This window comes from Cheilinus undulatus, linkage group 8, assembly GCF_018320785.1.
Source record: "Cheilinus undulatus linkage group 8, ASM1832078v1, whole genome shotgun sequence".
Taxonomy (NCBI): domain Eukaryota; kingdom Metazoa; phylum Chordata; class Actinopteri; order Labriformes; family Labridae; genus Cheilinus; species Cheilinus undulatus.
Genome location: NC_054872.1, coordinates 39,911,006 through 40,032,901, shown reverse-complemented (window position 1 = coordinate 40,032,901; position 121,896 = coordinate 39,911,006). Strand labels below are relative to the sequence as shown.

At 38.6% G+C, this 121,896-nt stretch overlaps 7 protein-coding genes across 10 annotated transcripts; 4 read left to right on the top strand and 3 right to left on the bottom strand.

Moving 5' to 3' along the window:
* Nucleotides 1-753: 753 nt before the first annotated feature.
* Nucleotides 754-42,629, bottom strand: xrcc1 (X-ray repair complementing defective repair in Chinese hamster cells 1). Its single transcript, XM_041794203.1, has 17 exons — nt 42,131-42,629; nt 41,901-41,993; nt 38,376-38,483; nt 38,128-38,286; nt 37,255-37,329; nt 34,603-34,726; nt 34,317-34,423; nt 32,294-32,456; nt 31,973-32,216; nt 29,538-29,654; nt 14,484-14,565; nt 14,279-14,378; nt 10,999-11,044; nt 6,812-6,933; nt 6,474-6,564; nt 6,296-6,371; nt 754-998 (listed from the first exon to the last, which is right to left on the bottom strand). Exons 1-17 carry the CDS (start codon nt 42,179-42,181, stop codon nt 891-893), a joined length of 1,866 nt encoding a protein of 621 aa, XP_041650137.1. The 5' UTR covers nt 42,182-42,629; the 3' UTR covers nt 754-890.
* Nucleotides 42,630-45,223: 2,594 nt separating this feature from the next.
* LOC121514012 (B-cell receptor CD22) lies at nt 45,224-53,407 on the bottom strand. The gene is made up of 8 exons (XM_041794070.1): nt 53,349-53,407; nt 50,757-51,161; nt 48,245-48,556; nt 47,896-48,159; nt 46,606-46,878; nt 46,186-46,288; nt 45,928-46,093; nt 45,224-45,844 (listed from the first exon to the last, which is right to left on the bottom strand). The coding sequence occupies exons 1-8, from the start codon at nt 53,389-53,391 to the stop codon at nt 45,689-45,691; spliced, it is 1,722 nt and encodes a 573-aa protein (XP_041650004.1). The 5' UTR covers nt 53,392-53,407; the 3' UTR covers nt 45,224-45,688.
* Nucleotides 53,408-54,231: 824 nt separating this feature from the next.
* Nucleotides 54,232-63,301, top strand: LOC121513420 (NLR family CARD domain-containing protein 3-like). The gene is made up of 8 exons (XM_041793169.1): nt 54,232-54,290; nt 54,414-54,754; nt 57,825-57,902; nt 57,992-58,042; nt 58,126-59,932; nt 60,689-60,775; nt 62,656-62,823; nt 62,928-63,301. The coding sequence occupies exons 2-8, from the start codon at nt 54,427-54,429 to the stop codon at nt 63,250-63,252; spliced, it is 2,844 nt and encodes a 947-aa protein (XP_041649103.1). The 5' UTR covers nt 54,232-54,290; nt 54,414-54,426; the 3' UTR covers nt 63,253-63,301.
* A 4,044-nt stretch (nt 63,302-67,345) lies between these two features.
* On the top strand, nt 67,346-77,661 carry LOC121513422 (myelin-associated glycoprotein-like). The gene is made up of 7 exons (XM_041793174.1): nt 67,346-67,668; nt 72,521-72,593; nt 72,811-73,167; nt 73,309-73,620; nt 75,104-75,364; nt 76,595-76,697; nt 76,777-77,661. Exons 2-7 carry the CDS (start codon nt 72,548-72,550, stop codon nt 76,883-76,885), a joined length of 1,188 nt encoding a protein of 395 aa, XP_041649108.1. The 5' UTR covers nt 67,346-67,668; nt 72,521-72,547; the 3' UTR covers nt 76,886-77,661.
* A 3,392-nt stretch (nt 77,662-81,053) lies between these two features.
* LOC121513426 (lens fiber membrane intrinsic protein-like) lies at nt 81,054-82,146 on the top strand. Its single transcript, XM_041793179.1, has 3 exons — nt 81,054-81,210; nt 81,415-81,549; nt 81,865-82,146. Exons 1-3 carry the CDS (start codon nt 81,087-81,089, stop codon nt 81,924-81,926), a joined length of 321 nt encoding a protein of 106 aa, XP_041649113.1. The 5' UTR covers nt 81,054-81,086; the 3' UTR covers nt 81,927-82,146.
* Nucleotides 82,147-84,269: 2,123 nt separating this feature from the next.
* Nucleotides 84,270-90,296, bottom strand: LOC121513424 (free fatty acid receptor 2-like). The gene is made up of 2 exons (XM_041793178.1): nt 90,229-90,296; nt 84,270-85,297 (listed from the first exon to the last, which is right to left on the bottom strand). Exon 2 carries the CDS (start codon nt 85,288-85,290, stop codon nt 84,412-84,414), a length of 879 nt encoding a protein of 292 aa, XP_041649112.1. The 5' UTR covers nt 85,291-85,297; nt 90,229-90,296; the 3' UTR covers nt 84,270-84,411.
* Nucleotides 90,297-101,928: 11,632 nt separating this feature from the next.
* On the top strand, nt 101,929-109,567 carry LOC121513423 (hemicentin-1-like). Of its 4 annotated transcripts, XR_005992202.1 has the most exons (7): nt 101,929-101,986; nt 104,316-104,384; nt 104,764-105,101; nt 105,977-106,288; nt 106,950-107,261; nt 107,381-107,480; nt 108,613-109,567. XR_005992202.1 is itself a non-coding variant. In XM_041793177.1 (5 exons), exons 1-5 carry the CDS (start codon nt 105,913-105,915, stop codon nt 108,915-108,917), a joined length of 939 nt encoding a protein of 312 aa, XP_041649111.1. In that variant the 5' UTR covers nt 105,778-105,912; the 3' UTR covers nt 108,918-109,567. The 4 variants fall into 4 exon arrangements, 3 of the variants coding, with proteins under 3 accessions (XP_041649111.1, XP_041649110.1, XP_041649109.1); XM_041793177.1 differs by lacking the exons at nt 101,929-101,986; nt 104,316-104,384; nt 104,764-105,101 and having other exon boundaries at nt 105,778-106,288; nt 108,613-108,743; nt 108,898-109,567; XM_041793176.1 differs by lacking the exons at nt 101,929-101,986; nt 104,316-104,384; nt 104,764-105,101 and having other exon boundaries at nt 105,778-106,288; nt 108,613-108,779; nt 108,898-109,567.
* Nucleotides 109,568-121,896: the final 12,329 nt, after the last annotated feature.

The window sequence follows — 121,896 nt, the reverse complement described above, 5'->3', positions numbered from 1 at the left end:
TTATGTTGGGATTTTGTCAATGAAAACAATCAAATTTGACATTTAATTTTTCCAAGTGGGTCATGGGTGAGGGCTTAGCTTTCCATAGATGTGAGAGTAAGGGCATAAGGAAAAAAGGTAGGGAACCACTGCTTTAAATGAATGACACAAAAATATGGCGTCTTAAAGTCATTTCAATTTCAACACAAAAAAACATGAATAAAATCAAAAACTCATATTATTAAACTTTTAACAACCCACAGACATCCCTTTACCACTCAAGCCATGTAATAAAAATATGAAAACACACAAAAACAATCCCCAACAATTAATTTTCTGAAATGTCCAAAATTTTTTGCATTTAGTAGCTGTGTTTTTCAATAATTGGCACTTTTTTCACCTGACTTTGGGCTGTTCTTAAAACAGTCTGCCTGTTTACTCCAGTCATGGTCATATCAGTGCTGCTGGCATTCAGGACAAGGTGATAAGTCATTTTCAGACAGCCTGAGGTAGCCGAGGTGAGCAGCAAAGTGCAGCACAGGAACACAGAAATTTAAATAAGTCCTGAATCAGAGAGGCTGTGCTTTGTCCTTAAAATGCTCGAGCAGCATAGTGGTGATGATGTTGGTGCTCTGTGGAACTAACAACCCTTCAAATAAAAGCTAAAAACAAATCTAAGCTGAATCCTACCATTAACCTCTATAGATTCCCACTTGGCCAAAAGATAGAAACATCTCTGCCCAAGAAAAAGCAGACATTTCATGACTAGCAGTATAAAGAAATGCTGAAGTGTAAAGGGTTTATTGCTTTTATGTATGTCAGCAGAATCTGAAAGAGAGAAAAAACATTTTGTCTATGGCTTTGGCCGTTTCTTCATGTTCAGGATGTGAAGTGTCAGCGTGTTTGTTAGTTCAGGGGACGACAGTGTACGGCTGATAGGGCAGCATCTTTTGTCGTTGGTTGATGGCATAAATCCAGGCGGGTTTGACGAAGTTCAGATTGCTGTTTTCCATGAGCGCCTGTGATGAAAGAAAGAGTGAAAGAGAGAGGCACAGGGAGGTCATCAAGTGTTCCTGCATTATTATTCCATCTTCTTTTCATTCAGCTTTTACTACAGAAATACAGACAGAAAGATGAAGAAAGCCTCAAAGTGCTCAATTCAAACTGCTGTCAAGGTCTACAAATGGCTCGAGACCAATTCTGACCCACAATTCAGCAGATTTTCAACACTTCAGCTATTAGACAGAGAAGGTTAAATCAGTGGCTCCGACTTAGCTTTATTTTTTTTATTCGACTAAACATCAGAAAGAGACAAGCACAAACCTCTAAAATGACAAACTCTTCCTGCTTTTAGTGTTGATCACTCAATGCTGATATTATTATTATTATTATTGTTATTATTATTACAATCTTTAAAGATGGTATTTGGGCCTTTTTTGCCTTTATTTGATAGGATGACTAAGGAGGGAAGAAATATCAGAGGCAGGGGAAGACAGGCACCAAACAGCATGAGGATTGGGAATTGATAGACTTCAGCCTTTGCATGCTCTACTAACTGAGCTAAACTGGCACCAAAATGACTGTTTTATCCCCTGACTTTTTTAAGACATTTTTTGCAGGGTAATCAGTGAAACTGAGATCAAATTCTTTTCATAAGACTGAAAAGCAAAATCAAATGCAATCTCACACAAATATAGTGTTTTTAAAGCTTCTATAAGGAAGATGCGCAGAAGAATTCTACATTCAACCCAATTATTTGGTAACAATGAAGCAACGTGTCACTTTGATGGTGCTCTGATGGCCTGGTTGGGTCACGCCCCATGTACAAGGGCTGCCCAGGTTCAAGTCCAGCCTGTGGCTCATCCCTGTTTTCTGTCAACTGTCCTTCTCTTCAAGATAGAGGTATGAAAAGCCCCCATAAATATCTTTATAACAAGAAAGATCAGCAATGAAAGGGGGGGATTAAGTGAAGTGAGAAAGACAGCGAGACAGCATCCCTTTGCAGCTCTTTTAAGCCTTAGAGTTTTAAGATGTTTTGATTTACTTTTAAAGGAGCCACAGGAGCGCACACATGACTGTTGTGGTGGTTTCCCTATACAAAATAATCCAGAAAACTTCCTGAGCCTAAAGAGACAGTTTTTTTCACCTAAGCTTCAAAAAGACTTTTTCCCACCTGCTCCGTAGCAAAAGTCCCATGTGTAATCACATGAAAGTGCGAGTAGATGTGTGAACCCAGCAGGAAATATTCAGGAATAACTCCGCGGGTGAGAAGGAGTTAACATCTACAGCACATGTCTGGAGCACGACCAATCCCATTTTCTTTCCTTGTGATGAAACTGTCTGATTGTGTGATCTGTTTGCCTGAGTGTAAACAATTCAAACTAAATGCTGCATTAGTATATAGGCAAAGATTATCATTAAGAATTTCATTCTATGGCTTCATTCACCATATCTACATTAATTCTTTAAATGGTCCATCTGACAGAGATACTATCCCTTATGACAGGGGGGTCCAGACTTTTTCCAATGAGGGCCACATACAGAAATACAGAAGAATGGTGGGGCCACTTTCAAATTCCTTGCCTTGAGGATATTAAATAAGTAAGGCCAATCCAGTGTTAGTTAATACATGCTAAGTGATTGAATACATCTAAATGGCTTGTTAATGGCTGACAAGGCAAATAGACAGTAATTTTTTCAAGGATTTGGGGGGGCCAATCAAATTTCAGGGAGCCCTGTGTGGCCCTGGCTACCACTGGCTCTGCCCCTGAAATGCCATTGGTGCTGCAATAATCTATCAGGACATTATTACTCAAGACATCTTCTAGTCAAAAATTTTGTTTACAGAATCAACATGGTAGCACTGCCTAGTGGTGAGACTAAAAAGAACCATACAGTTGAGCACAAGCTTCATCATCTCATGTGGGCCATATATCATTTTATTTCTAGAATTTGCTGTGGGCCAATCAAGAATGGACTGCTGACCACATTTGGCCTCCCGGCCATAGTTTGGACACCTCTGCCTTATGAGGTGCAACTCAGAGAGGTTTTAGGGACAGCCTGACTGAAACTGTGTGTGTAGAAACAGTTTAAATTTGTGACTCCTTTTTATAACCTCAGTTAAAAACAATTAAAAGTCCATGCACTCACGTCAACTATGCGACTTTCCTTTAGCCGTTAACACAGGTTTATGAGTTTTCAGAAAACATCAACCTCAGCAATACCTGACTCTTCCACATATGTAAAAGTTCATAACTAGCAGCGCATTCGAAAATACGGTTAAATAGAAATGAACAAAACAGACAGCTAAATAAATGAAATCACTTCAAATGTCTTTTCTGAATAAAGTTCATCCGGAGGTTTTTTGAGGAATTAATGCATCCAAACTGATATTTTAGCATGCTGTTGACTGGACATTGATTTGGACAGAAGTGGATGATGATTTTTCAATTTTCCACCTTATTCGGAAGATCTGAGTGCAACCTGCAAATTTAATTTTGCTGTTATTGGAGAATAAATAATTCAATTTACTGGCTGCTGGAAGAACAACGTTGGCAAAGGTCAAACATAAACTATGTTTTCTTGCATGTTAATCAATGTTTGAGTTATTGACCTTAATCAGTCCGCACACATCAAATGTCAGTCTTATATGTGTGACCATTCAACTCAGACTCTTATTCTTTTTTACAATAAAAAATTTAATATGTACACATCGGCCTCCGCCAGAGTTGTTCCCTGTAGTCAGGATCTCAAAACAAGCTGAGTGGAGGGAGGGTTTCTCATTTAGGTGCCTAAGAACTCATACCTGCTTTTTCAGATGATGTTCTGTTCGCATATATGATTTTGTATGATGACTTGTTTATGAGTGAAGGTAAAATAGATCCAAATCTATGTTTCAGCCCTCATTTATGGACTGGGAAGTCACCGAAAGGATAAAATCAAGGATATAGTCAGTCAAAATGAGTTCCCTCAGGAGGGTGGCTGGACTCTGCCTAAGGGATGGGGGGAGGAGCTCAGATATCCAGAGGGGGCCTGGAATAGACCCTCACTGCTTTAGCACCAAGATGAGCCAGTTGACACACCAGATACTGTTTCACATGCACAGGATTTATTGCACATCCATCTGGGCGACAGTCATGGTGTTTTGGGAAGAGAAGCCCCTTAGAAAAAAAACCCAGAGGGTGATTAAATGGTCATATTAACTGCAGGCCAATCAGAACAACAAAACATATGACATTGTAGGCATGCACCAGGTGGTAAACCTAACACTTGCCACTCAAGGGAAAAATGATCTTTTCTGCCAAGAAAGGCATTCAGTGCTGTTCCTTGCTTTTTTTTTTTTTTTTTAATGTTTTTCAATTCTGATAAAGCTGCCACTATATCTGCATACAGACTAATCTCTTCACTAGCAGCCATTGTTTACAGGCTTGCAGTACAATTAAACCCAGCCTGCAGCTACTTCCCAGTTGGAATGGCACTGATTGGTCCAGTCATTCTAAGACCAGGAGCTAAAGTTTAAACTAGATGGATCTGCCTGGTGACACAGATGGAATCTGGCCAATTTATCAGCTTTGCAAGGTTAGGAGGACGCCTCCCTTTGGAGGTCTTCCAGACATGACCAACTGGGAGGAGGCACAGAGCAGACCCAGAGCTGGCTGAATGCATTCTCTTTACTTTCATATCTTTCTGAACTTCAGGTTTATTGTGCAAAGTTAGGCACAAACACATCCAAGTATTACTTCTTTGTGCTGTTATACAGAAATTCCCAAAACAGAGAAATAAAATAAAGTTAGTTCATTGTTTGCCAAATACATATGGAAAGACATTTACGTGAAAGACAAAGACAAAACAACCATGACAGAGAAAGGAATAAATTCCAGGCAAACAAACACATTTTTTTGAAACCACAATAATGCTTCTCATCCTCAGTACAAGATCCATGTTATAAAATTTGATTAGCTCCAGTTTACCCAGCAAGCTTAGGACCGTGAATCCTTGATCAGCATTCATAGATGAATACCATCTGCTGATGAATTGTGCATTTTTTAGTCTTAGCTGATGCATATTTTTCTCCAACATTTAAAGTCCTTTAAAGACTAATTTCCATGGCTTATAAGGTTGGGAATCTCTTTTAAGCCAGTTCAGTCTTAAAACCTTTTTTTTGGAGAACTACAGTACTGTGCAGATCTTTTAGGCATGTCTGGGAAAAAAGTATGTGGTAAGCAAGTTTCCTGAGGGTACCACTGCGCAGGAGGAGGATTGACACAACCCTAGAAATGCTCTGGATGTCTTTATATATGCCAGGGGCATGGGAAAATAGTGCCCTACATGCCTAAAACTCATGCACGGGAGTGTATGTTAGGAGCTGACTGATTATCAGCTTGGCTGATTATTGTTATCAGTCATTTAATTCAGCGGTAATTGATAGATGAATTGAAAAAAATTGTGCTACTTTGGCCTCACTGCAAGGTGCGTCTTCCCTTCTGGCCCTGTTTTCACTCTCAAAAGTCTCACCAAATGTCCTGCATACAACACAATCTGATTAGTCAGATGTCACATGAGTAACTGGCCACTCAACACTTCAGCCTAGGTGCCACTGACACAGTGAGCATGTGGAATCACTTCATGTTTTCCTGTGCCTTTTGTCATGCTGATAGAGCTGATTATTTTCCTTCATGTTTTCAATCATGCAGTTTTACTTTTGTCACATTAAGTACATTTTGTATGTCATAATAAATGCACATCAGTTCCAAATATCTGTTATCGGTCTCATGAACTACTAATAATCAGTATCAGCCCAGAATAACCAACCAGGTCTACCTTACTGTATATGTGATACATGCTTTTTATTCTGTTAGTCATTGTTACGAGGATGACCTGAGAAGGGACTCTGGGTAGATAAAAACCAAACATTTTGTCTGCTGAATCAATTTTCTCCCTCCAAAAGTTCTCCAAGATAATGAGCATTAGTTGCAGATTTTTCTCCATAATTATTCTTTTACTTCTGTACTAGGCTCTACTGCAGGAGGGTTTTTAAATCCCTTCTTGCCTAGGTATGCCTTGGATCCTCAGGAGGATCTGACAAATGTTGCAGAGGAGGGAGACCCCTGGGTGGACTTGATAAGCCTGATGCAACTGCAATCCCACCTTCCATCAGTTAAAGAAAATCAGTGGATAGAAAATAATTTGTTGTCTTCACAGCATGGGTAAAGTGCTGAGAAACAGTACTGCTTGGCAAAAGTTGAAGGTTAAATGTGAACAGTATCCAACCCTTTATTTTTTTGACAAAACTGTTACAAGAAAAAGAACTACTCACATCTTCAAAAGAGTCATGCCACCCCTCACTGGTCACCACAAACTGAACCTTTTCTGTCATGTAGTCCTCAACCGCTCTGGAGCAAAAACATTTTATTGCTTACATAAAAACATTTAATAGCAGTGTTATATATTTTTAAATAAAGGTTTTAAAGGTAACTTTCAGAAGCCTCTCTCACCCGTTAAATGCTACGATGTATCTCAACAGTATACGCCTCTCGTTGTTGGGGAATTGACCATAGAGGAAAAAGTGCTTTCCCCTCAGGAAGTCTGGAGAAAGAAATGAAAGAGGTAAATCATGACCAGCAGTATATAGAAAATTTTCTTTGTTAAAACGTAGAGGAAGCAAAGAAAAAAATGGCACAAGCTTTTATGTGCCGTTCCTGATAGGCAGAAAGCCATCCAATTAGTGTTTGTGATGTCTGATGAGGAAAGGAGGACACTTGTCCCTGTGAAAAAGCAGCTACAGATGAAGAGAAACAGGAGGACACAGAGATGGGAACAGAAAAAGACAGACCTGGGAGCTCTGGGATGGGATGATCCTGTTCAGCCTCAGCGTCTGTGTTTTCATCAGTTGACCCCCCGTATGGATCCTCCTCTTTCACTGCTGCTTTTTTCTGTCTGCTCTCGTTCTCAACCCTGTTGGAAGGACAGGACAAGAGTTGCTGTTATCTTAGATGGTCCAGGATTGGTGTCTCTAAAAGATGGCACCTCTCTGCTTGTGGCCCTCATTTCTTTGTCTTGCCTGGACAACTCTTCTACCAACAGCAGAACTCATGTCATTTTTTTCTCTGTCATCAGCAGGAGATTCTCTGAAAAATAACTTGGTAAAAGTGAAAAGTTTTTAAGTTTTTTAAAAAGTAGTTTTGAGTTCTGTTTATTAATGTTGTTGTAAAAGAGGCAGATTGAAAGATAGAAAAGAATTTAAGGGAATTCTGTGTTTGTTATGAACTACAAAAACCCAATTCCAAAAAAGTTTGGATATTCTGAAATTCTGATTACATCACAACTACAAGATATCTAATGTTCAACCTTTGTGTTTTTAGTATGCACACATTCTGAATTTGAGCCCTGCATCACACACCCAAACCTGGGACAGGAGCATGTTTATTGCTTTTTTACACCATTTGTTGTAACAACATTCTGTGAGCGTCTGCTACTGAAGACACTAAAAGAGTTTTCCATTTTTGATAAATTTACATCTTCAGTTGCTCAACAGTGCAGAATATCATTGGCATTTTTTTTTGCATTTCAATAATGCACCATACATTTTCAATGTGAGACAGGTATGGGCTGCATGCAGGCCAGTCTGGTACCTACACTATTATTGTCAAACCATGCTGTTGTAGCTAGTGCAGCATGTGGCTTTGCATTGTCTGGATGAGACATTCATTACTCTAAAACAACTGGTGTCTTCACTGATGTGCAAATTACCCACGTAATGGGCACTAATGCACCCCCACATCATCACAGATGCTGGCTTTCACATTAACATGATGCATACTATGTGAGTTTTTCTTAGATTCTGGTCTTGGTCCTTTTATAAGTGAAGGTGTACATATGTCAGTTTGTAAATACTATTATTTCTATTTTTTGTCTTCTGTACTGAAGTATTGTAGGCACACTTTTTCTTCACTTTTTATTTTGTTATGAACTTAGTAGAAAAAGTACATTTGTTTGGTAGATTATTTCTTTGTTGTAACAATACTTTTTGGCGATAACTTTTATACCGTTGGAAAGCCTGTTTATTTCCCCTTTAAATGGTGCCACATTTGTAAGCAGCATTTCTTTTTGGGATGAGCAGTAGAGCTGAGTATGTGGGTTGTGCCCATGAAAATTTTCAAATTCTTCTCTGCCAATGCCAAACACCTCATTATGCCTCATTGTGACAGGCTGCAAAGTGGGCATCCCAAGAAGACGACACCTCAAGAAGACCGTTTCCTCACCATTTTGGGACTTAGGAACCGTGGGCTGTCTTCTACAGATTTGCAGTCAAGGTTTGCAGGACGATATGGCTGACACTCTCTGCCCAGACAATCTGGTCTCATAGGGCCTGCCATGACTGCCCCTCACTGTCAGGGTTGTTTGTGCTGGTGTCAGCCACATGTGCACTGAAACCTGAACATGTGGAGGAACTTTATGTTCAGGGATGAGTCCAGATTCTGCCTGCAGTGGTTGGATCTTGTGGAGAAGACATGGAGAACACTATGCTGTTTGCTACATCAATAAAGTAACATCTTATGGTGGAGGCAGTGTGATGTGTGGGGCGGCATCTCCCTCACTGGAAAAACAAGTCTCGTCATCATTGGAGGCAGTCTCAATGCAGACATATTAATGAGATTCTGCAACCCCAGGCAATCCACAGTCTCAGTCTTATCAGAGATTACCTCCAGAATTTGGGAGTGGGGAAGAAGGAATGGCCTGCCAGCAGCCATGACTTCAACCCCATTGAACACTTGTGGGATCAGCTAGGGTGTGCCAGAGCGACCAACACAACCACGTTGAAATATCCATCACAGAATGTTTCAGATCTTTAAAGTCCTGTTGCCTGAAAAGTTGAACATCATAGGTAATCAGTGCTGGTTTGTTGCCTTTGCTTTTAAATCTAGATATTTCTTGATATTCTCTGAATCTTTTGATAATATTATGAGCTGTAGGAGGTAAAATCTCTAAATTTCTTGTATTAGGACATTGAGGAACGATGTTCATTTGGACTAGTTTACCACGCAGTCTTTCACAGAGTGGAGACACCTATTATTAATGAACCTACATACCTGAGGAATGTTCCAGCTGTTTTAGACATCTTCCTCTGTCTTTTTTTGTTCGTTCTTGTACTAACTTTTAGGAACGTTTATTTTTTAAAAGATGGGAATCCAGTTCTTCAGTTTGAATATTTATCATCTTTTTAGTGCTGTATTCAACTCAAACTAGGCTGAAAATTACCTGCAGAACACTGTTCTCAGTTTTTAATCACATTTTAACACTGTCTTAATGGCATTTTATGTTTTTTTTAATAAACATAACAGATTACTGATGAAACCTTCATCAAATTGTTTTTGTCTTTTCATAAAAGTTATCTTTGATTCAAAGTACTTTCTGAAAGGCTGTGCACAAAAAATTATTGGGGCCATATTTAAAAAGGAAAGTCAAACCAGTCTATCCCTCCAAGAAACAGGGATTTTTAAACCTTTTCTTTTTTAGTAAAATGGCTCTCATGTGGATCTTACACAAACAAACTGATTTGTTTGTTCTTCTATCAAGAATCCTTGAAGTCTGCAGCTGCATATATGAAGAGGTAGGGGTGTTGGAAAATATTGATACACTGATATATAGCGATATTTAGCGGCGCAATACTGTATCGATATTTTAAAATGCAGTATCGATATTTTTTAATAAATAATTTACTTTTATGGTGCGGTAGTTTGTGGTGTAATTTCAACCCCTGACCGCTAGTTGACAGCAAGCAGTTGACTGTTCCCTCTTCTCCTCTGCTTAGACAACGAGATCACAGAAGACTTACAGTCTAAGCGGTCTGGTTTTGTGCACACAACTGCAATAATGGGGAAGAGTGCTGACTAGATGAATGTCCAGAAGACAATCCCTGAAACCCTCCACAAGGATGGTAAGACACAGAAAGTCACTGCTGAAAGGGCAGGCTGCTCTTAGAGGCTGTCTTAAAGCATATTCATGGAAAGTTGACTGGAAGAGAAAAGTGTAGAAAGAAAAGGTGCACAAGCAACAGGGATGAGCTCAGCCTTCAGAGGACTGTCAAACTAAGCAGATTCAAGAACTGAAGGAAGATAAGAGAGGCACAGGTGCTTGCCATCCAGTGTTTTCAGTTTTCACACTCAGTGATGGTTTAAAGTGTCATGTCATCTGCTGCTTTTGGTCCACTGTGCTTCATCAGGTGCCGAGTCAAGGCTGTCATTAATCTACCAGAAGATTCTAGAGAACTCCATGCTTCCATCTGCTGAGAAACTTTATGGAGACACTGATTTCCTTCTCAACAAAACTAAAAGAAACTGGTTTGGTGACAATGGTATTACTGTGTTTGACTGGCCAGCCAACTACCCTGACCTCAACCCCAAAGAGAGTCTAAGGAGAAATGTCAAGAGGAAGATGAGAGACTCCAGACTCAACAATACAGATGAGCTTAGGGCTAAACAGCTTCCTAAAACCTGAGCAGAGCCATAGACTGATTGGCTCCATGACATGTCACACAGATGCAGTACAAAAGGAGCCTGACCAAGTGCTGAGTGTATAAAAAAGCATAATTTTCAACAATATCAACATTTCTGTATTATAAATCCTTTTTTTTTTTGGACTGATGTTTTGTCAAAGTCCAATATTTTAAGATAGTGGATTTTTATTTTCTACGCTGTAATCATCAAGATTTAAACAAAAAAAAAAGTCTTCATATATTTCACTTTATATTTGATTAATCTAGAATATATGGAAGTTTATCTACTTGAATTAAATCAAAGGGTAAAAAAAGAACTTCCTGATGTTCTAGTTTTGTGACATGCACCTGTATATGTATATATATTTTTAAAGGTTATTTTTCATTTACAGGTTATTGTGTACTAATGTGAATGAAAAGAGCAGAACTGGCGCTAAGGACAGAACCATAAACCAAGAAACAAATAGAACCAAGTCTTCCATATCAATATATTAAAAATCATTGGTATGTTCAGGATTGTTTACCTCTGAAGTTCGTCCTCTGTGTCCACGCCTGATCCATCATCCCCTCCTGCGAAAGGAAGTGCTTATTTGTCAATGTGGTTCAAATGACCTTAATTTGATTTATGTCGATGCCAGTAAAGGTTTTGAAAATGAAAAATGAAGGTTCAAGTTTCCAGCTGTGCATAGTCTTGCATGTTTACGTTTTATCAAACAAGTTCACTGAAACAACAAGGCTGTTAAATCCTTTTCACTTCAAGTAGCATCACTAGACTCTGGTCCTTAACAAGTATTTACGAAAATATAAGTTAAAGTTTAATTTTAAGGTTGTTTTTGAGGGATTACCCCTATTATTATTCGTTGTTACATGGTTATTTCTTTTTCTGTATAGCCGGCAGATAAAACAGCAGGTAAATCATGAGTTTAAAAGATGTAGCTTTGTTGCTAACACTTTCTATTACCATACAATAAACGCTGTGCTGAGAGGTAGCCCTTATTAAAATGCTGCCTCCCCCTTGCGTTTGTTGGATCCATGTTTGTTGTGTCTCCTCTCTGATGCACCCTGCCACTTTACTTCTGGCCTCGCATTAACATAGAAATGAGAATCATGCACAAGTCCCTTCACATTGATCAGGCTTCGCTTTCATTTTTGCATTTCCCTCCGACAGCATCTACAGTCTTGCTTTTTTTTTTTTCACGGTGGCGTCGTCAACTCATCCATTTCCAAGTGTTTCATAAAGGTGATCCCTTTTATCCAATCCTCTGGCTCTCACACCGTCCTCCTGCCCCTCTCGATTCATTCAGCCCTCTTCAGCTGCAGTGCTGCCCTCCCACCCTCTTTACCTATTCAAGCTAATGGACTGAACTGCTGCCTGTGGGCAACAGCAAACTACAACTCAGCTCTGACATCCTCAAAGCAGTAAAATAAGTAAAAAAAATGAAAAACCCTGTTTACAAGCTTATTTTCCACTTTAATTATCAACAGTACTTTATTTTAATTAAGAAGCATCCAAGGTTCTTTAGGTTTTGTTTCTTTTGTGTGTTTTCCTTCTTAGTCAAATATTGGGCTCTTGTCTCTTTAAATGTGGTTGCAATGGATACTTGTAGCAGAAGACTCTAAAGCAGAGAGATCTTTTAATGTGATTCAGCTTGTAAAGTGTGCACATAGAGAGAAAAAGATAAGCACTAATTTATAAACAAAAGAGGAGATACTCCAAACAAGAGGGTGAATCAGGAGGTCTTTGGTTTTTCAATCTGCTCTGGATTTTATCAGTATGACTGTAGTGTGTGCTGTTTTACAATAAGATGCTGTGCATGTTGATAATTGAAGCACACATGAAGTTTGACTGAATTTAAGTAGAAACATTACCAGGCTTTAGCCATGTTAGCAACTCTGCAGGGCTTTGCCAAGTCCCATGTTTCTCATATTTTATATGTAAACGTGTTTACTATGACCAGAGATGGAGAACTTTTTAATTCAGTTTCTGTTATGACCTGTGAGTAGGCTACAAACTTCTGCCCTTTTCTGTTATATTTCCATGGTTGATGTTCAAATAATACATGGACAAATCCCGATGTTTAAAGTGAGGATTCAACGTGAGAGAGGGAGACTGAGGGGAGGGGGCGAGCATTTGAGAAGGAAGCGCTGATCTGAATCGTCAATGACCAATTTAAGTGACTTTGACTGATGTGAAAATCCGTATAAAATCAAACCTGTTCTGGAAAAAAAAAAACAAAAAAAAAGAAACCAAAGGTTCGCCATCAGTGTGCAAACATGATTAGAACAATGTGAGATCGATTCATTTCTTCATATGCATAAAATTTGGAAGAAAAAAAACAACTCAGTGTGTAAAGGACATGAAAGTAAAAAGGCGTCCTGGTGGCAGAAATCTGTCAAAGTGCTGTTGCAAAACCACAAAATGTCTGTGGCTGGAGAACTTAAAGAGACAGAGGCGGAGTGAAGCTGGGAGAACTGAATGGTGCCGGGTGGGATTGAGTTTGCATGTGGAACTCCCAATGATGGGCCACACATCATGCCACTTTGATTCTGTAACCCTGTTATGCACGGAGAAATTGCACAGTGGATAGTAACAGTAACACACCACTGCTGTGTATCAGAACAAATGAAAAATGATGAAAGAATGTCATTACAACACGGTAGCACATTTGCAGTCTCTGAAATGAATAATGACAGATGTAGGCCTGTAGACAACCAAAGGAAAACTTAGTTGGCCAAAATCACACCCAGGCACCAACCAATCGATTGGTCGTTAAGGTAAAAAAAACAAAAACAAACAAAAAAAAACCCTTTTTTTTTTCTTAAATCAACTATTTTGGGACTAGTTTAATCCATACAGGTTCCTTACTGCATCTGTTGAAGCATTAATACATTTTAGGCTCATCATTTAAATTCATACTTTCAAAAAAAATTTTAATTGAGTGACAGCGTGCACCTGCCTTTGATTACATGATCTCTGTGATCCCAGCGTGGTAACTCTTCAAATTTAAATGGCCTATAAAATAACTTCAGATCATTCTTTGTCATTCATTATAATGATAACTACCAACAGGACCATTTGATCCAGCCCACACTGTGTCATTTATGAGCATAATGCAGACATCATGCAGCGTTTATTTACGGAGCTGAGAGTGAAAAAATTCTAGTTGGGACTTAATGACCCGCAGACATCATCTTTCATCTCCTCTGCTTTCTGTCTGAGAGAGAAGCTAATGGTAACGTGAACACTTTAAGGAGATTATAAAATCAGATGATAACACGCAGCCTATTTGCTTACAGGTGAATTAAACTGACTGCGGGATGTGACGCTGTGAGTGAGGGCAGAGCAGAGACACTCAATACAAACAGCTGGCAACTTTGTGACAAGTTGAAGATGCGTTGTTTCTGAGTTATTTTGAGCATTACTGCTATGCATTTATGTTTCTCCCCCTATCTGCCTACTGTGTGTTGGACAATGGGGGCACGACTGGCCGACCAGGGTGATCTTGGTCGGACAAAAGCTTTTCCACCAAACAATCGACCATTCGACTCAGAGCTGTCAGCCCTAGATGGATGATTATGATTTTTGCTTTTGAGCTAATCATTTTGTTCAAACACAATTCTTTCATAATATAAAATGTGTTGTAGCTCAAGCATCCCTATTATTTATATCCTGGCATCAGCTGTGCTTTCTATTGTCCAAGTGATCCCCATAACTCTATCAGCCTACCTCCTGGCAGTCCTAACAGGAGTAGAGACCAGATGTGGTGTTTGAGTTTACAAACTGTAGAGAAGTTTCATGCAAACCTGACTGATCCACATCAGTTGACCCTCCGTACTCGTCATCATCATCCATCTTTTCTGGGGTCTTCTTGGGCGTCACTTGTCTCTCCTGCTTCTGTGGCGTCTGTAAGAATCAAATCAGTTGTACATTTCATCTGTGTCTTACAAACAAGAAAAAGCCGCCTTCTTTGATGATATTTCTGTCAACTAATATAAAAATCAGATTTACCTTTGTGTTCATTTCCTCTTCACTCTCTTCGTCCACTTCCATTTCGCTTTCTGAGCTCGACTCGGCTCCATCCATCAAATACCTGCAGGAAGATGAAAAACAGGTCAACAGAAAGTGTCAGGATGATTAAGGGCCACTGAGAAAGAACGTCTGAGTCAGGTATCCGCTTCACTTGTACAATGTTTCACACAGACATGAACCTTTGTAAGGTAATAGAGGAATGAAAGCAACTTCAAAGTGACGGTAACATTTTTCACCAGACATTCAAAGTTTAAATTATTACCTGTGGCTGAAAATACCTCACATTTTTCACAAAGGGAGACAAGTGTGATCAATTGCAGGGGGAATAAAACACCAAAATGTGTCACTCAGCTAAAATCAGGAACAACTGAGTCACTGGTTAAGGCTTTGTCCCTGCATGCCCATAATTTCTCTTCCTTCAGTCAAAGTCAGTCATAGAGCTCAACAATGCCCATCCACATTTCAGGGGCTCTGATCCCCAAAGTAAATTGCTATTCATTCCTACATTGATATTTCTCAAAATTCATGGACTAAGCCAACCAGCCACCTGAATACTCGTAACACCAATCAGAAATGTTGACACTCTAGGATTGTGAGTACTGTCATGTTTTCAGCTGGGATTGTGGATAAACTATGCTCTCCAAACAAAGACATCAATATCTTAAGCACTTGTTTTCTACAGGTATCATGTGATAAGTCCATCCATCCTTATATTTTCTTCCTCTTATCTATGGTTGGGTCACGGGGAAATCAAGTAAGCCCAGATATCCCTCTCCCCAGCAACATTCTCCAGCTTTCCTGGGGGATTCCAAGGCATTCCCAGGCCAGATGACATGCATAATCCCTTCAACTAGTCTTCGGTCTACCTTCGGTCTCCTCCCAGTTGGAGGTGCCCAAAAGACCTCCACAGGAGACCAGGATGCATCCTCATCAGAAGCCCATACCACCTCAACTGGCTCCTTTTGAGATAAAGGAGCAGCGGTTCTACTTCAAGGTCCTGCCGGATGTACGAACTCCTCACCCCATTACTGAGGGCGCACTCACACTAGGCCATCCATACTGCGCCGTATTCTAACCGTACTAAAGCCCATTTGACCCCCTCCCCTGTCCCCCCTTTAGCCCGCACTCACACTGCTCAACGCATCCAGGCCTGAGCACGGATACGTCACATGCCGACGCCATCACACGAAGCATCCACCATTGATGAATTTATACATGTTGATGACTCAGTATACATAAGTATTGCTTTTTAGGCTAAAAAACAGCAACAAATTTATACGATATCTGATCTGACACCAGGGTTATTTCGACTGACCTGGGATCAGTAGGCTGCGTTAACTATACAGAGCCAGACTTTTTAACTTGTATGAGCCCCTACAGTCGTTCTTCTGCGTGTCTGTGTACTATCTAAATCCCCTGGCATTCCTTTTATGTGCCATGACCTGTGCCATCTCTCTGTGTAATTGTGGATGGCTTTCAGTGCTGCACCAAACAAGCTCTCATGTCCTAGGACAGCCTGTGTCCAGGATTAAATGTTCAGTTAAAAGATTTTTTTTACCGTGACCAGAGCAAATTAACCTTCTGATGAGAGCTGGACGTGAAAAAGCCACAGGATTAATAAACGATGTTCTGTTCAAACATCAGCGATCAGGATCACAGTTTCACTTCTAGATGACATGAAATCGAACTAAAGGTAAATTAATTCAGTGGATGATAGTTTAGCATTATAATTTCAACACTTGTCCTCGTATTTGGCAGACTCTCCTTTATGCACAGAGGATGAAAGCTGCTGTTTGCGACTCCATTAAGGGAAGAAGCTTTATTTCACCTACTGAAAAATCTTTCGAGCCATTAAAGCCTGACTTTACTAGAAATTGGTCAGACATGTGGACTGGACTGGGTTTCATTAGAACAAGGTCGTAGTGGAGCTGTGCAAAGTTAAATTCTTCAGCTCTGATTAAATCGTTGTAACTTGTTAAAATACAATGCGACTAAATATATAGTTCTCGCTATCTTTCTCGAAAAAATCCTTCTATCTCTAGCATGCAGCTGCTGCCTGGTGTGCTCTGTACACTCTGAAGCGGGTCCTTTTGTTGTTACTTCACGTTACATCTCATTCCTGTGCTTCTGCTCCTTCATTTGCATCCGTGCCAAGGCCCACCTTGTCCTTCTGTGCCGCACCCAAGCACACTGAGGAGGTGTGTCAGCCACGACAGCCCTACAATATCCAGGGCGAATCTCATCTACGTCAAGCACCTTACTACTGAAGAGGCTTTACTTGGTAAATCTAACTTGGATATTTATGGCATTATGGCTAATAATCAAATCCACCACAGAGAAAATAAACAGGATTTTTACCAACAAAAACCATGCTGTTGGTCTTAATCTAAAGCCAGGCCCCAGAACAAAATAATCTTAATCTGGTCAGTTTGATAACACTTGAGTTACTATCTGATTTTTGTCTCGAACCTCAAGATTTATATTAGCCATTTCCAAATATCAACTAGTTCTTGAGCCCATATCAAAAAGTCTGAATAAATTCATATAAAATCTCAACTTTAAACTCAAATAAATTAGAAAATAAATAAATAAGCCATTCCTATTCCGAAAATACTCCACATAATACACTGGAAGGCCTACTTTACATAAAAACCCTGGATGAAGCCCAAGCTTCATGTTAATTCAAGCTGGCAGGGTAAGTGGGTATAATGTCTGAGGTCTGAGAGAAGAGAGGATAAAATCAGGTCGGTGAAGACTGTGATTAAAAAATAAACAAACACACTTTTTACATTTTTCATGATTTAGAAGAGAGAACTCGTTAGGAATGGATAACAGAAAAAAAGACTGGAAATGCATAGTTAATGTGAACTCTAATGATATCTGCTATTAACTGCAAAGGTGTGCCTTGATTCTGAAATGGGAGTGCTGGCTGTTTTATTGATTGATTTCAGCAAGGTATACAGTATAACGACTTTAAAACCAAAACGAGTAGCAGAAAAGATGTGGAGTTGTAAGATGAAGAGCATGCACTGTTAGAACAGATATCCAGACTCAATCCTGTAATGTTTTCTGCAAAGGTTAGAAGTCAAATAAAAGCTAAATGATGTGACAGTAATACGGGCATACTGGTGTAAAATTTAGAGGAACATTAAAATATCAAACAGAAAACCTCAGTCCGTTCCTCACACTCACATAAACACGCACATGGGGGGGTACAACAAGGATGTGACATTTCTCCTTTACCTCTCCGTAGATTTCCCTGAAGTCACTATAAAGTCGCCCGGACATTATCAGATTAGAAGTGTGAAGTGTGGGGAGGTGGATATCAGGTTTTATCATTTCTGCTCACACCATGGGGAGACATTTTACTGACCTGCTTGTTTCATAATACTCAGGAAATTGGAAAATAAAATAGGACACTGCGGGCAAGGGGAGTAATTCAGTTGCTTATGACAATAAGTGTCCTTACCTCAAAGAACCAACAAGCTTGATCTGATTTTCCTTAAGTGAACTTGAAACGTGGTCTGCTTGAAACTGTGGGCTAAACTAGAGCAGAAATACCTTGAAACACTGATACAAAGTTCAGATTTTTACCATTTTCAGACTAAAGGAATTAACTTTTACTAACATGTTAGAGAATCAGCCATGAATTAAACGTACGACACATTGTAGCTGTCTTAACAGAGTTCATGAATTATTTGAAGTTATAACAAACTTTTTTTGCGTGTTAAATAAGCAACAAATCTTACAAGAGGACCACAACAATTTTTATCATAATAAAGCTTTTCTGTTCAAGGTGTTTCATGACTTTTTTCTTCCAGACTATGTTGATTTTCTATCAATAATTGGACTAAAACCAGCTCTTAACATTGCTATTAAATACCAGAAAACCACTCGGAGGGCGCAGACACCCTGCCAAGGCAGCTCAGTCCACTACTAAAAATTAGCCCTATCTCCCAACAGTAGAGAATCCTTTAAAAATTTCCTGGATCCAGACAGTGATCCGGATCACTCCCAAAATCTTATCAGTTCTTCCTTATGCCATTTCTGACATTTCCTGAAAATTTCATCAAAATCCGTCCGTGAGTTATGTTGCTAACAAACCGATAACATAACCTCCATGGCGGAGGTAATAATTGTTGTAATATCACTATGTGAGAAGGCCCAAACATGTAAAAAGGGACAATGCATTTCACAACATAAAAGATTTCCTGTGGCCCACTCGTTGCTCTGTGACACGGGAAAAAAAAGCAGGCTTAAGCTTCAAAGGCACCGACATATCATCTAGCAATGTAACGATATTACAATATCATATCATGACCAAAAATATCACGGTAACCAGTACTGCTTTAAATTGCTGAAAATCTAAAGAAGTATAGATTCATAATTTCATATAATTTCATCAGGTTTGACATTAAATATCACTGTATATCAAATTAGCAGCACAGGCACTATGAACATTTTGTTTTGTAAACATTTAAAGTAAACATGAAAACCATGTCAACTTCACATTAACATACTTTTTTAATAAGGTTGTCAAAATTTTGGTACTTTGATGCTGTTTTGTTACAACCTACTTTAAACATATTAGCCACTATTTTAGGTCTTATAGGGCAGAAAAGTAACGAAGTTACCGAAGAAAAACAGATACAAAAGTCCCATTTAAATCTAAAGCTCCTCATCTATCTGAGTGATAATCAAAAGGCTACAATTATCAATATTTTGGAAAGACAAATGACAATCTGGCTGTAACAGAAGTTGTACAAGATGAGTAGATTTTGAGTTATAAAGTTAAAATGGTTGTAGATCAACCTGCTATATCTATCCTATAATCCTGAAAAAGCATGTTCAGGTTCAGGATACTTTACTTGTACCCATAGGTGGATTTGTTTTGCAGCCAGTGACATTAAAACATCCATTTAAACAAACAGGTCATAATGCAGAGGTAAAATGAGACAAACAAGAAGAAAGAAAACAAAATAAAACCCACAAAGAAACGAACCCCTCACTCCTAAAAATGACAACATGATGAAAATAGATGTGAAAAACAAGAGATGAAAATGCTCAAGATTTCATCAACCAGTGTGTATAAGAAAGCGAGGTACTGTATCAGTCAATAAAATCAATAAAAATTTACAAATGAACAGATCTTAATTTAACCAGGGTGAAAAGAACTGAAAATCTCAAATGTACAAAAAGCAACTGCATTTTTCATCCTCATTACTGAGTTCATTCAAGTTTCCAATCAAAAACTTAACTTTTGTTTTCTTGATGTTAAATATTTTGTACACATTTGTTCAATGATTTTTTTTTCATACTGTCCTTAAATGCATCATGATAAGACAGTTGGTCTACCCCTAAGTAAGCTAATCAACAGCTGTTCTACCAATTTCAACACAAATTACAATATTGAACCGATTTCTTTTAAGTCCCTGCAAAGGGATAAAAAAACAAAACACAACATCTCTATTTTAGGTTTGTTATAAGACAAGCCACTATGTTATGAACCACCAGGCCAAATTTCAGTTATAAAAAACATTTAAGTTTGTAAAATTCAGTTTTAAAATCATGTAAAATTAGGCAGTAAAATGAGCTCAGAGACAGTAGTTTGGGACTAAATCTACTGATTTCTGGTACAAATCTACCTGCTATGATATTATCAATGACCTGTAGGCCACCGTGGCTGATAGATTTGGAAAATTTACCTCACAATGAACAAAAACACGGGGTGTAGCTGGCTCTTAACTTTCAATGAAGGCTGTAACATCAGCTAACAGACTATTGAGATGAACTGCTCAGTGATTTTCGGTTCTAGCTTGGGGGGGATCCCCATCAAGACCAGCGATGTCATGGACTAAGATATCTGCCCTGCTCAAATAAAACCAAGCCAGGAATGAGGTGAACGACTTTCTAACAGTGTTAATCAAAAATTAATTTAGATCCCAGTGTTTTCATGTTTATAGCAACCTTATTCCAACATATCTTGTGTTTAGACACAAAGTTTGAATTTACAGGGACTTTAACTAACAGGACCTACTCCAAAGTTAAGGACTGGTTTTCATGGACTTTTTGAGCAGAATAGGAGCTGCTAAAGCTAGCGAGTGTATGCTGCTCTGAGCTTTTTTGTTGTCAAGCGGTCAGTCTAAGGCAGGCTGCTGCATTTCATTTTATTTTGGTTTGACTAATAAAGCTGATGTGTTTTGAGCTTATGAATCGATTAACCTACCGCTAAAGTCCTCCTAAGACTACCTGTCTGTGTCGTTACACTCTAAGCTGAGGAGAGACACAGTGACGTCTCCCTCTTCGGTTGACCTGTGATCATTTTCCCATTCACCAGTATCACTGACTGTTTGAATGATGATTACAATATAAAAGGTATGATAACTGTGGGGGAATTTTATCACCATTATTCTTAATACTGGTGACCATTTCACCTCTGTTATGCTCATTTTACATGGATAGGCTATCCTTGATAAACAGACTCCTTCCCTAGGGTCTTGAAGCTGTTTCTAAAGGGATCAAGCTCGCTCCCTCTCCAGAGATACCTTAAGTGAACCCTCAGTGATTTATTACAAGAGAAAAATGTGAACCCAAAATTTATGACACACGATGGAGTACTTTCCTGTTTGACCTTGTTGTATTGCTGAGGACACAGCTCTCACTTTGGTGATCCTGGTCCATGTAGTCCTCAAAAACAGTGCCTTTACTATTCTCCAAGCCCACAGAACAAGTCCTGATTATATGAGTAACCTACAAGTAGTATTGATTGTCTGATATACTCAGGGTGAGGAGCGAGTCCCACTTTGGGAAGCAGCAGCTAGACTTTATGCAGATGATGTGATTCTGTTTGCTTCATCAAACTATGACCTCCAGCTCACACTGGAGCAGTGAACAGTGGATTCAAAAGCAGTCTGGATTAGACTGAGTCATGGTTCTCTGCCTAAAGTGTGGATTACCTTCTGAGTTGGAAATAAATTACTGCCTAAAGTGATGGAGTTTAGGAGCCACAAGTTTAACTACAGACTGGTGCAATGTAAGCAGAACCGAACTGTCTACATGTTGAGGTAAAGAGGGAGCAGAGCTGATGTTAAAGCCAACAATCTACCACTTCATCTTTATTCTAAGTCTCACTTTAGTCAGAGGTATTGGGTATTAACCAAAAGAGAGCCATGCCAGTTTTAAGTATCAGAAATAAATTTCCTCTGCGACATCTGGGAAAAGCCTTCAAGCACAAACAGCCAGAGGGAGTAGAAGTAAAGCCACTGCTGCTCTCCTCTATCAAAACAAGTCAGTTTTTCCTGGTTTTAGTATTCGATTATCATGCCTCCTGGGTGCCTTCCTTTGGGGTTTCCTGGGCAAGTCCATTTAGTCCACTGAGACCCAAGGTTACTCTCTAAATGCACTGGAGACAGGGCTTATCTAATGCGGATTTGGACCACTTCTGCATCCCCTACAGAGCTAAAACAATTTATTTACTTTCTTCCTTAGCCTACTGCCACAACAAGTGAGTGGCAGATAAGCAGAGAAATTGGACAGATGAAAATTTGGCAGATTAATAATTAAGGAAACAATCATAGCAGCCTGAAATTTCATGCATTTTTTATGTAGCAAGACTTCAGGATGAATTGCGGGACCAGAACTTTTGAACTTGACATACATTAAATATGTTTTAATTGGGCTGATACTTTGGCCAATTCCTCTCAAGTGTTGCGGGGCTCCATTTTTAATAAGATGTCTGATTATTCATTTAGGTTATTGTGATTGGACGTCACAGAACTGCTTGAGTGCTTTCTGCTCCTCTCCATTTATCTCTGGATCCTTGATTGGATAAAGAGAATGGGGAAAGCAAGTCTTAGTTGCTTTGCTGACGTCACACTTCCTTTACACAAGTATCTACGCATGTCATGAGCTGAATAAATCTAGATCTGCCTCAGTGATAAAGTGTGTGCGCATGATGGAGCAACAGTTTGAGAGTGTCAGTGTGCATATTTGTTTGGGTACTTGTCATCATCAAAGTAAGTGGTCCATTTAATTACCCATAGCAGATGCAGCTTTTAAATAAAGGATACATCATCAAAGCTGTACACTCAACAGGCTGCACAATAGCAGGGCTTACCGGGGGAATGGATTATTCTGGCAAAAAGAGAGGGGGGTGGTGTGGGTGAGAGATCTTTAGCTCAATCAGATATTGACAGAGACATGTGACCGTGAGCAGAATGATGACACAGACTGCAGTGAATATCTCATTTCAATTCACTTTTTGAGCATCAAATTTCATGAAACACAGCAGCGCGTGCCATCAATCACCAGCAGTAATTATTTTAAAAGCTTTACACGTCTCATATGAACACCTTTCTCTCAAGAACAATCCAATCTAAACTGATAGTGAAGTAAAAACAGATTTCTTAGCCACTTCACATCTCTTGACAGCAACAATTTCTTTGAAATGCCAGTCTTATCGCACTGACTATTTATGCTCAAAGGTTTGAGAATGTCCTCATTGTACTGAGTCAACAAAGTGTTGCAATTATCAAGTAATTTCAAAGTTATTTTACAACTTCATAAATTTGCCCCTGAGATGATAAAACCAAGATGAAGTTGAGAACAAAAGTGGCCAATTAAAATTGGCTGTTTGATGAAACCAACAGTCCAAAACTGAATTAGACTTTAACTATTCAAAGAGTCTCAGAGAATCTACTGCTCACATTTGAAAAAGCTGTAATCAGTGAATCATTGATCAAAACTTAGTCCATTGGAGGGATTTCCATAACAATCATTTGCCAAGTAACACAAAGAATTACAATCAGCCGGAGTTTGTATGGCATTCAAGTCATATTTTGGGGTTTTGTTTTGCCCTTTAAACTTCGTATGGCTTACAGTATCTGATTTACAAATACAAAACAGAACATCACATGAAAGTCTCATGGATCTACTCAAATGGTGGATTTTTCTATGCCTCATGACTGAAACTACTTTAACTATAAAATTTACATACATTTCTGTGAATCTTAACAATGAATCATCTCCAACAGACAAAGTATTACACCAACAGGGGCTGTAACGACATTGCATTTAAATACATGTACTTTGATAGGGAGTTGGCCTAAATTTGAAGCTATAACAGCCTCCATTCTTCTCAGGATGCTTTCCAAAAGATTTTGGAGTGTTTGAGGTCAGGCACTGATTTTGGATGAGAAGACCTGACTTGCAATCTCCATTCCAGTTCATCCCAAAGGTGCTCAATGGGGTTCAGATTGGGGCTCTGTGCGGGCCAGTCAAGTTCTTGCACACCAGACTCATCAAACCATGTCTTTATAACCACACAGACACAGGCATGTTAGAACAGAAAAGGGCCTTCCCAAAACGGGGACCACAAAGTTGGAATCATAGCATTGTCCAAAATGTCCTGGTATGGTGAAGTATGAAGATTGTCCTTCTCTGGAGATAAGGGGTCTCGCCCGAACCCTGAAAAACAGCCCCATACCATTATCCCTCCTTCACCAAACTTAACATTTGGCACAGTGCAGTCAGGCAGGTAACGTTCTTCTGGCATCCGCCAAACCCAGATTCACCCATTTGACTGCCAAACAGAGAAGTGTGATTTGTCACTCACAGGAACACTTGGCACTGGGCTTGGTGATGTGAGGCTTGCAGGCAGCTGAAAACCATCCATGAAGCTCAAGTCGCAGTTTTTTAACTTACATTAATGCCATTGAAATTCAGAATTCTTAAGCTATGAAATCAGAAGAGTACCACACTTGAAGTCACTGAGCTCTTCAGAATGATCCATTTTGCATCAAAAATGTTTGCAAATGGGGACTGCTTGACTACATGCTTGATTTTAAACACCAGTGGTGACCTTTTGATTAATAATAATAATGCATTTCATTTATAGGTGCCTTTCAAAGCACTCAAGGTCACCTTACAAGAAGAAGTTCACAAAATAAAGACATTACACAAGTATACAAGCTAGCAAGAAGTTAAAACAATTAATGAAACAGTACAGACTGGAAATGATGCGGGCCACAGAATAGCGGAATAACTGATGAAAACACCTGAATTCAATAATTGACTGGTGTGGTGGAATACTTTTATCCTTATCATGTATATTGATCGTGAAATTTGGGGTCCATGCCAATACAAATGAGAATTCTTTTGGTATAACACAGACCATGAAAACATACCAGTTTGTCCAGAGGAGCACAGCCTCTGCCCAATAATTAATCTCTTCTCTGAATCAGCCGTTAGACACGTTTCATGCCAGAAGTAAATTGTTTGGACACAACAAACAAACATCAGCTACTGACATCGGTCCCTGCCAATATTATTAGTCGATGTCTGTCAAAAGAGACAATGTTAAATCCATGAATCTGTGCATCCTTTGTTCATAAAATATTAAAATAATTCAAAACAATTAACCATTGCACCACAACGCTGTATCATTATTCCTGATGCCTGCCACTGCTTTCAAACGGCACAGAAACCAAGCTAGTTGAAACATCTGCATGGAAAAGAATATAAGCCCCATAAAGAGACACCAGATTTGTCTCCAGAGTACCACACAATTACACACATAGGGAGGGATCGGCAAAGAGAGCGAGAAAAAAAGACAAGAATTGACAGAAAAAATAAAAAGAAGAAAAAAAAACTTAATCTGAGAAATGTGAGCAAGGGAAAAAGAAACCACCGTTAGAAGCTCTGCTACTTAGTTTCTTTGCACCTTGGATGAACTCAACATTAGGGCCATTTTTTGCTGGAGGTATAATGAAGCACAACTGAAATCCTTTCAGGGGACTGAAAGATTCAAGCAGAAAATAATTCCTCACTTCTATTATGAACAAAACTTTGGAAAGGACAGTGGGAGATGAAACATCATTAAGTCCAAAAGTCACTCTTTTTTCTAGATGTTTCCTCAATATTTAATAAATCAGGCAACTCTTACTCTTTCCTTCAGTCATGCCCCTCTTGGAGAGAAGGTGTTTGTGTGAGGGGAATTTTAAGTTATACTTAATTAAGATTGTTTACTCTCATTTCACCATGATGTATGCTTGTATGCATGCAATCATGCAACTAAATAGCACATTTTTGCATCTATTTTCACAAGTTACACTTGAGTATTTTAGAAATAAAAACATATAGTTGTAACTTTAAAACCTATATTCCACTATGTCTTTAATATAAAATGTTATGTTTTTATTACTTTACTTTTATTTTGTCAATATCAAATCTTCACAAATTAATATTAGGACTTAAAGAGAAGAAGTTTGCTCAAAATCAATATTCAAATAAACAAAGAAAAGTAGATGTCATGGAAATACCACAATGAAATGTACAGCAAGCGTCTTACAGCCCTGCTGCAGCCCTTATTATTGATTTTAACAAAAGTGCCACCTCTGATAATGAAAATAGCCAAACATAGTTGTGGCATCTGTAATGGCCAATCAGATTTAAAGGAGGGCCCAGAGCACAGTCTGGCCAGTCCTCTACCCCCTAAATCATGTCTCCACAGCAGTTCAGGCCAAACTGAATTAATCTCACACTGATCAGTTTGGCAGTAAATGCAATCACAGATCATCAACTACTTTTACTAACTGCAAACATGAAGCGATGCTTCATCAGACCATGCATCTCTTTAGTCTAGTAAACCTGAACACACAGATTGTTTGACTTTTAGGAATAAGAGAAAAGTCTGAACTCTTTTGGCACTTTTGGCTCCATAAAAGTTGGATGTTGAGATGAACGTGTCAAGTCTAATAAATGCTAACATTGATGAAAAACTTGATGTATGATTTCCTCAGGGTTTGAATAGATATGAGTAAGGCAAAAACTCCTCCTGTGCTGATGACCATCGTCAATCATCAGTGCTGACGTATGACTGTTCAACTGCAAGATAAGCCTCCAAATCCATCACCACCAACGTCTGTAAGAGAAATGTGAACACTCCTCTTCCTGAGTGCCATTACTCTCAACATAAGAATTGAAACTGCTCTAAAGCTCTGGCTCACATGGCCTAATCACAATATCACAGGAGTATTAACACTGTAAGATGTACAACAAACTTTTCAGAATATTCATCAAACTCTTCTAAAAAGCTGAATTTCCATAATCTATTATTTATAATTACAAGTAGTGCTATCTGCTACTGTAGCTGCCTTTATTTCTTCATACTTAAAATATATATTTTTTTAAGTTATCGGTCTATTAACATCTGAAAGACAACTACTAAAAACAGATACATTCTTAAATTTTCAGGTAAGTAGATTAAAAAATGATTAGCTATTGTTATTGTTTCAGCCTCTTTATCTATTATATTATCAATACTCTAGTATTTAAAGGTTTCAATAGATTAGGGTCAGTTTCATATAGATAAGGACTTGTATTTTAGTAGCCAAAGTCCCTGAGCAGTTCGTACAATCTCCTCTCATTTCCACTTACCCATGTGTACAGAGGACAGTCAAGCAGATGTCCATTCACTCCTATGATAATCTACATAATATGATTATCAGATGTGGCTGCCAAACTCCTTGCTTCTTCAGTATTTTCATCTAGAATGTGCTTTGACTATGTTAAAAAATATTTCCTGAAGAAAACTACATTCCTTCACTAATTTGTTCCCATGCAATATTGGTCCTGTTTTCCTCCTGATAATTCTCTGAACACATATTTCAAACAACTAAATAGCAAAAAACATGCATATAACAATAGTCCCTCCCTCATGGCCGTAGGTATTTTCTATTGGGTCTCTTGACATCTGTTAAGAAATGCACGTCCTTTTGTTTGAAACTAATAGTGCCTCCAAGTAGGAGGAATCATGCGTGTATATTTACGGATCTGCAGACACCAGTCAGGTCAAAAAGTGGCAGAAAAGGGGAAAAAATAGCAAAAAGAGGCTGAAACAGGTTAAAGGAAAGTTGCAAAAATGTGTCACGGAACTGGGCGAAAACGTGCAAAAAAGGCAAAAAGGGCCAAAAATGTGCAAATTTTGATCTTTTCTTGCATTAATAATACATAAATACTACAATAATTAATCTAAATAAATAACTTTTTTATAATTAATACTTTCATTTCTTTTTCAGGACAGACAAAAAAACAACACGCTCATACACCACTTAAACAACATAAATCAACAAACTCATCACATAAGACAATATACACTAAACATACAATAAATAACATTTAAATTAGGAATAATGCTGCAACATCCTTCCAAAAGGTCTTCATCAATAAAAATACTGAAATTCATTTTTAAAATACAAGTTTACTCTAACTGATATCTTGACATACTTATGCCCTTTCCTACAACTCTCAAATTTCCCAGCCGACATCGAACATACCATCTTACAACCGTTACGTACCTCGTTACGTGAGCTAATTAACGTCTATCCTGCTGGTTTTAACACGGACTTCAGCTCTGAATTACGTTTTTTACCGTTGGGACCTACTACAAAGTTTGGGAGCGTTTTTCACAGCCCTTCAGAGCTGATAAGGAGAATGGAGTCTGTCTGGAACCTGAGGATGACTGTTACTACTGCTATGACACAGCTGCAGATATGACCCCCTCCCCTGAGGAAGACGGTGGGAGGTACCATATTTAGGTGTCATTTGATCCACAAAAGCAGAGGACCACTGTCCGCCACTTTATCATCAGCTTATATCGTTGTAGATCTGCCTTTTTAAAAATCATTTTTACCACTTATGTCATCAGAAATCAACAGAGAGAGGTGGTTAAACTTCCAAACTGAGCTGTGTTTGGTCTGTTTTCCTCCAAGTCACACTGACGTTCATGTTTGTTTGATACTATTTTGAGTCTTTTAACTGATCCGATAGATGTGCTGTCAGCGACACAGCTGCTGAATAATGTCTGCACTACTTCTGCCACGTCCTTGTCTCTGTCCACTGTTGTATTTTACTGGGAAATAAGTGTTCCCAAACTTTTATCTGGGAATATTCAGGCTGTTACCATATTGGTGTGGTTGTGTGGATGACATGATGGTGTGGGTTGTGCTCCTCGTCTGTGTGGGAGCTTTGCTCCACATGTATTTGTTTGGTACACTTTCACTAACAGCAGTTTTTGTTTGAAAATATCTTTCAAGAGTTGCAGTTATTTTTTTCAGTCACGCATCTTCACTTTTCAATACCTGTGATCATTGAAATGGCAGAGATTGAATCATTTCACAGTGAGTGGTTTCAAGAAGTATTGAAGTATCTTAACTTCTAACAACTTTATTACCTACAGGCAGTAATTTTATCTTCTGTTTGAAAAGTCTCTAGAGAGTTTAAAGTTGCTGAAAGAACTTATTTAATTAGAACCAATACTTTGACAGCTAATAGGACTCTTGTGTTATACCCCTTCATGAATATTGTCTGAATGAAACAGTTCATTGTCCTCAGATAACCCTGCACAGAGAGAGCCTGATGGGAAAAGGATTCATCTTCAAGTCAGACACAATCATTACAGGCGCCAAAAGTATGGAAAATTCCCTAAATGATAAATCTAGCCCTATACGGTATTGCACATGCACTGTACTGTTCTAATTTGGAGTTCCTGTTGCCCAGAATGAGAACTGTCCCCTACATTATTCAGAGGCAGGTTTTTGTGGAGTGCTGACAGAAGACCTTGATGTTGCAAAAGCTCCCCTTCGTAATGAGCCAGATAATTGGAGAGCTGCTGGATCCGGCTGGGTTGAATTTGTGATCACAGCAGGCATCAGCTGCTCAAGGTTACAATGTTCTCTGAAGCAAGTGGGCATCGCGGCGGTGAGAGGTGTATTTTTGGACGCTTCAATCAGTGGGAGTGCTGTGTGCAGATTGTACGACATCGAGGTACAGACGGGGCTTAGGTGAATGTATTAATCAGATGTGGATTCAAAACATTGGACACATGCTCAGCAGGCTGTCGTCATGTGAAAATGACCCTTTAACAAGGCACCAAATCCCATCCAGCTGTTTCTGAGGCTGAGCCGTAACCCAGGCCTGTAAGCTCTATGGTTATAACTTTGAATCACATCTTCTATCAACTTTTCCTTCTCTTACCGTTTATAGGAGATATTCTGTTTCCTCTTGTGGCAGTCCATCACCCACTCCTTGCGTACGATGATGCCTCCTGCTGATTTCACCTGGCTGTACTTGGGGGTGTTTGCAAAGGCACAGCTGGAGATTATTGTGTGGAGAGAAGCATGACAAAAAAAACACATGGTTACATCACTAAAAAGAGACTGACGATGGTGATAGTCTGTTCTGACAGCACAGATCAAAGTGAATTACTGTGACAGCTAACGGGGCTGTTGCACAATCCTGCTATCTGTTTCTATGATAAAAAATTAATTCTGATCAAAGTCTCTTATGGGGAATAACACAGATTTATTAAATCATATCTATTTTGTCAATAACAATAAAGTTATCTACACATTTATAACATATCAGTGACGCTGCAGAGATAATCAAATTTAAGATGTGATCGAGGTTCCCATCTTTTCCCTACAACTGAGATAATTCTCTGTAAAGAAACCTGTCCAAACTCATTTTATCTCCTCTGCTAAAGTAAAGTTATCATCTCTTTTTCAATCCCAACAGACACAGTCAAGTATTGATCTGTTGGCTCTTCTCCAGTCTGTTTTTCTTTTTTTTCATATTAATCTCTTATCTTGGTTTTTGAGAGGCTGATTTCTGAGCTATCCTTGCTGGCAGTGAATTATTACTTAAGCAACAATTATCAGGTGTGAGGGGAATAAAAAACTGTTATTACTGGAGTGGTTCTACTACTTCCACAACTGGCTCTTTCACTTGAAAGACCGGATCCATTCCCTCCTGACTAACCTGTACATGGGTTTTTGCATGAGCTTGTGCATCAAGATGTTTTGCCAAGTCTAACCTCCTTAGGCCTGAGCTTTTGTTTTGAATAGATTTTTAGTTTCTCTCACTTATTTGGGATCAGTAAGCCATAATACCTTTAAAAGCTCAGTCTTTTCTTTGAGCAGATTTTTATATACCCAAAAAGATGACTGCAGATCTCCTGAAGGTCTTTTAGCAATGGAGAGGGTTTAGAGCAGATGTTTGGCTATGTCAGAAATGTTCTTTTACAAAAAAAAACCCAAATTTCTGTAAAATTCCTAAAACATATTTTTAAAGTATCTCATAAAAGGTAAATCAAAGTTTATTCAAATACTCCTCAACTGTTTCAGAATCATTAAGAATAAACATTACAATATTACGTTCCCTAAATTCCAGGTAAATTCAAGCAAAATCCCAATAAAATTTCTTATCAAATTCCCAAGAATTTACAAAAACACTCCCAAAAATTCAATGAAAATGACAAACTAAATTTCGTAAAATATTATACCAGAAATATCAGTGAAAATACTTGAAAATTTCCAAGCAACTTTCCCAAAATATTTAAACTAATTCCCTAAAATTGCCATGAAAACTCCTGAATATATTTAGAAAAATTCAAACAATTGTGTTTTGGGGGGGGGGATCACTCACATAAAGCTTTCAATATCAACAATCAATAACCTTTCATAACAGAGCATCTGCCTGGAGCTTCATGCCGCTTTAAAATTGTGCTGTTGATATTCTTTATATTATTTTGTTTGATGCATTTCATTGGCTGTACTCTCGACATCATTGAAAATGAGGGAATACTCTCAATGATTTATTAAGATTGAATAAAGGTTGAATGAATTAATTTATGACGGCAGAGCGCCACCTGTAGCACAGACATTTTTACACCCTGGAGACACACAGACTTTGCATGTACAGTGATTGATCCTCTGACTGTTGATGGTGATATCAGACAGCCGTTTTTGTTTAAAGATTATTTTTGGGGGTTCTGCCCCCATCCAAGACAGCTATAAAGAGACAGTAAATGAAGAGAGAGAGAGAGCAGGGGGAAGACATGTAACAAACGGTGCTGGGACTAGAAATTGATCCCTTGATCAGTGCGCTGAGGACTTCAGCCTCATGGGTACCTGCTCCACCCAGGTCTTCTTCTCTGGTTAGAAGACTTTATTCACTCTATAATGATGGGACAATAGTGGCACAGTGAGATCTTCTTTGAACTCTCAACCAGAGAAAATGTGATGTAAATATTATATTAGTATTGTTAGACGGATATTTGAGCATCCTTTAAGCATCCTGCCCTCCCCCCACCTCCGTTTTGTGGTGAATATTTATGTTTTCTACATATTTGTAAGGTATGTTTATAATTTATGTCATGCCTGTTTTAATCAGAATAAAAATCATATTTTGGAGCACAACTATGGCTATAAAACTATTGTGTTCTGAATCCTACACTGAAGATATTTAAGAACAAGCTGCATTGTTCATTTATGTTCATGTAGTTTGACAACAGATGTCTGGTGTCACCTGTGTATTTACTGTTTCACTGCAAAGCTGTACAATGAGGCTACAGGAAACATATAAATGTTAAAGTAAGGACGGCTTAATTACACCTTTAATATCAAACTTACATGAGGTGTGTGGAGTCAGGTGTCCAGTCAGGTCTGTATTTGGCACCCATATCCAGAGCCTTTTCTCTCAGCTCCCCTCTGAAGGGGTTTTGGAAGCCGCTGAGAACAAACACCACCCCCTCCATGATGCGCTGGAATGGGACCTGCTGTGTGCTCTTGGATTTTGCTTTCGTTTGTTTGGGTTTAGGTTCAGGCTTGGGCTGACTTTCTCTCTTCTTCTCTGAAGACTTCTGAGCAGAAGAAGCTTTAGAAAACAGAGAAAGTCAGGCCGTGCTCATGGAAAAGAAATAAAATATGAGCAAAGGTTCACAAATGTTTTACCTTTGGCAGCTCTGGGGCTCGGTGTGCTGACCGGGGTCGGTTTCTGTTTTGGGGTTGCAGCTTTGCTCTCAGGTGAGCCAGCTGGGCTGAATTTCTTTGAGGGCGGTGGAGCAGAGGCAGACTGTCGCTCTTTGCTGAATTCAAATTTTCTTTTTGCTGGGGGCTAAAAAGAAAATATAAAAGTTAGTGACACAAAATAAACCTTTTCAGAAAAAAAATCATGGCATAAATCTGAAAAGACAGATTCAGTTTCGATGAAGATGAGTCATTTTCAAATGCAAAAACTTAAATGTGCAAAACCAATCATCCCTTTTTTGTTTTTCCTTTCCAAAGTCAAAAGGCCTTTCAAAAACGCTGACTATGACGCAGGTTGCTTCTGATTTAGTTTTCAAGGACACTGCAGAAAGAGGCACAGGGATAAATGTTATATCAGAGCAAGGTTGTTTCATCTTAAAATGTTTCGGTGAAGCTGAATCATGGTGCAAAATTAGTTTGTGCGTGCAGAACAATTAAATTCATGAATAATTTCTGAAGTGATTTTTATAGTTATGCTAAACTCCTGAAGTTGTCTGGGTGAGCTGCACGCATGAACACTAACAGCTGAATTTCTGACCCAGAACTCGATCTAGACTTTGAGTTAAATCGGAGTGAGTGTACACGAGAATGCATTTAATCAGAATTCACCAGAAGTGATTGTTAGAGGGTGGCAACCAAGAGACTGCACCAGAACTTTTTGCTGGGTCATAACAAGTTTGTCATACCATTTTATAGTCCATCTTTTTTTTTAATGTTTCAGAACCTTTATCCAGTAGTTCTCTATATAAAAAGTTCAGGAGGCAGCTGCCACTCTGCACAGACACCCTGCTTGAGTCTTAACAGATGAGCCGTGAACTCAAGGTAAGGAGACTTTGTGAAGAGGACCGTCTCCTTGCACAGATCAGGGGTCAGGTAGCTGTAAGCTTTGGAGATGGCATCAAAATTGACCTTGGCAAAGCTGCCGAGGGTGGCAGTGCAGTCCCTGTTGGATGTGTAGCACTCATCGATACCTGCCATCAAGAGCAGCTTCTTGGGAACGTGGTTAGACCAATACCAGTACCACGGGGGGCAGGAAAAAACCGCAATGACCAGTCACTGCGCAGGAGATTGTGTGGGGCTTTCTGATCTTGTTACCCCTTTAACCTCTCCTGATGGGACGATGGACAGCTTGGCCAGGATGATGGCTCCATGTATAGCTGCTCCACTTCTTTCGCCTTCACCCCCAGACTCACAAGGCCGTTGGTCACAAAGGTCTTGAGCCTGGTGCACCGACCGGACCTTGTCTGCTTCTGGACAGGCATGATCTTGAGCACCTCATGTTTCAGATCAGATCCAAGGAAGAAGTCAATGTTCTCACACTCCTTGATGTGCAGAGAGTACAGGTAGATCTCCTCCAGGGTTTTGATCTTCATGTCCTTAACAACACAGCCCAGCTTTGTGACTGGAACCCATTCCTTGTCCTCAAACTTGCCTCACTGAGTACTGCGAACCCTGCCACAACCTCTGTCGCGTCAGCTGCCACCAGCGCTGAAACCTCCACAAAAACCTCCTCTACCACTGCCATTTGGAGACTGTTAATACGCTCCATCATTTTACAACAAAAGTTAGTTTTCTTTAGAAACATAAATTCTACTCATTTTGTTAAGGGCCAAATGAGAACAACTTTAGATAAACACACTCTCAGCCATTATCAAAGACAGGAACATGTGTTATCTATTACAATAAAAATTTTTAACGTAAAAAAAATTGTTGAATGCGTCAACATTTTCCTTCTTTACTTTTGTTTTACTACTGCTCATGATGAGATAGGTATTCATAGTAGACTTTCTTACAGACTAAACTCTCCCTACAACAAACTTTCCTGCCTCTGCGTCATCTTCTCTCATTAACTTTTCTGGTGTCTAAAAATAAAGAAAAGTGTGCTCATTAAGAGAACAGCTGCTTGATGGCTGTGCTTCAGTGATAAAGTGACGGCGATGTTTAGTACCTGTGGTGAGGCAGAGCTGGAGGAGGCGGCTTGTCCTGATGAGTGGGAGCTGCCGCCAGCCTGCAGGGCAGCAGCGGCGTAACTCAGCTTCTGACTCTGAGGAGACACTGAAGAGAGAGAAGTGCTGGTGAGGGAATGAAATAGCTTGATCATAAAGAATGCCTTTGGATTTGTCTCTTGTCTCCTGGTTCCTTTAATGAAGCTTAAAGTGACGTGATTACTGCTTCATTGTTAGTGTGACCACAAAGACTTTCATTTGGCCGCATTGGCTGGTAAATGTGAATACCTTTAGGTGAAGTGTCGGACTTGGCTGCATTATCCCGACTAAAGAAGAGGCTGCCAGGCTGAAGGCTGGGCCCCGCTGAAGGAGACTCCTCCTTCACCCTGAACTGTCCCAGCTTTGTCAGTTTCTGAGGAAGAAGAAAGAGAAGTTTCAAAAGAAAAGATAGAAGCAGCACAAAAAAACTTGAGAGATGATTTCATAACTTTTAAAGGTTTTGAAGTTCACAGGATGGATTGAGTGCCTGACTTTACAGAAACGTCCCATTAAAGCAGGAGAAACCTTGTTCATGTCCAGGAAAATAAATGGGACGGATCAAAAATCCTTTATTGTACTTGTACATTTTAACCATAGAATTAGCAAAGCTACCTCTAAAAGTTCAAGCATCCACAGTTACATTTCACTACAGTGTATTTTTCAATTTTATTTTGTTGCAGCCTGATGCTGTAGTCATTTAAATGAATTCTTATTCTTATTAATCTACACTCTGACCCAATATGAGGAAGTGAAAACAGAATTTTAGAAATTTATGCAGATGTATTAAAAATCTCCCTGAACACTCTCGTAAATCAGATTCTTAATCTTACTGAGATTTTCCCACTTAAATAAATTTAAATACTTAAATAAATAACTGTAACATCCCACTGACATAGGTATTCAGACCCTTTGCAAAAACATTTGAGGTTCCTCATGAGTTTCCTGCTGCAATAGGTCTTAGATGTCATGTTTTGTTACATAATTGTTTTTTCTTACTTATTTGAAGAGTTCTGCTTCCATTTTTGTAAATAATTATCTCTATATTGTTATTTTTTATGTAGTTAAACACTTTTATTTTAAATTTTCAGTTTTCACCAGTGGCCCTGTGCCACTGTTGATTGTTTGCAGTTGTTGCTTCTGCTTCTACAGTGCACTGCAGATTCAAATATCTAATTCAAAAATATGAAATTTGTTGCTAGGACCTGTTTCCATGTAAAACCAGCACAAACTTGAAATAAAATTAATCCACCTTATTCCTGGGGGTCTACTGTAATTATGAATGTGGGTGGAACTTGCGGTACTATAAAAATAAAAGCAAAAACACGATTCTTCCAAGGTCTTACTAAAGTGATTTAGCATAAACAGCGGCTGTTTTTAAAGAAATAAAGATTTGCTCAAATAAATACTGCTTCATTTTTGTTAAATCAAACATCTTGCTAAAGGTATCATGAGCTGAAAGTTATAAATTATATTTTCTGTAATGCTTGGTGCCTGTTGCTGTTTGTGGTACTAATAATGTGACAGTGTTAAATATACGTCTTTAACAGCAGTGTTTTAAACATGCTGCTGTTTGATGTGGTGTGGTTCTATTCAGCCTGATCGACAACATTAGGAACAGAAGTTTAACCACACACAACAGCATTATTTTGTATTAACAGAGTACTAAACACTTTTGTACCCAGCTTTGATATGACTTAGATCAGTGCAGATTTGGATCTTTATGAAAAACATCAGCTCTCTTTTAGTCCCAACTTATGCAGTAAAAATTATCCAGCTGTCCCAAAACCTCACCATTTATAAATCATGAAGGACTGTTATCTTTTTGTGTTTCATCTGTGGAGTAATTAGCAGCAGGCTTTCAGTTTCTTAATTTCATATTGAGGAAAATATCCTATTATTTGAAAATAGCCTGTTTCAAATGGAAAACGTGTCTGTTTGGACATATGTCAGCCGAATTTTACATTTAGTTGATTAAAATGACAGATTTGACAGTTTGTCTGGTGATTTAAATTCATTTCATGGCAAAAGTGAAAAAAGAAAACTCTTAAAAACCAAAGTATGTCAGTGTTTGTTTTGTTGTATTTTGGTCGTAAATGTTCTAATTAAAATAAAAAATAGTAAGAGTTGTAAAAATCAAGAACTTATCTTTGTTTTTTGATGTAATCGTGAATGATGCCAGTCAGAATTAGTTATAAATATCGTTGCTCACTATATATCAACCCTTTTACCCCCAGATGTGCATAAATACCTAAAATAATCTTCTTTTTAAAATCAAAAATAAAATGTATATATTATCAGTTATTGGCCATCAGGAGTAGGAAATGATCGATTATTGGTTAAAAAAAACTTAGGCATCATTAAATAATATCCCGATTGTTTGCATTTTTTGTATTGTTTGGTCTGGAATAAGAAATCATGTTTCAAGTTTACAAGAGCTTTGTGTATCCTCAAACATAATACCACAAAAAAAAACAAACAAACAGAATTTCAATTTTTACTTATAAATTTTTTTGGAATTGATACCAGGTATGGAGTACATATGTATAGGAACTGAAAAAAGTGGATCAGCCCGTGTCTACACACGTCATCAATATACTTGGGTTTTAGACGTTAATTACTGAAATCACCCTCTATGCAACATTGTACTTTATGTTGTATTATTATTATATTTTTTGACAGAGTACTTTCTGATTCAATGTGACTGCTTCATGAAGTAAATTTCTTGTCTGGTTCTTATGTGAGGAGAACGTCTTATACTTCACCTTTTTTGTTTTATGAAAAACTGTTTTGAAATCTAAGATCTAAAACTTGGCAACAACACAGTCATGCTGATCAGAGCCCATCTCAAGGTCTCTTATGAAAAGAAGATTAATTAAAGACACATCTATGGGAGAAACTTACTGGAGAGGATGTTGGAGGATCATTTTTGTCAGGCGGTGAATGAAACTTAACAAAAGCCAGTCCATATGCGATGTTCTAAATGAGACAAACACAAAATCATTTCCCATTTAATGCAATGCTTACATAGTCTGTTTTTTTAAAGAGAAGTGTCCATTCATTCTCATCATAATATTCTGAGTTTGTCAACATTTTTGATAATTATCAGCACCATGTGTTTCCAAACAAACAATTTCAAAACTTAAAAAAAGCTACTTCTCTATCAGTCAAATACTCAACTCATAATAAATCCTGATTTTACCAAAAAAGTTCCCTCAAGAAAGACAGAACTCTGTCTATTTTTTTGTGCAAACACTGAACTGATATCAAAATAGCTATCATTCAGTAGCTGGCACCATCAGGTAAGAGGGCTTAGGGTCTCCTGAAAAGATTTTTCAACATGTCAGTGTTATGTACCAAACTGTATGATAACGAGCTAGTTTGTTGTTCTCTTTTGTGTCTTCTTTGAAATCTCTTTTAGTGCTATTCAGGCATATTTCACATCAATGACAAAATGTAATTAAAAAAGGGGCAGGGGCAAAGTTAGATCAGCACAGAGTTGTTACCACGGTAACTTGTGCCCACTGAACTAGAGGGGAGAGAAAAACTGTGCTAACTTACTGGAGCATGCACTGTGATGACAAATACTGTTAAAAATATACATGAAACTGGGATCATTTTGAAGACAAATATTGAAAATCCAAGTTAATTGCTTTAAAAGTGTATAATAAACCGACTATGGAGACTATATTGTGAATTGAGTGTACCATCGCATCCCTACTGTAAGGTGAGTGTTTCAGATTTTATTCACTCAGAGTTACCTGTCTGAGCTCTTACCTTGCTGTATGGTTGACTACACACAACTTTAACTCGGTCCCACTTCTCCTGTGCCGAGCTCTTCTGCAGCTGGGCTGGCCCGAAGAAACGCACCCTGTTCATGTTGGTGCCGTTACGGCTCTCCGTAGGGGACATGAAGGAAGACATAACCAAAAGAACCTTAAAGAGGGAGACAAAGAATGAGGGAAAATAGGAGAGATATTTTCATAAAAGTAAGGTGACGTGGCAAACTTAATCTGCCTTAATACCTCGTAGTCCTGATCTCTGACTGCTGAAGAATTCCCCACCAACACCTCGACGAATGCTGAGCCTTCATTTCCAATGTCGATGCTGTGCACCTGCTCCTCCTTCTCAAACTGAAACAATCAATGAAGCAAACATAAGAGAGAAAGATTTGAAAGGGGGCAGTTTTAAACAAGTTGTGCCACGTTTGTGAGGGAGAAAAACATAAAAAAAACATTTACAAACATAACAGAATTTTCACTCGCTTCAAACTTTTTGTTTAACTCTTTACCCACTCATGATCACAAATTCAAGGTACAGTGCTGTGAGAAAATAATTTCATCCCTTTCTGATTTATTTTTTTGCGTTTGTCACACTTGAATGTTTCTGATCATCAAACAACTTTTCACATTAAAACAGATAACGACCGGGTGTGCAGTTGGGGGGATAGGGCACCCCCTAATATAATGTTCAGGGAAAAACGGACTACAAAATAGATTAAGATATTTAAAGACATATTTTGATAAAGAAGCTCTCGAGCAACTCAGTGGAAATAAGCCATTTCAAAGTCAGATGAGATGACATCCAGCAACAAAGAATCTAAAATTACTAATTTATTTGGCACCTGACCTTAGAGTGGGTATTTCAAGGTATTCTATAAAAAACAATCAAAAGATTATTTCTTTTCACACAGGTGCTTATTGTCTGACAGGTGTTATTTGTTCAGCATATTTCTTGTTCAGTTTAATGTTTGTATGACCTCTTGATAAACCCTCCTAACCGCTTCTGAGAGAAGCAGTTTTGATAAAAAGAGTTAGAATAAAAGGCTGAGGAGCAGGGACAAGTTCTTCTCTAAACAAAAGTTCTACACCCACACTTTTTTTCAGATATACTGCCTAAAAATGGAAAATGAAGAGAAACAACGCTGTGTAGGATGTGTTTTTGGCTCCTGACTAAATTCTCTGTAGAAGCTGTACTGTGAATAGTCTGAAGACAAGCAAATGTCTTATAGCTGTAACTGTTTTCAAAATGCCTTGAAAAGAAAAAAAGGAAAAGTTTGTGTAAAAGTTCAGTAGAAGTCCAAGTCTTTTCGACCTGTGGCTGTCACACCTTAGAGCTCCTCCACTTTCTGCAGCAGGAAGAACGGGAAAACCTTTCATAGTATGTACAGCAATTCTTCTATACATGAAAACTCAAGTTCATATAACGTGAAGTTTAACGCTTCAGGTCTGGGCTACAATGGGTTAAATATTGTATGTGCTGATTACTTTCATACAGTGGGCAACATTATGATGATTTCCTATGCAATAAGACTGCACATACAGATATTACTGTTTTATTATCATTTGAGAAAATTACTTTTCCATGTTGGGCTTTCTCAATCTAAAACTGCATTTTTTTGTTTTACTTTCTGCTGATATTCAAATGCCCTTCATAACATTACACATTTCTACTGCATAGGTGTATGTCTTCCACATTTTTTATTCTTTGCATATTTTGTATATGCTTTTTAAAATGTTATGCCTTTGTACTTTCATTTAATACTTGAGCTGCAATATGTTTTCTAAATTTCCTTTGTCTTTCCTACCCTTACTCTGTGTGTAATGGAAGAGCTGAAACTGGAATTTCCTTTGGAATCAATAAAGTACCAATCAGGGGTGGAAAGTAACTAATTACATTTAGTCAAATTACTAAGCTTTTTTGTGTACTTGTCCTTTTTTGAGTAGTTTTTAAAATGACTACTTTTACTTTTACTCAAATATATTTTGAGTGAAGTATTGTACTTAATTGCATTTTAGAAAGCACCAAGAACTGAGTAAAAAAATAAACACTAAAAGCCACAACAAGGAGGTCCAAGCTTTCTGCCAACAACATGAAAAGGACCAGTGGTTTGGCTTTCACAACACATAATGGTCAGTACATGTACATGGCAAGAGAATGATTCTATATTTTCTCCTGAAACAGCTGTTGTATTGTACTTTAGGTTAGGTCAAACCTTATAACAAAAAAGCTGGTTGGAGGTCCATATTTTCTTGTTGTTATTGCAGATTAAGGACCGTCATATTTTACTGTGAAAGCCCCTTGGGTATCAAAAGGAGCTACTGGGTACTCAGCACTTTGAATACATTTTAAATGACTTACTTTTTACTTTTACTTGAGTAGATGTACCATACCTTACCTTTACTTGTACTCAAATAAATTTTAACCAGAGTAACCGTACTTTACTTGAGTACAATAGTCTGGTACTTTATCCACCTCTGGTATCAATCTAATCTAACCATGTGCAAAATTCTATTCAAAACATAAACATGAGATCATGAAAAGTATCAATTTTGATTTTAGAAAACAGTAAGGTGCAGTTTAAGTTGAATAGCTGGCACTATCACTACCTGGATGATGCATCAACAGAGCCTGTGTCTGACCTGTCAATTCTATTGTTAGTAATAATAATACTGTTTAAATACTATTTTTTACTATTTTTTATACGGTTTATTTTCACACGTTTTAAAGCGGTTATCATCAGTCCTATTTTTACCCTAAAGCTGCCTTCAAGAATAGAAGAACACTATAAATGGCACCAATATGTTGGCAATGTTTTTTTTTATCCATCGTTTTGTCGATGTTTAACATTTCAGTTTAACACAGTTGGAGGAAGAGTTTGCATTTCACCTCAATAAAGATTATCAGTGCTTTGCCTAAGCTTAAAAATTGTTCGAAAATTTAAAAAAAAAAGCCTGCATATCTCAAAATCCAAGTTATGAAGGACAAAGCACTAACATGTCCCGAATGAATTTGGCTTCAGAGGCTGTGATGAAGGCCCAAAACGCACAACTAACTTGTCCATGGCTCTCAAAAAACATGGTGGGGCTGAACAGCTCTACTTTGCTGTAGACACCACCAAATTTAAGAGAATATCAGGCTGCATTTTGAATTCAAAAACTAAAAAGACAGAGGCAGGCTGGAAGAAGGAAAGGCCCTTTGCAGAATGTGCTACATGGAAAATAATGTGGAAATATTAGTTTGGGGTAATTTTTTAAAGGTAAACTTTGATATTCTCAATATATTAGCAAGAAAGACACTCAATTCATCCAGACGGAAATTTCATTTCATTTCCTTTGGGATCAACAAAGCATCTATCTAATAATGTGCCTAGTTGGAAGGTTTCCTAAGAATCTCTTTCATAATGAAGCAAAGTGGGTTTTGTAACTAAAACATCCCCATATGAATCAATATTGAATTGTGAATCAAATAAAATCAGGATCTTGAGTATCAGAAGTGAATTAATTCAGGCAATCAGTAGCAATGTAATCATCTATTTATCTAATCTAATACCATCGTGTTGTGCGGTGGCATTGTTTCTCTTTTCTTTTTTTTTGTGCAGTAGAGGAGCACAGCTTTCCTTATATATACATTTTATTTGTTTTCTTCTTGCAGAGATTTGGAAGTATTAATACTATTGTTTATAAAATGACAGATATATCGTTTATAATTGCATGGCATCAAAAGAGTCTAAGTATTCACTTTAAGGAGAAATAGTTGGCAAAACGTACCTGCAGGATGACTGAGGTCTGCTTCTCTCCGGGTCTTGCTGCTTTCCATTTTCTGTAGGTGTCAGAGCTCAGCAGGTTGTCTGCTTTGTGAGTCTAATGGCCATTATGAGAAAACACAAAAGGTCTCACATATAAGGAAATGATTCAAATACAAACATATAACATATTTATGATATGAATGGCTGTTTAATTTTCATATTGGTATAAAATTATTTCAGAAGTGGACTTACAGTATCCTCGCTGCTGCAAGAGACGACGTGCTTGAGTTTGATTTCTGGCATGTTGTTGATGTTATGGTAAACAATCAGAGCCAGAAACAGAGAAAAAAAACAAGACTCAGGCTGGTCTTTTCAGGTCAAAACAACCAACACGGGGTACAAAATTTAGAAAGCTGGCGGCGTCCTGTCAGTATTAGTAAAACCGAGACTTGAATAATGATTAAAAAAGACTTTGTTGCTGTTTCGCGTCACAATAAGCGTTGGCTAAAGCGTTAGCATGCTAGCAAACAATAGATATGAGTGAACTTTTCCTGGTTAGCCGGCTGAGTTTTACACACTTCAAAGGCAGCTACGCACACGTCTCTGTATTTTTCTGTGCATAAATCAAGGCCGTTTAATTTCCTGTGTCATCAAATTTCAAAATCAGTTCTTAATCTTTTTAATTTTAGGTTAAATGTGCGTGGAGGCGAACTCATTTTCCCACCAAAAGCATGATGTGTATCATACTGTGACGTCGTTTCCGCCTTGCAGTAGTTCCAGCCAATGAGTGGCTTCTCTTCTTCTTCGGCAACGAAATAAATGTAGCGATCTGTCGCCATCTATCGTTCAGATTATATGCTGTAACCCCGTACTGAAACCAGTTCATACCCATTCCGTAATCAATGCATAAATACGATAAATACTGACTTTTAAGATCTTTCGAGTCGAAACTGGGATATTCATTTAAATATTGTTTTTTAAAAATACTTTCTATCATAATGTGATAATGGAGTCTACAGTGAAAGATCTAGTATCTTCAAACATGGAAGAATAGACTTAGTATCAGTAGATATCAGGTTGGTTATTGTCATTGCTTGGTTTTCACTGAAAGACAATAACCATGGAAATCTTGTACACAATTAAATGATACTTTGGGTGCATTTACCTGGTTAGTTGTATTAAAATGAAGGTGTTAACAAAAAAGAGTGATTAAATGTCAAAACAAAAAAGGCTATCATAAAAGGGGGAAGAAAAAAATGCATATTTGAGAATTTAAAGTTTGTACACAATTTAAACAGATAATTTTCAAAAGCCCATTTGTTTTCTTTTGAAGTGATCTAAATTTGATTACAAAATTAAAATTTCAAATATATCATACACTTTATTTTCAGTTATTTATCTTTTTTTTTCATAGAAACACAAGCTTTCAAACATGGTATGTCAAAAGCTCAATTTCTTGGGGTGCCAGTGATTGAGAAGGTAGAGTCGGTCGTCTTGCAATCGAAAGGTCTTGGGTTCAATCCCAAGCTCCTGCAGTCACATGCCAATGTGTCCTTGGACAAGACATTTAACCCCAATTTGCTCCACTGCTGCGTTGGTGGTGTGTAAATGGGTATGGATGCGTATGGATGAGACTAGAAAATACTGATGGGTAATTCTCCCAATCAACCTTTGCCATTAGTGTGTGAATGGGATGAGAATGTGTAGATGTGACCAGTGGTATAATACTTTGAGTAGTCAGACAAATAGAAAAGAGCTATAAAAGCTAGAGTCCTTTAACCATTCTTGCATTCCTGACTTGACGGCACTTGTAAATAAACAGGTCTTATTCTGACACGATAATCAAAGTAAGACTAGATAATTTTTAAATGTTCTTTTTCAGCATTTAATGCAAAAAAATAACACAAAGATTTCTCATTTCTATGGTGTCTTCAAACACTGGCCTCTGGCCTTCTGTTTAATACAATAAACAATAAATCAGAGATTGTAACAGTTTCACAATGCTGTCGTTCTTTCTGTCATTATTCTTAATATCACAGGATTGTTGTTCATGCACCTAAACTCTCACAGGAACATACACTACATGGACAAAATTATTTGTCCACACCTGTTAATTATTGAATTCAGGTGTTTCAATCACTCTTGTGTCCACAGGTGAATAAAATCAAACACCTAGCCATGCAGTCCCTATTTGAAAACATTTATGATACAAAATGGGTCGTTCTGGAGAGCTCAGTGATTTCAAGTGTGGTTCTGTGATGGATGCCACCTTTGCAATAAGACGGTTCATGAAATTTCATCCCTGCTGGATATTCCCCAGTCAGCTGTGTTATTATTAGAGAGTAGAAGCATCAGCTGCACAGGTGCATGGTGTTTAAAAGTCACCAACGCCCTGCTGATTCCATAACTGAAGAGTTCTGAACTTCCACTGGCATGTAAAACAACTTGCAAGCAGCTGCATGCAAGTTTCCCATCACCAAGTCAAATGCCAAGGGCTGGATGGAGTGGTGTAAAGCACACCGACACTGGACTGTGGAGCAGTGGAAATGTGTTCTGTGGAAATGTGTTCATGCTTCTCTGTCAGTCAGATGGGTGAGACTGGGTTTAATGGATGCCGGGAGAACATTAACCTGTCTGACTGCATTTTACCAACTGTGAAGTTTAGTGGAGGAGGGATTATGGTATGGGGCTGTTTTACAGGGGATGGGCTCATCTCCAGTGAAGGGCAATCTTAATGCTTCAGCATACCAAGACATTTTGGACAATATTATGCTTCCAACTTTGTGGCAACAGTTTGAAGGACCTATCTTTTCCAACATGACTGTGCCTCAGTGCACAAGGCAAGGACTATAAGACATGGTTTGATGAGTTTTGTGTGGAAGAACTTGACTGGCCCACAAAGAGCCCTGATCTAAACCCCATCAAGCACCTTTGGAATGAAGTGGAACATCAGAGCCTGACCTCATAGATGCTCTACAGCATGAATGGGCACAAATTTCCACAGAAACACTCCAAAATCGTATGAAGAGCCTTCCAAGAAGAATGGAAATTATAATAGCTGCAAAAGGAGGCCAACTCCATGTTAAAGTACATGTATTTGAATACAGTGTCATACAGGCCTTGATGGTGTAATGGTCAGGTGGCTGAATACTTTTGTCCATTTAGTGTATCTCAGGTCTCATTAGCATTTTGATACACTTCCTAACTCAGACGTAGGCTACTAACTCAGACTTAAGGGATCCGTTTACACTGAACATGTTTCAGCTGTTAACAATCCATGATATAAAGCCAATAAAGAGCCATTTATTTTGACATCTTTGTTTAATTTCTTGAAGTATGCTTTTATACATGGACTCTTGATCACTTTAGTTTGCCTTTTAATCTTTAATTATGAAGCACTTTGTGAAGTCTGTTCTTCAAAGTTGCTATATATAATAAACTTTGTAAACTTACATTTGGAGTGGCTGACAGGTAAGATTTAATAACAGCCAAGAGAATGTGCTTATGTACAATATACAACAGACCCATAATGAAATAACTAGCACTGTATCACATCTATTCATCCTTGAAAAATCAAGAGCACAAAGGCAGGTTGCAGGTAAACGCTTAAAAAGCCAGAAACCATTAAATATGGAGACTGTAAGGCAGAGTACCACTTACTAATCAAGACACCACATAGTGCACGGCTATGAAAAGCAGTAGCATATAATTACAGAATTAGAATATATACAGTAGCTGAATGTTACATTGGACAATGATTCTCAAGTTGTTAACTCTGCAGGTGAATCACTGAGCTCCTTCAAATGAAGCTCAGAGGATCTCCAAGTAGATAGCTGTCTCTGCATCGGCCACAGAATTACTCTGAACTTCTCTTGTGTGTCTGACTCCCAAACCCACTCGTCTGTCACGGCCTCCACCCTCTCCTCCTCTTCTTCTCTCTCCACCTCTTCTAGCCATCGGACGCATCTATGGAACAACAGCTCTTAATGTAAGAAATCAGAAACCAGGGATTTTTGACATTTGTAAATGTTGTCACTGAAATGAAGTACCTGTTTTGTATGGACAAAAAGAGGTGTGCAGTTCTGGTATACAAGCTGGTAGCTGCCATTAGTGTAGATATGAGTCACCTCTGTGCAGTTAATATAGAGGGGCATTTGGTCTTGATAAATTCCCATTCCTTCAGGGTACACAGCTGGGCGTCTGCTCAGGACATGCCTGACAAAGGAAGAGCAGGTACATAAAACGTCAGAATAATTATGTGTGAAAAATTTATGGTAAAATTTAAAGGTCTGCTTTGATTCACATACCTCTCTGCTCTTTTTCTGCAGCAGTACAAACAAAGAGACAGGAAGAATACGACCAGACAAGCACACACAGCAGGTATCACCAACCACAACCAAGCAGGTGTCTCTGTACGTGGATGAAAAGAACAGCAATGGATTACTATGTCATGTAAAACTGTCACTCAAGTTTGATGCAGTTGTTTCATGTTAATATCAAAACATGCAGCCCCCAGAAGCTTTTACTAAACCCGTTAAGATTCAACAACAGAAGCTTTTCTGCATTGCACATCCTAACTCATGCCTTATCATTTTCTTCTCTACTTTAAGTTTTCACGCTTCAGGCATGTTGCACAGATGTTTCAACACCAGCTCCAAATCAGCGTAAAAAAGAAAAAAGAGACAGAGCTGTTTATTAATGTGGAAAAAGCAGTGCTTAGAACACACCTTGTCCCCCCTGCAGCAACATCATTGAGTCATTCCCCAGCGCATTGAAAGCAAAGCAGATCACTGTCTGAGGTCTGTCCATGTGGCCCCTCAGAGTCGCTGTGAGCACGCCAGGCTCAGATGTCACCGACACGTTGTAATCGCGGGGAGGAACAGACCCGTTTACACTCCATGTGACGGCCGGTTTGGGGTTGGAGTCGACTGAACAGCGACAGAGTACCTCTAAACCTGTAGCATCACAGCTGGAGGTGAGCTGGAGGATGACTGGTTTATCTGTAAAAAAGAAAGAGCATATTAAAATGTTAAAACTCTTACAACACTTTCCAGATGTTATTCAATCTGATCAACATTTTTTTGTAATACTGCGACTCTGTTCCACAATAACTTTTTATTCTGTAGACGAGGAATGTTTTTTTGTCTTGTCTTAGGATAAAAAATAAATTTCACAGATTTTTTAAAGCTTTTGAGACAAGCTTATGAACTGACACTTTTAACAGAAAAACACTGGAAGATGTGAAAGAGCTTGTTGCATGAAAATAAAACCTTTAACATTTTAGATAAAATGCAATTACACTCTGCTCGCTCTACTTTTTTTTTTTTTACACTTGTATGATATGATCCCAGTAAGAATGAAAAAAAAATCTCAGCTGTGTAACTGACTATCATGGCAATGCAACAAAAAATTAAAGTCCCTGGAAAATAATGCAGAGTAGTTCCTTGTTTTAAACGACCAAAAAATGCAAGCTGACTCCGGAACAATGCGACAATTGCACAGATACGTTTGCAGCATGGAAACATCTTTCTCACGCTTTTTCTCTCCTCAGATTCTTGGTTAATATACTGCTGCACAATTAATCTAAACACAATTGCAAGTGTGATATCACATGTGATAGTAGATAGAAGTGTGATAGTTACATAATTGCATAAAGGCTGCTATTCTTTTGGAATTTTTTTTTTAAAGAATATTTTTCGCCTCTTTTGGTAGGAAAGTGGAAGAGAGACAGGAAATAAATTTGTACTGTTATTTTCCTCTTTCAAGATTTGTGTTTTAGAGTTTTATGCCATTATTACAGAGGATGATGGACAGAGACAGAGAGAGTAGGAATGACTTTTGTAGAAGACCTGCTGGTCAGACTTGAACCCAGGCCCCTTGCTTGGAGGACTACAGTCTCCATGCACCTATCTGCTAGTCCACTGGTGACCTAGCAATATCAATCTTTAATCTGCTACTGAATAATACAAGGTATACAAGGCCAGAGGGGTTAGGCCTGAAGTAAGAAGGATAATTACATTGTATATTCAGCGCTGTGGGCTGAGACTCTCCTCGACCGATCAGGTTCTGAGCAGAGCAGCGGACCTTCATGTCTCGGGTCACATTGAACACCCGGACTGTGTGCGTGCGCTGACGGAGATGCACCGTGTGGCCGTGTTGGGTGTAGGACCAGCGATACTCGGATGCAGGAGGGTCAGCTTTACATGAGCAGACCAACAAGGCGCTGCCCCCCTCATGCACCGTCAGGGACTGGACCTGAACCATCACATCTTTAGGAGAAACTAAGGAGACAAAACGACAAACAAATGTTTCAGTAAAAAAAAAAAGCCACCAAAACCCAAATAAACCAATCAAAACAATGCTTACATGTAACATGTAGCTCCCTAGAAGTGGTCAGTGTTTTTGCTCCTGGGTAGCTGACTTCACATCTGAGCTTTGGCTTCACCTTATGTGACACGATGAAGGACAGAGAGGCCAGCAGCATCAGTCTGTCAGGCTCAGGGTGGAGGTGGAGTGTCTCCCCGGGCTCAGTGCTGTTCAGTTGAGCTCCTCTCTCCCACCTCCACTGCAGGAGAGGAGGTCTGGAGGGGCAGTGGTACCTGACGGAGCAGTTCAGGGTGACCAGCTGTCCCTCTGTGGCTGATAACATGCCACTGATGAGCGGAGCCTCAGGAGTGTCTGTCATTGAAAAGAAAAAGCATCTTTACCGGGTTTCATAACTACTGTGTGGATTTATTAAGGCAGATGTCTTTCAAAGGACAGGAGTGGATTTCTGACGAAGTATTTTGATTATTTGCCCTTGGTTTACCAGTTTATCAAAAATCTGAACAAGTACATCCTCAGTAACAGTGCATATGATAGTTTATAAAAGGTGGAAAATCTCAATCTCAATGCCCACAAGGACAGAGTAAAGTAAATACTTGATGACTGTTTTGTCTCATTAAAGTAAAAAAAAAAGTACATTTCTGTTGATTTTTGTCAAGTTTTTGCTATGTTTAAGGCTAAGATGTTGTAAACAACATTGCACTCTTACACCATGATGACTCAAAATAACTTTTGTATCAGTTTGTTGACTTTTGTATGTGATCTGTCTCAGTGTTTGGCACAATAAACCGTGATTCCAAACCAACGCATTTCTACATTTTCAAGCCTGGACTCACGTTTGTAGAATTTTTGTGTGATATGAAAAGAGACAGCATACTTTTGAGAGAAGAAAGACACTGTAGAGTAAAAATGCTACTGCAGATGTCATTTCTTTAAAGAAAACATGACCATAAGTGTTGGAGACATTTTGAAATAAATCTAAAATGGTGACAAGTTTAAAATACATCACTGAAAGTAAAAACTCTGACAACATATGCTGCTTTCTGTTACCAAGACAAACAATCTGTATTGCCAATTCATAAACAATGTAAGCTCAAAAGGGCAGGTGTATACCGTATCCTTTGTCAGATCAGGCCGGACACACACTAGACGATTTTTAAATCTGAAACGATTTTTAAATTGTGGGAGCCCACAGACATCAGGACAATTTCAAACAGTTTTTCATCTTTAATCTTCTGTACGACACAGCCAGCGACCTCAGGTGATCATGTGACCACAGAAAAAACAAACGTGGATGTCCGTCGATACCGTCTTGCTGTCCCTCCACAATAGGCTGGCGTGGTATGCGTTACAGCAAAAATCATAAAAAATGGGAAAGACTAAAGATGTAATCCTGGCTGGAATTAAGTTAAAGCTGTGTTTATGGCTGTGAGCGTGGAAAGTATGTATGATCCGGCTGGTGACGCTACCTCATCTGCTCGCTGTCGTTGGTTATTGTGGGTACTGAGTCAGCGGCACTACGACCTAAAATCGTAAATATCAAACATGTTTGATATCTTCGATTCTGAGTCTGGGAGGCTACGACGTGATTTGGAGCAGTAAAATAATCGTAATAACACCACAAACGAGGATTATTCTGACAAATTATCTTTTGTGATGAGGCTCCACTCGGGATACGCCCCCATGATCGTCGGAGGAGGCAAATCTTGCCTCAAATTGGGCTTAAAATCCTGTAGTGTGTGGGCGGCCTTACTTATTCAGTCCAAACATGAATCCACCGTGAGCTCAGTGCTACGCAACATTTAGTAGATTCACATTAAACAGTCATCTACCAAAACTGTCTGTAAAGCGATAATGGGAGATGCAGAAAGAGAAAAGAAAGAAAGATCAAAAGGAGAGGGAGATGCAGGAGAAGAGAAGCAGTAGACACAGAAAGAGAGATAAGGGAGATGCAGAAATAGCAGAGAAGTTAATGCAGAAAAGAAAGGAGGAGGGGGATGCAGAGAGAGAAAAGAGAAAGATGCTGAAAGAGAGAAGAAGGAGATCCAGAAGAAAAGAAGAGGGAGATGCAGGAGAAGAGAAGGGGTAGACACAGAAAGGGACATGGAAAAAGAGAAGATGGAGAGGCAGAAAGAAAGAAGAGGGATTAGCATGCAAATTAGTCTAGCAGCATGTGACTCAGGTCAGTTGCTAAGATCTGTATGGTATTATATTAATAAGCTAATGAGGCTATAAGGTCTTAAGAAGTTATTATGAAGCCTAAGTTCTATAGCAAAAGTATTCTTACCACACTATACCCCGCTAAAAAGACAGCATCCTCCATTCAAAGTATAACCGTTTATTCATCAGTGTCCTTCTTGAAGTTCTAGTAGTGTAGTAATATGCTTCTTACAAATGTTTCAGAATTTTATGAAATTTATGGATGGCTTCAGCTGAAAGAGAGAACTCTTTGCAACTTAAGTGTAATCTTTACAATGCAAAGAAAAAGAATGAATAATATTTGTCCAAAGACTTGAACTGAAAAACAGCTTCCTTAAATAACACTGCGCCTTACCTGCAACATCCAGATTGAAGCTCCTAGGTTTCCCCCAGAGTAACTCATCCCCTCTCTTCAGAGCGATCTCAAACACCCGGGAGTCATCCTGGCTGATCCTTTCAATCTTCACCGAGCAGTCTCCATCTGCAATCCTCCCAAAGAGAGAAGTCCTGCCTTGGAAATCCCTGCTCACTTGGTCCCTGTCCTCACTGTTATAAGCAGTGCTGCGCAGGGGGAAGAAGTGACCACCACCTCTGAACCTCAGCCGGACGTCCACCCTCTCCTTTCTCCCCCTGGAAGGATGAGGACCTAGAGGAGAGAAAGAGCAGGGGACCACAACGCAGGAGCCTGCCACGGCTTGGACACGGTCAGGGACTGAGGGTACAGGAGAGACGGCCTGGACCACAGTCCATAAAGGTGCAGCTGGAATAAAGAGCAGAAAAACCATCAGAACAGTAAAAAAGATTTCAACAAGCTATCCAGCCACATCAGTCTGTTGGTGATATGTTATGTATTATTGATTTATTTTGGTTTTTCTTTAACCTGAACCCATAAAATCAATGAAAGTATCCCAAGCACTTTTAAATTTAAAAAGTTTCTGTTCCGAGCAACTTCCCACCGTACAGGTTCATCTAAAAAATTACAATATGATCAAAAAAAGTTCAGTTTTTCCACAAATTTAATTCAAAAAGTGAATATTCAGTGTATTCTAGATTAATCACAAATAAAGCCCCTTCATTCACTCCCTCTTGTTCAGTACACACAACCACAATTGTGAGGAATACTGCTGACTTTACAGTTGTCCAGAAGACAATCATTGGTCCTCCACAAGGAGGGTAAGCCACAGAAGGCCACCGCTGAAAGGGCAGGCTGCTCTCAGAGGCTGTATCAAAGCAGATTCATGGTAAGCAGACTGGGAAAGTTTGGTAAGAAAAGCAGCACAAGCAACAAGGGTGAGCTCAGTCTTCAGATGATTGTCAAACAAAGCAGATTCAAGAACTAAGAGGAGCTTCACAAGGAGCAGACTGAGGCTGGAGTCAGTGAATAAGAGCCACTATATAGACAGGTCCAGGAAAAGGACCATGAGTGTCGTCTTCCTAGTGTCGAGCCACTCCTGAGCTACAGACAGTGTCATCAGCATCTCACCTGGGCTAAGGAGAAAACAGACTCAACCATTGCTCAGTGGTCCAAAGTCCTGTTTTCAGATGAAAGAACAGTGTCAGCCATCCGCCAGGAGCTTTTAGAGAACTCCACGCTTCCATCTGCTGAGAAGCTTTATGAAGACGCTGATTTCATTTTCCAGCAGGACTTGGCACCTGCCCACAGTAAAGCCAAAACTACCAGAAACTGGTTTCCTGACTATGGTATTACTTTGCTTGATTGGCCAGCCAGCTGGTCTGACCTGAACCCCGTAGAGAATCTCTGAGAAAATGTCAAGAGGAAGGCGAGAGACACCAGACTCAATGATACAGATGAGCCAAAGGCTGCTATCAGAGCAACCTGGGTTTCATAGCACCCCAGCAGTGCCACGGACTGATGGGCTCCATGCCACGTCACACTGATGCAGTAATTTGGCCTAAAGGAGCCTCAACCAAGTAAATTGCTTAAATGAGCAGATTTTTCCAGAAGGTCACCATTTCTGTGTTATAAATCTTTTTTTGGTTGGTGTTTTTAGATATTCTAATATTTTGAGAAAGTGAATTTTATATTTTTTGTGAGCTGTAAGCCATAATCAACAAAATTATAATAAAAATAGTCTGAGAATATTTTCTTTGTGTAAGCGGAATCTAGAAAATATGGACATATGACTTCTTAAATGAAAAAATGAACTTATTATTCAAATTTTGGAGGAGAAAACACGGATCCACTGCAAAAATTTTATTTTCTCTACTTTGGCATTTTATAGGTTTGGCTTTGAATTGAATCAATATTTCTGCTTACTCAATATGTGAAATTAAAATGTTGAAACTGTGCAGAACGTTTGGAGTTTGTGTTGTGACTGAAAAAAACGACTGCTAGTGCTAAATTCAATAAAACAAATAGGAAAGCTAATTTTATTCAAACATATTTTCATGAACACTAGAAGCTGACAAACAAACTTTTTGTAGTTTTGGACTTGTAGGTTGAATTTATTCCTTGAGATTTTCTCGAGCAGTAATGTAAAGATCAATTTGATCAGATTCTGGGTTGAGACAGCTGTATTACGTTGCAACTCTGCAATGTCTGCATTAAATGACCCAGAAAGGTTTCACAACTGAATTAAATTTAGAAAGGGGAAGACGACAATCTGCCCTTTTAACTCTGGATATCTACTCCACTCCACTCCAGTTATTTTTTAAAAAACATCCATATCTGAATATTTTCATGTGCATTTTTTCCATATTTCTCTATTTCAAGACAAAAAGGATTTAAAGTTTAAGTAACAACCATTGAAAGTATCCTCATCTGCAAATTTGTTATCCTTAAAAACATATTCTACAAGAGACTTACTCAAGAAACAAAATTGCTGTGTGAGATAAAGCCATGATGCAGGGAATAACAACTTATACTCATACATAAATCAAAGAACAATGAGGTTTAAAAATTGATAAAACGAAATTAAATGCTTACCAAAAAGCAGAGGGAACAACAGAAAGCCAGTGTCCACATGCATGTCTGCAACCCTGCTGTCTCACTGCAGACAGAAAGAAGGATAGGTAGGAGGAAAAGATGGGGAAGTTGGGGTTTTCATTGTTCCTCTGCTAGTATGACTTCATTTTCATGCTTTCCCATACTGTTCCCTACTTCAGTGTCATCTACACCTATTCTATTAATTCACTTCTTAGAATTAATGTCTCAAAACATAACTTTGCTGGTTAATTATAGGTTTCAAACCTAGGTTATGTAAAAAACATCAGATGATCATTCAGGTGGTGGCAGTGTTGTTTGTCAGGGAAAGAAAGACTTCAGCAAGTATCAGAGAGACAACACATGACAGTGTGTGAGTCACTCTCATGCTGTTGGTCATTTCCTCAAAGTCCCAACAACCAAATGTGTTCATTTCTTTCTACCTCTGTGTGAAGTAAACCTCCAAACCAAACCTTTATTTCACAGCTACAGAAATAAGAGTTCCACAGAAAGTTGAATAAACAGGTAAATGATTGACTCCTGATACTGAGTTATCACTACTCCGTCACTTGAGTGTAAGTAGGTCATCACAAGTATGGAAAGATGAATAGTGGCAAAGGTAAAGTTATGCATGTTTATCTAAAACTGATTTCACTTAATGTTTGTTGAATATTTCTCTTCACATTATAATACAGAAAAGTCTCAGGGGGGAGTGGTCTGTTTTCTAATGATCAAACAAAGCCGACTCATTAGAGGTGGAGACAAACACTTGTATTCTTTGAACTATGGACCCTTTAAAGGAGTTTGAATTGCTGCAGAGGTCTTAGTGACCCGCCTCTTTGCACTTGAAGACAGAACAACACTAACATTTTCTGCAGACAGTCATGCCTGCATCAGCAAATCTAGATGAAGTGACAGGATTCAATAATAGAAAATTCCTCAAAGGTAAGGCATTTTAAACAATAAGCACGGAAGAAACCGTGCAGTCGCTCTTGTTTTCTCTAACTGTACGTGTGTTTACTGTGAAGTCACAAGAGTTTATAGTTTCACCTAACTGTTCTCCTGCAGCATTTCTGAAGCCATGACCTCTGCTCAGCATCTGATCCGGTCTCAGAGAGACTTGTTGCTGAGCTGGACTCGAGATCACCCAGCGCCCCTGCTGCGCTGGCTGCAGGATGAGAAGGTGCTGTCCTCGACCCATTACCTGTCGCTGCTGGAGAAGTCATCGTCCAATGCGGTGGCTCAGGCTCTGGATACGGTGTGTGCCACTGAGGAGAGCAGCGTGAAGTTCCTGCAGGTGCTGAAGGATGTGCAGGATTATTACTGCAAAGATCTGCAGGTGTGGGTGGAGAGACACTGCAGGAACGACAGTGTCAGTAAGCCAGCGCCAGCACCTGTAAGAGTTGAAGGTGAGGTTGAATTTACATTCATTTGACATTGTAAATAACTCTATTAACAGGTGCATTAAAAGGAATGGAAACCTGAATGTTTCCTGAGAGAGATAGGTTCCTCATTTAACATTGTCTTAGATTTTATCCTTATGAAGGTCTCTAAGAGACACCCATGCCAGATTCATGGCATATTCTTACAACCCAGTGGACCTCGACGGTGGGTCGGGACCCAAGAGTGGGTTGCAGGGCCCTTTTCAATGGCTTGTGAAGGTGTACTAGGACAGAAAATTGTGGCATAAACTCTATGAAACTCTTTTAAGCATGCGTGTTCTATCGTGTTTTTGATTTATTCAGGTTTTATATTTTCTGAGATCCAAATTGTGCTATTATTCATTCAATAATTCTGACTGGTCAAAATAGCAAAAATCTGGGTCGCAGTTTCTCATTGTGAAGCTGATGGAGGATCCTGAGGCTTGACCAGTTGAGAACCACTGTTTTAGCATGTGTTTGTAAACTGATGAATTCCATGTAAAAGCACATGCATGTTTTTCTAAATTAACTTAGAAAAAGAGTCACTTTCACGCCCTTATGATGGATTGAGACTGCAGTGCGGTGTGCAAACACAGAAGGCACACAGTGCAGAAGGGAACAGTGAAGACGCAAGATGTCAGTAATGTCCACATTACAACTATAAAAGATCAAGCACCAGAAATACTGTATTTATACTGTATCTGTATCTAAATATTCAGTGCCAGAAGGGGATATGAAATATGTAAGATCAAACATTGCATGGTTAAGTTGATAGTTGACCATATCCAAATCATATCATATCTTACTACTGTAATTGGCAGGGTATCTGTCTGTCTGTGTCGATTTGCTCCAACTGTAAACTTAATCAGTATGGTGCAAAAGCGAACAAATTAATATTGCCTTTAATTAAATGCACTGTCTGTTGTCTGAATATTTAACATGGATTGTCAGAATCTGTGTGTGATGTGTGTGGGATTTGACACACCTGTTGCAGGTACGGGTGGGTGTGGATGGCACAAGCAGTTATGATCAGAAATCAGGCAGGAGCAGAATTAAGAAAAATTTCCACATAGGGCTCTAGTGATAATAATAATTCAGTTAATATGTTTCTTAATTTTGCATTGTTGAGTGCTGTTAAGTACAAAATTACCCCTTTGACCCGGTCTATCCTCACTCAAACGTGCCCAAGAGTGTTACAAATTGTTCTCAAATTTAATTCCTAATGAAGAACAAATAAGGAAAACTTGACACATGGAGGAATATTCTCAAAAACAGTATAAGCTGGTTTTGGACTTTGTGTTTTTTTTTCTTAAGAAAGCTCGGTGGATAAAGTACATTGTGCTGTAAACAAAAGAACTAAAGCCTAAGACATTCAAGTTTTACTGCCTGGGTAATAGAGATGAGAGAAAATTATCACCAGGGTGCAATCATCTAAGATTGCTTTTGAAGTACATCTGCTGACTTTTCCTGTGAATACTGTAAATGATAATGCAACAATAAGTTCAGATAGAAACAGTTAAAGATTAATCCATCATGCTGGCTTCACTGATCTTGGGAGGATGATTTCTGTATGTGGGTCAGTTCACTTTCATTCAAACTGAAAATCTCATTTAAGTCAGGCAGGACTGATAACATTTTATTATTCACACCTTTTCATTTGAATGATATCCTGACTTTCCTTAGAGCACCAACAACTGGTTAAAATGTTTATATAATCTTTGGTCTATCATGGATGTTGTAGGGCTAGAGCTCTGGTAGAATGACTCAAAAAAGTCTCTAGTATTTGTAGATTTGAAGGAACTTAAGCAATTATACCTTTGGGATCCCAGGGACACTTCAATGCAGTAGGACAGTTTGTGTTGGTCAGGAAAGATTATACAGTAATTACAGATTGTGACAAGATACTTCTATGCAGCAGTTTTGAAAAGAAAAAATGTGGTAATGAGGAAAAGGACATGGATGACCCAGGGACAGACAGTCAGGCTTCCAACAGGTTTTAACTGGGGCTGTCATCATTAATGCATCAATCGTGATGTGATCAAGGTCCATAAGTAGTCCATAATGTTTTTTAAAATTACATTAATCACATACTTTATTGTCCCTTTTCAGCACGCTTTGATTTAGCCACTGCAACATCTCACTGCAGCCTCAGTGATGTTAATTGAGGACTGCACAGTTTAGTTTAAAAAACTCAAAGACAGCTCAGTGGATAAGTCAAAAGTCATCTGCACCTTGTATTATCAGCCATTTACCTTTTAACTGTTCCCTTATTTTATCTAAATCCAAAACAAATGTCTTTTTCTGTGGTTGAGTTTAAGCCACAACCTCTGATCTACCTTAAGCTCTTTATTTTCTTTCAAAATAAAAGCAATGTCTGTATCCAAATGGGAAGAGAACTACCCTTAATTTAAGACAGTGCAAGAACCCAAAGTGAAACAAATACAGTTTTAAATGCTAAGTAGTCGAATTTCAAAATGCAACATACTGTGGAAATTAATTGTGATTAATGAGATTAATCCCAATTACAAGTCATAATCATTTGGCAGTCTAGTTTGAACTTTAATGCTGAAGTTAACTTATGTTATTTTTTATTTCTATGTTCACATCTTAGCCACAAGATTAAGAGTTAATGAAGTAAAAATTTTGATTCCCAGTGCTCAGTTCTGTTAATAGTCATCACTCTCAGTTCAAGGTGTGATATATATAACCCCAAGATGAGCAAAGCCAAAGGCAAAGCAGCACCATGTATTTGAGCATTTCTGGCTCTTTTTATATCTGGAGATCCTGCTGTGTGTTTTCATGCCATGTCACACTTCTGCAATGCCATAACGCTAAATGAATGCTCCTGCTGGGAACACCAATATTACACTGATGAAGAATCAGTATAAACACAGAAAGGCATCATGACAGCTGAGCCTTCTTATGATACTGTGCAGAATTGCTCTCTGAAGGCTTTTCTAGTGTCCATAATTACTTAAGTGAGAAACATGCTCTGATGACACAGTTTATTGTGAATGTCATAAAATCTGCAATATAATAAAAAATCTACTCATAACAGAAAAGAAGTCTAAAGGCCCGATTGGTAAGCTATTCAAAGGAAAGACCAAGGGATTTACCCTAACCACAGATGTAAAAGGTATGATTTTATAACTATTAAACCTGATTCTTCAAACGTTTTCTCATGTTATATAAATGTATTTAAAGCACTATCATTTTAACATGCAGCCAAAGAAGATCTGAAACCTAGCAGGAGCATAAAGGCAGTCAACATCCAAGGTATGTTATCATCTTAGGAGAGCTAAAGAAAATAAGCCATAAAGTATGTCATTACTTATAGAATCTCCCTTCTTCCATTACAGCTTCTATTTCTGCACACAAAAAAACCTTGCTGCAGCGCACCGGGCAGTTAAAGTGCTATGCAGAGGGCGAGCAAGCGACCTCAAACTCTGCTTCTCACATTGAGATCCGCTACACGGACCTGTTTGTGACGGAAGATGATGAAATAGTTGACAACAACCAACACGAGTACTTTGACTTAGCCAGCAGGCGAGCTCGCATCTATGTCCATCAGGCTTGTCAGCGAATTAAACCATGCAATCTTTTGAGCTCCCAAGGACCAACTGGACGGACCCCCAAAAGGGTCAAAATGAAGGGTATTGCTGGTATTGGAAAGAGCGTAGCAGTCCAGAGATTACTCTATGAATGGGCGATTGGGAAGAACATGCGTGAATTCACTTGTGTTTTTGACCTGCGCTTCAGAGAGCTCAACTTGATTGAGGAACCACTGAGTTTACTGGAGCTCCTCGCAGAGCGGTTTCGCTACCTGAAGACGGCTCTGCCTGACCTTTTCTCCTCGCCCGGCTCTTTGCTCTTCATCCTTGATGGACTAGATGAGTTTAAATTCTCCTTGGACTGGAACACCCCTGACAAACACATCGACATTGGCATGAAGGTACCAATTTCTGAGATGATGGTGGCTTTAATCAAGGGAAGCCTTCTCCCTGAGGCATCGGTCATCATTACAACAAGACCGTCAACTGAGGCTCCAAAACGTTTCTTCCAGAAATGTTGCGTTGTCTTGGGTTTTGAGGAAGTCCAGGTGAAGGAGTACACCACCAAGTTCTTCAAAGACAGTGAAATTGCTGGAAGAGTCTATGAGTACATCTTGAACAATGACAGTCTTTTCGTATTGTCGTTCATCCCTCTTTATTGCTACATCATCTGCACAGCTATGGCTGAGTTCTTCTCTTCAGAAAACAAAGAAGAAAAAGACAAGTCTCTTGAGCTCAACCCACCAAGAACGGTCAGCGAGGTCTACTTCTGCTATCTGTTTACAGCCGTCAAGCACCATGCACTAAGGGGAGCTACAGAGAGAAGCACTCCCAGATCTGAGGTTCTGTCTTTAGTGAAGCAAGAGCTGACAAACCTGGGGAAACTGGCTTATGAGAGCCTTCTGCAGAAAAAGATCATCTTCAAAAGTTCTGATTTGGAGAGCTACGGTGTTACACCTGCAGACCTTCAGAGCACATTTCTCTGCCACATCCTTCAGCCACTCAAAGAAGAAACAGTGGAGATGTTTTCTTTCTTCCACCTTACTGTTCAAGAACATCTAGCAGCCCTTTACTGTGCTGTCAGTCTCTTCAGCCAGGATGACATAATTCAAGCTCTGGACTTCTGGTGCTTCGGGCAACATCCAGCGTCCTCCACAGCTGCACCTCTGCGTAACCCTGACCTCAACATGGACAAGCTGGAGAGCCTCCAGATGTTCACACGCTTCTTCATGGGAATGCTCCGAGCTCGGCTGGCAGGTCAGTTAGAAGGCCTAGTTCAGTCCCCTGTGGAGGAAGTGGAAGAGACTCCCATCAAGCTAGGTTTTTGGTTCCAAGAGCAGTTTAAAGGGAAGAAGCTGGAGAACCAAACAGCCCTGAATCTTCTCCACTGCCTGATGGAGTTCCACAACAAGGAAACAACCATCATGGTAGCACCAGAGATCAAAACACTTTACCTGTTTAAAATGAAGCTGAGTGTTGTGGACTGTGCAGCCATGCACTATGTGCTGCAGTTCTCTCCACACAAGCTGCAAGAGCTCAACGTAGGCTATTCAAACATTGGAAACAGAGGACTGACCAGGCTGGGGCCGATCCTACATCGATGTGAATCTCTCTAGTGAGTAATTGAGTTTAATAAACCTGTAACAGACATAAGAATTATCATTTTAATACCAGGCACTAAAAGAAATCAAAGTTCCAGTCTCCTCACTGGCTGATGACCTCTCTGGAGTTTGCATATTCTGTTAATGTAAGTGGTAACCTCTTGTGCTGAAAAGTAAAGCCAATTTTTAAGTACAAAACCCACAGTTCCTCAGATGGCCACATGAGAATGGCTCCATAAATAGCGGCATAAATAAACATGCTTATAACCTGAAAATGGCATTAGGCCCTGTAGCTTGTATCTCTATTGGAAAACAAGGGTGAACTGCAATGATGTAGTACAACAGGCATTACTAACCTGAGTTAGCCCGGTGCAGTGTAGCCATTCACTAAGCCACATTAGCTAAATCCTGTTACTGGCTTAAAGCGGTCTGTTTTGCTTGTGTTTTTTTTCTAGTTTGGAGTACAGTATGCTAGCTAGATGAGCTAGTAAAGCTAGCTGGATGTGCTCCAGAAACCAAGATATACATTTAGCCAATCACAGCTTCATTTCGTTGCCTGGTTCTTATTAACAGGAAGTTATTTGGGTCTGCATTTCCAGTTTTGCATGGAAGTTGAATTTTAAAACCATTTGGGTGTTGTCAGTAAAATGACATCCATGTTTTATAGTCTATGTAAGCGTGATTTTGATAAGCAGTTTAGAAGAATGAACAAATAAATGGTTAAATAATGTTTACTTTATTTTATTTTTTATTTTTTTGTTCTCTTTCAGTTTGAGATACAACTGCCTGGACAGGCAAGCAGCTCTCCTGGAATCTGCAGTTCTGAAATCCAATGAATGCCAAGTGAAAAAGCTCTTGTAAGTCATGAAATTATCTACAGTATTATGGCAATCGCAGCACTTTGAAATATGTACATTGAGGCTTAGAGTTGGGAGCTTATGAAATATTCAGCGATGAAGCTCATGACTGGAAATCACTCATAAAAAATGAGAAATACTTTTTTAATTGGTGCTTTTGTGAATTTCACAAAGAATTCTGTACTTACACTCAACAGATTATAGAACTATTCACCATGTATAGGTTTAACTGTAAAGGACTCAAATCTGATTTTATTCAATATTGTCACGTTTCGATGCCACAACATAAAAATAACCTCATGGACACCTAAAACTGGTAAATTTGTGATTTTTAATTCCAAATCTGCAAATAGGAGCAGTTTGACTTTCTGTTTAGAAAAATAAAAGGCTAAAAAGGATTTTGCTAAAAAAAAATGTGAAGGGCCTACCTGAATAATGCCCTCTTGATTGTGATAAAAAACAAGATTTGTGCAATGATTCTGCTCTTTAATTTATGAACGTTAGTGTTTGTGCAGGGATTTGATGCTGTCATCAGTCTGCAGGCTGGGATTTAAAGGAAAACTTTCAGGGACCAGGAGACATACCTGTGTCTGTCCTCTGCCCTCTATATGTCTGTAACAGACACTAACATTAGGACATGCATCTTTATGAGATGCAAAAGAGAACAGATAAAAAATATTGCAAACTGGTGATATAAACAGCTGGGATAGAGGCTGTGATAGAGGGCAGGAGGAGAAGCATAATAGGTCAAATTGTCTCCTGATCTCTGGAAAGCTTGTTTACCATAAAAACTGCAGTTTACTTTCATCAGCTCTTGCAGACAGTAGGCTAATATTTGCTGTATTAACGCAGTGCTATTACCGTCCTTGTTGTTAGATGCTTAATGCAATAAGGCCCATTTGCTTGGAAATGTTTTTTCCCCCAAAATAACTGCATAATGGCTCAGTGTCTCTGTGTATGGGCAGTGATAGGCCAATGACACAATAAAGGGAGCACTAGAGCTGTTTTGGTGTGTAGTTTCCCGTGGAGCTTTAACAAAGCATCAAACCGTTTGGCCGTTTGGACACAGACCCATATTCAAACATGTTTACACAGCTCAGATGACTACAACTGACCAGTAACAGCAAGTACACTGTGATTTTTCTGTAAATGATTTCAACAGCAATGTGTGACACATCTCCTGTATTGTTTTGTTCAACATGAGCATGGAGATGTGCTTTAAAGAAAGCTGACTTTGATCGGGGATTGTGGTGCAGGTGTATCATCACATCCAAGCATGCCAAATATGTTTCCTTGTGGGTGTGTTTTGACAAAGTACAGTCATTTTCCAGCTCTGTTCATTTTACTCTCAGTGGTAAACAGAAAATTCCCCCATAGACAGGCATTGCTGTGTTTGACTTGTGAATGGGAAGTTAAAATCCTCTTTTCTATGTTATTTGTTGAATTCTATCATAGTAAATGCTCTCAAAGACTTTAAATTGATGTTATGGGACCTGCAGCAATGTTTTTTGCCACTCCTGCCTGCAGCAGCCTCAAAACCACATGCTCCCACCAAGATTTCTGTTTGGTCCTGCAGGATCCACTTCCCAGTGCAGCCCTCTAAGGCACAAAACAGAGAGAGGCATGTCTTCAGCATCAGTCAAACAAAGCAAAGTTAAAACTTAGAAATGGGATAATAAGGCCAAAAATGATTTTTATTTATTTTCTAATTTTATGAATAAATTCAAGTCTTGAACACACTAAAGTACAGATCAACAGTAAACAACTTCAAACTTTCTATGTGTAAATTGTAGTTTTTTGAAGTTCTTTGCAAACAGGTTTATGCTGCTGACAGTGATTCTCCTGATCAAAAGTTAATTTACCTTTTCCTTTGCATACAGTATGTGTGGCAATAACTTGGGCCCAGAGGGAGTTTTAGAGCTGTGGAAGGCCCTTGAGCACAACACCACCGTGGAGGAACTTTATCTGGACATCACCGGCATCACAGAGCGAGGAACTGAAAACATTGTCAACTGTCTCAGCAAAAACACTTCTCTGAAGACGCTGACGTAAGATGACAACACATCTAACTCAGCTCAGCGGTGACCATGCTGCCATCTAGTGTAAATGAAAGCCCTAACACCTTTCCCCTGGGTCTTTTCTTCTTTTTCAGCATTGTTGGAAATGACATCGGCAAGGAAGGGAGAAAGCGGCTGAGGGAGCTGGAGCAACTTCGACCAGGACTACGGATTATTGCAAACTTCGTGGATGACCTTGGATTACTGCAGGCCTACCTGGACTGGGTGGAGGAGATCCGGGCAGACAGAGACCAGATGGACTCAGTGAAGAATGCAGATGCCCTGCAGTCAGTGTTGAAGGGCCTCCAGGTGGCAGGAGAACAGGTGGAGAAAGGAGAGAATGCAAAGAAAGCTAAGGAGCTTGAGACAAACATTTTAAATCTGTTGAAGTCTCACACAGATCTGAATGGAGGTCGATAGCTATGAGATATGTGACAAAATGTGTCCAAGGGCAGGACTCCATTGTAAGAGGTAGAAGCTTCTATAGCAGCAGCCTCAAAGTAAGGCATTTCTTAAGTGGAATTCACATTAATCTTAATATCTTACCCAAATCCTCATCAATAATACAGTAAAAAATGCTTGAAGTAAGAGGTTGATTCTTAATGACTTCAACAAAAACCTCACAACAGAAAATCCTTTTGTTTCAGAAAATAGCAAAAGAAGCAATCACGAGTGTTCTGTTTGTGATCACAGAGACCAGGTTTATGTAGTGAATGTAAATGATTTGAGCTCCAATCATCGATCCTCAAGCTCGATTTGTACTGGAAACCTGTATTTTATTGGTATTATGTATGTTTGGCAATAATTTGGGTTTTGAGGCTCTGGAACTTTCTGAACTAATGAAAATAAACCTACATAGAGAAAATAAAGCACAGTCTGTTTGTAGTCTCAGAGGCCCATCCAGTAAACAGTTAAATGCAAAGTTTTATATTCTATTATCTGTATCAGGTAGAGTTGCTCTGATTCTGATACCAGTATTGGAAATACGTCCGATACTGCTTTAACTACAACTATTGGTGTCAGCGAGTACACGCAACCGATCCGATACTGTTTGGTTTAATCTATATTTTGATTCATGCTAAATGTTAGTGCTATAAATTGGAAATCAACTCTCCTTCACTGCTGGAAAACACTGAATGCACGCGCTACCATTTATAGAGCACTGAAGAAGAACCAAAGGGCCCACTGCAGCAGCAAAGAATGGTGGCTGCATGACGGCTTTTCTCTGAATGTGATCGTTAAAACGCCTTCCAGACGGGTGCTGTTGTACACAAGATGTGACAAAGTTTATCAAAAGTAAATTAACTTCTGAACCATAAATTTCTGCTTCTTACTTGTTTGTCCCCTTGAAGCTAGAGCCGTTGTGCCTTCCCATTGACGCCATTGATGCCTTTTAATCCTTTGCAGCAGCATTTTCAGCGAGCCTGGAACTCGAGTGACTTTTCGGGACTTTAATAATTAAATCCACACCAGTAAACCCAATATTGAAAGCCTTTTTATCAATTTGAATCCAATTCGGATCATTATTTACAGCTAGCTTGAATGCTAACAATCACATGCTTCACCTTTTGTGGGGGTCTGTCTGCCTGAATAGAGCATAAAGGAGAGAGAGAGAGCCTGTGAGGCAGCCCTTGTATTATTGTTACTTTAAAATTTAGCAGTAAAACCCAATAATCAACAGAAAAACAACTTTAGGGTCACAGGGATGCTGTACATTATGATTCTATTTGTTGAGCCATGTTCTGAGTCAAATATAGGTCTAAAATAATTTGCTAGTCTGCCTGGTCCAGAAAGTTCAGACCACTATCAAATCAGTACTTGGTATCTGCGGATACCCAACACCTTGGTATCGGTATCGTGAAGGAAAAATGGTATCAGAACATGATAAGTTTTTCTTAAGCCATTGTTGGGAATATAATTTCATGTAACCTGTAATGTTATTCAGTCCAGTTCATAAAAAACATTGAAAACAACATTATTTTTTGAACTGGGTGTAATAACAAAACTATGTTAAAAAAATAAAACTCATAAAATAGACAAATATCTCCTTTGTTGCACGTAGAAGAGGCTTTGAAGGTTATTGAAATACGAATTAGGCGTCCCAAAGACAGCTCTTTAAAAGTGCCTAAATCAAATATAAGGTTAATTGTTAAAAAAAAACAAAAGGTGAAGTGTTGTTTCCCCACCTCTTGTTTTATAGATATTAATTTACAAAGCAATTTTTAATTAAAACACCTAAACATATTCAATTTGAACAGCTTTAATGCACTTTTCTCTTTCCCTCTATACTTTTCTTACATTTTGTGCGAGTTATGATTATCCTGTTAACATTTAAATCTGAGCTGATTCACACCAATATCAGACCACTCTGAGGGATTTACATGTTCACTTTAAGCCAAAACAACTTTAAGTGAACACTGTAGGTCAGAGAATGATTGTGTCATGGATCAGATCAGGCTTTAAGGTCTTTTGTTTTCTGTCCTCTGATCAGATGTCAGTTTGGCTGTTCAAAGATGTGTGCTTTGATGTGAAGCAATGTTTGACATTACTGCATTTAATAAACACAAGCATATTGAAACAATCAATGTATGTTGGATTTGATCTGCCCATTGGAAGAATGAACATATATGAGTCAGTCCATTTTCTATTAAAACATCTCTTTTTGGTTGTCATCTTTTCTAATTCAAGAGCTCAGCATCTCTACTCTTCTCTAACTCACTTTCTCTGCTTTATTTCTGAACCTTTCCCACTTCTCTGTGTGTCTGTGCAGCTGCAGACTGCTCACTCACTCAGCATCTTCACTCGCTTTTTCTGCTTCTGAGTGAAGCATCTGATTGGCTGAGTGCACATGTTGCTACCATTAAGATGGGAGAAGCTCCACAGGTCAATAAAGATCACTGTAAATGTAAAAACGCTGCACAGGTTGATATAGGAGCGCTCGTCATAATTGCTTGAATAACCAAATAATTTTTCCTCCTGTTCGATTTGGGCCCAGATTCAAACACCATACCCGGACCCACTCGAAAAGGTGACTGGCATGATTCATGGATACATGGGAGATGTGAACAGTGAGTAAAACAAAGTTACTGACTCATGAGGTTCCCAGTACTATATGCCAACAAACTGTAAAGGCAATTCCATGTGCCTCTTCTCTGTTCAAAAACGGTTCTATCCACATAACATGGGCCTGTCATGCTCCACACTGCACAGAAGATATGGAAGTAGGAGGAAGGTCATTGTTCACGTCATAGGGTAATAAATCAAAATCAAATCAAATCAAGTTTATTTATATAGCACATTTAAAAACAGCACGAGCTGACCAAAGTGCTTCACATAGAGAGGCAAGATGGAAATAACAATATATACAAAACAGCAAAGAACAATAGACAATAAACACAAAGAGTGAAGCGACGTTAATACCGGGAGTGTTGGTTTAACAGAAAAGGGATATGAGGGAGCGGTCTAATTTGAGTCAAAGGCCAAGGAGAAAAGATGTGTTTTAAGCTGTGATTTGAAGGAGCAATAGTAATAGTAATAAAAACATCCATAGAAGCCTGCAGCATGGACTCTAATATCTTAACAGAGCATAAAAATGTCAGAGAGGTTGCATGCATGGTTGTCTCTTCTTGGCAGATTTTCAAACCACCTATACGCATACCATTGCCTACTGATTCAGACAGAATACACACATAAGTGTGCTCAGGCATGGATCAATGTTGCTGATGTGAAAGCAGACCAAAGGGGGAGAGAGGAAGGCGGAGCAATCATGCCCTGGCACGGTACAGTACAAAACAACTGTGCCTTAAGTCCAGCTCAGACTGCAAGATTTTTGTGTTTTTTCAGAACAGCACCATGTCAGGCTACACAACAAAAAAATCTTGTCCTATCTTGGGCGACAGCCTGGCCACACAACAAGAATGATCCCGACCAGTCATCGCATGCTGACTTCAGCACTGTCTCTGCGACTGTGTGCGAGTTCACAGGTTGCTGGGGGGCCAGCTGAAAGGGAATGAATCCGAGCAATGACAGAAATGCTCTGTGTGATTCTAGGTCTTTTGCTCTGACAAGAAGAAAAAAAAAAACAAGACGCAATGATGGATTCCTCCTGATATATCAAGAAGAGGAAAATATGGACCAGCACTCCTTCAAATAAAACTTCAGGTATCAATGTGACAAAATATCAAGAAAATCACTGTATGTGCTTCCTGAAGTGAGAAAAAGTGTAAAGTGTTACTCTGATAAATGAAAAGTTATGGTTCAGGAATCTGTCAAACTTCCATGTCTTTTTTAATTAGATAAACTTCCAAAAAGATGAGCTTTTAAAGAATAATCTGTTCTTTCAAGGTGATAACATTGTTCCAGGAAATGCTTGAGTCAATTTAGCAAAAAAAAAAAAAAGATAAATTAAATTCAGAACTGCTAAAAGATATTTTTAGGGAAAATGCTGAACATCATATATAAGCACAAGTCTTTTACATCGACGAACATTGATTGGTACCTCAGACATGTAAAAACGGTTGATTCAAATACAGTGTTTTAGTTTCTAAAGGGGATTTAAATATACTTTTTTGATCAACAAGTTTCTAATTTCAAATACAACAAATGTTCAGACAGAGAATGAACCTTGTGCTAAAATGACCACCAGATGAGATAAACATGAGCAGACTGTCAAAGAGTCTTTCTAAAAAACCCCATCTGTGCCTGTTGTAACTCCAAGTTCACCTTTTTTACTTCCTCTTTTTTGGATCAGAAAACATCATTTCACTCTTTTATTTTACATCCAAGGCACTTCACTTCCTTTAATGGTCACTTCTCTACTGGAAATACCTGAAACAAGTAAGTAGGAACGTTTTTATTATAAAGAAGGTTAGAATTAAATACTGGTTAAAAGTAGAAATACAATTAAGTTGTATAATATTTTTTGATTTGTGGATAATTGCAAAGATAAAAGCAAAAAGATGACATTTTAGAAAGTGATCAACTCTCAACCTGGAACTCTAAAAATGTTAAAGCCTCATTATGTTTTCTTTTCATAAATCTGTGGACATTTCACATCATTACACAGTAAATCCACGTTTTAATGTATATTTTTGTAAGCATTTTATTTCTAAAAGCAGCATGTTGTAGCACTGAAGGCAAAATGCTTAAGGAAGCCTGTTTCTGATCATGATTTACAGCTTTTATGACTTATCACTTATTGACTGTCCTACAGATGTTTTATGTTGATTGGGTGGTTTGTTTATGGAGGCCTGAACCGCCCTCCGCTGCGCGTCAGACGGTTGCCTCCGCAAAGTCCACTAGTCCCTGATAACTGGACACCTAAAAGGGCATTAACCCGCTTATACCATGGTCACTTGCCAACGAAGATAATGAATAAAACTACCAATTTATAATTTCATACGTTTTGTGATCAAAATAGAAAGTTTTACTAAAACAAAAATTCCTTTCCAGTCATATGATAGAAAGCTTAGTTTTAGCAGACCTGCTGTGTTTGAATAGAATAATTCCCCCTTCGGCACTACGAGGTCACAGACATGAAACAGAGCTGTCCACGCCCTGCAGGTGCTCACTGTGTGTCAGACTCATCAATATTTATCAAATATTATCATGCCAGTTTATCAGAAGCGTTTCCTTTGGCTCTACAAAGAAATAATGGCTTCTTTTCTTTTGGTTGTGATATTTGAATCTTCTGACAACAGTTTATATCAGTTAGGACAGAAGGGAAGTGAGTTTTTTTGCGACACCTCTCAGAGTTAAGGTGAGCCTGGAAACAAGGCGTACATCGGATTTAGAGGATAAAACCGTCTTACGTCACTGGTCTCAAACCCAGAAATGGTTTCAATTACAAATGTTTCTGGTATACACATGTTTGTTTCTTTTATGTGCATTGGAACAACACAAAAAAGCAGAAGAAAAAAGCCACAATTTACATAATTTTACACAAAACTCAAAAAATGGGCTGGACAAAATTATTGGCACCCTCAACTTAATATTTGGTTGCACACTCTTGTGAAAAAATAACAGACCAGCAACAAGCTTCTTACAGAATCATGATCAGAATCATTTTTATTGCCATTGTACAGCGTACAACGAATTTACTCATTTATTTATTTTTTGCAGTACCATTTAGTGCTCGAGCAGTTTCTCATTTAATATTGAAACTGCTCTGGGATATGTGCTGTTTTTCAGTCTGTTAGCTTTGGTTCTTATTGTCCTGAACCGTCTTCCTGAGGGTAGCAGTTGGAGCAGGTGATTTGCTGGGTGGGATGAGTTCTTCAGGATGCCCAGAGCCTTCCTGTGGCAGCGGGACCTGAACAGCTCCTCTAAGGAGAGGAGAGCACAGCCTGTGATTTTCTGTGCTCTGTTGATGACCCTCTGGAGAGCTGTCTCCTCCTGAGCAGTGCAGCTGGAGAACCACTGGGATGCAGTATGCCAGTACACTTTCAATGGAGCATCTGTAAAAGGACACCAGCAGCTCCTTGGCCAGGGCGTTGCTCTTCAGGACCCTCAGGAAGTGGAGCTGCTGCGCTGCCTTTTTGATCAGTGATGTGGTGTTGGGTTTCCAGGTCAGGACATCATTCAGGTGCAAGCCCAGGAACTTGAAGTCCAAGACCCTCTCCACACAGTCCCTGATAATAATAATAATAATAATAATAATACTAATAATAATAATAATAATAATAATAATAACAACAACTTTATTTATATAGCACCTTTAAAAACAGAGGTTTGCAAAGTGCTTTGACAATAAGCAGAAACACACAAAAAAACCAAAGCATCATCATAACACAAGCAAAGAACATAATAAGACAAAACCGTATCAACAGGAGAGCCCATGAAAGATAAAGCCAGCAACAGAACTCCAACATCATAATCATCCTAGTGGACCCATTACAGAGCCTGAAAACATGACAGGTTGGAAATACATTATGAATCCAATCTGTTAATGTGTATGGACTGAGGGACAGCTATGTTTATCCTGAAGTCCACAACTATTTCTTTAGTCTAAGTTGTGTTGAGGACCAGGTTGTTGATGCTGCACCGTGACGACAGTTTTTTGACCTCATCCCTGAACGCAGATTCATCTCCCCCTGAGATGAGGCCGACCACTGTCGTGTCGTCTGCGCACTTCACGATGGAGTTTCCTGGGTAGGTGGGGTTGCAGTCATGTGTAGAGCAAGGTTATAATAGTTTTGGATTTTTCATTAGTTTTTATTTTTATTTCGTTTTCACCTTCTGTGTTTGATTTTAGTTTAGCTTTTATTAGTTTTGACTGCTGGTTTGTTAGTTTAGTTTTTATTTTGCAAAAATGCTTCATTTCAGTTTAGTTTTTATTAGTTTTAGTATTAGTTTTAGTTTAGTTTTTAGTAGTTTTAGTTTTAGTAATAGTCCCTGCTCTCTGTGTTCCCAGTAAATTGAGGCCTTGTCGGCTGTAGGAGATGTTTGCCTAAAAGACTGTGGTTGAAAGAAAAGATAAAACTAACAAAAACAGACAAAAAGAACACTGAATGGAGGAGCTCTGAGCCGCTGCATCCGTTCGCGCCGCCATCTTAGTCACCATCATTATCAAGCAGTGTTCTGTTGCAGTTACTAGCAGTTGTTTGCTTTTAAGCTAGCCAGAAGTTGTAGTTGAAACTGAGGTCTTCTTTTTCACCTTTTTTGGGGTTTTTCTTGATGGAAATTTGCTGTTCTTTCTCTGAAAGGTTTCCTGGACCATCCGTCCCCTTTGTTTTCACAGGTTTCAACAAACGTTGTCAACTTTATTGTGAAAAACACTACAAATCAAGATATAACTTCAGAGTGCATTTTTCTTGCTGCTAACAGCTCTGGTTGCCAGGCAACATCCTGGTTGCCAGGCAACATCTCATCAACATCATCATCATTTGCATAAGTCAACATTACACCTCTCAACTGGAATTTTAGACCACTCTTCAAACTGCTCCAGATTTCTCAGATTTGAATGGTGCTTCTTGCAACAGCAGTTTTGAGATCTCTCTCCATAGGTGTTCAATGGGATTTAGATCCGGACTCATTGCTGGCCACTTCAGAACTCTCCAGGGCTTTGTCTCCAACCATTTCTTGGTGCTTTTTGAGGTATGTTTGGGGTCACTGTCCTGCTGGAACATCCATGACCTCTGACCCAGACCCAGCTTTCTGACACTAGGCCCTACATTGTGGCCCAAAATCTTTTCATAGTCTCCAGATTTCATGATTCCTTGCATACAGTCAGGCACCCAGCGCCAGAGGCAGCAAAACAACCCCAAAACATCTTTGAACCTCCACCATGTTTGACTGTAGGTACTGTGTTCTTTTCTTTGTAGGCCTCATTCTGTTTTCTGTAGACAGCAGAATGACGTGCTTTTCCAAAAAGCTCTACCTTAGTCACATCTGTCCACAAATGTTCTCCCAGGAGGATTGAGGCAATGGGGTTCTCCTCGGTCTCCTGCCATAGCGCTTCATCTAATTCAGATGACCACGTATGGTCTGAGTTGACACTTTTGCATGCTGAGTCTGCAGGACAGCCTGAATTTGTGTGGAAGTTGACTGAGGATGTTTATTCACCATTCACGTCCAGGGAGATTAGCCACAGTTCTATGGGTTATAAACCTCTTGATTATATTACACACAGTGAACAAAGGAATTTCAAGATTTCTGGAAGATGGTCTTGAAACCTTGAGATTGTTCATATTTTTCCACAATTTTGCTTCTTAAGTCCTCAGACAGTTCTGGGCTCTTCTTTCTCTTCTCCATGCTTGGTGTGACACACACAGGCACACAACACAAAGGTTGAGTCAACTTTTAGACATTTGAACTGGCTTCAGGTGTGATTTCTAGATTGTCAGCACCTGTTACCGCCACAGGTGACTTTAAAAGAGCATTACATGCTTGAAATAAAATGATTTACCCACAGTTTTAAAAGGCTGACAGTAATTTTGTCCGGCCCATTTTTTGAGTTTTGTGTAAAATTATGTAAATTTTGGCATTTTTTTTCTGCTTTTTTGTGTTTATCAAATATACATAAAGGAAATAAACATGTGTATACCAAAAATATTTGTAACTGCAAAAACTTCTGGGAGAAATGGTGCATTTTCTGGAAAAATTCCAGGGGTGTCAATAATTTCGTCAATGACTGTATGTCAGTAAAGTGATGGTTGATGCCGGTCCGCAGTGAAAAGGTTTTTTGACCGAGACTACTTGAGAAGTTTGAAAGGTGCCCGTTTATCAGAAGTTAATTGACACCAATGAAATTTCCAGAGCCAATCAGAATCGAGTATTCATCAAGACCATGGTATAAAACATGTTATATTAACATAATATTAATAACTGAATAGTTCCAAAAAATCTTCTGGCCTGCCAGTAGGCCCTCAGGTTTTTATGGGGTTAAAATGGGCACTTTATTTGTTTTCACCATGCTGATGTTTTACATGTACTTGGAAGATTTACAGTTATGCAAGTAACGAGAAGCAAAAGGTGAAACAATTTTGGATTTTAGTTAAAATCTCTACATTTCTATATATATATTTTTAATGGCACCAGTTTTTGAACCAGTAAACCCAAAAAGTCTTCTGAGAGGTCTCAAGCAGATTTGGAGTGGCAGTGTGATGTGCAAATCCAGACAGACAAGCTGCCAATTACAGCTGTAATATTTGGGATAAATGTTTTAAACATGTAAATCTTCACTTTCCAGATGTTTTGTCTCCTCTGAACCACAAAGATGGCTACAGCTCTGGCTCTCTTTCTCTTTGGCTGTTTGCTACAAGGTAACCTGGTAGTTCACATTTACATTATACATATTAGAAGAAAGCTATTTAACACTGTGCCCACACAATAATGACAACAACAGCAGAATTTTATGACTCAAGACTCAGTCATACTGCTACCATTTTTATAAGGCAGCGAAACAGTTAATATTTTCTTAAACTGTGGCAAAATTGAGTGGTTCTGGTTCAAAGATTTGTTGTTTTGTTTGTGTTTTAGGTGCCCTGTGTGGAGAGTTTCAGTCCTTTATTCCACAAACTATAGAGGTTCTGAAGGGATCCTGTGTGACCATCCCCTGCTCCTTTGACGTAGAGGATCAATATATAGAAAACTTAGATAACACATGTAGAGCAATATGGCGGTATAAGGAGAATAATGTTTATAGTGCAATGTTTGACAGCAGTAATCAACAACAAAATAAAATAAAAGGAGAACTGATGGGGGACTTGTTGCAGAAAGACTGCACCACAACACTGAGAGACATGAAAACTCAGTACAGCGGAAAGTATCATTTAAGACTGCAGTGTGATGACCTGAAATACAGTTTCCTTGAATTAGTGGACATTTCAGTCAAAGGTGAGTTTTCAGAGTTCATTTCATCACTGTTCAGTCACATAGAAGTTATCTGATATTTTTTACACTGATAGTCTAAATTAGAATATATATAGAAATACAAAGATGATAAGCAACTGCTTATTTAGTTCATTTACCTTCTAGATGATCCTCACAGACCCACTCTGACCCCGCCCACACTGAAGGTGAAGGAGGGAACCTCAGTGAGTCTGGAGTGCTCTGCTCCAGCTACCTGTCTGTCCCTTCCTCCAAGCTTGATTTGGACATCTGGTCTGGGTAAAGCTCAGGAGATACTGCAGGACAACAAGGACAAAACAAAAGTCAAAATCTCAGTGTTGAACTTCACAGCATCACACCTCCATGATGGACAGGAAATCTCCTGCACTGCTGTCTACAGCAAACAAAATGGCAGCACTGAGTCATCTGTGAACACCAGTTTAACAGCTGAGATTACATGTGAGTTCATTTGTCCGGTTTTGAACAGATTGAAATCATCCCTTTTCTAAAAGATCTTAATTTTACATGATTGCAGTGAAATCTGTTATTCTATAATAATAATAATAATAATAATAATTATTATTATTATTATTATAACAACTTTATTTATGTAGCACCTTTAATAACATATGCTTCCAAAGTGCTTTAACAGACATAGTAGAGGCAAATTTTTCAACCATTTTTAACATTTTCCATTGAGTGTTATGGTAAGTGAAGCCAGTTAAGGGAACAAAACACCTCAGTTTGCATGTGTGCAAAAGCTAGCAGAACCAGACTATCAGTACTGCCCCTAGCTCCAGTGCAATTGTTTGAAGTATGTCCTCATAGAAACCATGTAATGGTTGTATTTTCTACGTTGCAATTATTGTTTGACACTTAAATTCAGAGTTGGTTTGAAACACAAGCATAGGAATACACTTAAAAATGAAAGGCAATGTTTAAGGGGACATATGCAAAAATCACTTTTTTAGGCTTTTCTAACAAACATATGTGCTCCTGGCCTGTACACAATCCCCTCAAGTACCAGAAAAATCCATTTCCTCCCCCCTCTCTCTCTCCACCTTTCAGAAAATGTGTGCTGAAACAAGCCGTTCTCAGATTTTCTCCTCATGATGTCACGTGGGGACTTAGCCCCCCTAAGCCTCGGTTAGCCCTTACCGCTTGGAAATAAGTTCCACCCTCAGGAAAGCCACATCCATTTCCTGAGAGGGGTGGAGTCAGGGGCGGAGTCAGACAGCTCAGTAACATTTAAAGCCACAGACACAGAAACAGCTCGTTCTGAGCAGGGCTGAAACAGAGGGGTTTTTAGACATGCAAAAATCCAATACTGGAGTGTTTTTTAAGCAACAAAACTTAATATCTGCAAAAACTACATTTTTTAAAAAAAATATCTAGCACAATTAAAGATAACTTTTAAGATTAACATGATTGCCTTAAATGCACAGAGAAATATACCACCCCAGTACTCTTTAGTCTACAGGACAGTGTCCATTGCTTTTTTCTTATTAGTACCACTTACTTTTTCAGCCTTTTGTTGACCTGTCCATCCTTTTATAAAAACTTGTTGCTGCATCAAATGTGACATGAGTTTATGTTTTTCATGAAATACTGAAATGTCTCTGTTTACTTCTCTGAAGTGTTGTTTATGTTCTATTACAAATAAAATATGTTTTTGGGGGGATTTGAATTCAGTTTACATTTACATTTTACAAAGCCCCAAACTTTGTTTAGAATCAGGGTTGTAATATTGAAAAACATTCTTTCAAGTCCAAATGTGCTTAATGAAGAGCTTAAAACAGTCAAACAGTTTAATGGAAGCCAAACAAGTGAGAAGTTTAGAATTTATTATCGATAACTTTATGAATTTTCAGAAGATTACTACTGAATCAGCAGTACCGCATTGGTCTATCATTTATTTACTAATCAGATTTTGCGATTTCAGATTCACCCAAAGACACCACAGTGTCAGTCAGTCCCTCTGGTCCAGTACAAGACGGCAGCATTGTGACTCTGACATGCAGCAGCAGAGCCAACCCAGCTGTAAAGAAATACACCTGGTACAGAGCAGATAAAGGGGACACTTTAGTGGAGACTGGAGCTGTTTTAAACATTACAGCTTCCAAGGAAAGTGGTCCTTTTTTCTGCCAGGCTGAAAATGAAGTGGGAGCTGGACGATCCCAAAACAAACAAATTATTATTGAAGGTATGTATAAAGTTTTCGATGTGTTTTAAACCTCGAAAAGTGAATTATGCAGTGTATTCAATTTTTTTTTTTCATTAACTGCTTCAATGAAAAGTTTAAAGACAGTGTTTAGGTCTCCTTACTTTTCAGCTTTAGGCCATCTTTAGACTTTAACATTAACCAGATAAAAACAATCACTAAATGACGGTTTAATTTCTCTAGGTCAACCTTGCTCTCTCTAAAGTCACTCTTCTTTTTTAAGATTCACTTTTGCTCAGCCTTATCTTGCACAGTATAAGGATACACCCGTTCCCGTGTTTCTCACTGGTGAATCCATCTTCCAAAGCTCCCATCTGAACCATTTGTGCCCGGTTAGAAAGTGACAGGACCAATCAGCGCCGAGGGGCAGTACTTTCGGGTGTGGCAGAGTCGTGACGTAAGCAAGCAGCAACAAGAGGCCGATGCAACTGTGGTGGGAGAAATTAGCGTGGATGCTGCTAAAGTGCCAGTTTTATCAGAACTTGATGACATTTCTTTGTTAAAAGAAGAACAAAGATCAGCAGTGAGCTGTTTTCTTTTCAAAAATGACGAAAGTCGTGACACGTCTATAGTTGCCATGGTTCACATTTTTCAGTTCTCTATGGAGTTTACTCCTCGGTAGGGGTGCAGCTCGATAGCGGCTACGTCATGTGTTTTGTTGCTCTGATTGGCTCGTAAAGATGTGACAGACTGAACATTCATCCAATCACCCTCTGAGTTTTTTTCAAAGGCTCTGCCCTTTCCCAAACGCTGTGTATGGCAGGTTTTCCAGATGGATGTGCATGCCAGGTTATGCTCAGCCACCACTGGTATCTTTTGCGCTCATTGTCGCTACATGTTGAAATTCAGATTATGGATAGATTTTGATACTCATTTATCCAGTTCTAATGATGTTGAACTGTTAGATTTCAGTCAAGATTAAAACACATACATGGGTTGAGAAGGCGGGCTTTTACATAGGCTATAGTCCTCGACGCACTGGTCGTGAGATCATTTCCCAGTCTGTGCGCTATTTGGCACGTCTTCCCCCAACTCTGATTCTCCACATATTTTCTGTCTCTCTTCAGCTGTCCTGTCTAAAAAAGGCAAAAAGCCCCCAAAAAAGTCTTAAAAATAGATTAAACCCCAGATAAGCATTCTTAATAAAAATGTTATTATTATTTATGTAAATGCCACTGAAATACAGCATGTCTCTTATGTTTCTGATGAAAGGTCTTGGGCATTGTGGACCAGATAGCAGAGTTCTTGCCTGGGTTGTTGCTGGAGTGTCTCTCACTGTAAACATCATCTTCATTGTCTGCATGGTGTTCCTTTGGTAAGTTATCACATTGTTAAACTGTTCGGTTTAAAAGCTCTGCTGTTGAACTACATAATCTTTTTTTATTTTTCTAAAGGAGACAAAGAAAGAATGTGAAGCCAAAAGAAGAGGACGATACATACATGAATATTGATGGCAGTAACAAATCTCCAGACTATGATGTCATTCACAAACGTCACACCTGATCCTGTGAATGCTTACTCCCAATACTGGCCACAGCATCATCTCTGTAAATTAACTTTCCTTCTTTGAAAATTTTCATTGGTGCCTGTAACGGTCACCGCAACACCGGCATAGCAACACTGTCATCCATACTCTCATTTCTTTAGTTTCATTCATTTATTTTGTAGTCAACCACACAAACACCTAACATACTTGTTTTGATATTTAATAAAACTATTCAGGCTTTTGTTTTACATTGTTTAAATTTTATGCACACAGTTTATATTCTTATTTCTGATGTAATAATGATTATTCCTTCCTCTTACGTTGTCTGGATGTAGGGGGTGAGAACTTTCTTGCTGGAGCTAAAAGGCCAAGGGCAGTTCCTATATGAAGTATTTACCCACTTGGATGTTTTACCCTTTTATTGAATTTATAAATTAATCATAATATAATTTGGCTTTTTTTTTTACAACAAAAATACAAAAAAAAAAAACCCTCTTCAATGTCAAAGTGAAAACAGAGTTCCACAAGGTAATGTCAATTAAATAAAAAAAAATGCCATGCAAAATATTTAGAATGCAGTAGATGCTCCTTTCAGTGAATCACAGCACTGAGTCTGTGTGGATAGGTCTCAGTTACGCTTGCACATCAGGACACTGCAGTTTTACTCCATTCCTCTTTGCAAAACTGGTCTAACTCTGTCGGCAATCGGGCTGAAAAGACCTTTTCAAGTCCAGCCACAAATTCTCTACTGCATTGAGGTCTGGGCTTTGACTCGGCTCCTCCAGAACATTCACCTTGTTGTCTTCAAAACATCTGTGTAGCTTTCACTGTATGCTTTGTGGTCATTGTCTCACTGGAAAAATAAATCCTCTCCTAAGGTGTAGCTCTCCTGCACACTGAGTAAGATTGTCCTCTTTTCCCTCATTTCTCTCACAGCTTTGATTATAATGTCTTAAATATGAAGTTAGCACAAAACTAAAAATAGCAAAAGTGGGGGATTGAAATGGCTGCAACAACACTACCTGGCACACCAACTGAAGAAGAGATCACCATCAGGGCCTGGACTGCAGCCTTAGGCCACCAGCACCTAAGCATGGGGACACAAGAAATGATTAAACAGGCCTGAAAGTGCTTGGATTAAAAATGATGTCTACAAATTAAGAGAAACTGATCATGCTAGGAATCAACCCCAAAGCAAGTAACCAAAACAAAATCTATACATCTAAAAATACTCAGGCGCCTTTTGCAGTGGTGAGCAAGGACTCAAAATTCAATCATCAAAACAAGGATTTACGTCATCTGATATTATCATTGAAGGGAAACAGAGGATTTTAAACTTTTCCATTGCTTTATGATACATAAACATGCTATTTTTAGTGATGTTAGGACTGTGGTCATGTGGCTTATTGAGGTCAGCTCAGCTCTTGGTAGTGGGGGTAAAACTTCTGTAGGAAGCCCAAAATCCAGAGGATCATCTGGCCTTAGACACTTTTATCTTGGGGTTCACCCAGTAGACCTCATCTGTTTCCCTGAGAATTTACTCTGCAGCTAAGGGTTGTAACTGCTGTCTATGGCAAACTTGACTGTATGGACATTGAAGTGTTTTGATTTCTTGCAGTAGACAAAGACAATCAAGTTCAAGAATATCAGTTTCCAGCAACAATATGCATTGATTTTTATAGTCATGATCTGTTGTGACAGAATCCACTGTGGAAGCTCTATATCAGGAGTAGCATCATTCTCAGGTGAACTTCTTAACTTCTCATAATGTCACAGGGTAGCAAAACTGTGCCTGCATTCTCTTCATTTGTTTGCAATTCATCTTCTAAGGCAGCTGACACTTACCACAGTGGTTTAAATACAAGAAGTGTATTTAACATGTTCTACATAGTCTTCAAAATAGGTAAGAGAGTTTCAATTTGAGGCTTTCTCATCGTTCAGGTCAACTGCTTTAATAAGCTCAGTAAGTTTCCTGTTTGACGAGTTTAACACTGGGGATGAGGTGTTGGCTACATGGTGGATTTGAGTGCTGTTACATATTAGTGGACCCTCACAGACACAGGCAGCAGATCATCTGGTAAGGGTGGTGCTCATCTCTGTATCACTTAAAAACAAATATGAATCTAAACTTTTAAGTTTTAAAAATTACATTCAAACAATGTGATGATAAAAATACAGAGTAAATAGAATCTTGGTGTAAACTGAAAGACTTTTACCTTTGTGTCTAAGGATATAAGGGTAATTAGACACAAAGGTAAAAGTCTTTCAGTTTACACCGAGATTCTATTTACTCTGTATATAAGGGTATATAAGGATATAAGGGTAATTTGAAATAAACCAAACTTGGCAAACCTGTTTGCCAAGTTTGTGTGGTTCATGTGTACTGGAAAAGCTTTTACCCAAACAGACCTACAAACCATACTGAGATGCAATGATTTGCAAATCTCATAACAACAGAACACAAACAACATATCAGATGTTGAAACTGAGACATTTCACCATTTCATGAAAAACATTTGTACATTTTAGATTTACTGGCAGCAACATCTCAGAATTGTCTGAGTGAAATATGCTTTGATGAAAGGGCATTTTCTGGATGGGAGCATACTGTATGTTGCTCTAATACTTCTACATATTTTCCAGCATTGATAGTTCCTTTCCAGATGTGTAGGATGTCCACACCATATGCACTAATGCAACCCCACACCATCAGAGATGCAGGCTTATGAACTGTGAACTGATCACTTTTGGTCTTCAATTGCAGTTTAGTTTTAATTTGTTTTTACTGTTTGTTTGTTAGTTTAGTTTTTATTTTGCAAAAAATGCTTCATTTTAGTTTAGTTTTTATGAGTTTTTTTATGTTAGTTTTAGGGTTTTTTTCGGATACATGTCAGGGCTTAGTGAACATCATACATTTTTAAAAACATATTCAAACAGGATACTCTTCACTTACCATTTTAATTATTTAAAGATGATGTTTTAATACAACTCCAGACATTAAACTACCCATGCTGTGAAGTCTTCAGCATTCACTTCAGGTAATTTCACATTTCCCAGGACTTGGGTGTAGGTGCCAGTGAGTCTGTTAAGGATATTTTGCCTCTATTTTTATTTTGTTTCAGTTAGTTTTTCTAAGTGCACAATATAGCTTAAGTTAGTTTCATTTTTTGGTAAGGCTTAGTTTTTATTTAGTTTCAGTTTTTGAATTTTTGTTTTAGTTAACTATAATAACCTTGCTGTGCTCTAATAACAAGCTCGATGGTCCCTCCCTTCATTAGTCCACTTTAGGACACGGAGTTGATGGTTCTCAACAAAGAATCTCACATTTTGATTCATCTGACCACAGAACAGTTTTCCATTTCACCTCAACCTTTTTAAATTAGCTTTGACACAGAGAAGATTGTAGCATTTCTAGATTGTGTGCAAATATGGCTTCTACTTTGCATGATACAGCTTTAACTCGCATTTGTTTTTGACACTGTGAATCTGTGAATTGTGTTGACAGACAATGATTTCTGGAAGTGTTCCTGAGCCCAGAATCTTTCCTTTTTTTTAAGGCAGGGTTTCCTGAGGGTCTGAGGATCACAGACATCCAATACTGATCTCTGGCCTTGCCCCTTGCACACAAAGATTTCTCCAGGTTTTCTGCATTGTTTAATGATAGTATGTAAAGTAGATGGTGGGATATTCAAGTCTTTACAATTTTGGATGCAGTTCTTCAAAGTGAACCTCTGCCCATCTTAACTTCTAGAAGACTCTGCCTGTCTAATATGCTCCTTTCATACAGAGTCATGTTACTAACCTGTTGACAATCAAAGAAAAAATGGTCCTCCAGCTGATTTTTCTAGTATCACTTACTTTTCTTGCCTTACATATGTGGAATAGGATCATGTTCTGTTACGGGGATGTTTACAAGCATGACTCATGAATGTAACTGTTCTGAGCTGTGGCCAGTTTTCCCTTCTTGTGAAATTTCCTGTTACTTGTAATTACTTCAGCTTTTGGTTTGTTGTTTATTGTTTGTATTTGCTCTGTTAAGGCTTTTGAAGTTATTGTAGAGATATAGCAAAGAATCATCAGCATATGTTAAAATAAATGTACTAGAGTTAGGTGTTTGTGTTATTGCATGTTTAAACTAATCTTATCTAACATGTTTTTATTGTATGATCTCTCCTCTGTTACTCATCCGCAGCCTACTGGAATGCCACTCGAGCCTTCATGATCCTCTCTGCCATGTCATGCTTTGCTGGCATCATCGCAGGAATCCTTTCCCTCATCCACTTCTCAGCCTTCGAGAGGTTCAGTCGCTCCTTTGCTGCTGGGATCATGTTCTTTGTTTCGAGTAAGTCATTCATACTTGAGCAAACACAAGGTATTTGTTTTCTTTCCTTGGTATCATCTTTTATAAATAATGTAATACAGGGTAAACTTGCATGCCATGTAAATATGCGATGGCACTGTTGCCACATCACTTCTATGGAAGATGACTTTTTTTTTATTACAGTTATTCATTCAAACCTCTGTCCCTCTCTACCAACCATGCCAGCTCTCTTTGTTCTGCTTGCAATGGCCATTTACACCGGCGTGACCGTGAACTTCCTGGGCAAGCGCTTTGGCGACTGGCGCTTCTCATGGTCCTACATACTAGGCTGGGTGGCTCTGCTCATGACCTTCTTTGCAGGTTTGTTCCAGTTAAGATGAGCAGGAGTGTATTAGAATAATAGTAGAATTAATCTGCCCGTAGCACAAGATCTTACAACAAAACTTCAATTCAAAAGATAAAATCACTACTATTCTGAAGTAGAAACATGTTTATTTACAGTGTTTAAGCTGTTAGCCGTTTGTAATGGATCAATGCAATCTCATCAGAGTAAAACTCATTAAAATGACAGCTGTATTTTACAAAACTAACAAGAACTATACACAAAAGACTCTAAAAGTATAGATAACCTTTATTTTTCTGCAGAATGGTCCCATATTGTCTTCTCTTTTTCAGGTATATTCTACATGTGTGCCTACAGAATGCATGAGTGCAGGAGAGTGGCAGGCCCTCGTTAAACAGGAAATAATGTGCAAAGGCTGCAAAGGATATCAATTCCCCTCTGAAAAATTGGAGAATAGTTTTCTGTAAAATAATAAAAATTGGAAATGTGCATATGCATAGACCATGTGTTGTTTATTATTGAATTATTTGTAATTTTTGATCTGAAAGCATATCAAACAGTTTTATAAATGAACATACATGTTAAAGTTTATAATATTCAATATATCATGATAATTAAATGGATATTTTTTAAGTTGGGCTGTATAACATACACTATATTGCCAAAAGTATTCACCCACCCATCCAAACAATTGAAATCAGGTGTTCCAATCACTTCCATGGCCACAGGTGTATAAAATCAAGCACCTAGGCATGTAGACTGTTTCTGCAAACATTTGTGAAAGAATGGGTCACTCTCAGGAGCTCAGTTCCAGCATGGTACTTTGTTAGGACGCCACCTGGGCAACAAGTCCAGTCGTGAAATGTCCTCGCTCCTAAATATTCCACAGTCAACTGTCAGTGGTATTATAACAAAGTGAAAGCGTTTGGGAATGACAGCAACTCATCCAGGAAGTGGTAGGCCATGTAAAATGACGGAGCGGGGTCATGTTCAGATTAGCTCAAGAACAGTGCGTAGAGAGCTTCATGGAATGGGTTTCCATGGCCGAGCAGCTGCATCCAAGCCATACGTCACCAAGTGCAATGCAAAGCGTCAGATGCAGTGGTGTAAAGCACGCTGCCACTGGACTCTAGAGCAGTGGAGATGCATTCTCTGGAGTGATGAATTGCACTTCTCCATCTGGCAATCTGATGGACGAGTCTGGGTTTTGCCAGGAGAACAGTACTTGTCTGACTGCATTGTGCCAAGTGTAAAGTTTGGTGGAGGGGGGATTATAGTGTGGGACTGTTCTTCAGGAGCCGGGCTTGGCCCCTTAGTTCCAGTGAAAGGAACTGTGAATGCTTCAGCATACCAAGAAATTTTGGACAATTCCATGCTCCCAAATTTGTGGGGACAATTTGGGGATGACCCCCTCCTGTTCCAACATGACTGTGCACCAGTGCACAAAGCAAGGTCCATAAAGACATGGATGAGCAAGTTTGGTGTGGATGAACTTGACTGGCCTGCACACAGTCCTGACCTCAACCTGACAGAACAACTTCGGGATGAATTAGAGCAGAGACTGAGAGCCAGGCCTCTTGTTCAACATCAGTGTGTGACCTCACAAATGCGCTTCTGAAAGAATGGTGAAAAATTCCCATAAACACACTCCTAAACCTTGTGGAAAGCCGTCCCAGGAGAGTTGAAGCTGTTATAGCTGCAAACAGTGGACCGACGTCATATTAAACCCTATGGATTAAGAATGGGATGTCACTTAAGTTCATATGCGAGTCAAGGCAGGTGAGCGAATACTTTTGGCAGTATAGTGTACTTAGAAAGAGAAGTGGCATTAGCCTCCAGTGATTTCAGTAAGAGCATGCTGGGGGCACTGGCAAGGAAGCCAAGCTTCACAGCAAAAACTAGAGTGCTGAATTCTCAGTGTCAAGCATTTAAGAGTTGATTTTACCTCCATTCAGAGTCAGCGGCCCTCAGTGCTGGAGTTTTTTTTAACAGTGTTGATCCATTCAGTGTTAATCTAACCTGTAGAGGATCAATTGACCTAAGATCTGTCCACTGCTATTTCATATCTGGTACTAGAGTTTTCCCATCATGCTTTGTGCAGAGATGTGCTTTAGATGTTTTCAGATGTATCTGTATGTGTTTAGATGTTGCCTGTCATACAGTGATCACCACCGGGATTCCTTTGCTCATGTTTCTGGTGGATTATTGTTGTTTTTGAAGTTTGACACTTTTGCACCATGAGTGACGTTATCTACTAAGTTGGTCACTTCCTGACTGTGGTAATAGAGGGTCTAAAACAATGGAGAGAGTGCAGATTATCAACTCAGGGCAAATTTTAGCTCTGTATCTGTCTCATTGCTCCATGGCTGCAGTAGGAAATTTCACATGGCCAGAGGTGGCATTCAATATTTATCAAGAATGTGAAATGCTTTGCATTGTTTAATCCCAATTAATCAAGGTACACAACTATTGCACTAATCTTTTTAAAATTGTGATTAATCTCATGCTTTATTACCCCTTTCAGCACATTTTGGTTAAGGCATGTCAGCGTCTTCCTGCAGCCACAATCATGTTAAAGAAGTCAGCCTCTGTTCCTAAATCTCATTTCACTTTGAAATATTTAAGACGGCTTAGTAGACAGTTCAAAATTATGGGAACTTTTTAACACCCTTCTGACCGAGGATAGCAACTCACAAATGCCTGCAACCTGCATTACTCTCCCTACAGAGTTCCCTCCCTTACTGAAGACTAGTGTTTTATGGACCTTCTTCTTTTTTTTTGTCTTTGTCAAAGCCAGTATACCCAAACAGCTGATCAGAAGATAACCATACACTGTGGTGGAAGAAAATGTAGCCGAATGTTGCATTGCAAAATAGTGCCTAATGGTGTGTTTCTGAAGCACGCCTCCTGAAAACGGACTTTTCACTTGTGCAGCGGAAGGCGGAGGAGGAAAAATAGTAGATGATGGGATCAATGCAGGTGTTGAAGGTGCTAAGCAGTAAAGTGTAATATCTCCATTCTGGACTCTTGCCCTGAAAATAGCCCACTAAATGGGAAGTATTATAAGGCAGTACACAAATTACAAACACAGCTAGAGTCCCAAGAGCCATGCCGATGGCCTTCTGCTTCTGCATAACAGATATATTTGGGCGGCTGTACAGGATCAGGATGCAGCACACATAACAGAAGATACAAACTAGAAAAGGTACAAGGAAGAGCACGAAGAAGAACTCCAAACGCACAGGAAGGACGACCTCCAGCTGCTTCTCTGTGAATTTCTCATAGCAACTGGAGCTGTTTCCCTCAGACAGAGCTGGGTGGTGCTGGATGATGATTGTAATGCTGCAGTGTGCCGCTGATATGAGCCAAATCAAAACACAGGTAACTATTGCATATGCAGGTTTGCGCAGTTGTTGATAGGTGATGGGGTAAGCTACTGCGATGTAACGAACCACACTGACGGCCATCAGCAGCAAAGAGCTGGTGTAGATAGTGGAGAAGAAGGTGAAGGCGGTGATGGAGCACACAAAGTTAGGTAGATTCCATTCCATCTCTGAAGCAGCTTCGTGCATCTTTAAAGGAAGGATGATCAGGAAGAGAAGGTCAGAGATGGTCAGGTTGAGGAGCAGGATGTCACCAGGGAGAGGCTTGGAGCGGATCTTCACTCTGAAGGCGTAGAGAGCCAGGACGTTGAGAGGTAGGCCGATGAGGAAGGTAATAATGTCAACTGAGAGAAGAACATTACTCTCTAACGTCATTTTGGCCCTACAACAAATAAAAGAATTATAGATTAAAAGAGATACATTGGCAGGCGATGTTTTTAAAAAGACTATATCCTATTTTATCCTATAAAAATGGTAATAAGTTTGTGACATCTATATAATAATAATAATAATAATAATAATATTTTGTATTAATATAGCACCTTTCAAAACACTGTTACTAAGTGCTTTACATCATAAAATCAAATAAAACGCACACCAATTAAAAACAACATAATAAGGTAAAATTGAATAAAGAATATTAAAAACATTGAAGCACAGGAGCACAATTTTAGAAGCGTGAGATTAATACTGTCAGGTTATACAGACAAAAAGAAAGTAAACAGGAAACTATAAATTGGTCAGAGAGTCTAAACAGAGAATAAAACAACAAAACTATTAGCATAATACACAGAGGAGGGGTAAAAATATTAAAACAGATGTACTATAAAAAAGCCTGTCTGTAAAAGTAGGTTTTAAGGAGTGATTTAAGGAATTAGCCAGCCTCAGTTCCTCAGGTAGGGAGTTCCATAGTAGTTGAGCTCTTACAGAAAACACTCTGTCACCCTTAGTGACAAGACGAGTTGGCGGAACATAAAAGGAGGCTGCTACCTGAGGAACGAAGACAGAGGCTAGGCTCATAGGGTGTTAGTAAGTCTGTGATGTACTGTATGTTGGGGCTAGTCTGTGCAACACTTTAGAAGTAATAAGTAAAAGTTTAAAATCATTCCTAAACAGGACCGATAGCCAGTGGAGAGAAGCGAGAGTAGGGGTGATATGAGTCTTGTCTCTTAGAGTTTGTTAAGAGTTTGGCTGCTGAGTTTTGAATGAATTGGAGAAGGAAAATAGATTTTTGGGAGATTCCAGAATAAAGAGAGTTGCAACAGTAAACTAAAATGCACTAATTTAGGACACCTCATAGACAGGGATGATGGGAAATTTTTAAAAAGTTGAACCAAGCAAGTTAAAATAACTAAATATGGCTGAAATGGTGCTAGTTCTGATATTTTATCAAAATGGGAGTCTAATCGAGTTTAAACAAACATATTGGTAAAAATACATCTTCATTACTACAAACCCCAATTCCAAAAAGTTGGTAGATTGTCATATGTGAATGTAAAGGATCACTTAAAAGGCCTAGGGTTGGTGTTCAATTTGTTTGTTTTTTGTGTGGGCTTTTATTTTGAATGTGGGTCATGGCTAAACAGGATATAAAGAGACCAGCAGGTGGTCAGAGTGAACTGATTGAAGGAAAAATCATGCCACTTTAGAAACCAGCTGGAAGGTGCACAAGGTATGCTGTGTAATCTTTAAAATGTGTGGCATTCTGTGATTATTTTCCTTATATATCCATGTGCATGTATAGCTGTTGTAGCACTGCACGTTGTTTCTAGGCTTGTACGTTTGCCTGTGCATTTTGATTTGTTTGCCAACTTACTGAACATAAGTAGTTAGGCCTTTTAATGTTTTTTATTCACTTGTTGTATATAGATTTGATTATTGTATGTTTTCATTATTGTTTTTAACAGATAATTGTGTAAATGTATCTTTTGTAAATCCTTTAATGATTGGAAATATGACTTTTTGCTTGCCTTATGTGTAATTGTTGTTCAGTTTTATAATGTCAGTTTTTTCTGTTTCCCACAGCTCTTACGGTGTGTTTTTGACAATTTTCACTGCTAAAAAGGAAAATAAAAGGTGTCTTAAACCATCAGTTTGAGAGTCTTCCATTGCTCCAGCTGGGGATGCTACAGTGAATAATAAAAAACAATGAATTTTAAACATTCAAGTGAGTACAGTGCAAAGAAGAGACAATGAATATTTAAACTTAGAAATGTTGTTGTTTTTTGGACATATATACTCGTATCTTCATTTCATGCATCTTACACTGTAAAAAAGTGTATGGATAAAAATCTGGATGATCTTTTTCCTCTTTAGCACAAAGGACTCAACAGCATTTATTTCTAAAAACAATTTGAAATGTGGAATCATCAGATCAAAGCACACTTTTCACTTTAGGTCAATCCATCTCTGCTAAGCTCTGGCCCACCACTTTTCTGGGTGTTGCTGGTGTATAACTCATTTGTAGATGCAGTGACGTACTGTGTAAACTAAAAATGGTTTTCTGAAGTGTTCCCAAGCTTGTTTGATGCAGTGCTGCCTAAACGATCCCAGCACTCGATGTTGGTTTTTAGCCTTGCCTCTGACAGATTTCTCTGGATTTTTTGAATCTTTTGATGATATTTTGGACTGTAGATGGTGAAATTTTGTAATTCCTTGCAACTGTGGATTGATTAATGTTTCTAAACTGTTTATTTTGGAGCTGAATAGTGTGCCAGGCATTTAATGGGTTCTGATGTCCAAATTATTCATTCATGCCACTTTTCATGCCTTTTTTCATTCTTTACACCCAATATTGCCACATTTTTCTCCACTTTGGATCAATTTCTTGCCTCTATTTGCCCATTTTTGCCACTGTAAACTTTTTAAACCCCTTTTGATTACAGTAGTGACCCATTTTTGTGATTTTTATAAACGTTTGGCCTATTTTTGCCACTAACACCCCAGTCTTTAACTTTATTTCACATTTTTTACCACCCATTTATGCCTATTTTGCCTTTCTTAACCCACATCTGCTGCTTTCATCCCATGTTTGCACATTTCACCAGTTATAACCAGCAGTTATGGCCACTTTGAACCCATTTTACAAATTCTTGCCTTTATTTCTTAAATATTCCATATGGTTTACTAAAAATGTAATGTAAAGCGATAATTTTGAAGTAAGACTGTATAAGGTACTTGGCAATCATAGTGCCATTAGCCGTCAGATTTCAGTGAGCACTGCCCTGTCAAATAGGACTTACCATGGGAAGCTCAGCTAAAAGCACTACAGATGGGTACAGTGTCTTTGCTTAACATTTTAGGTAAAAATGGACTCAGCAAGAAGAAAGAGAGGAGACTAGCAAGCAGGAGAGACACCGAGTTACTAATAGGTCGTTTCCACCGAGTGGTCCGGCTCAGTTTGGTGCGGTACAGCACGCATTTTTTGCCGTTTCCATAGAGAAAGGGTCCCAAAAAACCAATCTGTACCGTCCCACTTTTCGGCACCCTTCTGTAGGGGTGCCTATCTCACCTAATCGTACCAAAAAGGTGGAGCTACACACACAACAATAGGGGCTGCACTGACGTCACGTCAGTGCATGACTCAGCTGCTCACCTCCGGGCTTCATACACGGAAGTCTGTGCTGTGAGAAGCGGGTGAAAAACGGCAGCAAAATGGACTATTATCTGCCAAAATGGGAAATATTTGGACTCGAGGGAGATCCAAACTGTTTCCTAGTCTATGGATATTGGTATATAGCCACAGATCAAGTTTCCTGACATTTATCTGGATGATTTTAAGTACACAAAGCAGAGCCCAAAGGCTCACATCAGCCTGATCCATCCGCGATGGATGAGAAACTAAATCAGTGCTTAAGTTTTGTGAATACAAGCCTTAGAACAGTTCATTCTCTTCTGTAACTAGTTATTAATCTACTTCTTAAGTTAGATAACCTGTGAAAACATCGCTCTGTAGTTGTTGAACGGGCTCGTAAAACTTCAGGCTGCAGCTTATTTTAAAACGAGATCAGCGCACCCCAGACTTAATCTAGCTTGATTTTAACACCAGCTGAACTTTTACTTTATTTTTACTGCGGCGAATTCTCACAGTACAGTTCTAAACTTTTATATTTTGTCATATGAACTGTTCTAGACTAGATATATTCACATATTAACGTAGTGTTACGACTTAAACCGTCTCTGTACACGTATTCCATCAGCTGAGGATCTTTACTGACAGCGGTTAAAATCATTACGATTTAGTTATTTTTTTAAAAAGCATCACAGGTCCCATCACAGAAAAGCTACTGGACACAGCCAGTTTTGTTGACCCCAGATTCAAGACGACATATATTTCAGTCCGCCGTGTCCCCACCGTTCAGAAAAAGGTGAAAATGAAATGGAGTCAGCAGCTGCAGTCCAAAGTGGAAGCACTAGAGAGAGAGTGGAGCCCTGTACGTCTTTGTCAGAGGCAAAGAAGCCAAGGAAGTCATTGAGAAGTTTTTTCAAAGGAAGTGAGTCAACCCCTCCATCTGCACCCACTTTGTCACTTCAGCAAACTCTAGAAGCAGAGCTGAGTAGCCACCTGGTGTCTCCAGTCCTGGATAGTGAGGAAAATCCTCTAGAATGGTGGAGAGAACACCATGAACATTGTCCCACTCTAAGCAAGGTGGCAAAAAAGTATCTCTGTATGCCAGCCACTAGCTCCCCATCTGAGCGGCTTTTCAGTTCAGCAGGAAACACTGTTACATGCCTCAGGTCCTGCTTGAAACCTGAAATGACAAACATGCTTGATAATTCTGCCATTCTTGTTCATCTGTGCATGTTCATTTCAGTTACTTGTTTCAAAATTATACAGTTGTTTACAGAATAAACCAGTTGAGGGTGGGATAATCATGCATTAACCGTAATCGAGGTAGAAGGTTCAACTAACCGTGACTTTGATTTTTGCCATAATCGCCCAGCCCTACCACTGTGTTAAAAGCACACTTTGGACCTTATATCTTCCACCAAGTTCAATATGAGGTCTTTCCTAGCAGCATATAAACAGCCAGCCAATCACATCCAAGCTATATGATTTTAATCTATTTTACTCTTTCTTTACTCTGAAACCTTGTATATACACTGTTAAAACTTCAGCTGTGTGTTTAGCCTCCTCTCCTTGGCAAAAGAGTGGTGAAGCTCATTACACATGTGGCTCCAGTTGCACCACAATTACCAAACAGTTGCACAAAGATCAGCTCTCAAGCTCCATTCCCCAACAAAAGGTGCTGACATCAATTCATAAAAAGGATATGCAATGTGAGAACTGATAAGATAAACACAGTAACTTACCCAGCAGGATGTAGATGTTTCAAAAAAGGCTTTAAAAGTATCTAAAGCTTCTTTGTTGTTTGTCTTTCAGTGGCTTTCCAACCACTTTATAACGTGTGAGTTCAAAGATGAGCTGACATAAAATGTGATGAGTGGGAAACAGCGAGTCATATTCAAGTCCTGCGTAATGCACTGCTTTATCTCTTCTTTACTGGCCAGAAAAGCAAACACCAGCGGGTTAATTATGAATAAAATGCAAAACTGAAGCTATATTAGGTTAATAAAGGACCTCCTCCCACTAGATCTCTGCCGGAGGACACTCCAAACATGATAATCAGGTTTGGATTGGGCCTGTTTTCTCTGCAAAGTTTCCTCTGCACAATAAGATAGTCATTGATTCAGAGGAATGTTTTCATTCAGTTAAGCACTTCCTCTTCAAAGCTAGATCCCACAATGGCCTTACTGCTAGAATTCACTCAGCACAGCATGTTTGCAGTGTTTATCAGTGTATCCAGCAAAAGAGCAATGAACAGCAACACACAGTCCACAGTAGATCTCTTTTCTGTAACCTAGAAACATTGTTAACATTGTTTGCCTTCCTACCTCGATTTACAGTGGCATTTGTTTACACTTAGTCAGGATAAAAATATTGACTGCCATATTTAAAATAGCACAGGCTGCACTTTAATGCTGTTTATCTTATTTTGATATCTCAGGATTATATGAAAAATTGCATGCAACTGATCAAGAATGGAATAAACTTACACAATCTGCTCAAGAAATGAACATGGTTCAAACATGCATTCATTTAAAGACTACTTTAATAAACTTACCTCTTCCTGTTACCAGTAGTTTAGATAATCCTTCATGTAGCTGGGCACATTCTGTGGGAAGTAAACATTTACTTTCATCAATATTTTTATTTAATGTTAGCACCATAAAACACAGCTTTAACATTAATATGCATATTAATATAAAGCAGTATTTCTGTCTTCATATGAAGACAGAAATACTGCTTATACCCACAAAACAGCAGAAAAAAAAAACAAACAAAACAAAAGATGCCTCTCTACTCATAAAAAATGTTAAAATGTAGAATATACTGTATAACTGCAATAAATGCTAAAAATAGAAGTTATGCGTACTATCCAAGGATCAAATAAAAATGTGTTCAGAAACTGCATTGTAAGGCATTCACTTGAAAATCTGTCAGCTTTAGATCCTCCATATACGCTCATACATCTAGAGGAAACAGGTAAGTAACATGTCTGCAGACACAACACACCCCAGACACTTTTCTTTTTCCTGCTGTGCATTGTAAGCAGGACCTGTGAGGGTTTATGAGATGATGTATTAGAAATTCAAGACTATAGGAGCTAAATTTGTCAGTGGAAAATAAAATTTTCTCAGTAGATACCTTTGTTTTAGCAAGACTGATCTAGCAATGCATTTTTGTGTGTATGTGTCATGAAATTTTGCTGCCGTGCCACGATGTTGACAAGGGGGAGGATAAATAATTAATTACTTTCAAGTACCATATGTGGGGACCATTTTGAGGAAGAGACGCAGATGTCAGACAAGACACAGCTCAGGGAGGACTGTTGTGTAAACCTTGTTTGTAGTCTTCACTGCATATCTCAAAAAACAAACACATTCAGTCATCTACAGCGAGACGGGCAAAAATCTCATCCTCTTTGATTACAAACAAAGAATATCGAGACAGCTTCTGGTACACCGACAACAGTGTGTGAGGATTGCCACTGCTAGTGAAACCTGGCTTTTCCTTAGCACTTGAGCTAACAACTTGGGGAACCACAAGAAAGGGGAAAAAGGCATGCCACCACTAACCTCACCGTCCGGATGCCACAGCTGTGTCCGCTTGACACAAAAAATCTCCGAACTAGAGGGAAGATTATCCTTTACCAGATCCGAGATGAAGAAAGGACAACAGACTCAGTAGTTGCAATGGGCCCTGCTACTTGCATGGCTCAAGCTGCAGGGGATCTGCATGGGATCTTGACTACCTGGCCTCGTACACTGATGTACGAGGCCAGGTACAACTGATGTACTGCCTCCTAAATTTTTCATGGAACTTATGGATGTGTCAGCTCCTTGGTTACTTAAAATAATTAACAGCTCCTTATCATCTGGTGGTGTTCCACAGTATCTAAAAACAGCCAGTGTCCATCCACTCATCAAAAAACCTGGTCTTGACCCATCTGACTGCAGACCGATTTCTAGGTTACCTTTTATTGCAAAAATTCTTCAAAAAAACTGTCTGCAAGCAATTACTAAAAGTACTAAAACAAAATGACATCTATGAGAAGTTCCAATCAGGTTTTAGGGAAAAGTCATAGTACTGAAACTGTGCTTATTAGGGCAAAAAATTATCTTTTTAGAATGGCTGATGCTGCTGTGTGCTTTGTCCTTGTTTTAATAGATTTAAATGCTGCCTTTGATACTGATGACTACAGAATTATTATTGAAATGCTGCAGAACTGGGTCAGTTTATCAGGGACAGCTCTGAAATGGTTTCATTCATATTTATCAGATAGAAAGTTTTTTGCACTGATTTCTGAAAATGTGTCCCTTCATTCTGGACTGAGCTGTGGAATCCAACAGGGTTCAATTTTAGGACCAATTCTATTTTCATTATATATGTTACCACCTGGCCAAATTATACAGAGACACAATGTTTTATTCTAGGACTGGGTTAAAAAAAATCATTTCAATCTCAACTACTCCTCTTCCACTAAAGGTCAAATTATCTGAAGTGAACTCCAATTTGGTGGTCCAAAATTCGATTAAGATCTGATGCCAGTTCAGAAAGCATTTTAATCTGACAAATTCAGTTGTGCTCCTAAGTTTACATATCCTGGCAGAATTTGTGATTTTTTGGCCATTTTTCAGAGAAAATTAATGATAACACAAAAACTTTTCTTTCACTCATGGTTAGTGGTTGGGTGAAGCCATTTATTGTCAAACAGCTGTGTTTACTCTTTTTAAATCATAATGACAACAGAAACTACCCAAATGACCCTGATCAAAAGTTTACATACCCTAGTTCTTAATACTGTGTGTTTCCCCCTTTAACATGAATGACAGCTTGAAGTCTTTTGTGGTAGTTGTGGATGAGGCTCTTTATTTTCTCAGATGGTAAAGCTGCCCATTCTTCTTGGCAAAAAGCCTCCAGTTCCTGTAAATTCTTGGGCTGTCTTGCATGGACTGCACGTTTGAGATCTCCCCAGAGTGGCTCAATGATATTGAGGTCAGGAGACTGAGATGGCCACTCCAGAACCTTCACTTTATTCTGCTGTAGCCAATGACAGGTCGACTTGGCCTTGTGTTTTGGATCGTTGTCATGTTGGAACATCCAAGTACGTCCCATGCGCAGCTTCTGGGCTGATGAGTGCAAATTTTCCTCCAGTATTTTCTGATAACATGCTGCATTCATCTTGCCATCAACTTTGACCAAGTTTCCTGTGCCTCTGTAGCTTACACATCCCCAAAACATCAGCGACCCACCTCCGTGTTTCACAGTTGGAATGGTGTACCTTTCATCATAGGCCTTGTTGACTCCTCACCAAATGTAACGTTTATGGTTGTGGCCAAAAAGTTCAATTTTGGTCTCATCACTCCAAATGACTTTGTTCCAGAAGTTCTGAGGCTTGTCTCTGTGCCGTTTGGCGTATTGTAAGCGGGATGCTTTGTGGCATTTGCGTAGAAATGGCTTTCTTCTGGCGACTCGACCATGCAGCCCATTTTTCTTCAAGTGCCTTCTTATTGTGCATCTTGAAACAGCCACACCACTTTTTTCCAGAGAGTCCTGTATTTCAGCTGAAGTTATTTGTGGGTTTTTCTTTGCATCCCGAACAATTTTCCTAGGTGTTGTGGCTGAAATTTTTGTTGGTCTACCTGGCCGTGGGTTGGTTTCAACAGAGCCCCTCATTTTCCAATTCTTAATTAGAGTTTGAACACGGTTGATTGGCATCTTCAATTCCTTGGATATCTTTTTATATCCCTTTCCTGTTTTATACAGTTCAATTATCTTTTCCAGAAGATCCTTTGACAATTCTTTTGCTTTCCCCATGACTCAGAATCCAGAAACATCCGTGCAACACTGGATGATAAATGCAAGGGTCTGTCAGGACCCTAGAAACTCACTGACCTTTTATACACACACACTGATTACAAGCAAACAGATCACAGGTGAGGATGGTTACCTTTATTAGCCATTCAAACCTATTTGTGTCAACTTGTGTGCCTGTTATCAGGCCAAAATCTCCAGGGTATGTAAACTTTTGATCAGGGTCAATGGGGAGGTTTCTGTTGTCATGATTTAAAAAGAGTAAACACAGTTGTTTGACAATAAATGGCTTCACCCAACCACTAACCATGAGTGAAAGAAAAGTTTTTGTGTTATTATTCATATTCTCTGAAAAATGGCCAAAAAATCACAAATTCTGCCAGGGTATGTAAACTTAGGAGCACAACTGTATATGTAGCTTCAGTCCAATTATGTTTAATCATCTTTTTACACCATTTCAAATAGATCAGGCATTTGCAGTCTGACATAGAAATGGCTTGGTTTACTTTCAAGATCTTTTTACAGATGATAGTTTTGCATCATTTAATTTTTTGAGTGAGGACCATAACTTACCGAAGTCTCACTACTACAGATATCTTAAGGTTCGCAGTTTTGCCTCTAAATACTTCCCTGGGAATCCATCTTCACCCCCTAAAGACTTACTATATTCAGTCCTTAATGTATACCCACTTATTAAAGGAGCAATATCAAAAACATATGCATTAATTCTGAATAGTTGTCCTTTTACGTGGGACAAAGTTAGGACAGTATGGGAAGGAGAAGTTGGAGAAGCTATACCAGAAGATACCTGGAAAAATACTATACAACGTATACATGCATCATCTCTCTGTGTCAGACATGGCTTGATTCAGTTTAAGGTTGTCCACAGGTTGCATTACTCTAATGATAAATTGTCTAAATTATACCCTAATGTTGCACTAACCTGCCCAAGGTGTCAATCTCCTGTCTCTTTAGGACACATGTTTTGGTCATGTCCATCTTTGCAAGGTTTTCGATCTTCAATCTTTCAATTACTTTCAGCAATATCTGGCAAATCATTACAACCTGATCGCCTAATAGCTGTCTTTGGTGTAGTCAGAGATGAACTGACGTTGTCCCGCCTCAATAAAAATGCAATTGCTTATGTTTTGTTGCATGCCCACCGTCTGATATTGTGGAACTGGAAGGGAAAGAACTCCCCTGCCTCAACCATTGGATTAGAGAGGTGATATTGGGATTAGCTTTGGAAAAAAATAGGTGTACAGTATGTGGGTTAGAGGATGAATATGAAAAAACCTGTCACAGTTCATTACTCACATCAGGGGCCTGCCTTTTGCCTGACCCTTATCTTAATTTTCCTACCCTTTCCCCTTTTTTTCTCTTCTCTTTATTTTTCTTTGACAATTGTTCTGTTTTTTTTTTTTTTACGCACTAACTGTGATTGTCTCTTTCATGTCAGAGGTCCAGAGTGTTGGCATTATGGATATAATGATGAAGGAGGATTGGTTTGGGTCTTTTTGTAGGTGTCTGTCTCTTTTCTTACTAACTTCTGTTATTATTGTTATTTGTCGTTTCTTTCCAGTCTGGGTTTTTGTTTTGTGGATGTTTGACTGTGTGGGTGTGCTTTGGGTATGCCACCTGGAGGGGGGGTGTTTACCACTACGTTTGTAAAGAAGTGCTTTATCATTGATAACTGTATTTTTGATATGGAAAAATGATAAACAAAGTTTGAAAAAAACAAAAACATAAACTTCGGTCTGTGCAGCAGTAGAGGAACTCTGCAGGGGAAGGTGGAGAGTGCTAAAGCTGCCGCTGTCACAGGCTGACTCACACACAATACAGGTGATTGTCCAGCGTGCTACATTCAAGAGGAGCAGTGCCTCAAAACCCAAGTGTTTTGTGAGTGTCTATGACACTCTTTTTTAGTTTTTTAGACAGATATGAGGAATTTGACCAGGTCTCCCTTGAAAAAGAAATCTTTGGGCTCGGTGGGACTAGCCTGATTAAATAAAGGTTTAATAATAAACTCGCATTTCATGTAGATTGTCTATAAAGTTAGCATAATATGATATTCACGACAAGATACAATGCATGCAATATAAAAGATCACATGATGCACATTTCTTTTTTTTATCAGTGCAGTGGGTTTTGTAACTTGATTAATGATCTTATAGTCTGCCTGAAGCACATATGGCCCAGACAGATGGGAGACAGTAGTATCTGATGGAGGGACAGATAAACAACAGTTTACAACAGCTAATCATTAGAGCACTACAAGGCATGACCTATATCTGAAAATGTGCAGTGATGACCTATTTTAGTGACTATTACTACTACCACATTATAAACATTATAAGCTTCAGCGTAATTATACACCATGGACTTACTCAAACTAAGTTGCAATTAATTATCAAATTGACCTGTTTTTTTTAAATCTTTATTCATTTAACAATAAGAGTTTCAACTTGGACTTGCAATAGATGAATTATCTCAACCTTAAAACAAACAGGTACAAACCTGGCAGCTCTGCTCCACTGATTGCACAGCCAAACTTACAAGAGGATATCAGGCTGTACTTTGTATTTAAAAACTAGAAAGACAGAGGAAAGCTGGATGAAAGAAAGACAAGAATATAAAAAAATGTGCCACTGGGAGGTAAAATAGAAATGAAATAAATTTAAATACACATTGTACACAACCTTGCATTCATTGAACGGCAAAGATATAATCATCAAAAGTATCAATCCTCTGGGTGATCATATCAATTTCCAAGCAGAGTAGAATAACGATAAAACATGAGCTTACCTTTTTTATTTTGCTCAAATAGCTCTCTATTGATCCCTTTGCCTCCTTTCTCTCTGTCTTTACCTGACTGATGCTGTTAAGTGTGAACTTGTCTTAGTTTTTCACGCTGTTATTAACATTATCAACGTTCACATTCTCCGCTGACACTACTTTAGTCCTCTTAGGGTCCGACGGATGCACCAGCTTAGTATTAAACTTATCAAAGTTTATCATCATTTTCACATACCAACCTTCCCTCTTGCTGTGCTAAACCAGATTTCAGAAATTCAAAACTTAACTTGCATGATGAGCAAAACTCCTGCTTCAGGTGTCATTTGTGACAAGACCGTGTCTAGACCTTTGTTCCCAAGGCAGGAAATAGTCAGTATGCACTGCGCCACAGAGGCATGATATGATGCTACATTTTTTGGATAAGATATACAAAACTATTTCTATATAGCATTACAAAAAACATTTGTCTAATTTAAAAAAAAGTTTCCTTTATTTTAATTTGGCTCAGTTTGGTCCGAACCAAAATGTTAGGTATGAAACCTCCCCTGGACCATGGTCCGGACCAAACAGCTGGACCTTGGTCCGACCAAAAGAGGTGGTCTCGGTCCGGACCAAACGGAACCACAGTCCGGTTCGTGCCCAGTGTGAAAGCATTATTTTGAAAAGTTCTGACCTTCGTATCAATGACAGGAAATTACGACATGACTACCAGTAAAGGAAATCCATCACCATAACGAAATGAGCCGTGGAAGAGCCCACAACAATCTCACGGACCGAAATTAACCACCAGCCTGGACGAGGTGGGCTAACGGTAGCTGCTTTACATTATGCGAGGAGCAGAAGAGTCCGTTATTATGTTAAATGGGGATTGTCCAAACACAGAAAATTTCATAAAATTGTAGATAAAGTTATACCTCACCACTGACAGCTCATCTTTTCAAGAGTTTCACAACACATAACCTCTCTCCCGAGTCGGTGTTGCAATGGCTCGCAGGATTGCATACTTTCTTCTCCTTTCCTGTCGTCGAGGATAAAGTTGTCGTCTAATGATAAAACTCATAAGGCGAACTCGGACCAGCCTTATTTACAGCTCTTCAAGTTGTTGCTTTTGGTAGTAGAAAATCAACAATAATATGATGGTGGTAATGATGATTTCATCATCATTCATCTCGCGTTATTCAACATGTTGACGTCAGACGCCCGCTGGCCGAATGGCCAATCAATGTAAACTACAGAGACACGCAAACCACGTAGTTGATGACAATATCACGTAGGTTTTTCATGTAAAGTCTGTTAGTCCGGTTGCAGTAAAGACAGCGTGAAACTCAAACAGACCAAACCAAATGTATACAATGTAACAAAAACACGGACCTTGGTCCAGACTGTCAGGTGTGAAAACGACCTTACTCTCTCTGCAATGCCTTGAATCAGGAGTGACTGAATATTCTAATATTTAACATCATTTTCTGAAAAATGATTAAAGAATCAGAGGGCAGTCCATCTTTTCTACTAAACCTATGCAAAAATTCACAATAAAGGCCACCACATTTATCACTTTTCCTCCCTTGAAAAATGGTTTGGTGCCTGTGATGGCCACGGCCGCACAAGGGTAACATCAACAACAATCTCACCTCATTGGTTTACAACCATGACCTGTTTACTTTGTAGTCAACTGGACAAATATTTTACTATTTATATTTTACTATTTAATCCAGCGTGTAGGAACAGACCATGTGCACTTATGTCACAGGGGGTTAGCTAGTGTGCTTTGTATTATCTTCTGTTTGGTTCCAATTTTATGTAATCTTTATGTTTCATTTAGTTTAACTGGATGAAAGTATTCATTCCTTTTTCTCTCACTGTGTTATGTTGTTTTTTTTAAGATCACGCCTTACTTTTCAACTTGTATACTTTTTTAGTAGACAGGTGATTCCTGCTGCACAACAGAGTAGTGAGAGGGAGGGGTTGTGGTGAAGCAGAGGAGAGTGTGTTAATTGTAGACACCTGGGAGCTGAATGAGGAGAAGAAAGGAGACAATGGGTGCGTTCGAAAAGTCCAAAAAATTACCTCCTAAGTCCTTTCCTATTCACTTTTCCTTAACCCCGACGAGAAACGTCACAAGGTTAAGGAAAGGTGGGAGTAGGAGGATAGGAAAGGAGAACTGTGGTGAGTAAGGAATCTGACTGTACTTCCCCTAGGCAGATGCTACGGCCGTGACGTGTGTTTTTTGTGTAAAAACTACAATTTAACGTTGATGGACTACAAAACTACAAAACAACTTCCTCTCGGTGCGTTCTCTGTGTTGTTATGTAATGTAATATTTTATTTGATTTTGCTGGAACTATGGGGGGAGGGGGGACATTTGAATTATGTACTGTTTGCGCTTGAGGAACGTTTGAATCATGGACTGTTTGCGCTTGAGGAACGTTTGATTTATGGGCTGTTTGCGCTTGAGGAACGTTTGATTTATAGACTGATGAATCTTGGGAAACACTGAAATTGTTTTGTTTGTGCTGTGGGACATTTGAGTTATATTGAACTGTTGGGACAATGTGGGTCATTACCTGAGTGAACTGATTTATGTTGTAAATTGATGAAATGCATAGAGAAATTTGCCTTAATTCAAAGAGTTTGGTTGTGGTACTGTTATTCATGTCCTTAAAGGATTAATGTGTTATCCTGAATTTTGGTTAAAAGAAAGACAAAAGAAGCATAACTGATTCTTGGCCTTCATTCCTTTTGTAGCGGAGTTATTATTTTCTGTAGGCCTTAAATATCTTTTCTCCACCCTGAGATTTTAAATTATGGACTTAGTTGTCTGTCTGGCGCCCATTTAAATTAAAATATTATACATATTTCTGGCCTTTAGTTACGCTCAATTTGATTTTCTTTCTTTCTTTAGAAACAATTAAAGGTTAAATAACTCCTGTTTGTCATTCCTTATAACTTGGACCCTTACTGTACCCTTCTCAAAAATCCCATATACAGAAGGTCTGGCTCATCTTTTCTTATCGCTAATCTTGAATGCATGATTTTGTTGTCTACCTGGATTTATTAAAAGATTTCATTGGCACGCAATGGGTATGGACCTTTTTCAAACCAGTCTTAACACACTTCTACTACATCTGCATGCCCTCATGGAGTGTATGCCACATCATTGTCTTCAAAATCCCTGTAGTGTAGAATGGGAATGATGTTAAACCCTCCAACAATGAGCAGAATCATACTGATGTCAAATCAAAATGTTTACAGTAAAATTAGGATCTAAAACAGTCATTGTTCTATTTTATTCTATTTTTATAGAAAATTTTAAATCTTAATTATAGGGTTTTTAGGCTTTTATTCAACCATAGTTATGATCATCTATGTTTTAATGTCCAGATTTATAGCCTTTGAATTATTTGGAATGTTAAATTTTTCTATCATTGTTTTATTAATGTTAACGTTTACTGTTTTTATGCAAATTTTAATGTTTCTTATTTCATAATTTCTTCCCTTTTCTGCTTTGTCTTTTATCTCTGTCTCTCTTCTTATCATTTATCTTTTTGATTGTTTTAGTCAACTACTTTTGTGTGCAATAGTCCCTAAACCTTTTTACCATTATACCTTTTTGTCAATCACTTTTGTACAATCCTGGAAAGCACTTTGAACTGCAATTGGATTTGTTTGAAAGAGTTTTAAAATGGTGAATGTGTTTGACAGTAAAGTGTTCTATGTTTACAACGACTTGTTACACTTATAAGATAAAACTATAATATGTACGGTGCATTTCAGACGCCCTTCACTGTCTTGATTTTGTTATGTTAAAGTCTGATGCCATAGTCGAAAACAATCATTTTATCCTCATCAAGCTACACTCAGTACCCCATCATGGCAAAGTAGAAACAGAATTTTAGAAATGTTGGCAAATTCATACAATAAAAAAAAAAGTTACATTACATAAGTATTTTAACTCTTTGCAACACTTGAAATTCCACCCAGGCCCTCCCATTTCTCTTGATCCTTGCTAAGATGTTTCTACACCTTCACTGGAGTCCACCTGTGCTAAATTTAATGAACTAGACCTGATTTGGAAGGCATACACCTCTATAGAAGGCCTCTCAGCTGACAATGCATATCAGAGCAAAAACCAAGCCATGAGGTCAAAGGAACTGCCTGTGGAGCTCAGAGACAGGATTGGTGCAAGGCACGGATCTGGGGAAGGCTATAAAAAACATTTCTGTTGCACCGAACGGTCCCAAAAGCACAGCGGCTCTCTTAACTGTGAAGCTTTGCACCATGCCATATTATTCACCCCCCTTTCTTATTCCTAATGTTTAACCATAGCTGGCACTGCAAGAAGTCCTTCCATAATGAGCTGCATTTTATTTGAAAGGTTTTGTTATATCTTAATAATGCAGTGCAGGTCGGATGGGATTGTCTGCTTTGCTTTAACCTTGTTTGAAAATATCCACTTTAAAAGAAGGTTTACTGTCAGTTTGTGGTGACAATGTTGTCTTTGGATTTTCAGTGGAAGCGTTTTTACCAAACTGATGGGTTGTGAAAATTCCACAGCAATTCTGGCCTCTTACACATTTACTGCTGTGATTCTGATCATTTTCAGACATTCTCATTACCCAATGGTTTCTGTCAGGTAAAAGAAAAATGACCTTTAAAACAGGAAGAATATAAGTGGTCAACTGTGAATCAATCTTGGATCAGGATTGATGAGGCACTGTATGAAAACCCTGCCTGATAACATTACACTTCATTAAATGGAATAGGCATGTTTACTTTTGTAACTTCCTCACTTGAACTCTAAAATTACATGCTGTGTGGAAACACAGAACAAACAAAGAGGAACTTCACACCTCTGAACACCTCTCACCGCTCTGCTTGACAAGACCTGACAAAAATGTAAGTTTGTTTAACTTTTATCTAAATCACATCAAATCAGATGTAATGATTATTTTCATGTGCTATGAAGTCATTCTAAAAAAGACACTTCTTTTAAAGACAATAAAATGTGAAAAAGGAAAAACCTCATCAGCTCTGAAAAGGGAAAAAGTCCTTTAACAATTTAAAGTTGTCCTTCAGTTGTACTTTTGGATGTTGTTATGGGTCAAAATAACTCCTCCAGACAGATTACAGAGTTGTGAATAATTTGGAACAGAAAAAAACTCATTTATCCTCCTGTTCTTTTGTAAAAACCTGTAAAGTGAAATCCAAAACTCGTGTCTGAACACACTAGATATGTTGGAAAACAGCTGATGTGAACATGTGAAAACACTGACATCTACATGTGACTGAATTTTGGATTCAGACTGTAAAAAAGTTCTTCACCACTTTCCTGGCTGGGTTGTAATTTGGGTGGGTCAAATATGTGCACTGGTGATGTCACCAGCCCACAGTGGGGAATAACCCCGCCCCTTTAACACTATGATAGAAAACCACATCTCACTACAGTCTGTTGTTAGTTGATGTCACTGCCTTGATTGAAAGTTGAGTCAGTTAAATGCTGTTTATTCTCTTCATTGAGAGGTAAATTTGCAATATCTATCAGCCACAGTGGTCTATGGATCATTTAAATCATCATAACAGAGATTTGAGCCGGAGCTTTATCTCTTCTTTGGCACCGAGCCAGGCAGCTACACTCTGATCATAAGGTAGATGTAAGGTCAAGGGGCAGGTTAATGGCATGAGTCATTTCCTCAATTCAAATTGTAGTATTTTTTAAATTTGAGAGGATTGTATTTCTCCTGAGTGGGCGTGGCTTCAGCTCAACAGACACGCCCACACCTTCCTGTAGTGGATTTTACCGCCTCATTTTTCACAATTTTGTAGCTGAGTTTTATAAACCTAGAGATGTTTTATTTGACTGAAATTTGACCTGGGAGTTCATAACACAGTGACCTGTCACACGACAAACGTAAATACAGATTTATTTTCACTTTACAGGGTCTTTAAGTTCATCTTATATTCCTAATAAAAGGGCATCAGCATTTTAGAGATAAGGAACATTGGAAGAATTCTTTACTTGCAGAAAGAGATCTATTTTTCCACTTTAAATGAGACATGGCATGCTTTTATTCTTCTTGGGATAAGAAGTTAACTGGATTAGTGTTCCTTACAGTTTTTTAACCTTCTCCAATAGCGATCAAGAGAATAAAAAGGTGTCAAAAAAATGTTTCAGGAGCGCAGGTGGTCGGGTGGTTTGGTGTGCTGCCCATGTGCGCGGGCAGCCGAGTCTATCCACTGTCCTTACTCCATCAAATAAAGGCATGAAAAGGCCCAAAAATAAATCTTTAAAAAAAAAAAAAAGTTTCAATCTGAAACAAAAAATACTGCAATCAATTGTTACCTCCAAATAGGGATGGGATTGTTAAATTATATTGATATTAATACCCTTGTTGATCCTCCTTATTCATCTGAGTCCTTGTAATACCACTATTGATACTTTCTATAGTTTGGTGGAAAGACAAAATGAGGACAAATATTTAAACTATACGTGGTGTTAGCTGAGAAGTGTTTTTAGTTAAAATGCTAGGATTCAGTCAGTCACATCTATTTTATATCCCTCAAATACAAACACATTATTCACATTCGCAACTGTATTTATTGAAGTTTCTTGTAAAAACTAAATTTTTCCCATTTCTATGTGACATTTGAACACATCATAACATCTAGAATACAGTCGTCTAATTTACTGAGGTTACCTGAGCACATCGTTAAGTTCACTAATTAACTTCAATTTTGCCGATTCCACTGCCGATATCTACACTAGATTAGTACTTTTAACAAACAGGGCTAGCTAAAAAAGTTTTGGAGCACTTTTCAGCATTTATCTAAGCAGCTGAAGAAGAAAACTGTCCTGAAGCTGCTGAAGAGAGTGATATGAGTACATGTTACTCCCAGCGCAAGCGGATATGATTGTATGTGACTCACAGGCGGAGTCTCTTTTCCTCAAGCTGACAGTTTAAGGAACCACATTCTGGCACAATGTGATGCACAATATTGATGCGCTATTATGGTCCCTTTCCAAGAACTGATGTATTTTCTAAATCAGTTATATCTTAAAATGACCTAACGTCATAGAGCCTGTGAGACTCGATAAGCTAACATGTTATTGATTTTCGGGTATTTCAAAAACACAGAATCCCAATCCCCACTTCCAAATAAGCTCACTCTTAAAAACAAGGCAACTAGAAATAAAAAAATCCTAAATGTTGTCATGTCTAATCTCCAGATTATTTCTGCCTTAAAGCTGAGATGGCTGCAGCGCTGACTCTTCTCCATACAGTCTGTCTGCTGACAGGTGAGTCGTTCACTCATGTTTACAAGTTTTATCAAAAACATATTTTTGTTAAATAAATTAAACTAATGGTACAAAATGCTTACTGAGAAATTCTCACCGCAGCAACAAAGTATCAGATGTTTCTGATACATGATGCAAAAGGCTATGAACTACAATCTGTGTTCTGTGTTCTTTGATTAAATCATTTAGCTGAAATTTGAGATTAATTTCACAAGTTTTATCTAGAAAACAGTGCTCTAGAAAGCTTTACCTGATATCATTTTATCAGTAAAAGTATCTTGCTCAGGGTATTTTTGTATTGATCAAACAATAACATTTATCATGATGATATAAAAGTGAGCACTGGATCTCATTCACAGATTTGTTTCTTGTGTTTCAGGTGCTCTGTGTGGACAGTTTCAGGTCTTTCTCCCACAGACTATAGAGGTTCTGAAGGGATCCTGTGTGACCATCCCCTGCTCCTTTGACATAGAGGATCGATTTAACGAACACTTAGATAACACGTGTAAAGCAGTATGGACTTCCAATAAAAAAGTCCTGTTTGATAGCAGCCATCCACACAAGAGTAAAATAAATGGAAATTTAAGTGGTAACTTGTTGAGAAAAGACTGCACCACAACCCTGAATGACATGCAACCTCAACACAGTGGAAGATATTCCTTCAGAGTGCAATGCAACAACAACCTGAAAGAGACTTTTAAACAACAAATGCAGAAGGTAAGCCACACAGCTACAGAGAGGTCTGAAGATTTAGCAACATATTTAACACAAGGCAAAAAAAGGAGGCTGGTGCTGCAGATAAAGCTGCTACTACGGTGAGTCAGTTTATTGTAGAGTTCCATAACAGCAGGTGATAAAATTATGTTTTGTTTATTTTTGTTTTACTTTTCTTTGCAAGCTGAAAGCTCGATTTGTGTTATTTTAAAGCTATTTAAAGGATAATAAAATCAAAACTCAATATTGCAGACTTCTTTAACTATACTGTGCTCTCTTTCAGGACAATTTGGAGTCTTTGATCACTTAGATTATGTTGAAAACCTCTGAAACACTTAGATGTGTGTAAAATAACAGGGAACTTAGACGTGCTGTGGGCTTCTCAATCAGCAGGATGTCTTAGAACCACATTACATGTTGCAAGTTGTTGATAAAAGTTTACCCAAGAATATGTGTACACATTAAAAGCTGATTACAATATTAAAACAGACTTTAATGTTGGAAAAAAGGATTTTTTTAATGTAGTCAGATTAGGATTTTCTCTGAATATTCACTGAGGCAAACTCACATGTTCAGCTAAGCATTGTTATCAGGGGTTTGGTGAGTGATAGATGCTGATGCATGATTTACTTAATCTATATAAAAATTAAAGGTGATTTCTTTTCAAAGATCAAAAACATATATTTGAAATACTAGTTTAAACAAATGCATGTTAACATGTCATCAAACTGCTGATTGATTTGGTTTGAATTGAAATGAATATGGTTCTTTCTGTAGCAACTTAAAGTTAAAGGTGCCCTCTTTCATAACCAAAATGGTCCCAAATCACTCTGACTTTTGCACCTCTGGTTTATTTAATTCATGTACCTTCCATCCAGATGATCCTCACAGACCCACTCTGACTCCGCCCACACTGAAGGTGAAGGAGGGAACCTCAGTGAGTCTGAAGTGCTCTGCTCCAGCTACCTGTCTGTTCCTTCCTCCAAACCTGACATGGACCCCCGGTCTGGGTGAAGCTGAGGAGACGCTGCAGGAGAACCAGGACAAAACTAAATTCAAGATCTCTGTGCTGAACTTCACAGCATCACACCTCCATGATGGACAGGAAATCTCCTGCACTGCTGTCTACAGCAAACAAAATGGCAGCACTGAGTCATCTGTGAACACCAGTTTAACAGCTGAGATTACATGTGAGTTCATTTGTCCTGATTTTGAAATGTGTGAGGTAAACATTATAATTGAGGTTCATGTCTGTAGGCATGTTAAAAATTTTACTTAAAACAAATACATTGTGAAGACTTGTGCCATACACTGATGTTACATCTCTGATGCCTAGTTAGATTACATAATCAGTGTTTACTGATACAGGATTGCACAATTATTTTACTTTATAACAAACTGTCGGAGGATGGCTGAAAAGTGAAACCTCTATTTCACCGCAAATACCACAGAGAAAAATGATAAAAATCCTTTTAAATTAGTTCTGAAATAAAACCTTTGAAATGGTTAAATGAATTGTGCAGCATGAAAGCTATAGTTGTTGAGGTTTACCTTGTCATAGCGTACCATTGGGTCACTCATGATAAACCCACCCCCAACAAAGGGTCAGCAGCTCTGTAACGTGTGAGGGAAAGCATGGCTGAAGTTGGCGGAAGTGGTTTCATTTTAGAAGCAGTTCACAGAAGCTATAAAAACAATGATTTACTCCTGGGCCAACAAACAAATGACACTGACAAAAAAAACTCAGCCTGCTGCTATTTATTTTACTGCAGTGTGCCTCTCTTTTACTTTTATAAATTCCATAAATTCAATTAGTGCTTTACTTTTCACTCTTCTCTACATTCAACACAGTTGCTCCACAGATCCTGTCCTCATCTGACTGCACCAGAACTGTGAACCAGGTTAAATGTTCCTGTGAGGCTATAGGGAATCCTGCTCCCTCTCTGCAATGGACTTTGGACGGGTTTCCTGTCAATCACTCAGACAAATTTGCGACCAGTCATGATCATCGAAATGGCACAAACATGACCTTCATCACCATGAGTCGAACACAATGCAAGGACCAGTTCACCTTGTTTTGCCACAGTTCAAACTCTCTGGGATCTGCTTCTCAGCAAATTCTTTTCCTCAGTCTTGTAGCTAAAACATCTGCAGGAAGTCAAGGTTGGTCTCTGAGCTGTGTAGTTTTTTTTTGATAGGCAGCACAATAATAATACCTGATGTAATCCATATCTATATTACAGATTTGATCATAATCCCATGCTGACTTTTATATGTTTCAGGCCGTGTAACCTTGACAGTCTTCATCGCCACAATTGTCCCACTGCTAGTGCTAGTATGTGCACTACTAGTGCTAATATGTGCTCTTCTATATGTTATCAGGTAGAGTAACAATACTGAACACCACAGTGTTACAACATCATGTATAATGTTGTTACAAACCCTCCTTCTTGAACTATTTATTTTTGAGTTAAGATATTCATTATGTGCGCTGCTTCTTTGGCTTTGAAGATAAAATTTTTTAAATATTAATTCGTTTTTGGTTTTATGGGCAGACTAGGTCTTATCCATACTAATGTAATTGATTTGTCATGACAAAATCCCATCTTTTAATACTGATTATTTGTAGCGACTAGACACATCATAGCACTCTACAATGATCCCCTCTTTTGTGTTTCACTAAAAACACTGGTGGGTAAGATAAGGTTTTAGAACTTTTTTATTATTATTATTTTGGATTTTAACACCATTCTAAGCACTAACATGATTTGGACGATTTTGTTCAAAGGGATATTTCAGTCTTTTTAAAGTTGGGCCACATGACGTACCTAGCAGTAGAAGTGTTAATGGCCTCCAGTGATTCAGTGAGCATTGCTCCTTTAATAACGGCTCACTGGTTGGACCGACCAGGAAGTTAGGGTATACTGCGTAACAGATGGGTGTAGTTTCTCCCAGGAGTTTAGTGACTTTTTGGTTAAAATGGGCCACAAAACAATGTTGGGTCAAATGTATGCACTATCAAAAATTATTGAAGCATTTTATTTTGTACCCAGAGAGCCTCTGTGTTTCTGTCACTAGTGTGCAATGCAAGAGCACGTACCAATAGTCAAAGCCTACACTGCAAACCAGTGGCAAAAACACAGAGGCTTTCTGGGTAAAAAATACCATGCTCAAATGTTTTCAATAGTTCATACATTTGAGCCAACATTGTTTTGTGTAAAATTTTTCCCGAAAAACTCATGAAATTCCAAATAGAAACTGTACCCATTTGTTACACTGAATAGTTGAGCTTCTAGGCTGGTACAACCAGCAAGTCTTTCTTGACGGCGCAATGCGCACAGAAATCCATGGAGGCTAATACCACAACTACTGCTGGGTACCTCAGACAAGTAACAATGAACCACGGTGGATTTCCCTTTCAGGCAGCTTTCGTATGAGTTGGAAAGTTTCAGTTAATTCAAACGATAACTTGAGCTACTCCATCCATTCATTCATTTTCTGTTGTATTTTTCAGGGCTCAGAAGCTTCACCACACTCTGCCTCAGAACTCAGATAACACCAACTCAGTGGCCACGAACCAGCTACTACCAAGTGGAGAAGGAAATGAGATATTTTATCTAGGAGTCAGGCAGTTTTCTATTTTAGGTGACATCAGTAGAGATCATTCTTAACACCAACATGGTTTGTCAGTCTGCTTGTAATGTATATTTCTGTTTCAAAGACCCCCTCGAAAACAAGATGGCACATGTCAAAGGGTTATTCCTGATTGAGAATAGCAACATTTTTCTTTCTATTGTAGGAACCCATCAAAACAAATGAAGCCATTTACGCCAACTCTAACATGCTGAAGGAGCCAGAAGCCACCCAGCCTCCAACTATCTCAACAGATAGCACCAATGTAAAAAATAGCACAGAAGATGCCAGTGAGAGCTCAGAGGAAAAACGAGGAAGCAAGGATGTGATTTATGCTGATGTGAGGAGCAAAGGACAGAAGGAGGGAGAAAATCCTGGGAACACAGATCTGTTCAAGTAGCTCTGATCCACTGGATGAGAAGCGCACAGAGGGAGAATTTTACAGAGACAGTGTAAGCCATGCAGCTGAGATTGAAAACCTATACAGTACAGAGGGGTGTGGGGACTCTGAATGTGAACATGCCCAGGGTAATTTTGAAGACAAAGGTGACATGGAGAAAGAGATTTTGTTTTGCTGAAAGGTAGATTTTACATATGCCATGCTTTCTTAGATATGGATGATTTCTAATTCCAGTTTGATTGTTGCTCTTAATACATTCATGATTTTTATTCTGTGTCTTTAAAAACAGACTGTTGCTACCTGACATTAATGATCAGCCTCCATTAAACTTTATTTGCTTGACTATGAAGGTCATTGACAGACAGACTTCTCCCTTCCCAGACTTTAACTCATGTTGTCAATGAACAGGGAATTCACTGATCATACAAAATTAAACTTCCACTACAATAATGAAGGAGTTGTCTGTGCTCATTTTGATTTTGTGACCTAAAATCAACCATTTCTTTTGTTCATGAACCAGAAAACCTTACAACATGTGATAGTAAATAACTCCGGTCTTCACAGCTGATGCAGAGCAGCAGATCTAGTCAATCAACCAGTAAAAAAATATTAAAAGGATATTTTCAATTTATACATGACAGTGTTTCCTAAACACCTTGTTCTGCATTTACTTTTGTCTCAACACTAAAAACAGACAGCTGAAAGTGAATTTGCTGAAGGGACCTGCTGATTTCGACTATGTTTGACATTAATAAATATGGATCTAAACGCCAGGCTTATCTATGAAGAGGAAGCAAACATTAAAGAAGTAGTTAACACTTCAACATTTCTTTTTGATAAAACGCATCATTGCTCAAACGGACATCTGCTTTGAAAAATCTTGAAAAGCGTGGCTTATGTGTAGGTTTCTACATCTATGTAAACTCAAAGAAGTAGTGGGCTCTGTTTTTCAGTTTTTCTTGAAGATTTTTATATCAACTTGACTTTCATAATCTCTAAAATTTTCTGTACAAATGTCACAGGATGCTTAATATTGAACAACTTTTCAACAACCTCATCCACATTTAGAATCAAATGGGTGAACAGTTCTCAGATACCCTTTGGGTCATATGTAAAAATGTCAAATATATATTCAATTGTGTGTAACTCCAGAATTACAATTTAAATGTCACACTATTTCTTTTGATCTTGGCATTTTAACACTGCAAGAAAACTTCCGTCTGTGAAAGAGAAGTGAGGAAAACAAGTCTGGAAAATGTCTGGGAAAGTCATCCAAAAACTATTCAGAAAATATCAGGGCTACATGTGAGAAAAAGACTTCTGACTAAGATAAAAGTGTTTGTTTCATGACAGGGAGCCTGCCTTTTACTGTTTCACATTAAGACTGATTGCCCTCACAACAAAGCTGATCAGAGTTAATCAAAACACACCACACTTCCTCCTTTATAAGTAAAATATTACACACTGTTTGGAAATGCAGCACAAACATTAAGGAACATCTCTCAACATCTCTCACCTCTCTGCTCAACAACACCTGTCAAAGATGTAAGTGTTCATAAGTTTTATCTAAATTGAATCAAAATACAAACATTGCTTTTATGTTGTATCATCTCATCAAAAATGAGTAATTTACAGAAGTTGATTGAATGGGAGAAAGGCAAAAAACATTGGCTTGTAAAAACTGAAAATGTAATCTTTGAAAAGCTGTAATTCAGTTGCACTTTTGGATTTTAGTGGTTAACATCACTCCCTCGAATAAATTATATTTTAGTTAATAATCTTTAAAAGAGCAATTTGAATCAATGTGTCCCTTTTGCCTTTCACAGCTTCCTTTTTCCCTTTATCCTCAATTCATTTTGTACATCTCTTAAAGAACAATGGCATGTTTAAGTGATAAGCAACTACAGAAATCTTTACATGTGAACTCTCCAGACTTTCAGCCTCTTCTGAAACTCAAAGATGACTGCAGCTTTGACTCTCTTCCTCACTGTCGGTCTACTGCGAGGTGAGACGTTCCCTCACATTTAACACTGTAAAACAACTCACCTTTGTTTTAAAAACAAAACAACTGAACTATAGTTGCAAAGTTTTAAGTAAAAAAATTCACTCCATTGTACAAAAGTATCTGTATTAGAGTATATGATGTAACAAATAAATGCAATGAGCAACAAAAAGTGCTTTGCTTCCTTAAAATCTGAACATCATGCTGCTGGAGGTTTTTTGATCGAAAATTTGTACTTGAAACAATGCTGTAAAGAAGCTGAATCCTCTAAGTTTCATTTTAGATTATTTTAACTGTTAAAGTACACAGTTCAGTTTTTTCTTCATTTGAACACAACTGGACAGAACTGAGCACTGGATCTCATGCACAGATTTGTTTCTTCTGTTTCAGGCGCTCTGTGTCAACAGTTTCAGGCCTTTATGCCTCCAACGTTAAAGGTTCTGAAGGGATCCTGTGTGACCATCCCCTGCTCCTTTCAAATACCAAATAATGAAAACCAAAACTTAAATGACACATGTATAGCAAAATGGCAATATAAGGGAAAATACGTGTTTAGTAGCAGTGATCCACAAAACAGTGAAATAAAGGGAAATTTTACAGGTAACTTGTTGAAAAAAGACTGCACCACAACCCTGTATAACCTGCAATCTCAACACAGTGGTGAATTTAGGTTTAGAGTGCAATGTGACAACAAACTGAAATATAATTTTCCCTGTCAAACATCTGAAATTTCAGTTGAAGGTAGGTTTGAAAGTCCTATAATTTACTGTTCAGTCTCAAAGTGGTTATCTGACCTTGTCTTCAAATCATTTCTTAAAATCAATCAACAATCCTCTGATTAAAGAGAGAACTGACTGTTTATAGTATACCTGTCCACCAGATAATCCTCAAAGACCCACTCTGACTCCGCCCACACTGAAGGTGAAAGAGGGAACCTCAGTGAGTCTGGAGTGCTCTGCTCCAGCTACCTGTCTGTTCCTTCCTCCAAACTTGATATGGACCCCCGGTCTGGGTGAAGCTCAGGAGACGCTGCAGGAGAACCAGGACAAAACTAAAGTCAAGATCTCAGTGCTGAAATTCTCAGCATCACACCTCCATGATGCACAGGAAATCTCCTGTACTGCTGTCTACAGCAAACAAGATGGCAGCACTGAGTCATCTGTGAACACCAGTTTAACAGCTGAGATTACATGTGAGTTCATTTGTCCTGAGTTGGATTCTTTTAAAATAACATTTTAATTGATTGCGACAGACACAGACTGTCTTTTATACTTTTATGAATAAAAATATCCATCAGCTGCTTCAAGTAGAAAAAAAAAAAAAGTTCTCAAAAGTTATAAAGTTGTTAAGAACTGTACAATCAAGAGTGTTTCGCTACTCATACCTCGCCACATGGTCAGTGTTTTTATGGAGTCAGTGATACCACTGACTTCTCAATTAAATTTCTTGAGCTCAAAGGTAAAGATATGATGATCTGTCCCTTTAAATAGTAGTTCAGTAATGGCTCTAAAATGTTATATTATTGCAATATTACCTAACCTAATCAAAAACTGTCCTCTTTTATCAGATTCACCCAAAGACACCACTGTGTCAGTCAGTCCCTCTGGTCCAGTACAAGAAGGCAGCAATGTGACTCTGACATGCAGCAGCAGAGCCAACCCGGATATAAATAACTACACCTGGTACAGAGCTGATGAATGCCAGGAGACTTTAGTGGGGACTGGACCTGTCTTACACATTAAAGCCTCGAAAGACAGCGGTCCTTTTTTCTGCCAAGCTGAAAATGAAGAGGGAGCAGGACGATCCCACAACAAACAAATTATTGTTCAGGGTAGGTCAAAAGTTTTAAATTGTTTTTTAAACCTTAAAAAGTAAAGAATTAAGACAATGTATTCATGATAAGATTATTTTCTCCAGTAACTGCTTTATTGCATATGCAGAAAGGAATTTGACTCTGGTTAGCTTTTCTCCCAATGTACAGGTACTATACATTAAATACAAAATAAAATAAACTTACAAAAGTATTAAAATGAGGACATAGATATGTACACACCTTTGTTGGAATTATTTCTACTATATGCAAGTCTGTGAGCATTGATAGAATTGTTGCAGGATGAGCAAAGCGAGCAAGGATGCTGACTAGACATGATCAGAGTATAAAAATATGAAAGGATGTGGGCAGATTTACACAAGGATAATTTAGGATAGTTGATTAGTGCAATGTAAATGAGGGGAGGCATTTTACCACCAAAGGCTTCCTGCAGCATTTGAGTTACAGTGGATAGACTAACTACTTGCAGTGATTGTTTACGGTAAATAGATGTAAAAAGTTATCTACAGAAAGTAGATTCATCAGTGTAATATAGATATGAAGTGAGGAATTTCACTTCAGTGAACTTTCTCACAGTATTAGAGATACAATAAAGCAGTCAGGGACAGTGCTGATTGTTTTACATTAAGCAGGGCTAATAAGCTTGTTAAATCAAAGTTCTATTTTCTGACACTCTGTGACTGTTGAATGGGTATCATAGTGATTCTGTGACTCTGTGACTGTTATGCATTCACCAGAGTGTCAGCCTGTAGGAAGAAACGGTTTCTGTGTCAGGCTGTTTTGGTGTGCAGTCCCCTGTCCTGCCTACCAGAAGGGAGGAGTTTAAACAGTTTGTGAACAGGTTGTGTGGTGTCTGCAGCAATGTTACCTATCCATCTCCTGTACCTAGACTAGTATAAGTCATGGACTGGTGGTAGGTCAGTCCTGATATTTCACTCTACAGACCTGATAATCCGTCGCAGACTCTTGTCCTGTTTGGTGGCTGAGGTCCACCTCAGGTCCCTGGAGATTGTGGATCCCAGAAACTTGAAGTTGTCCCCACTCTTCTGTTCAGGATGTTGAGGGGGGTAGAGTAGGGGGGCTCCTCTTAAAGTCCACTGTCATCTCCACAGTCTTCAGCAGGTTCAGCTCCAGGTGGTTCTAGCCCCACCAGAGGACCTTCTGTTCCACCCCGTGTCTGTATGCAGACTCATCACCGCCACAGATGAGACCGAAGACAGTGGTGTTATCTGCAAACTTCAGGAATTTCACAGAGGTGTCCCTGAGGTGCAGTCATTGGAGTAGAGGGAGAAGAGCAGTGGGGAGAGGACACACCCCTGGGGTGCACCAGTGCTGGATGTGACGTTCCCCAGCCTGACCTGCTGCCTCTTGTCAGTCAGGAAGCTGTAGATCCACTGACAAGTGGAAGCTGGCATTGTGAGCTGGGTGAGCTGCTGGTGGAGGATTTCAGGAACGATGGTGCTGAGCGCTGAAATGAAGTCCACAGGATCCTGGCATAGTTCCCTGGGGAGTAGTGATGTGCAGGATGTACCACCATGTTGACTGCATCATCCACCAACCTGTTCGCCCCATAGACAAACTGCAGAGGATCCAGGGGGCCTGTAATGTCTTTCAGGTGGCTCAATACCAGCCTCTCAAAGGATTTCATGACCACAGATGTCAGGGCAAAAGGCCTGTAGTCATTTAATCTGGTGACAGATTCATTACTCTTTAGGTAACAATGTCAAGTTGGTTGGCTGTCACTAAGAATGGCTGTGCCATTACTAGGTTAATGTCTACATGCCTGTAGTTACGATACTGTTTTGAAGGAAGTAAAACACACAATCTGTAGGAGGCATAAGAATGCTGATCATGTTTAACCATTCAGTCAGCTTACTGAGAGCATATTTCATATGCAGGACTACTATAACAATAATTAACATTAACAATTTAACACTGATCAGTCAGTGGAGGGATTTTTTTTATCATAACCAAAAAACAAAAACAGTTGATTTGCAACTGAGTCACTGCTGAATTGATGACACTACAACATGGATATCAGAGATTTATACTGTTTCTTATTAAAGGTCTTGAGCATGGTGGAGTTCTTGCCTGGGCTGTTGCTGGAGTGTCTCTCACTGTGAATGTCCTCCTCAGTGTCTGCATGGTATTCCTTTGGTAAGTTATCACACTGTTAAACTGTTCAGTTTAAAAACTCTGCTGATGAAATACATAATCATTTTGTTCTCTTTTCTCTAAAGGAGACACAGAAAGAATGTGAAGCCAAAAGAAGAGGACAATATATATATGAATATTGATCGCAGTAACATATCTCCAGACTATGATGTCATTGACAAACGTCACACCTGATCCTGTGATCAAAAGTGCTTACTCTCACTCTGCTCTCACTGCACTCTCCCCATCTTAAATTGGGGTCATACACTTTTAAAAACTATAATTAGAAAATAAGAAGGCTGTTTATAATTAAGCCTACTAAGCCTCCAAAAAATCACAAAATCAGCCACCATATCATCTATATGTATTAATTTTCTGTTGTTGCAAAATTGTATCAGTGCCTGCAAATACAGCCACACATATAGCATCACTCTCATCCATACTCTCACTTCCTCAGTTTCCCATGGACATGGGTTTATTTTTTAATCAACCACACAAACAATCCACATACTTATTTTAATTTGATACCAATCTTTTCTGTATTCAGTCTTACATTATTTAAATTTCATGTGCACAATTTATGCACTAATTTCTTTTGTAATAATCATTGTTTCTTTTTTGTTTGAGTTGTCTGGATGTTAGGTGTGGGAACTTTCCGGTAAGAGCCAAAAAGCCAAGGGCAGACAATGCTCATATATGAGTCAGCTCACAGGAACAGACAGAGAGGTTTTTTTTGCTTTCCATTTTCTATATTTTTTTTATTTGTATTTTGCAATCTTTGTGTTTTATTTGGTTAATAAAACCGGTGGCTGTAAATCACTATTTCTCTCAAGGTGTTAGCTTCTATTTTTGAGATCACACCTACTACTTTTCTGCATAATTAATAAGAATTAAATTAATTTCACCTCTTTTCAAGAACTTGTTCTTCTACTTTGGTTTGCAATTTGTTATTCTTGGTTTGGGTAAATTACAGGCTTCTTTGTGATAAAATAGATCCCGTGTCTTGTGCCTTTTTGCTTGTTCCCTTTCTGCCACATTGTAAGAATTACAGCGGTAGTTCTCTCAAAGTACTGTCAATCATGCCCCTGTCCAGACAGTGATGAGTGTGCATGACAAATTAGATATTAGATTGTCTTGTCGTATCTTTGATCTCATGTGCATGGCTTTGTTGTCTACTTGTATTTAGCATTGGCAGGTAATGGGTGCAGGCTTCTCACTAAGTTATGGCAACTTCCTGTCAACTGGCATGGTATGGATATGGTCACTATTGCTGCTAACGCGCCCGTTCATCAAACATGTCAGTGTTATGGGGCCTTTATTTGAAAATCTGACCTTCACTGGTTGAACAGAGCCAGAGAAGTAAGGAAACTGTCTGACTGTACAACTTTCTCTTGGCAGTAAGGGTTGCTTTATTGAGATGTTTGCATGTCGGTGTTTTTAGTGTGGTGCTGAAGTGTAGTAAGAAAATGTAGAAGAACACAAGAGCACAACATTACAATTTCAAAATAAATGCTTCATCGGCTTTAGCAGATGACGCTGGAATGTGACTGATTTCTTTAGATACGTAATATTTGCAGATGATACAAATTTATTTTAGTCTGGTAAGAATTTAAAAGAACTTTTGTGTAGTGTAGAAAGAGAGCTGGGAAATCTCAAAACTTGGTTTGATGTCAATAAATTATCTTTAAATATTAAGAAAACGAAATTTATGGTTTTTGGGAATCTAAAGGAAAGTGATGGTAATATTAAACTAAAAATCTGTAATGTTGATATTGAAAGAGTTTATGAGACCAAATTCCTTGGGGTTGTGATCGACCAACAGTTAACATGGAAGCAACATATTGAATACATTCAAAGGAAAATTTCAAAGTCAGTTGCAATTCTATATAAATCTAGAAATGTATTAAATTCTAAGGCCTTGCATTTAATCTATTACTCATTAATTGTTCCCTATATATCTTATTGTGTGGAATTGTGGGGATCCACCTTTAAAACGACCATAAATTCTATAATAAAACTATAAAAACGAGCCGTACGCATCATCAATAAGGCTGATTACTATGCTCACACGGATCCACTTTTTCTAAATTCTCATGTTATGAAATTTTATGATTTGTTTTATTATAAAATAATGCAAATGATGTTTAGAGCAAAGTCAAAATGCTCCCTGACTCAGTACAGAGGTTATTTTCAATTCAGGAGAGTCCGTATAATCTCAGAGGTGTTTGTAAATTTATTGTACAAAAAGCTAAAAAAGGTATGAAAAGGAGATGTGCTTCCATTGTTGGAGTTCAATTCTGGAATGATGCCAGTATAAATGCAAAAACATGTAATTCTCTTTTGGTTTTCTAGTAAATGGTTTGTAAAGCTATCTTTGAAGCGTATAAGTGTGACTGATTATCTGTTGTTGTTTCTTTGCATTGCTGGAAGTTGGTAGCTTAAAAAGTTGAAAATGTAGGATAGGCTTTTATATGCAGTTTGCTTCTGCCTATGCCTTTTCATTCATTATTCAACACATGACTATTGATTTTGTTTGAAATGTCTATACTGTGCAAAATGTTTGGTGTTGTGTTATGATTGAATAAACTAAACTAACTACTAAACTAACTAACTACACTGGAACAACAATGAGCAATGAGCAAAGTGTTTTAACTTGGACACAGGCCATGTACCCCAGGACTCATACCCTTGAGAATACCAACAACTTCACTGTTAAACTGGAAAGAATATTTGGTTTTGAAAATTCCTAGCTGTATCCTTAGGCAGTCTGAATTCAGCACTGGATACTCTTGCACATCATCTACCTCTCCAGTTAAGAAGACTTACTCCAGATTTCTTATCATTCTCATCCTTCCTGTTGGAACCATTCTTTGATCTGTGCATCTACAACGTAAAGGGCGTTATGAAACTCTGCTCTGTAGTTCTCAGAAGAGGATGCATGTACATGTGCAGGAGAAGAGCCAGTAAAACACTGAGGTGGCTCATAGACATGAGGCGCAGCAACAGGAGTTAAATTAAGGCATTCACACAGTCATGATACTTTGGTGTAAACCTTTTGGAAGGCATCACGGTTTCATCTTTTCCCCACAAAATATCTTTCACACAAGCAACAGCAGAGAGCATGACATCTATGGTCTGTGTTCTGCACTGGAGGAAAACATTGACAGTCTCTAACTCCTCTGTTACTGTTACTAGGGCAAGCAAACAACCAAGAGCAGAATTTCCCTGCTGAACTTTATCATACAAGCCCTGTGCCCTTTTGCATCAAAGTTGCATGCTGCAGTCTCACTCAAAGCAGACAATACATGCTCATATTGGCTAAGAACAGCATGTATGGCACTTGATCAAACTGTTCATCTTGTGGGGCAAAGATTGCCTACTGTAGCCCCTCCCCAGGTGTCACAATTCCCTTAATGATATCCTTTAGTTTGCCTGACTGTCCAAATAAAACTCCCAGCTCATGACCCCATTCCATGGAGTGACGAATAACAGCTCAGATGAAACAGGGTTGCTGGGCAGCAAGGCTCACACAATGCACATATTGAGTGGCTGATCTCTCTGAATGATGGCTGATGTCCCTGAACATTTGCCAGCCACGTTTGCAGCTCCATCATATGCATGGCTGTGCAAACCTGTGATGGGCAAATTAAGATGCAGCAGAACATCCTTTACCACCAAGATTTTTCTCCAGTGGTCACAACCTCATACAAGCCAATGAATTCTTCATGTTACACCAACTCATGGTCAAAATACCTGATGCACAACGCCTGCTGCTCTTTTACAGACTGATCCCTTGTGCCATCCATCAATATAGAGAGCTGCTAATGTGGAAGTGATGGAATCTTGTCAAAAACATCCTTAACAGCTGAGTTGCTCACCAAACTAATCAAATCATTTTGAATAACTCCAGATGTGTAAACATCCTGTTTGCTCTCTAATCAGCTGGCATGGCATGAGTCTTTCTCTGCCTTGTACTTCAGCAAATGATCAAGATTTCCTTCACTTGAATCATGGCCCCAATAGTTAGATGTGGTAGTTGGGAGGATGGTGGTAGTTGGATGGTGGTAAACCAGATGTTTAAGGGTTTTTTTTTTTTTTTTTATGTGCGTGTGAAATGAAGTTGCAGATGGGCATGATGTCCAGGAGAGGGAAACATATTTGGTATATATTGTATAAAGATCTGAGGCAGTTATAGCCGGTTAGGGAAGCAGAGTGTTGAAAGAGCTAGGTCTGCATCTTGTTAGACTTGGGAGAGGTTCATTAGCTCTGGGGCTAATTGAAGATTGTGGCTGAAAACCGCAGGACTGGAACAGGAAGAGGATGGGACTCTGGGACCAATTGCCAGAATTTCTGAAAAGAGGAAACGAGATAGAGAGCATAAGCTGTGCAGTGTAGATAGGCTGGAATTAGGGGTGGGCGATATGGGAAAAAAAATAACATCCCGATTTGGTTTTAGGGCCAGATCAGGATCTCGATTTTATCATTTAATTTCTAAGACAAATTTATTTGTTAAAAACCAGAAAAACAACATTTTTCTCTGTATGATTTTTCAAATACTATGTCAACAACTCAGGTTTTTCTCTTTTTCTTCTGCACCAACCTGTTGGCCAATGCACTAAATATAAATATGTACATAGAAAATTTAAAATAAACCCCCACTTTGGTTTTCATTTCAAAGCATGTGGACTATAAATAGAATCTCTACAGCTGAAGCTTAAAACAAGTATCCTGTTCATACGCAATTTAATATCACATTTACTTCAGCCTTGTTTACAGACTGCAAGAGAAAGAAAATATAAATATGACACACAATTTGATGAATTTTGAAACACATGATTATGCAGGAAAGTAGAGACTGTATGGTATTTTAACGCAATCTTGATTTTATTTAAAAAAAGGTCGTGAATACATTAATTTACAGCATTGAATTAGGCTGTGATGAGCAGTGACATATACCAGTCATGCTGGCCCCATGATTGTATTAGAGACTCTTGGTGTCCATTACAGGGGCACTGGAAGTCATTTATAGATGCAGTGTTGTTCACACACTTCAATGGTAAACTGAGTTACATAAGCAAAACTGATCAAATAAAGATGTTTCTTGCTCTGAGTACAAAACACATGGACTCTTTTCCTCTCAACTTTAGAAGTTTTGTAAAACTTTTATCAGCCAGTATCTGAGATTGTAAAGTAATATTCTGTGTTCTTTGAGTCAGACAGTCTGTTCATATTTATCGACTAATATTTTACTGATGGCTACTTTCTGTTACTGTGTCTAATGAACGCTGGACTGAGTCAAGGAAATTCTGCTGTGTTTGTATGACAGACCCATCTTGTTATCATTCTCTGTCCAGAAGGATGATCTGACTGTTTCAGCTATTTCAGTTAACTATATTTAGATTATTTTCAATTTGAAAACCAACAGAACCGTTCCATAGATGTGCAACAATAGCAAGCTCCATCCAGCTTTGAGTTCAATCAGCAGGCAGTTTTATAAACAAGTAACAGAATATTTCAGTGCCTAAAATAACCTACTACCTCTATCAATGTCATTTATATATCCCATTGAAGGAATTAATATCAAGTTTAAGCATCTTTATAATCTGATGGTTTAAATGTGCACCCAGCAAATATGGTTTATGAACAATAACTTTCAGATCATTTCTCATCACTGATTTGCCAATGAAGAACTGAAGCATTTTCCAGCTGTACACTGCAACAGATTGCATTACAATGAGCTGTGTACATTACAGTCTTATATTAGGGAACAAAATAGCACTGTGTCATCAAGAGGTAAATATCGAAATCTGGTACCGACATGGAACCGGTACCAACACATCTGATACCGACTGGATCCAATTACAACACAGATATCGATACTTCATTTCAATACCCCGCCACCCCAAGTGTGAGGCAAGAAAATTGCTACAGAATTTGTGTGACTATGTGTGTAAAGTTACCCATATACATCTGGCATCTTCTACAGAGATTTCTGTGAATCATTTACGATACCCAGACAACTTTTAATCTCCAGCTGATGTTCAACCAACTTCTGTCCTCTCAAAAGTATCAATTCAGTCACCGCTCAGGCCCCATATAGAAATACCAATTTGGCACCGGTATCAGAAAACTGAAAAAAAAAAAAAAAAAAAAAAAGATAGTGTCTTCACACATGAGCGTGAGTGAGTCTTAAAGGGGAGATCTTTGTTAACAAGCTCTTCGTTAACAAAGCCTAAATCAATTACCAGGGTTCTCCCATCACTTTTAGAGCATCTTCAAACAGACAATGGTGCTGCTGCTGGAAATGGAACCACACTCTTAAGGCATTCATAATAACAATGAGCAGATAACACAGCAGATTTTTTCATGATGCAAATTAAAGGGATCCAACCTTAAAGGTCATCAGTGCAAAATTGAAAAATGATCACAACAAAGCTTGATACCTGCCTTAAAAGTGATTTTGTGTCTATTCAGTCAGTTTTATGTTCATTTTCCTGGCTAACACTGGTATTGTAATCATCTCAGCAATTCTTAGCTTCTGTTTGGTTAACAAGGTCAGCTATTTGCCATTATTATCTGGAAAATGTTTCCTTTTTTACTTCAAATGTTAAAACTCTATCCAGCAATACAAGAACACTTCCTCCTGTCATCAGACCTCTTGTTTCATCCAGGACCCCAAAGAGGCCTATTTTCAAATTCATGTGATCTTGCTCTGGAGTGGTTGGTGTTAATACAATGGCTGCAGAGATATGTGTGGATGAATCTGACAGTAGTACAG

Coding starts and splice junctions, on each gene's coding strand:
- xrcc1 (XM_041794203.1), bottom strand. CDS start 42,181: ATGCCAGAAATCAAACTCAAGCACGTCGTCTCTTGCAGCAGCGAGGAT. Junction 34,424..34,602: donor GTCCGACACTTCACCTAAAG/GTATTCACATTT, acceptor CTCTCTCTTCAG/TGTCTCCTCAGAGTCAGAAG. Junction 6,565..6,811: donor TCCCATCCCAGAGCTCCCAG/GTCTGTCTTTTT, acceptor TTCTTTCTCCAG/ACTTCCTGAGGGGAAAGCAC.
- LOC121514012 (XM_041794070.1), bottom strand. CDS start 53,391: ATGCATGTGGACACTGGCTTTCTGTTGTTCCCTCTGCTTTTTG. Junction 46,094..46,185: donor TGCAGAAAAAGAGCAGAGAG/GTATGTGAATCA, acceptor TTCCTTTGTCAG/GCATGTCCTGAGCAGACGCC. Junction 45,845..45,927: donor TTTTTGTCCATACAAAACAG/GTACTTCATTTC, acceptor GTTGTTCCATAG/ATGCGTCCGATGGCTAGAAG.
- LOC121513420 (XM_041793169.1), top strand. CDS start 54,427: ATGACCTCTGCTCAGCATCTGATCCGGTCTCAGAGAGACTTGTTGCTG. Junction 57,903..57,991: donor CCTAACCACAGATGTAAAAG/GTATGATTTTAT, acceptor TTTAACATGCAG/CCAAAGAAGATCTGAAACCT. Junction 59,933..60,688: donor CATCGATGTGAATCTCTCTA/GTGAGTAATTGA, acceptor GTTCTCTTTCAG/TTTGAGATACAACTGCCTGG.
- LOC121513422 (XM_041793174.1), top strand. CDS start 72,548: ATGGCTACAGCTCTGGCTCTCTTTCTCTTTGGCTGTTTGCTACAAG. Junction 73,621..75,103: donor TTTAACAGCTGAGATTACAT/GTGAGTTCATTT, acceptor TTGCGATTTCAG/ATTCACCCAAAGACACCACA. Junction 76,698..76,776: donor GTCTGCATGGTGTTCCTTTG/GTAAGTTATCAC, acceptor ATTTTTCTAAAG/GAGACAAAGAAAGAATGTGA.
- LOC121513426 (XM_041793179.1), top strand. CDS start 81,087: ATGATCCTCTCTGCCATGTCATGCTTTGCTGGCATCATCGCAGGAATC. Junction 81,211..81,414: donor GATCATGTTCTTTGTTTCGA/GTAAGTCATTCA, acceptor CAACCATGCCAG/CTCTCTTTGTTCTGCTTGCA. Junction 81,550..81,864: donor GCTCATGACCTTCTTTGCAG/GTTTGTTCCAGT, acceptor TCTCTTTTTCAG/GTATATTCTACATGTGTGCC.
- LOC121513424 (XM_041793178.1), bottom strand. CDS start 85,290: ATGACGTTAGAGAGTAATGTTCTTCTCTCAGTTGACATTATTACCTTC.
- LOC121513423 (XM_041793176.1), top strand. CDS start 105,913: ATGGTCCCAAATCACTCTGACTTTTGCACCTCTGGTTTATTTAATTCA. Junction 106,289..106,949: donor TTTAACAGCTGAGATTACAT/GTGAGTTCATTT, acceptor CATTCAACACAG/TTGCTCCACAGATCCTGTCC. Junction 107,262..107,380: donor AACATCTGCAGGAAGTCAAG/GTTGGTCTCTGA, acceptor TATATGTTTCAG/GCCGTGTAACCTTGACAGTC.